This window comes from Strix aluco, chromosome Z (assembly GCF_031877795.1).
Source record: "Strix aluco isolate bStrAlu1 chromosome Z, bStrAlu1.hap1, whole genome shotgun sequence".
NCBI lineage: Eukaryota > Metazoa > Chordata > Aves > Strigiformes > Strigidae > Strix > Strix aluco.
This window is the reverse complement of record NC_133971.1, coordinates 16,570,301-16,698,360: the sequence shown is the minus strand read 5'-3', so window position 1 is coordinate 16,698,360 and position 128,060 is coordinate 16,570,301. Positions and strand designations below refer to the sequence as shown.

At 47.5% G+C, this 128,060-nt stretch overlaps 1 protein-coding gene and 1 long non-coding RNA gene across 2 annotated transcripts in view; both read left to right on the top strand.

The window, feature by feature from the left end:
- The first annotated feature begins 18,553 nt into the window (after positions 1-18,553).
- On the top strand, positions 18,554-124,552 carry LOC141917981 (uncharacterized). The gene is made up of 3 exons (XR_012621536.1): positions 18,554-18,692; positions 124,167-124,286; positions 124,489-124,552. It is a non-coding gene; the product is annotated as an uncharacterized LOC141917981 (long non-coding RNA).
- Positions 124,553-126,074: 1,522 nt separating this feature from the next.
- The window catches only part of LOC141918756 (uncharacterized), a 3,201-nt gene continuing 1,215 nt past the window's right edge, over positions 126,075-128,060 (top strand). The window contains exons 1-6 of the mRNA XM_074813623.1: positions 126,075-126,395; positions 126,594-126,755; positions 126,840-126,949; positions 127,105-127,300; positions 127,524-127,641; positions 128,040-128,060. The exon at positions 128,040-128,060 is cut by the window's right edge and continues 20 nt beyond it. Of these exons, the coding sequence (XP_074669724.1) occupies positions 126,897-126,949; positions 127,105-127,300; positions 127,524-127,641; positions 128,040-128,060 (388 nt within the window). The 5' untranslated portion in view covers positions 126,075-126,395; positions 126,594-126,755; positions 126,840-126,896. The remainder of the gene's footprint in view (positions 126,396-126,593; positions 126,756-126,839; positions 126,950-127,104; positions 127,301-127,523; positions 127,642-128,039) is intronic.

Genomic DNA, 128,060 nt, shown 5'->3' with positions numbered 1-128,060 from the left:
GGCTCCTCTTCCTGCTCCCAGGGGCCGCTGGTGGCCCATTCCCTGCCAATAACGGATGGGGACGGCCCCGCAGCTACGGGGCTGGGGGGGGCTATAGAGGGGTGGGGGGCTGTAGAGGGGGTATAGGGAGCGTTATAGGGGCTGGGGTGGCTCTATGGGGGCTCTATAGGGGCTGGGAGGGCTATAGAGGGGCGCTGTAGGGGCTGTGGGGGCTCTATGGGGCATCTGTAGGGGTGGGGGGGCTATAGGGGGGTGCTGGGGGGGCTCTAGGGGCTGGAGGGGCTGTAGAGGGGCTGGAGGGCCTGGGGGGGGCTCCTGGGGTCACGTGTGGGTCTGTAGGGCCCCTATAGAGCCCCTATAGATCCTGAGAGTGTCCTCCCACTCCCTCCCTCCTCCGGGCGAACCCCCCCAGCCAACCCCCATGGGGGGACCCCAGGGTACAGCCCCCCCAACCCCCCCCGATCCCCTATGGGGCATTACAGGGATCTATAGGATCCCTCACCCTCTTTTTTTCCTCTCCAGCGCTATGGGGGAGGGGGCCCGACTCTGGGGCTGCCCCCCAACACGAGCAGCGAGGTGGGGGCTGTGCCTGTGCCTCCTGCACCTTCCTGAACCCTGGCCCCAGCATCCTCTGCGGCGTCTGCGAGTGCCCCTGCCTCGCCCAACGGCCCCCCCAGCCCCCAGGTCAGTTTGGGGGGTCCCCGCCCTTCCTGGGGGGGTCCCCGAGTTTTGGGGGTGACCCCAAGCCCTGCCCCCCCCCCCCCTTTTTTTTACCATAGAGCTGGCAGTGCCCCCATTGCACCTTCTGCAACCAGGGCTCGGGGTGCGTCTGTGACGTCTGTCACCGCTCTGGGGGGGGTTCCCTGCCCCTCCAAACCCCCCCACGTCCCCCCAACACCCCCCGACCTTTGGGGGGGTGACTCACACACACACACACACACACACACCCTCTCACCCCTTCCCAGGAGGCCGAGGGGCGGCGTCAGGAGCAGCTGCGGGAGGAGGGGCAGCGCATGGTCACCCTGGTCAGGGTGAGCTGGGGTGGGGCCTGGGGGGTCTGGAGGTGCCAGGGGGTTCAGGGGGTGTCTGGGGGTACCACAGGGGGTCTGGGGGGCTCTGGGGATCCTCAGGGGATGCTGGGGGGGTCCTGGGGGTGCTGGGGGTGGTCCTGGAGGGGTCTGGGGATGATGGCGGAGGTCTGGGGGGGGCTCTAGGGATCCTGGGAGTGTTCTGGGGGTGCCAGGAGGGGTTCTGGGAGGGTCTGGGAGTTCTGGGTGGAGTGTGGAGGGGTATGGATGGTCTGGGATCCTGGAGGAGTCTGGGGGTGTGGGGGTGCCAGGACACATTTGAAATTTCTGAATTTTGAAGTTTGGAAACCTCAGAACTTTAGATTTGAATTTTCCAAATTCCAAATTTGAAATGTCTGGGGTTATGGAATGTTGGAATTCTGAATTTGAAAATGACAAATTTTGAAATGTCCGCATCTTGAATTGGACATTTCTGAAATCTGAAATTTATGACTTTCAAAATTTGGAAACCTCAGAACTTTAGATTTGAATTTTCTGAATTCTAAATCTGAGCTGTCCGGGTTTTGGAATGTCGGCAGCTTGAATTTGAAAGTGCTGTATTTTGAGATGCCAGAATGTTGAATTAAAAATGTCTGGAATCTGAAGTTTCCGCATTTCCAAATCTGGACCCCTCCGAGCTGTCCGTTTGTCCTGCCGGTGCTCTGTCCGTGCCGTTCCTGCAGGGCACATCCCGGGATGCGGTAACGAGCTGGACACCCCCCGCAGCAATTCAGCGAGTGCCGGGAGCTCCTGCCTGGCCAGACACACAGCTGAGGGTGCTGGTGCTGCTCCCTCTCCTCGCGCCGTGGGCTGAGATTTAAATCTCTCCCATACTGAGGTGCCTTTCTCCCGCCGACAGCAAACGGAGAAACCTTTCCCGCCTGTGCAGAGCGTCCTGGGGATAACTTGAGGCGCAGCGGCCGTGCTGCTGAAGCCTGAGCAAAGGCCATTCCCTCTTTATTCCAGACGTGGGGACAGGGACCTCCCTGGGGCGACTCCTCTGCTCAGGGGAAAGGCGCGCTCCTAGGAGCAGCCTCACCAAGACCCCGCTCCTCTTCTCGCACTGAGTGTGGAGCCCTGCACGGGAGTGTGACACCTGAAATAAAGACTCTGGAGACCAAGGTGAGTTTGGAGAGGAGATACTGCTTTATCCCGCGCAGGGGAAGAGTCCGCAGGTCAAGCACTCTGCACAAAAGAACTTGGGAGTGTTTATACACATATATCATGGCTCCTTCCAAGCATTCAGGGAGAGGCTTGGAGAACGTTTCAGGACACAGGAGGATTGGAAGCACTCAAAAAAGGGATGAAAAATTAAAGAGCAGGTGCATTTCTGCAAAACCAGCCTGTTTTGGGTGGACAGGGCTGACAGCAGAGGGTGGCACAGGCTCGTCGCGGGCACCTCACCACAGGGCCTGGCCTGGCACCTGGGTGCTTTGCCCTGACCCAACCTGTTCCTGCTCCTTCCCTCGCCATCAGCTGCTCTCAGGGTACAGGGAGATATTTCGGGGGGCAGAGTGAGCCCAAGACCATGGCAACGAGCCCAGGATCTCTGACAGCTTTCGATTTTGAATGAGAATGAGAACTGAGAGAGAAGAGTCAGTTCCTTTTCCCATCTCAAAGCTGAAGCAGAGAAGAGAAACTTAAGAACTGACAAAAAATAGAGCATTTCGAGGTACCCAGCTGCAGGGAGATCACTGCCCGCCTGGTCAGGGGTGCAGTGTTGGACTAACAAAGTTTCCAGAAAGGTGCTGGTTCATCCAGGGTGGAAACGCTGTTCCTTCCACCCAGAGTTAAAAACCTGTGGGCTACAAGGTGTGACAAACAGGGTTATTGCAAATCACTTCATCCCATAACACAGCTGCAAACTTTGAGAGATAGAAACCATCCTGCATCAGAGCGGGAGCCCTCAGTGTCAGCAGGAGGCTGAGCACGTCAGAGAGTCTGTCCATCTGTCCTGGAGTCATGGCCAGTCACACTCCATCTTCTCATGCTTCATTTATTGGCTTTATCAAAGACTTTGGTTGGAAACACCCTGCTAGAGCAGCAGGAGAGCGACCCCTCCACCCTGGCAAGGGAAGGTGGCTCATTGTCTCCACGCTGCCCTCATCCTGCTCCTCTCCCCAAAAGGAGAGAAACCCCCCCCAGAGGATGGGGGAAAAGGACGGAAATCCAAGTCCTCGGCATCCTCAGCTGTGCTTCGATTGCCATCAGGTCTCAGCTGGTGACGGCAGGAGCCAACCTGGGCCCAATTGAGCCAAATTTATGTGTTTTGGGGGGGAATCTATACGCACCCATGCGCAAACTTAGGGATGCTACAGCGAGTGATTACTATGAGTAGTAGCCTGGCACCGAGATCACGGCTGTCGTGGCACACCCATGCTGCGCGGGTGGCAGCACCGGGGCGGTTTCCGTTGGGGTCGGTTCTGATGGCTTACAAGTCCACGTGCATGTGCGGGGGGCCCGGCCCTGCCTGCCCATTTCGGGGAGCTGGGGCAAGAGGAAGACTTTTGGCAGGGGTTGACCTGAAAAGACATTTTGCTGCTTTTCTGTTTTTCTCACAGCTTTTGCAGCGCGGCGAGATCTCCGTCCCTGCAGCCGTTCAGATGCACACGCGTGCCTGTGTGTCACTGCAGGTTAACTGAAGCAGCTGCTTCAATGTGAAACAGGAGCAGCTGTTCCATTTTTTGGGTTGCTTAACCCCCTCCTAACTGTAATAAACACAGTGATCAAGGACACAGAAATGTTACCCTGGAGAAAGGGGACCAAAATCTTGGAAAAGGATGAAAGAATCACACTGATTATTCCTTTAAAAAATATGTTTCCTTAGCTGAAGCTGCTAAATTTGACTCAACTTTACACACTGGAAGGTTTTGCGGTTGTTAGTTGTTTGGTTTGTTTTTTTACAGTGAATAAAGTGGTTTTTTCCTAATAAATACCCCCACCAACTCTCAGGCCGAGTGATGCAGTTTCGATGTGTCACGCAGGCAGGGTTAGTGCAGATCCCACTCTCAGGAAGGTCGGTATAAACCCCAAAACATGAGACTCTGGTCTGGAGCAGGGCTACAGGTGCCTGAAACCAGCACCTGGCCGCCCGCACTGTCACAGCATGGGGTTTATTTTTCAGAGGAGGGCTGGGAAGGGACAGGTTTCACCCCGAGTTCATGCTGAGGGGGGTGCAGGGCTTTAGTGTCGACTCCTGGAGGACTAAGTCCCTTGCCTGGGGGATGTGGGGACATCAGGGGTTTAAAGCTGGGAGCTCCTCTGTGGCTGGTCCCAGCCTAAGGAGGGGTAGGACAGGGAAAGGCAGGTGAGCCCAAGCTCCACCACAAAAGATGTCCAGCAGGTTGGGGCACCGTGCCTCAGTTTCCCTACCTGCCCTGTGGAGGTGGTGCTGTTGCCACACAGGCCGTCGGCAAAAAGCCTTTAGAGACCGACTTCCACCAGGATTCATTACTGGGGGGCGGAGCTGCAGGACACCTGGTTTGCTGACAATTCACCCCATCCTAAGGCAGGTGTTTAAATAGCTCCTGTGCCTCACTGTGCTGAGAAGGGCCAAAGGGTTTCAGACGCTGTCTTGGGGGCAGCTGGATGTTTTCCTTGCGGCAGGACGTGGGGTGAGATGCCACCTCTGAGTCTCCAGCTCTTTGGGTACCTGCGGCAAGCCCGGTCCCCAGGGGGTTTGTCTCCTTGGTGCTCATCTGCATCTTAATTCTCTGGTTATTTGATACTGTTTACTTTGAAATTATTTTGGAAGCAACATCCAATACATATGCCAGATTTTTTTATCGTTGTTTTGTTGTTTGGGTTTTTTAATGAACCGTGAAGGCTCTTGTCTTTTTCCACTTTCATAGCTGACAGATGATAGGACTTCAAAAAATGTAATATTAAAATATTTTATGATTCAGAAATACTGTATTTTTATTTATGTATTTAAGTACATAATTCTGTAAAGGCAATTATGTAAAAAAAAAAAAAAAAAAAACCACCAAAACCAGGACCCAATAAAAAGATGTATGAATTTCTCTAAACTGCTTAATGAGGCCCAATATAAATCTGAATTTCAAATAACATAAGGGTTGTCATATGCCCTAATTTTCAATGATAGTTTTGGCTTGCCACTCAGTTGGCCTTTTATTTTGTGTCGCAAATTAACAAGCCGTGTGGTTTTATGTCCCTGTTCTGTTAGAGCAGTGCTATATTGGAGATGAGAAAATTTCATTACAGTAGTTTTGTTAGAATGCAACTCACATTTGGGGTGGGGGGAAATAAAGGTCATTTCAGGCCATATTTAGATGTTTTAAATACAGATAAATATAGAGTGAAAAATTCCTTCTAGTTTTCCACACTTCTAACACCACAGTTCAGTGCAAAGTGCAGTTTCTGCTCATCAGCAGCGATGTGACAGCATCAAGGTGCTACATTGCTCTTCAGCAGCCATTGCTGATAATGTATACAGCAGAGAATTTATTTACAGGTGAAACAGTTCTTGAAAATGTCTGGTGTTTGTGACACTTTGTGAAACAGAGTGTCTGCTATGAGTAGAAAGAGGATCTACTAAAATCATGAAAGGACAAAAATCAGCTGTGAACTGTGCAGGGTTTTTTTGAATCTGCTGTTTGCTGAAGGGGATTAGCATCTCATAATGCCTGTTTTTTTTTGTCTGTGTCTTGATTCTGCATCTCTAAGTCATACCATCTTGTGGTCTAACTGACAATATTGTGGGACTGGATTAACAGTCTGGGGAAAGGTGAAAATAGAACTTCTTGTTTTCAGTTGTCGGTGCAAAAAGCATTATCAAGGTTATCTGGTAGGTGTCAAGCCAAATAATTCTTTTCTGTCTCTGTCTGGAGGTAGAGAGATGCTAGAAGGAAAAAGAAATAGAATCTAGGCCATACTGGTTCAGATTGATGTCCCTAAGTGGATACCTGGGGACGGTAGAAGAGGCATTCATCACTGAAATGCCACTTACTGTCTCCCAGGCTTTCAGCACTCTTGGTCTTGGGACTGCCTGCGCTGGATGTGGGCTCAGCCGCTTGAGAAACCTCAGTGGGGTTCTCTCCTGAGGATCTTTCTTGCCTTTGATTAGATCCTTGTAAACCTGTGGCCTCCTCAGCATCCCCCAGCAAATGTGCATTTACTGTGTAAAGAACCACCTTTTTTAAGGAGGGGGGAAGAAAGAAAGAAAGAAAATATGTTTTGAACCAGAATACTGCTAGTTCTATTTGATGTCCCCTGGTTCTTGTATGGAAAGAGTCAGGAAGGTTGGGATAATGTCTCTTTCTCTGTGGTGTCCTTTTCTCGGGGTGGTGTGGTTTTGTGGAAGGGGAACACATGAAGTGCATTGCACACTGTTTGCTGTATTGCTCTTTTCCAGGCTGTTGACAGGGTGGGACAAGGACGCACTGTCCTGTGGCCTTGGGAGGGGAAGCATTCCTCTGAGCTGCCCAGGTAGGGGAAGGGAAGGGTATTCCTGCTGTAGTGCTCATTCTCTTCAGATCTGGTCAAAGTGCAATGGGATTTTGACCATTTAATGTAGAGCTGTGATTCATGGTATCCTTGTCGTTGTGGTCTAGACAGTTGATAGGAATGCATACCTGTGTGAGATGAGGTAAACAACAGACGCATTCTTACCCAGGCTTTCAAATGCACGTGCCTTCAGCGACTCAGTTTAGCTGCTCTTCATATATAGAGGCGTGTGTGTGTGTGTATCCCTCTGAAAAAAATTAGATCTATATTTATACACACACACTGATATCTCTAAATGAGAGAGAGGGTCTCCTGGAGTGGCTTTATTCATCCCTTTTAAAGAGACAATATAGTGGTTATCTCAGTTTTAAAGAGACAACATACTGGTTATCTCAGTATGCATGTAAATAATAACTCTTGTCCAAAGACAGTGTTTGGAACTGCAATTACAATTAATTTTTTCATAAAATACTGTTGGAATAGTTCTTCATTTATTGGAATGTTAAGTTTTGCTTATATCCAGTTACAATTACACTTGTACATCTAGTAGTGCCTGGTGATGGTGCTGTGAGTGGTTGCAGTTTCCTTCATGACACCAAAAGACTCTTTCTCCATGCTTGAAGCTGCTTCGGGTGGCTCTGCATTAGTGGCTAGTGCAACATAAAGAAGGCAGGACCAGGACTTTTTTTGCAGGGCGTGTTACCATTCAAGGCTGCAGATCCATTTGAGGTGTTGAGCAGCCATGCCCACGTGCCAGCTGTTGCTCCTGGCAGCACTAAACGGCTGGTAAGAGACAGGTCTTCTCTCTCCCCTGATGATGTTCCCTTCCCTTTCTGGTAGCTCTAGTTCCTTTCCTCCTTATGTGAGCTGTGTTTGGCCTGATAGGTTTATCCACCTCTTCTGCTCCCTCTCCCCCTCCCAGACGTTTGCAGCTTCACCCAAGTAACTGTTTATTGCTGTTTGAGTCCAGTTACCATGGTGGCCATCTTTGGAGCTTTGCAGCAGTTCTGAACTTAATGATATTCTGGCATTTTCACTGTAGGTTTTATTCTTTTCTCCGTTTTATCTTATCCTTTGTAATTGGAAGCTCTCAGTGTACAGTAACAGTAAGTACAACCTTAGATTTATTTTCATGTTTACAAGTGAAGCTCCTGATTCATTTGCTCTGGTTATTATCTACTTGGCTGTTTGTTTCTATCATTTCAGTGAATCCCTTGGACTCAGTTGAGTCAGACTGCGAGCTGTGTTTGTGTGTGCATGTATGACACTAACACTTTGCACCTTTTAATAATTGGTCATGTTTAAGCTGTAGTCTGTACTCTGCAGTGACACTGATTAATGTTTTGCTTAGTTGAGCTACTGAAAAGAAAAACTAAACCAGAACTAAGTATCAAGAGATGGTGGTCTTCTTGTTGGTCGTACAGATTGAGGCTTTACTGAGTCACAGGCTGAGGTGGGCACAGCCCAGAATGTGTTTCTTGATGATCTTCTGCCCAACACCAGAGTGTCTTTCGTGAATCTTACTCAGACACTTTGCTTTCTTCTTCCAACTCATTTTCCTTTCTCTGGAGAAGCTAATGAATTCTTCACAATTGGCCTCTTCTTTTTCCTCCAAATTATTGTTTTCCTGACACTTTTTCCATCCTTTGCTTTGTTTTATTGGCAAACGAGAAGTATTATTTGTAGGTGTTAAATACACACTGTACGTGTTCTTAAAAAAAATAATAAACTTTCCTTTTGAGATTTGTCTTTTTAAATTCACAGGAAAATATTTGGCTTACTAATTTATCCTCCAGAGTTTTTTGGGTCTTTTTCTTTCAGATTCTTCCCCTTGAACATAATTTTGCTTTATTAGTGTCAGGTCTCCTGATTCATATGCTAGAAGAGGCATTTTCCTGTAGGGATGGTACTACAGCTGTTGCTTGTTAAGCACCAACTTCTAGTGTATTGCTCTGTTGTAGCATCTTTAATTTACTTGTGGAATCATGGTCTCCTTTGTGTTTCAGATGACCATATTGCTTCAGCTTTTGCATTCTTTCTCCCTGCTCTTCCGGATACCTATTTCAGTAGATATGCCACAAAGGCAGGTATATTTTTCATTTTTACTGCTTCTCTTTTTATTTGGATTAAAGTTGCTGTGTCTCTGAAGATGGGAGCAAAGTTACTTCTCTGGTGGATTGTGTTTTTTATTCTGCTGTGATTCAGCTGTGATTTTCGTTCTCTGCCTCTTGCAAGCAGTGCTATTAGATTTTTGCGATGATCTTTTCTGTTACCACCAAGGACTGCGTTCCTGGTCTTGTTGACTTTGGTCAGTATTTCTCTTGAATGTTTAAAACTGTTTTCTTCAACTGTTACTAATATTCATTAGAAAAAAGGATTGATTTTTCAAGCTAGAAGTTTGGAAAGATGTTAGTTATGAAGTGTTACAGAACTTACATACCTGAGAAATCTCTAATTTCTTTTTTTTTGTAATTTCACTTCTTTTTTTGTTCTATGGCTATAATATATTGAAAAACTTGTGTTTGTAATTTCATGGCTGTTAAAAAGTTTATTACTATTATTCATTACCCCAAATTCAGTTCATTTCCATTTACTAATCTACCACTCTCTCTCCTGTCTTTTGCTGGCTAATAGGATGAAGAAACCATATTTTTTCTTTCAAGTTTGGCCTAAAGCTCTTTAACCTAATTTCCGTTATATGTATTGATGTCAGGATGAGGAAAAGCATATCTTGAAAGTTTTACTCTCGTTTGTCAAGGGTGTCCCTCAGACTCCTGAAATGCTTCTGTCAGTGACAGGCTGGGACATGGGATGCGCCTTCCCTTTTGAGAAGTGGTGTACTCTATTTTTATGCTCTATTTGTTACATTTGTATGTAACTCTGTTTTTATGGGTAGTATCTACCGAAATGATTTTTAAAGAATCTGCTATTATTTGTTATTGTAAGAGAACTTTGAAAGGAACAACTCCATCCCATCTCTTTTTGCTTCTTATTTTTGCTTGGTTTTGCTTATTTGTAAATGCTGGTAGATGTACACAATTATTTCTCACCTGTCCTCTTACAGAAAGGCATGTCAAGGTAAAAAATTATTTGTTAGAATTTAGAGAGACATTTCAACTTGTCAGGTTGCATTTTTTTGCATACTGAAAAACCCTATAATGAAACATGAAACTTGTTTTTATTTTTGTTAATTAATTTGCTACATGGATTTAGGATGGTTTTTTGGGTTTTTTATTTAGCTATTGCTAGCCTGTTTAACTTTTCTTTGGACCTCTCATGTGTAAAACAGGCCAAAGGAGAAACCAAAAATAGTAATTGTAGCACGACTGCCTTTTTTTACAGTGTCAGAGGAGAAAGAAAATCAAATGCTTTTAAATCTCCTCTGAGTTTGAAAAGTTCTGTACTTACTTTAGCCTTCTTCTAAAGCCATTTTTACATCATCTTTTGTCTTTTTCCCCGCAAATTGCTACATGTAATCTTGAAGTATAATGCAATGCCAAAGAAACAGCTGCCTCCTATATAGTTGATAAGTGTCAAAATCAAGGATGGTTGTCTGCAGAGTAAAGGATTGCCTAACTTTCATTTGGAATAGGAGACCAAGTGTGTGAGTACTGTATGCCATAGGTGGGTTTAAAGGGTGTTTGACATAAACAGTGTGGAATACAAGCAGAGAATACTGATCTTGTGGCCATGCTAGGAGAAGTGATGTCCCAACTGTGTGTATTTGTGGTTGAGAACAAGCCTTTAAATAGCTTGAAGTTTTAATACCCAGAATGGACTTCGGCAGGGGGTCACGCTTCTAACCCCTACATGGCAAATAAGCTCAATGCAATACAAGATAGCATGAGGTTGGTTAAATCCAGAGTTTGTAGCTAAAGAACTTAGGAAATACTCTATTTTGATTCTGTGGGTGGAACTGAAGGTGGCTTGTCTGAGTTTTGAAGATGAAAAGGTTTGAAGGTGATGAGTGAGGACACCAAGAGTGATGAAGAAGCTGAAGCTGGCAAGGTGTGACAGTGGTGGAAATGATAAAGGGACCTGCTATGCAAAATCTGAAGAGCTGTACTAAGAGAGCATGAGAAAATAGACTAACTTAAGGCAAATCATATAGTAATTCAAAACTATGCATGTTTGACTCATAGTATATTCCTGTATCTTTTTGTAAATATTTTAGCCAGAAAGAGACTTCTTTCTTATTCTTCAATTTGCTACTTTTCTATTTGTAAAAAAATAAAGAATTCATTCACATATGGTAAAATGCAACTATTTACTATATGACTGAGTCTGAAAGTCTACTTCAATTGCTTTAGCTTTAGTTTAGAAAAGTGCAGTAATTAAAATTGGGTACAGTTTTCCTAAAAAAACCCCTACCCCTCCAAAAAAAAAAAACTAAAAGAAGAAGAAATATCTGTTAGAATCCTGCAATCTAGAGTGATGATGCTGTGTAATTTATTAAAAAAAAAACCAAACCAAACAAAAAATAAACAAACAAAAAAAACCCTCTACAAAACCAAACCACCTTTCTGCTGCTACTTGTATTTTAAGTTTGGTAATAACTGTAACCCAAGAAGGCAAAGGTAGGATTATCTTATTACATGAAACTTTTTTACCTGCTGCTTTCATCTTTCTTCAGTCTAAGAAAACAGCTAGGGAATACTTTAGCCATTGGGGGCTTTTTTATTGAAGTTTGACTCTATATGCTGTAAAAATTCCAGTTAAGATGAGGAGGAGTGGTTAACTTAGTGACCAACTACTAATAAATGCATCTTAAAAGCCGTTTGTAGGAAATTTCCTGGAAATAAGCGTCACCTCTTGTATGGTGAGAAATGCATCATTTTTTCTATTTCTTCGCTTCCTAATGGGTTGTTTACAGGATCAGATGTCCACAGCTGGTTTTATGCAAGTAACCAGAATTCAGGTGACTGGAGAGAAGTTTGGGGTCGGGCTAGAAGCAGCATGGTCTTTATAACTCCATTCCTGATCTTACTTTGATTGATTGTGACAACGTGTACTGGGTCTGGCTGAGCCGGAATTGGTTTTCCCCTGTAGCAGCCCTGATGGTGCTGTGTTTTGTGTTGGGAGCTGGCAGGGTGTTGATAGCACACTGGTGTTGTGGCTACTGCTGAGTAGTGCTTACACAGCACCAAGGCTCTTTCTGACATTTCCCCCCGCAGTGGGACGGGGTGGGCAAGATCTTGGGAGGGGACACAACCAGGACAGCTGACCCGAACTGACCAAAGGGATATTCCAGACCATATGACGTCTGCTTCAGTGGGAGAAAGGAGGAAGGGGGTGGGGTCACCCTTGGTCCTCCGAGGCAACCACTGCGCGTATGGGAGCCCTGCTTCCTGAGAAGGCCCGACATCGCCTGTTAATGGGAAGTAGAGAATAAATCTGTTTTCTTTTTTTGCTTCCGCACGTGGACCTTTGCTTCGCTTTGCTTATATTAAAACTGCTGTTGTTTTACCCACAAGGGTTGGGGTTTTTTTCCTATCTTATCTTCTTTCCCCTCTTTGCCCTGTTGCGAAAAAAAAGGGGAAGGGGGGAGAAGTGATAGAGCGACTTGGTGGGTACCTGGCATTTAGCCAAGGTCAAACCACCACACAATGTTAACACTGTTTTATACGGTGTTATATAAATGCCACTCCAAATTGCACACGCACGGCTGGAAGTACTATTAGAGCAGTGAGGGAAGTCCTGTCTGGTGAGGAGAGGGGAAAAAAAAGCTGGAAGAGCTTGTCTTGACAGGGTGGGGAATATGCTTCCAAAATGGAAAGATGGCAATGACTTTTCAAATAAGAAGATGGGAACAATAAAAGTTAAGCCAAAATAAATTAAAGCTGGAAATCAAAAGCTTCCTTGATGCTAGTAGTTGGTTCAATAAAAGCCTTTTATAACAATGCTGTAGATAACACAAGCTCATTGTGATGTAGCTGGATGATTTTCAAGATGATAGTAAGTTTTTTATTAAGGGTTTAGGTTGTTCGAGAGACCTAGCAGAAGAATCTCTCTCATGTTGCATGATTTCGAAGGAAAAGCATCAGTCTGGGTTGGATCCAAAAATGAGGATTGTTAGCCATCTAAAATCATGTAAGCACTGTTTGTAGCTTATTCTAATGTAACTCTCCTGTCAAAAGGATTGTAAAAGTATGTGTCTGATAATGTTAAACGGGTAAGTTAATTTCCAGATAGGATTGTTTCAACTTCCCAAGTACTCACTGTCAATCTAAAAGCCTTTACTATTTCTCCCATTAATTGTTTCTTCATGTAGTCATTCAGAGAATAAAATCAAAAAGACCTTTTGTGCATCGGTTCAGTGCACTGCAATTTATAACCAACATGCTGGAACAACTTCGGTAGCAGTTTGTAACTATAATGAAAGAAATGAAAAACTTTATCAGAATCACCTTGTATTTTCTCTGGTTTTGTCTTTGCTTCAGTTATGATGCTTGGATATCATAGTGGATATTTTGGTTTGTCTTTGTAGGCTGTGAAGTGTATTTCTATAAAATAAAGACTTTGGAAAAATGAATATAAAAAAGTAATATAATTCACTATAGATTCTTGTGTTTCACACCCTTATCTTTAAATGTTGCTGTGAGCAAGCAGAGAAACGCTTTAGAATGGAAACGGAGAAATGCTGCTCTCTACTGCTGATAAACTGTTTTTCTCAGATTAACAAAAGCAGGACAATGTGGGTATCTACACTGTTGAGAACTTGGCAAGGCTTTCTCAGTACTCCGAGATTTGAAATATGAGAGGAGGTCCTTTTGAAAGGCAGAGAAGGTCACTAAACTGTTGTATTAGCTTACAGGTTACCAGGCTAGAATTAAGTTGTTGGTTTGATCGCTGAAGCTGTAAAATCTTGGTAGATATTGTTGGTGTGTTGTTTGGTTTTTGGGTTTTTTTTTATTCCTATATTATTTGGGAATTCCTTTATACAGTTAATATCCTTCCACATCCCCTATAAAAAATATACATGTGGTAATTTTTGTTAAAATTGGATTATCCCAGCCCTAGTTAGCCTAGGTAATGATTTCCTGTAATATGAGAACTGGCAACAGTAAACTATTTTTGTTTTGGTGATCTCTGTTTTTTCTATGAAATGTTTTAAAGGGCTTTTGCGAACTTTGGCAAGTACATCCTTTTCCTTTCCTAATTTAAACTTGTGTGTCCTCAGCAACCTGAGTACTATGAAAGTGTCCTCAAATCTGAATGATGCCTTCCCTCAAATAAAGATACTGGAAATGTGAAACCTTTCTGACCTGCCTTTTGCATTGTATGGTGTATGTAGACACTACAGTGCACAAATGCATTAAAACTTTTGCAATTTTCTTTCCCATTTCCCTTTCTGTGGTTCCTATTTGTCGTTGTATTAGCGTCTTTTTAACCAAGACTTAAGATGCCCAGTGGAAGCCTTGAGTTGATCCAATTCTCTGATGTTCTGCCAGTAGTAGGTGATGCAAATTGAATCCTTCAGAGCACAAATACTCTTTTTAAAAATGAAGCACTGTCAAATACCGTGAACCAGGAGTTAAGTGAGAGTTCATTTGGCAAGGGTCTTTCCCATCTTGAACTTCCTACTCTCCAGCTGATTTGGCTAGAGGGGCTGAGTGTGCTGTTGTCCATAACGTATGTAGCAATAATTGTGCCTTGGTTAACCCCTTCTCCTTGTACCTTGTGTTAGTTTTGGACAACGTGTAACAGAATTTGAAGAACTGAAGTCTTAGCTGATTTCACAACAGATAGCTTCTACAGGTTTAAAATAGGCTTCAGAATAACTTTTGTGGTTTGGTTTTTTTTTTCCCCCCCTTTAAGATGCACTGGTTTAGTCGACAGAAGTCCTTCTCGCTTCTTGGCTTTCATGTTTTTGCTCAAATGCCAAGCATTAAGAAGACCACTTTGACTAGAGTTGGAAATACAGTTTGAACATTATAGGACTCTACAGGACATGAATTTTCCAGGTTCAGAGTTGTTCTTCAAAGATTTTTCTTTTTTTTTTCCTTTAAACATCTTACCTGAAATCAGGATAGTATCTTTGAATTCCTCGATTGCCTCACACAGCCTCTTCTCAGTGGTCGAAGTGGCATAAGAACCAAAGTGAAAGGAACTGAAGTTTGCTTTGTTGTGACCTGACTGCTTTATTGATGGATCAGATTGTGATAATGTGGGAAGAGAGCAACACAACGGTTCTTCTGCTTCCTAAGTCATTTAAAGTGTCTGTACTCCTATCAAAATTACCTTCTCTGTTAGGTTAGCATGAGACATGAGTCTTATGTACTGCCTGAAGTCACCATCAGATATATACCACCTCTGGCTAATGACTAAAAAGGAATTATTCTGACAAAACAACAATAATGCAAAATTCTTCAAGTCTTCTGCTCAGTTGGTTCACAGAAACTGAGAGTATAATGTATGGAAAAACACGTATAGGATGACACCAAAAACTTCATGTGGCCTAAGACTCTGAGTGTGACTGGTAATTTGTCTTAAGAAAAATATTGTAAGTAAAGGACAAGTGTTCACTTCAGTTGCTGTCCCACTCCAGCAGGCAGCATCTTAAAGATTTCCTGAGAGTGATTGCACTTGTACATTTTTATTAGACCTTGGTTTACATTTAGCTATTATTTTGTAGTTCCTTTTTGAACATTTGATGTCCTTGGCATTGAGTTCCACAGTAGTTTCTTTTGTTTGCTTTAAAACATCTGCTGGATAATTTAATTGTCTGCTAATGCCTGTGTTGTCTTAAAGGCATATAAAAAGCAAATACTATATTCTATGCCATTCATCTTTTTACAGATCTTCAGTTCCAGAGGGTAAAGTGAAGCAAAGAAGACAGATGCTTCCTTGAACCCTTGCTGATTCTATGTCCCTCCTTTCCTTTTTCCCCTTTTCCTTCACCGCCATTAAGCAATGAAGGCATACTGTATTGCTTGCCACAACTCGTTATATACTTAGCCAATTATTGTGTATCCAATTAGTACATCGTGGGAAGTTAATAAATGTCTGGACTTTGAGACTTGTCTCACTGTTGTCCAGTCCGTTGCAGAATTACAAATCTGAGTCACTTGTCTCCCTTGTCTGAGCGGGACGTGACAGTTAGCTAGCATTAAGATAATTCAGCCTGCTGTAAGAAAATGCAATTTCAGATTCCTTTGTACAGCTCAAGTTCAGTTCAAGTCCCCACACTTCTCACTTAAGATATTCTGTCATGGTGATTAAGTCGTAACTTGCGTTTTCAGTTTTTAAAAGACATAGCATCACCCCCACCCCCCAACTCTTCTTTTTTCAGCTTGTTAATTACTTATTTCCTCCTTATTTGCAAGTTCTGAGAGTGTTACTGCACTGGCTCGCATATTAATGACCACTGCATAAGAGACTTAATCTTCTAACAACAGTAGAAATACTTGAAAAAATACATTTTAAAAACTATAGAGAACTGATACTCACTTTTTAGCAGTATTGGCTCTACCCTAAACTGCTTACAGTTTGCACTGTCTCTTACTCAGTGTGCTGTCCCCTATAACTATTAGATGCGTCCCAGTACAGCTGTTATTCCCAGTACCAGTGCATGGGTTTTTTTATCCTTGCTGCAGAATGTGGCACATCTCCTTGTTGAGCTTCATGAACTAGATTCTACCTCACCCTCCAGGTCACAGAGGTCTGTGTTAAGGTCCTCCAGTTTCTTGTATGAGCCAGTTTAAGTAGTGGAGTGTCACCTGTCAGTTTGCTCCAGGGTGTGCTGTGTGTCAACACGCCAGCAACTAGTGAAAATACTGAGCCATGTAGGCCCCAGTACCTGTCCTCAGGGTGCTCCGCTTGTTACAGCTGCCAGCCGGGTGTCCTGCTGTCGGTTTTTGAGCCTGGTGGTCCAGCAAATTTTCAAATTTTGAACAGTCTGTTTATCCTGCCTGTGAGTCCCAACTTATAGATGAGAAAGTTCCAAGAGGCCCTGTCAGGAGCTGTTCAGAGCCTTGGTCCCTGCCTGTCTGTCTGTTCTGGGCTTTCTTGCAACTCTCCCCTTTACCTTTTGGTTTCCCAGAAAATGGCAGGAGGGTCAGTGGCTTGCAGGCATTAAGTCTTCCTTATCTGTTCTGAGTTAATACTGAAGTGTAAATTGCCAGTATTCTTCCCCTCGAGCCTGAGATGGCAATCCCAGCCCTTTCCTGTTAGAGGCTTTGCCTTTTACGATGGAGAAAGTGATGGAATTGTAATGAATTGAAACTGTAGGCTAGCAAATTATTTTATCCATTGGAGTCAACTAGTAGCATTATGGATCTTTTCCCTTTTAGAGGAAGAAGCCATCTCCTCTTTGAAATGTTCAAATCTCTTAGAATGACAAAAGAAATGTACTATGGGAGTTTCCCTTTTAATCATTGAACCAACTTTTTGTATGAAGAAGTCTTTTTGAAAACAGTTGTTTTTATAGAACCTGGCGACAGTCCCCTGTGCACGCAGAGATGTACGGCAGATACTTGAGCATCAACAGCACAGTGTCTCTGCCTAGATTCTGTCCTGTTCTCAGTAAACTATTTTATAATTGAGATGTGATCTATTTTTCCTGTTTTTAAAGCAGATGTTGAAGGTTAAACGTTTAGAATGTAGCTTAGGTCAAGAAAGCGTTCTTTCTGTTCAAGCCAAAGGCCTCCCTCATCAGCAGAACAAGTCGACAGCTGCCTTTAGATCTCGAAGAGGGTATGTTGCCAACTGGCCAAGCAAACTCAAGGTCCGTGTATCCTTCACTGAACTACCCTCATAATAATACTAAAAATCACACCTAGAGGTCAACAAGACCCTTGGCCAGGTGAAGACCCTTCCCCTGAGCGTGTATAGTAGTAGAAGTCTTGTGTCAACACTGTTATAATTGTATGTAAATTACTAACCAATCCTCCTAGAGAGGATGGACTTGGAAAATTACTAACTCTGCAAGTTCTGTGTATAAATATATCGGGAAAAGTCCCATTGGTGTGCTTGATTTGTGGGAAACCACCGAGCCCCAGGGCTTGAGCAACCCTAAAATAACTGTCTTTCCCAAGTGTGGGTTTACTGACCTGTTGCACAGCGCGTGAACCCGCTTTTTGGGCACCAGCCCCAGCCCTGACAAACCGTCTCTCCCACCTCACGTTGTGTCCACCTGGGGAAGAGTTGGGCCGCTTAAAAAGCTGCTCCCCAAAAGCTGCCCCCACAAACCCCCTTTTGCAGTAAAAATGACCTGAACGCCCCAGGAGCGTGAGCATGAACCCGCATTTCTCTGCCTTTGCAAATGTTTGGGTGCCCCCCGAGCGGGGCAGGGAGAGACCCCGCCTGGGGTGCCCGTCGGCAGCCCCCGCCCTGGCTGCCACCCAGCGGGACATGGCGTGCCGAGCCGAGCCCCATTGAGCCGAGCCGAGCTGAGCCCAGTCCAGCCGAGCCGAGCCCTGCCCGCGGCTCCCACGCGTGTTCCTGGGCGGGGCTGTCCACGCTGCCGCTGGGTGCCGGCGGTCCCTCAGCGCGGGGCTCCCCGTGGCGGATGCTCCGCTCCGCGGCCGCGGACGGGCAGGACGGGCAGGTGCGCGCTGCGGCCGCCGCTGCCCCCTCCCAGGTACGGCCCGGAGAGCCCGCGGGGGGGGGGTGCGACCGGGGGGGTGCGCTCCCGGGCGGCCCCGTCCGGCTGCCGATCCGAAGCGGCGGAGGCGGCGGCAGCAGCCGCGGCGGTGCCCGCCGGGGCCGGTGCTGGCGGGGGGGGGGGGGGGCTCGGCAGGCAGCGGCGGCGGGGCCGGGGGAGCGGCGGTGCCGGGAGGGCGGCGGGGCGGGTGAGGGGTGGCCCGGGACGGGCGGGGGGGGGACAGGACGCTGAGCCGCGGGCCCTGACGGGACGGGGTGGGGCGAAGCGGAGCGGAGCAGCTCTCGGTGCCGGCGGCGGCGAACCGGCCGCTTTTGTCGGGCAGAAGCTGCATCCCGGCCCCGCGCCGAGACACCCCCCCCTGCGGACCCCACAGCCCCGGCCCCGGGAGTGGGGAGCAGGAAAACTGCCCCCCCCCCCGCGCCCGGCGCCTTCCGAGGGAGCGAAGCGCCGCTCCGTCCTGCCCCCCCCCAGCCCCCGCCGCCTCCGTCCCCCCCGTGGGGACCCCCGGGAGGAGGGAGCCTCGCCCGGCCCCTGCGAGAGAGCAGCCGCTCTGGGTGAGTACAGCGGGACCCTGAAATGGCGGGATTTCTGTAATTGAAAGGAGAAAAAAAAAAAAAAGAAAAGCACTTCCCCCCCACCCTCCACCCCCAGCCCCTTGGGTGCCAGCTGGTGTATTCTTGGTGCTGAATTCCCGGGAAAAGCAGAAATGGGGGGGGGGGGGGGGGAGGAGAAGCAGCGATTTGGGGCTGGAAAGGCAACATCCTTCAGCACTCTTCTGGTGGAGGAGTGACCCAGCCTTATTTGGCCATTTTAATTACATTTTGACTCTCTCATGTTAAATTACTGAGCCTGTGAGGTATTTTCAGCAAGTACATTTAATTACAAACTGCTTTAAATGGATTCCACAGTTAGACTTGGATTGCTGGGAAAGTAAACTGCTCTGCTGTCAGATGGACTTGGCCGGGATACTGAGAGCAGCTTCCCATGCCTGCTCCCGCATGGCGTTAGGTATTTGTGTGTGGAGAAGAAGCCATTTTATGATTGAATCCCATCACCAATGGCAGACAGAGCCCAATAGAAAAACTGCCTGGGCTGCTTCTCCTGCCAGAGCTTAGGGCAGAGTTTCCTCCCGTGAATGCCTCAGCCCAGGCAGCTCTGATCCAGGGGGCTTTTCTGTCACTGAGCGTGGACTAACAGAAATACGCCTGGAGAGAACATCAGAAGGTCATCTTGTCCATCCTTCTCCTGATGTGATTCATTCCGGATTTTTTGTCTGGAGACAATAATGCCATTTTCCAATAGAAATCCTGTGACTGCAGATGTCATCACCTTCCTCGGGTACGTTGGAGCCTGGGGATAAACACTGCTGAAGGGAAGTCTGCCATCTGAGCCTTGAGAGGCTTAAGCTGGCTCTGTGTGCAGTAGGAACTCCAGAACCAAGTGTGCTTGGCTAATTATCTTAGGCTGGACTGATTACCCTGGGAGGTGTGTTGCCCAAATAGAGGTGCACCCGTTGGGGTGGAGGCTGGCAGAGCCAGCACAGTGCGCGGTCTCACACCACAGGGGCTGCCTGGCTCGGGCCACACGGCATAGACGTGCCCTCCCTGGGGATGGCCAGATAGTCCAGAGGAGAGTGTTCCCAAGGCCCAACAGCAGTTCAGGATGCTTCTTCCGTGTTTCAGGGCATCTTTTTCCTTGTCTCCAATTCTCGGGATACAGTTTTGGAAACTGCTTGACGAGGGGGCAGGCTGGGGTGGGGGCAAGGAGCGCTGGCATTGCCGTAGGCCAGGCCGTGTGACCTGGCCCAGCAGGCTGATCAGCCTGTCAGGCAGTCCTGTGCTGCAGCTGGGGCCTCGCTTTGGTCCCAGAGTAGCGTTTTAAGGAAGTAAATGCCTTTTCTGTGGTCCATATAAAAGCACAGCTCCTATTTTTAACACTAACCAGCTCTTGGAAGACTTTCCAAGAAAAGCAAGAGTCATGATGCCTGTTTGATGGAGGAGGAGATCAAAGCAGAGCACCCAGCTGAAAGGGCGTGAGGTGCTGGGCCTGAAGGAGCTGCCATCTGCAGCTGAGCAGCAGCAGATACACATGTGCTGGGCTCAGGCCTGAAGCAGCTTGGCCAAGGTTTGTGGCAGAGGGGCACATAAATCAGTTCTCCCTTGTTTTATTCAGGTGCTCCATCTACCAGGGGATGTGGCCCTTTATGGATCTGGGAGATTACGGCAGATCTGGGTGTAGATGACTTGGTGCCCCTGGCCTGCACTGGAAATGCTCTTGAAGTTCTTGCTAATAGAAGAAATAGCAGAAGTAGACAGTGGGGGATGTCTGTGGATTGCTCGTGAGCAGTAATTCCAATGTCTTATTTGTAAAATAAAAGACAACGTTTTTTCTTGGTGGTGAGTTCAAGCTTGCAGAAGCCACCCAGAACACTCCCCATGACTATTGTCAGTGTAAGATGGTGTGGAATTAAGGTCGAGCTGTAAAGGTGGCAGGTGCTTTAATTATGTATTGTGATTTATTTACCTTTTTCCTGGGATCTGTATTTAACTGCTTGGTGCGTTCTAAAAAGCCACAAACACCACAAGGCTCACCCAGCTCTCCACTGGCAAAGTTTGGAGGCATCAAAGTCTAATTAAATGTTTGAATTTATTTCTAGAATTTAAAAACCGAGAGGAAGGGAATAACAAAATCCCTGCCAATGTAACTGTGACAGTTGTATATGTTTTTTTCCCATTGGCAATCCAAAACAACAAACACAGGAGTATTTCACTCTAGTAAATGTGCAAATAGCACTTCCCTCCTTATCTGTGCAGCAGTTCCATTCACAGGTTGTTGATATTCAAAATGCTTCTTCTCAAGGCCTGAGGATCACAAAAAGACCTGGCTGGTTGGATGCATGGTGTATAGCTATCCAGGTTTCAGCAGCTCCAAACTAATGTACGTTGAGTTCCTGTGACAGGAAATTTTAGCTTTATTCTGTCTGAGGTTTTGGAGGGCCGGCAGGTCCATAGCCTGTGTGTGTCTAGTGGAAATATAAAAGGAATGTTTGTGTGTCTGCACCTTTGTAAGCAAAAGTCTCCTTCCTGAGTAAATAAGGCCATCCCATTTTTTTCACTTCTGGGGTCTGTTTTCAAATTAGTTTCTGGCAGGCAAGAAGAGCGCGTTGGATGTTGGGAAGCTCTTCTGAGAAAATGGCAGTTGTGCCCCTCTGCTGGTGTTACCCGTTTTGGGAGGCTTTGCCACTGCTGCAGGCGGTATGCTGAGCTGAAGGGACCTTGGGGCTGACTTACTGCAGTGGTTCTTGTGTTGTGCCCCTTGTCAGGGGCTCCGGGGAATCTCTCTTTTGGCTGCTGGGGAGGGGGAAGGCAACGAGACTGGCTGCCCTCAGACTGTGCACCAGCGCCGTCGCCTGTACCTGCATGGGACTTGCCTGTTGGGAGTGAGTGTTAGGGGGCGACAGGTTGGGGGTGAAGGTTTTCTTTCTGCATTGGATTCACAGGTTTCCTTAAAGTGTTCAGGTGGAATTTGTAGAACTGTACAAGGAAGGTTACAGGCATACTTCCCTGTCTGCATCTTCTCATGATTTGTGTTTCTGCCTCTAAATTACTGAGGTCTTTCTGGTCTGCTCACCCTTGCCACCCCAGAGAGGAACCTGCTTTTGTGTAGTTGCTGTTAGCACTTGTGACTCATATTTGCTTATCAAGGGTGTAATTATATGAAAGTCTGACACTGGGATTTTTACAACACGAGGCATGATTAAAGATTATTGTTCTGGGCTATTATTAAGCGTTCATCTTATTGCAGTGGGTCTTGAAGGGAACTTGCTAGTTATTATTAACCGTAAGCATGAATGCATAGAGCTGCAACAGACAACTTATATTGTTGCTAATGCAACATAAAGCTGAATCCTCCTTCAGTTTGCTTCCCTCCTAGGCTTTTCCTGATTCCTACATACAACTGCATGCTTCAGCATATGTTGTTCTCCTGTGCCCTGCATATAATCCTCCAGATTTTGGTTTCTGATATCCCTTTTGGGCTGTTGAAAATACCTTGAGGAGAAGCAAAGCTCTAGGAGATGCACGTTTTGCATGGGCCGAGGGATTTGTCCCATCTGAAGGGTGGTTTTTTTGCCATGTGACCTCTACAGCCAGAGTAGCATCAGTGTGTGGTATCTAATTCATCATTCAGGGTTTTGCACTTTCTCATGCAGAGTCCCCAGGTCCACTCAGACTGTACCTGTGCTGCTAAAGGAATGAGCTTGGACACTGCTCAGCCGTTCTTCTGAGCTGGTCACTGGTGTGCTGCTGGCCTGTGCGAGTGTCTGGATGGGGCTGGGTGGTGGCACTCAAGGGGCTGTTCTCACCGGTGGTCATGCACTGGCCCAGGCTTGGATCCCTTCGTGGGTGTGCCTGGGGGCTACTGGGCCCCATGGGAGTTCAGGCAGGGCAGCCTCAGGGCCAGAAACCCATCTGTGGCCCTGTTCTGTTGAGCCCTGTAGATGTAGCCTTGAAGGCTGACCACCATTGTGCTGTTTGACAGGCTGTGGCTCTGTGACAGAGGAGTCCCTTGTAATAGCAGAATTTTGTACGATTATCCCAGAACGCGGATGAGAATGTGCCTCCCGTTGCCTCTGTGAGCAGGGGGGAAATTTACTTGCTTGGAGCCTTAAAACTCCTTTGATTCTGTGTCCCCAGCTGAAGACAGTTTTTTCTTGGACTGACAGATTTTCTTTCATGTGCAAATTCTGGATGGTACAAAACTATCATCTGCAGAGCCCAGCAGTCTCTTGTTCCTCATACACGTACTGCGGGCTTCTGCACTCACCCTTCTTAACTGCTTCCTTATTTGTGTTCAGAGTAAAACTGTCTATAAGTTAGCATCCTGCTTTGGTGTAGGGAAATGGAGTTGAAGACAGACTTCTGAAAATGTAAGCAATGCTAGTGCAAGATGAGAGGTAAATCAGATGTGTGGCACTGCTTTGGTTTTCTATATTAGTGCTAGTGGGAGTTCTTCGATCCTGATGTGCAGGTATGGAGTCTGTCACCACAACAGACTAAAATCTTCTGATTTAATCTTGTTTTATTGACTCTATTTGAGGTATGGTTTTAAAGTTGTCAAAAACTTCAGAACAAAATGCCTTGAAGGAACTGGGAAATAAAGTCACAGTTGCATGGAAAATTTTTGATGGTTATAGCCGGCTTTCCAAGAAGAAAACAATTTTTCCACCTTCTCAGTATTCCCAGAAGAAATAGAGATCAACTAGCACCCATGGTCTTAGCTCCAGTATCTCTAGAAAAAGTTTATGTGTATCAGGAGGTAACTCATTTCCATGTGAAACCAATTTCCCTGATGATCCCTGCCCCTTCCTCTTCTGAGACTGCTTTGTGTGACATCTGCCAGTTGTGTCAGATTCTGTGGTAGTTTTATGATGTCTCTGTTCAGTTATTTGTAGACTTTCAAACAAAAGCAAAGTGTGTCAACCATGATTTAGCAATATTTTTTTTTTCCAGAAGGCACAGAAGGGCACTGGAGCTTCACTGAAGTGTGTAAGCTTGCTTTTATTTTGGTAGGGCTGAGCACAACCGGGAAGGTGGTGTTTTGTGCAGACTGGAGGTTCCTGAAGAAAAATAAATTGATCTTACAGCTTCTTTCTTCTCTCTGATCCTGGCCCTTTTGGTTTTGGCAGATCCAAGCATATACAGCCTTCGAGCATTTGTCTTTGTGTTTTCGTGTCTCAGTGGCTGCCGCCTTCTCTTCCACCTGGTGGGGACCTGCTCTGTTGCTCTGAGGAGTCTGTTGGATTCAGCAGCCGTGGTGGAAGGTGTTACTGCCTGTAGCTCATCTCCCATCTCTGGAGGTTGTCATCACAGCAACAGCAGCCAGCAACTGCTGGCTCCTCAGCTCCCGCAGCGTGAAGCTGGCTGGCACACTCCAGCATGTCAGCGCTGTGAACTTGGGGGAGCTGAAGAAACGCTGCACAGTTGCTCTTGTTGCCCCTTTGGTCCTGGTGTTGATCTCCAGCAAAAGGGAAGAGCTGGAGGCGATCAGTGCTGCTCCTCTGGCAGAGCCCATGTGCCAGCCCTGAGCTGCAGGACTTGTCTTGGGGTGGGGTTCAGGCTGCGCTGAAACCAGCAAGAATTTCCCTCATCAGTTCAGTGGGGTCAGTGTTTTGAGCCTGATGTCTCCAGAGTGTTAGATGGGTATCTATGGCCAGGGTCACAGACTGAGGGCCAACTTTCACTTCAGACCCTAAAAAATAGGCACTTATTAAGCTTCCAGTGAAGGTAAAGCAAGATAGTCTGCTCTGAGAACACTGAGTCTCCCCAGCAAGCTCGGTACCGTTTGTGTACCAAATAAGTGAATTTAGTGGCATACTGACCTAGTGCGCATCGCTTGGGCTGTGTAGGGTTTTCTAAAAATGTTTCCTTTCATGTTTTTTGGCACACATATGGATTTGGGGAGGGGAGGGAATTTGCCGTGTTCTGACTGAAGACTTGTCATTAAGCCTACAGATGTATTAATTGTGTATGATCGTCTTGGCTGTAAGGAGCCAAGGAAAAACGGTTTAGACATTAGCAATTTTATCAATTATTTACAAAGTGTTCTTTTAACAAGGAAAGCATAACTTCCAATTCTAGACAGCTGAGGTCCAAAGAAGTGGAAAACACCATCCACAGGAGTTGGCAAGTGTTTGTGTTCTGAAAGGCTAAGTCCACGTTAAAACCAGTTTCCTTTTGTTTCAAACAAAAATAAAGAGGGAAGGAGAAGCAATAGCTTATATCTTGGTGTAGATTATAACTGTATCTCCACAGCTATATTATGACATCAATTTGGAAAGATGTTACAATAGAAGGGTGCCATCAGCACTCCATCTAGACCGTGTCAGTATGTGGATCACAGTCTTCACTGTATATAGTGTAGGAGCTTTCTGGACATGTCGGTCCTGGGGTGGAATGGTGATTTTATTTACTTGAGTTTCTGGCTCCTGCACTTTTGCAGCTCTGATCAATGTAAGTGACAGTCAGGCTCTGTGTGCAGTAGAGCTGAGTCAGCTGTTGTGATACAGCAGGCTGGACTCAGCTTCCCCATTTCTTGTTAGAGCGGAGCAGGAAACGTCCTGCTGGATGTTAAGCTTGGCACTTTAAAACAAAAAAAACCCCAAGTGGTTCCTCTAAATGCTCACATATGCTTTTTTGCCTGCAGCTTATTGCTGACTGAAAAGTTGTCCTGTTCATCAAAAAATGGTTACCACAAATCTTGTTACCCCAGAAACAACAGAAGCAGTGAGTTACCATCTCTAAGGGCTTGAAGTACGCATTTGGTTTGGGTTTTTTGAAAGTATTAGTAATCAATCATTCTGGCAGGACTACCAGTAGGATTATGTTGTACTCCTGCAATGTCCACCAACCTCCCCACATTGCTAGGTTCTGGTTTGGGCAAGGGTCTAAAGTGTTTAGCCTGACAGATCTGCTCTCCAAGTGTAGTAAGTGCTGTATTGCAAACCAACAGAAACCCCCATCTTGGGATGATCTGGAGAAGGACAAATATTGTCTGAAGCAACATGAACCTCCTTTGCATTTACGTGGATAAAATGTTCTTGCACTCTAACTGTGGGGGCAGTATCTAAAAGGTTGGAGTAACTTTTTCAGCTGTCCAAATACATCTCCTAACAACAAAATCAGAGCTGCTTAGACTTGACATGTGGAAACAATCAGTAGCACTGTGGAAGAAACATGCATGTAATTTTGTTTTTTTTACTTCAGCAGCTTCTTTTGTTTCACTGAGCAGCAAATGATGCTGAATTGCATTGCTCTTGTTGCCCCCAGGACTGTTCGCAGCCGGGATATGAACAGAGTTTGCCAGGAAAGGACAGGTTAGCGCTGCTGGGTGAGCACAGCACACAGGGTGCTGCCAGCCTCTGTTATAGAGGTGTCCTAGAAGAAAGAAACAAAGTGTATGATTTTTATTTTTGTTATAAAATCCCTCGTTTTCTTTGCATGGTGAAAACCTCTTGATGGGGATTTCTTAGTATCACTTCCCTAGAACCTTGTAGATAAGTAACAGCATCTGCCAGTAGAAACAAAGCATAATTTCAACAAAACAAGACTTCCCTTATCCTTTGGGGTTCCTGAAGGAGCACCTCTCCCCTCTTTCCTTGACCTTGCACCCAAGCTGTGGCCTTTTCTTTCCTTTATCTCCGTGTAGTGGTCTCTTTGCTCAGCTCAGGACCGGAGTCAAACTTGGTCTCCATGTATGTGGTGCCCACACCAGTGAGCATGCCCACAAACAGCTCTCAGGTCACAGGGAGGGGGATGTGGCAGAGAGAAGTTCCTGGTTTCTGGACCAAGGTGGCTTTGGAAGTCCTTTCAGAAAGAGCCAGGTGAGCCTGTGCTTATTCTGCACTGCGGCAATGGGCTTCACAGATGGAGAGCAGCAGGGCGTTAGCCAGCTGTGTTACAAGGCGCCCCATTTCTCACTGCTGTGGCAGCTCACCAGAGTGTGTCAGCAATGCAGAGTTAAGATTTTTGACCCCAAATCCTACTATAAACACTCGAGCCCTTTTTAAACCTGGAAACCATTTCCTATCAAGAGACTTGAGAATCAGAATCTCCTTTTCCTTTTTAACGGAAGCTGAAAGCTGTAGACTGCACAGTTATAAATAAGTCCAGAAAACAGAGTATGGGTGACACCCCGTAGTGTGGGTCTGCTTCAGTTTGGGGCAGCTGCTTAAGGCAGAGGCGCTGGGAGGTGTGAATGACTCAAATTCCTCCACAGCATCCTGATGCCAGGAGCGGCTTGCAAGAGAGAGCTTGCCTCAGCAGGGGGTTCTGCACATGGATGTGCCTGTACCTGCCCTGAGGTAGGGAACTTGCCCAAGCAGATGCACTCTGGCTGCTGTGTAAGTGTTTGAGCACTCCTCCTCCTGCCACCTCCTGTGGCTTTTCTGTTCCTGGTGATTTCTCGCTCCATCTGGGAGGAGAGGCAGTCTTCTGTTACAGCCACATCAGAGGATGATCTGCAGACATGGTGAGCACGGAAGGCTCCTGATCAGCTGGGTCAAGTTTTGACTTGAGCTGAGTCATGAATAGCTCAGTTGTTTATACTGGGGATATTGCAAACAGGTATTCATCCTTATAGATATGTACTCCAGAAAGCATTTTGAGATTGACACCAAGGTTAGCAGTAAAGCAGAAAAAACAGAATGCCTATGAATAAATAATTATGCAGGGTACCCCCTATTTTCTAGATTTTTGTATTGCATTGGCTGTGTAAAAGGCTGGAGAGCCATTAGCAGGGTCTTCTGAGATTACTTTTCCTTCCTTTAGTGTCTGGCAGAAGGAGAGAGTGTGGCAGGGCATTACATGCTCTGGTTATTTTCTCCTACTGCATTGAATCTTCAATGTCATTGCTAAATCTTGGCAGTATCCTTTATTCAAGGCTCACTTTTTCCCTCCAATCTTGCATGCTTTCCTGTTGTTGCTGCTGTTGCTATTATATTATATACATGATTCTAAGATTGTTCAAAATGTTACCTGAGCTGCCTTTCTTGGCAGATGTCAACTTAGTAACACAGTTTCATGAGGACTTAAAACCTTAAATACTGAATTCTATGCTCTATATCACTAACCCAAAAGATCAGAAAGAGTATTAGGCAGGCTGAAAAATAAACTTCTGGGGCATTTATGTCAAGCAGCTAGGTGTACAGAAGCTTGATGTATATGTTAACTGTGAAATAACACATGAAAAGCTGACAGTGAATGAGCCTGTCATTCATTCTGTCTTATCTTGGCACATGGAAATAAACATAAATTGTAGAAGACCCTTGCTGTATGAGACCAACATACTATTTTTTTTTTTTTTTTAGAAAGATTGAGTGTGGGAGGAGAAGCCACAGCTCAGACATGACCTGGGGAAAAAAAATTGTTTTAGGGAACACAAAACACTGGAGGTTTTTCTTCAGTCAACCACATTCTTCCAAGTTGCTTGACAACAGGACTTCTGAGTCACTGATGTTGCTTCCCTATCAAATATGAGATGATTCCAGAGTTCCTCGGTAAATTCTTTCCTAGCTCTTGCAGACCTGGTCAGGGCTGCACATTGAGCAGGACTTTGCACATTTGACTTCTCCCTTGTGCTGCCCTGAGGTTGGGGGCATCTGTTGAATCTCTAGACTCTTTCTGGCCCCTGGAGAGAGGTGGTGGGTGCAGGCACTCAGCAGGGCCCTCAGCCGGCCAAGGGGGTCTGCCTGCTGTGGCACTAGTTTGGCAGAGGTGGGAGAAGAGCTCTGAGACCATCTACCCAGCCTGGCTCGCTGGTGTTTAACATCATGGTTCAAGTCACCAGCTGTAGTTGTCTGATTGCAGGGCAGCCTTCAGTGCTGTTTTACGCATTAAAAGATGCGAGGTCAATTATGGCCAGTGTGTATGTGCTAGGCTATGCATAGTTTTAAATTGAATGAAAGTGCCTCTGCTCTTTTTCTTAAGAATTTTTTTTTCTCCTCCCCATTGAGCTTTGCTGTACTCTCTCTGTGCTCTATCACTGGTAACAATGCTGAGTGATAAAATGCCTCTTGACTTCGAAGTGAGGTCTAATAACACCAGTTTCAAACCAGTGGAAGAAGATAGGACATTGGTATGGCAATCACTAGTTTCTTGTTTCCCCCTGATCTGGTAGAAAGTGTCTTACGGCCTTTGATAATTGTAACCACAGCAGCAAATAGTGATGGGTATATTGCATTAGGATCTTCCATCTCTGTAATCATATTCTGCTTCCAGATGCCTTACAGGTCACAAAGTAAATCAACATTCAACAGCGATACATCAGGATGGTGCGGAAAATTCCCTCCTCCCTTTCAGAGAGATGATCCAGGTTGTTCGGGACCTTGGAGCAGATGCTGACTTTTCCAAAGTCCAACAGTATCCCAACCTGACAGTTACTGAGCAGGCTGCTGTGTAAAGGCTAATGAAGTTGTCTGCCTGAGGGGCCGTACAGGGATCCGCAGGTGGAATGAAATTCAATCTATACCAGCAGAAGACTGGGAAAGTGACTGAAGGGGGCGGGGTGTATTGGAGCTTTGGTAGTAGGGCACTCCCTGTTGTGGGGTGAAGGTTTTCTTAATCCAAAAGCCTTTTAAAGTCGAATAGGTTTCTATTAGTTGTATTTCTTTGCTGCTGGTTTGCATTCCAAATTCTGGCATAGGAGCTAAACAGCACGGGAGTGGCATGTGGTGCTTTTGGAGAGTAGTTATGGTGTGGGCACAGATGTGAGTGTAACACTAACGTACCCTGGAATCAGAAGGAGGTGTGCTGGTGAAAGAGGTCTTGGGTGAGTGTAAAAGCAGTAGTGATTGTGGAGGAAGTTAACACGTCCAGCTCTTGTCCCCAACACCTTGTAGGAAAGACTGAAAACAGCAGCAGAAGTGGTGTACTGGATGCAGTGGAGAACAGCTGTACCTTATATGAATAACATATGTAATTGATCCTTCTTTGAAAGGTTGTTAAATTACTTTTGGTCTCTCTGAAATGAGGCAGGTAAATGTGTCCAGTTAAATTTCCCATTTGCTGTGTGCATAAACAGGTTTAGAAAAGTGAATTTTTGCCCAGCCACAGGATGTCCTGAGATGAGTATGAGAGCAAGTGGGATAAATTGCTTCTGAGGAGTGCCTGTTGCTTCCTACAGAAGTTAAAAAGACACGTCAACTTTTAGAGGTCTAAAGTCAGAAGAAATCTCAGTCTTACGGGGATGTTTTGTAAAGCATTTAAGAGGATGAAACAGAAGAGTGGTTAAACTGACCGGCTGAGTTACCTCCTCAAATTGCATGTGTGCGTGTTGTTGCTTCTGTTGGGCACTTTAGAAAATAATCTCCTTCTCAGGAGGTACTAAGCTGAATACACTTCTAGATAGTGACTGCACGTAAGGATGTAATACTTCTAAGGAGAAATAGAATTTGCTTTTACATTATTTAACGAATTTGCCTGTGGCCTATCTGCTACTCCCTTGTTAATAACATGAGTTTTTCTGAGCAGCTCACAAACGTGTCAGTTCTGTAGTTATGGAAACATATAAAAAGGAAACTGTGCTCACAGATACGTTAGAAGAAACTGAAAGCATTACACTTGAATGTGAAAAGCTACATCTTGGACATAGCATCTGAGTACACAACAACACAGATACGACTGAAGAGAAATACCCATGTGTGGTGGTTTAGGTCCTGCTGAGGTCCGAGACCACGTGGCCACTGCCCCTCCCCCAGAAAGGGAGTGAAATACAAAGCCCTGGGGCTGAGATAAGGAGAGGTTTAATACAACAGTGCGACAGCAACACAACAAACAACAACAATAACAATAACAGTAATAACAATGAACAGAGCAAGATATGTACCGATACAACAGTGAGAGAGAGAGATCGCACAACACATGCATTCACCAATTCTCCCGCACTCCTGCGCTTGGGCACCAGGAGGTGACGTCAGCACGGTATATGAATAACCCGGCTAGAGCTTCCCCCCACTGCTGGGGAAACTTAACCCTATCCTGGCTAAACCAGGACACCATGAGATTGGTTATTTACTTGAGAATTGCTGTCTTGCTGTTTGTTGATACTGCTCTGATACTCTTAGGAGGATACGGGGGGAAAAATAATACTTTAGAAAGTCATTTGTGTCTGTTTGTGAAGTACTGATTGATCATGGCTCAAAATATTTGACTTCAGTATACTTTACAGTCATGCAGATACAAAACCAGACAAACCAGGATATTTCTGAGGATTGTGTTGATGCTCGTAACCACAGCTCAGATATCTCTGTGGATTCTGGCTGGTGTATTTGCAAAAGAGGCTGATTCTCCGCTGCTGCTGCCTCTGTGTTAAGTAGTTCTCCTTCAGGGGTCTGTTGCCTGGCTGTGGGGTTTTCCTCATACCTGGATAAACTGCGCCTGTCACTGACCTCACGACAAACTTCGTCTGACCTATGAAATGTCCTGCTCCCAGCAAGAGTATTGTCTGGGTCAGAGGCTGGTCAGGACACAGCAGACAGTTACAGACCACACAAGGGCAGCCAAGAAACCCAACTGAAATGTGCTTTTGCATGCAGGTTCCTAGGTCAGCCTGGCTTTGGTCAGGCAGCTGCTGACTTGACAGAGAACTGCCTCGTGGAATGAATGTCTGGTTTTCCCTGCAGCTACTGATGGTGAGTCTCTCTGTTCCAGTTTGGGGCTGGAAGACTCCGCTGGAGCCTGTTACCCCTGCTCTGGAGTTAGCAAGGAGGAAGCATCGCAGCTGCAGTGCTCCTAGGTGATACAAATATTGTGCCATTTTCATTAATTGGCTTTTTTTTTCTGAAGTCATGCTCTCATTCTCTAGTAGTCATATTGATATAAAGCTGCCTTAAGCCAGGAAGAAGTGAGCACAAGCTCTAAAGCGTACAAAACTCTTTTACTGACATGACTACGTCCACTGCAAGGCTCATACCGCATATTTCTGCTGATGGGAAAGCTGGCACTCTCTGCTGACTTCATTTAACTTCTGTAAAGGTGCTGTGTGAAACATCTAATTGACAGTATCCAATGCTGTTAGACTCCTTATATAGCCATATTGTAATCTTGGAAACAAACTTCTGTTCATTTTCTGTCAAATAATTACCTAGAAATTTCTTTAAAACCACTCTTTTATGTATGTTCCCATCTTCTCTCACAAGAGTGCGTTTGACTCAGGGAGATTCTAAGCCAATATGAGTCTTTACAGTTGCGTTTATTTTAAGCAAAGCATTGGTTTACCTAAGCTGAGTTGGACCTTTACTCTAGGAACGCAGGAGTGGAGGCTTGCAGCATCTGAGCAGTGGAGGAGATGACTGTTGTAACTTGGATGGAGGGGGAAGGAAAGACTCCTTGTGGACTTAGAAACTTGAAGCAGAAGGTGGAAAAGGTGATGTGTATTTATGCCCTACTCAGACTCTTCTCACAGTGCTTAAGGTCCAGGCTTCTGCAGTCCCTTCTTTGGACCCAAACTGTATGGAAGAATTCATGGTGTATGGATGAGTGGAGTCACAGGTGGGGATTTGTGGATGGCTGTGTCAGAAATGAGAAGCAGGAATTCTGCTGGGGTGTTTGAAGAGCTGTTCAGAGGCCTTTGCTGACAGTGGTCTGTATGGCAAGACTGCTGCAAGTGATCTGCCTCCATGAGAAGCTGAGGCTTTACTCATCTGCAGGGATTTGTCTCTGCAACAAGCTTTGGAGCTCTACATCTTAAGCAGGTTTTTTTCGTGTTAGAAAATAAAGAAAAGCACAGTCTTGCTCCTTGGCCCCAGAGAAGCCGCTCTTCCCTTGCAAGGTGAGTGGGTGTGATGAGCAAAAGGGAGGGTGGCACTTTCTTGGTAATTTGTGGAAATTACCTGCAGCTTCCTTACTAGATATAACTTGCCCTGGAGAAATAATTTGGGAATTACTGTGGTTCGCTCAGGTCAGTACTTTGTATTTGAGAGTGACTAGAAGTTTGCGTTTCTGAGAAGGGGACAAAACTCCTCTGAGGACAGTTACTGAGCAGTTGTGCAGATGTGAAGCTTTTTTCTTAACTAGACCACTTAGCGTTGGCCCTATGCTTTGCAGCATGTACTTTCTATCTCTTCTATTAAAGATGTATGGCAAGTGTCTAGGGATATTTCTTCTCTTTCCAACAATAATTGCATTAGAATTTGTATTTCTACCATGCTCTATTATGTGTAGAAATAATTAAACTGGTGAATGTTAATTTTTCTACTGAAGACTCTCAGGAAGAAGATATTCCAAACATGCCTTTTCTTGTTTGGAAAAGACCTCTAATCTTTATAAACGTGAGATTGCTCTCTCTACTGATGTAGTTCAGTTTGCTATGTTATAAACACAGACAAATTGATACAGATCTCGCGTCTGACTGCAGTGACACTACAGTTGTTGCTCCTGTTCCTGTTTGTGACTTCTGGTGGAGGATGCTGCAAAGGCAGGTTGGTATCACTGGTTTGATGTGTCTGTGCTCTTGGCCAGTCTGTGCTGCCCAGTGCAGGTGTGATCTCTGCTTGAACTAGAAGAAAGTATTGCAACTGGACTGTGGTGGTGGTGGTGAAGGAAATAAAGCAGCATCTCCAAAGTGCCTGTGCTCCTTCAAAAGTGAGGGACAGGGGGAAAGGTAAAAGAAAATGCAAAAGACTGAAAGCGAATCTACCAGCAGCATATGTGGGTTTTTTGGGGGCCTTCTATAGCTGATTTAGATCCTTGGCTCTTCCATGGTAGTGCTTTTCCCATGACATACTTCTAAAGATCAAAAAGGTTTGATTAACAAAATATTCCTAACGTATTTTTCCATTAGCACTGACAGAACTAGTTCTGCAGGTGCATATGAGCCAACCTCCCCCCCCCACAAATGAAACAACCGGGCGCAGACATCCCGTCCCCTGCTCAGAAGGGGTCTGTGCCTCCTGCCTGCGGGGGAAACACGCAGAGGTGACGCTGGAGCAGAGCCCAGGTCACTCATGTCTTGTCTCCTGCAGTGGCCCTGTGCCAGGTCCATGCCCCCACCCACCAGGGTAGCCATGCCCCCCTCACGGCATTTCGGGGATGTGGGAGCCGCAGGGTCAGGCAGGAGATGGCCCACGCTGCTCTGCGGCCTCTCCCCAGCGCTGGCTGGTGCAAAGGTACTAGATTTTTCTGGGGTTGTTTTTGGTTTGGTTTTTGGTTTTTGTTTTTTTGGGGGTTTTTTGGGGTTTTTTTGGCTGCATGCAGATGAAATGCCTGTTGGTAGGAAACTGGATTTGGCAAAGTGATAACTAGGGTCAAACCATTTGATTTGGCTTGATTTTTGAGTTCAGCATTTAACTGGACCAGCAGTTGCACATGAATCTGAGCAGGTATATCTGCCTGTAATCTGTTGTTAGATAATAGGTTAATTTGTAAAAATAATCCTGAGTTACAGAAACAAATGGAAGGGACTTTACCTTTGGAGGGATTAATAATTCTAAAGCAGTGGCTGATTTTTCTGCAGTGAATTGTCTTCGAAGCAAAATAAATTAAAATGGAAGAAGCCACCACCACCCTTCTGGTATGGAGTAAGCTTACACATTACTGAGAGTTGTTTTACGTAATTATAGGAGTATAATGATATCTCTTATTTCCTCGAGTAAACAAGTTCTTGGTATGATTTTAAAAAACAATCCAAAAGGGAAAGTTAACATTTATATCACTACCATCTCGTAATGAATAATAGCGGGGGTATTCCTCTGCTCTGTTGTTAAAGGAGGTAATGCTGAGATTCAGTGTTCATTAAAGCAAGTAGTGTTACTGATTGTTATTGATTTGTTATTAATTTGAGTTGATGATTTTTGGTGATGATTAGGACTAATCAATTAAATGGAGTCTCACAGAAATATTGGTTCTTATAAAAGATAGTGGTGTAATGTTTTAAGTAGTCATAGAGATGTCATATTTAGTTTAAAGTAACCATACAACCAGTTACACTGCTAGACGAGGTACCATTGTTAGACTGTCTGGTGGGGATGATTTATTGCCCTGTAGACCAGGTGTTTTGAGAGTTGTATTGTGAAAGGGCCTCAAAGCATGTTAAAATTGCAATGTGAACCAAAGTCCTTGAGTCAAGGACATTGGGGGGTCTTTCGAGTCCGTGGTGGTCGCGAAAGCAGCCCCCCAACTCGTTTCAGGACTCAGGTGCACATGACCGGGAAGAGGTGGGAATCTGAAAATGAGTTATGGGAATTAACATGTTTATGCATGAGAGCTTGATTAATATGTATGACTGTATCCAATATAATCAGCATGCTACATGAGTTAGGTGTGCGTTGTTGGCGAGACGACTCCCCTGCGCACCCGTCCGTTAGTAAAGGAGTATCTGCTTATCTACATCACATTGGTGTCGATAAGTTCTTCTATGCCGTTTTGGTGACACTAGTTGCTTGTTAGACCCTCTGCTTTTCTGGAAAGTTTTAATTTCTAAGAGGGTCACACCGTATAGAAACAACCGGCGTAATTGCAGGTGGACCAGAGAATGGCAGCCTGTTTCAGGATTGTTGTGTACAAAGAGTTCATAGCAAATAAATACTATAGAAATTTAGACTGAAAATGTGCATTGTTTTGCACTGTAACGAAATTTTGTGACGTTTGATTTTTATGGTGATTTTTTTTCTCTCTATTAGATCCTGCAGCACATCTCAGTAGCTTAAATATTTCTGTGGCATCACTCTGGAATGATTTCATTGTCTATTCTTCCTACTTCAGAAAAGTCTACGCACAAGTATTTAATATATTTAATTGAATACTAAAAGAAAACCACATGCAGCTCTGTAAATATGCAGCTTTATATATACACTCAGCTTACTGTATGCAACGCTTCAAAATTTTGATATTGTTGGTGTGTTACTTATCAGTCCGATAACTCTGGGTGTAGCAGAACAAATACTCTCTATTAAAAGATTGTCTGCTGCTGTTTTACTTCCAAGGCAACAGCTCATCCTACAAAGATCACCTATCCAGAGCTACCAGCTGGACACTCTTGCATTTTGAATGTAATTGATATTATTATCTGTTATTCCGGGAGATGACCCTTCTTAGAGTGAAGGATTAATTTTCAACCATGAGCATCTTGTGGTGAACTGAGTTATTGGGCTTATTCTTTGACATGAACAGAATGTTCTGTGTGAGACATGACATAAGTCTCTGCTCACCTCGCTGAGCACATCAGGAATGTCAAACGGAGCAACCTGTCCCTTTGGAAACAGCTCGGACAGGCGCAACACCGCTGTGGTGTGCTCAGGGGCTCCGGACACAACCGCTCGCACTGCAGCGAGTTTTGGTCTCAGCCTGTTCTCACACCTCAAAACCATTGAGAATCTGGACACCTGAGCGCAGCTGCAAAGGGGACCCGCAGGTCCCCGCAGTCCTCGGCACTGACGCTCACAGCTCCAAGGACCTGGCCTTCTAAGAGAGTCTCTCTCTCGGCTACAGGGTGTTTTCATGCTGTTGTCAGTGGTGGCCGTGGGTCCATCACATGGGAAGGCAAGTCCGGACAGCCACTGGTGTCCGTGGAGCAGCTCTCTAGGCTCCTTGTTAAATGTCACCACATTTGCACTGTCAGTCTTACTTCTGTCAAGTTAAAGTGATCACAGAGTGTCTTTTTCTTGGCTTCATGTATCTTGTAGCTTTATCCTTCATTGCAGTAACTAATTCTATACCCCTGAGTATTTTGACATTTAGGCATTTTTCAAGCAAACTTCTTTGCTCAGAAAATGCATACATACCTGCCCGCAGATTAAAGAAACTGCTGATGTGTACATAACCTGTAAAATGGCATTTTCTTGGCACCATCATCCCAGTAACTTTAGATTGATCATTTACTGAAACCTCTGCCTCTGTGGTTCCCCAAACCAGTACAGATAGTTGGATTTTTTTTTGGATTCTTCCCTCATGGCTCAGTAGGCTGAGTTCCTGCAGAGCATCACAGGAGCCAGCATAGTTTCTCAATTGCTTGTTTTCTTACGTGTGGTCTTGGTTCCATATGCATACAGGGAAATGGGTGCATATCTGGAGAAAAGCCTGTCATCTGGGGCCATGATTTTTTTGGAAATAAAAAATTTTACTGCCTGGCAAACATCCAGTGGCTTACACTTATCTTCCTAACAGCAAAAAGCTCGGTGTTTGTCTCCTGCAGAAGAGGATGATCTTCAAGTCTTCAGCAAAAACCCGCATAGATGAATAGTTGTCTATTCTTTGAGCAATCTTTTGAAAATTATACTAGGTAGCAATTTTGTTTGAAATCTCCTTGCTGCAAAAAGGAATTGTTAACAAAATTGTGCAAGCAGTTACATAGCAGAAAGTGCTGGGTGTGTTCAAGAACTGTATTTGTGGAAACGTGAAAGTCATCTTGAGCAGTCAAATTAAGAAAAGTGTAATTGACTTTAAATTACAGTGGCTGGGGCCATGCTTGGTTGACAGCAGATCTAATACTTAAATGGGACATTGTTGTGACCTCCTTGGATTAAAAATATGTATTGGGGGGAGTGGCATGGAATGAGAAAGGAGCATCCTTACTCCCCTTGGAAGAAGCTGTTGGGGGAAGCAGGAAACAGGTGGAGGATACTCTTCCTGGGACAGTGTTTGAAATTAATTAAAAGCGAATCAATAATGAATGTCCTGGTCATGTCTCATCAGGCAGCTGCAAGCATATTCAGAGGTTAAGGTACCTACCAGAGCAGTGTGCGTGTGTGAATGTGCAGGAGTTTTAGATTCCCAGTTGTCGCTTTACACTTTACAGTGCTATGGAGCTTCGTGTGTTGGAAGAAATAGACTTCTGCCATGGGCTTTAGAGACCAAATCTCTATGGTATGGTATGGCTATGGAATGGAACTCATTGCTACAGTACACCACAATGGTCATCTATGTGTATGGATGATGAGATGTTCTGTAGTGTGAGAAACGCTCAGCTGCCGATTATCAACGGCTCAGACAGGATGCGGTGTGAAGCACTCTTTATTACGTTCTTGCAACACTGGGCACCCCATCAGGTGGACGCGCCTAACAGTCATCGTGCAATGGTTTATATCCCTTTCTCCCAACCGCGAGTTCCCTCCCCTGATTTCTCATTGGCTGAGTACTACAGGGTGTACAGACTTCTCGAACCGCCTACCGATACGCCCCTTCATGTATGTGTTCATACGTCGCATGTTCATGGAAATGAACCTTGGCTTTCTCCAGGTCGGAGAAGTTAATACGCATGAGCTCATCACGCAAGCGTACTAAGACGGAAAAGTTTGAAGTTCAGGTTCCCCAAGTCTTTCGGTATCTGCATCCATCTAAAGCCAGTTCCAAGTACTGGGTTGTCACAGTTGACAAAAAGACCACTTGTCTTCTAGCCCTAGGCCAGGGATTTCAATGGTTGTGAATTGCTCTCGTTGATTGCTTTGGTGAATTCCTCCTGCCCTTCCCATCTGGCTTATTATGTGAAAACAACATTCTTTCCCTTACATGTAGTTACAAAAGTAAATAAATATCCATGGTGAACATAACCCCAGGGCCTCGACAAAGAAACCAAAATTCTGTGGGATATCAAGGTGTGGATGGGGCAATCGAGTTATCAGGGACAAAAGTCATCTGGTCCACTGTTAATATGGGTGCTTGTAAACTCCTCATCTGTGAGAAATGCAAGATAGTTCCATAAGTAAAGTGTGCAGAACATACATGGTTATCAAGTACTACGTGAAGTGTGATCTCTCAGTAGCCTTCAGTAACTTGTTCAGATGTTTGTGCCATTGACTGAGACCATCAGAAGCACCGGAATGGAAGAACCTAGGAAGAAATCTTCCATAGGCTTGGCCGTTTTGCTTTGGTATTATTTTTTGGTTGGTTTGCTTGATAACCTTCCTTTGATACATCCATAACTGCTTAAAACACGAGATTGTTATTAGACTTTGAGGAACTATTAAGTAATAAGTATGAGCTAATAATTTTAGAGTGGACAGGCAGTCATGGTTCCAGTGAAAGAAGTTCACGTGACTCACCAGAAATCACTGTTATGCTTCAGGTGTGAAATTGCAGGTCCTTCCTGGTGGCACCTCGTGTGCACTGCACACACTGAAAGGCACTGCTGGCTCTGTCTTCTGTGTCTTGTTCCAGGAATGCAACGACATCGTGTCTGCTGCAGCAGGCTGCCTTCCTCCTCCCTGCTCTGTAGACTCGCAGGCTGCCACTTACAGGGACAGGGAGTAGAAGCATCAGTGGAGGAGAGAAACCCTGCCCTGAGGTAACCTGTTCTCAGGGGTTGTTTCAGTGCATTCCGTGGGGCAGTAATGCTAGAAAAATCTGGGCTTTATGTTTGAGAGCACTGGTGGTTGCTTCTCGCACCTGATTTGACTTTGGTTGGAGTGACAGAATTGTTCTGTGTTGTACAGATTTCTGTCAATCTTTGGTAGGCGACGTGTGCCAGAATTACCGGGAGGTGGTTCTCATTGCCTTAAACTGTGCTCTTTAACACAGGAAGCATGATGACACTGCTCAAAAGCCTCTGGATACAGAAGTGATTAGGAACACACACACAGAGGGGGGGGGGGGTGTGTATAGTGTAGTTTGTGTATTGTGAGCATATCTTTGTCACTGATGAAATGCCATGTCCATGAACTTTGTTACTTTAAGATGGTGTCTCTTGTTCCCACATAAAATGAAGTGCTCTTGTAAAACTTACACTTCTGTTCTTAATACTTTATGTTTTCTCACTTGCATTGCAAGATGCAGGAAGAAGCTAAGCAAACTTCTGTGTGAAATTTACGCCTCTGAATTTCAAAAGGGAGTCCACATCTCCTAATTTGTTTTAATCATAAGACACAGTGTTTTTAATAGTTTCTATAAATACATGATAAATGGTAATGCAGCATAAAAAATGCAATACTATTACAGTACTGATCACTCTTGGCTACAGTAGCCAAGGTTTTTTGGCTGACTTTTGCCATGCTATAGTTCTTTATTCTAGAGGCAGAAAAAAGGCAGTGTGAAAGGGAAAACAGGAGAGAAGATGAGCGTACAATGAGCAAATTTACTTACAGGTTAAAAAAGTTGCTTTGCATCAAAAACTCTTTAGAAACTTGCTTTATTTTTAAACATCCTCCAGTAGTATTACAAATATAAAGATTTCTCAAGAGAAAAGGTACAATGAGTAAGGGTTTTCTTCCACTGCTGTGTAAAAGAATAACCCATGACTATTCCAGAGGAGCACAAGAAAAATCTCAGTAGAACTGGACTTTGGAACTTTTCTAGTAACAAGAGTAGAGCTGTGAGATGACAGGCACCCCCTGGGCTTTTAACACCTCGCGTGCCCACAGCCTGCAGGAAGGCAGAGCCAGAGATGGCCAAAGACTCAAGATGGTGCATAGAGTGAGACAGATGGGGCACAGATGGAATGAGGTTTTCTTTCCCATGTGCATTACCTATTCTGAAAAATATAAACAGTTGCCTCCTCCTTACTACTATCTTTTCACACTGTCTGATAGTGAGTCACTTGGCCATGACAAGACAGCTACAGCTGTGCTTTTTGGAGCAGTCGAGAAGCTGTGTTTTCAGAATGGAAGATGCTGTCAGTTTTGTAAAGCCATGTTGGGTGAAAGCAGTATGACATGTCTCAAGTGGAAAAGTGACTGAAATTATCGCATAAGTTCGATCACAGGATTTTCTCAAGCCAGGAGTGCCAGGAGGGTGGCGGCAGCGTGAGAGGCTTTTGTTTAGGCTGGGTTTGTGGGGGCAGAGTGTCAGGCGTGGCAGGTTGTAGAAAGCAGCTGTGGAGGTGCTGGAGCGGAAGGGCCGCTGGAGTTAAGTGCCGCGCCGGGGCTGGTGCTGGCGGGGGCCAGGGTGTAGCCACCCTCCCCTGCAGGGGCGTGTCAGGGAAGCTAAGCAGGAGCGGCCCCGGTCACTAGCTGGATGGGAGACCGCAGGGGCGCCCCCGGTTACCGCCGGGATGAGAGAGCGCCCGGGGACACCCTTTTTGGCCTGCGCCCCTTTCTTTCCGCTCTGGGCTTTTTCCCCCTTCCTGGCTTGCCCTGGATTTGGTCATGGTCCCCCTTCGAGAGGCTCGTGGCGCCCCAGGTGGCCGTTGGCCGCGTGGTGGCCATTGGCCGCACGGTGGCCATGGGTGCAGGGCCACGGGGCAGCTCCTTTTTGTCCCGCCGGCGTGGCGGTCTGCAGCGTCAGCGCCTCTGGTGCTGGCCGGCAGAGTGGGAGATGCATCTTGCAGCTCCTTGGGGTGGGGTGGGCGGAGGTGTGCGAGGCCTTTGTGCCCAGCCAAGGTGTCGGGGAGGGCTTCCTTCGTGCCCTGGGAGGAGCTGGGGACAGTCCCCGGAGCTGGGCCGGCCGGAGCGTGTGGCGTCGCGGGAGGCGGTGGGAGGTGCGGGCAGGAGGAGGCAGCGGGCAGGCAGGCAGGCAGGCAGGGCACTGATGGCAGAGCCCCAGCACTGTGGGTGCCGGTGGGGAGGAGAATGGGGCATCCAGTTTTCTCTTCCTGAATCTTTAACAGTACAAGTAAGAACGTAGTGAAACCGTATGTAAAAGGCACAAGCTTTAGAGAACTCTTTTCTCTTAGGATATTACTCATAGGAGGAATAATCGATAAATAGATATTGTTTTGCAGGTTTAATAGAGCACAGGTGCTCTAGGAACAACACTGACAGTTCAATGCAGTATGCACCGATGCTCTAGGAACACCGCTGAGAGTTTAAGTAACTTAGAAAGGCTAGGTAATGGAGAAGCTAGACATAGATTAAGTATATGTTACATAAAACATTTTGAGTCTTTTCTCAGAAGTCTAAAAGTGAATTATGATGAAGATTGTTCAGGAGAGAAGTAACCACGATGACCGAAGGCTGCATCAGTGAACAGCGGTGTCCGAAGGGGAGTTAGAAGAGAACGAGAAGAACTAGCTGAAACTGTGGAATCCAATGGACTTTTTGAAACTGATGATGCATTGAGAGCTGAAAGTTCCTGGAAAATCCCCAAAGACTGTTTGTATTGTATGTTAGTTCATGTGTAGAGAGGGCGCTTTTTGTTGGCTGTTGCCACTCACCGACGTGATGGCCCAACTCTGAGTTGTTAATAAAGGCAGCCTAGAGGTACCCACAGTGTGGTGAAAGCCTTTAGCACCGTATATGGCCCTTCCCGTTTGGGTTCTCCTTGTGATTTCCCTGAAGAGACTTGAACGGGAAGGTCCTGTGCCGGCTGTGTGTCACGGAGCTGTATTTCAGGGGGTGCGGGCTGATAGCCTGGAGCGTATTTCCTGTTCTGCTGAAGCTTCCCCTGTAGATACAGGACGTATGGGGTGAACCGTTCATCTCCCTCGAGGAGGCTGGCGCCAGCGGGGACGAAGGTCCCAGGTAGAGCTAAGTGCCTGCCAAACGCTATTTGTGCTGGTGAGAAGCCTAGAGGTTGGCGAGGGTTCCTTGGAATACCCCAAAGCGCTCTCCCTAAGATTTCAGGCCACCTCAAACCTCCCAGACTGCGTGTTTTTGGCCATTTCATTGGAGTGTTTTTATCACCTTTTATTTATTCCTTCTTTCCGTCTGTCCTGCGGACGGCGGATGGTGTGGAGGCTGTAGCTGTGGCTGTGTTCTTCCACTTGGATAAATGTTGCTTAGTATTGGTGCTGCAGAAGGAGAGTCCTTGCCGGCTCCTCTGGTTTCGGGCGTTGTGTACGTGGGCCTGATTTCTGGCAAGAGCGTCTTGAGCCCGTGCGCACTAGCAGCTTTGCTGGTGGGAAAGGTTTCTTCTGGCCATCGTGAGAGGTGAGCCATGATTGGCAGCAGGGGCTTAAGGCGTTTGACGGGAGGCGTGTGGGTGTAATGAATTGTCAGTGTTTGGGAGGGAGAGGATGCCCCCACGATTGACGGCGATCGCCCCACGCACAGCCCCTGGTAGGATCGACGCTGATCAAGGCAGGCAGCAGCAAGGGCCTGCAGCAGAAGGCGGCCCTTGGCCGTCTGTTGCCGCTCAGTCTGCCGAGGGAATGTGAGGAGCGAGGCTGGGGTGCGTGTGGCCGGCAAGGTGTCAAGTGAAGTGCGCCGTGGGCGTCAGTGGTGTGTGTGGAGGCGGGAGGCTGCGAAGGTGGTGTCCTGGGGTGCCAGGAGGGTGGCGGCAGCGTGAGAGGCTTTTGTTTAGGCTGGGTTTGTGGGGGCAGAGTGTCAGGCGTGGCAGGTTGTAGAAAGCAGCTGTGGAGGTGCTGGAGCGGAAGGGCCGCTGGAGTTAAGTGCCGCGCCGGGGCTGGTGCTGGCGGGGGCCAGGGTGTAGCCACCCTCCCCTGCAGGGGCGTGTCAGGGAAGCTAAGCAGGAGCGGCCCCGGTCACTAGCTGGATGGGAGACCGCAGGGGCGCCCCCGGTTACCGCCGGGATGAGAGAGCGCCCGGGGACACCCTTTTTGGCCTGCGCCCCTTTCTTTCCGCTCTGGGCTTTTTCCCCCTTCCTGGCTTGCCCTGGATTTGGTCATGGTCCCCCTTCGAGAGGCTCGTGGCGCCCCAGGTGGCCGTTGGCCGCGTGGTGGCCATTGGCCGCACGGTGGCCATGGGTGCAGGGCCACGGGGCAGCTCCTTTTTGTCCCGCCGGCGTGGCGGTCTGCAGCGTCAGCGCCTCTGGTGCTGGCCGGCAGAGTGGGAGATGCATCTTGCAGCTCCTTGGGGTGGGGTGGGCGGAGGTGTGCGAGGCCTTTGTGCCCAGCCAAGGTGTCGGGGAGGGCTTCCTTCGTGCCCTGGGAGGAGCTGGGGACAGTCCCCGGAGCTGGGCCGGCCGGAGCGTGTGGCGTCGCGGGAGGCGGTGGGAGGTGCGGGCAGGAGGAGGCAGCGGGCAGGCAGGCAGGCAGGCAGGGCACTGATGGCAGAGCCCCAGCACTGTGGGTGCCGGTGGGGAGGAGAATGGGGCATCCAGTTTTCTCTTCCTGAATCTTTAACAGTACAAGTAAGAACGTAGTGAAACCGTATGTAAAAGGCACAAGCTTTAGAGAACTCTTTTCTCTTAGGATATTACTCATAGGAGGAATAATCGATAAATAGATATTGTTTTGCAGGTTTAATAGAGCACAGGTGCTCTAGGAACAACACTGACAGTTCAATGCAGTATGCACCGATGCTCTAGGAACACCGCTGAGAGTTTAAGTAACTTAGAAAGGCTAGGTAATGGAGAAGCTAGACATAGATTAAGTATATGTTACATAAAACATTTTGAGTCTTTTCTCAGAAGTCTAAAAGTGAATTATGATGAAGATTGTTCAGGAGAGAAGTAACCACGATGACCGAAGGCTGCATCAGTGAACAGCGGTGTCCGAAGGGGAGTTAGAAGAGAACGAGAAGAACTAGCTGAAACTGTGGAATCCAATGGACTTTTTGAAACTGATGATGCATTGAGAGCTGAAAGTTCCTGGAAAATCCCCAAAGACTGTTTGTATTGTATGTTAGTTCATGTGTAGAGAGGGCGCTTTTTGTTGGCTGTTGCCACTCACCGACGTGATGGCCCAACTCTGAGTTGTTAATAAAGGCAGCCTAGAGGTACCCACAGTGTGGTGAAAGCCTTTAGCACCGTATATGGCCCTTCCCGTTTGGGTTCTCCTTGTGATTTCCCTGAAGAGACTTGAACGGGAAGGTCCTGTGCCGGCTGTGTGTCACGGAGCTGTATTTCAGGGGGTGCGGGCTGATAGCCTGGAGCGTATTTCCTGTTCTGCTGAAGCTTCCCCTGTAGATACAGGACGTATGGGGTGAACCGTTCATCTCCCTCGAGGAGGCTGGCGCCAGCGGGGACGAAGGTCCCAGGTAGAGCTAAGTGCCTGCCAAACGCTATTTGTGCTGGTGAGAAGCCTAGAGGTTGGCGAGGGTTCCTTGGAATACCCCAAAGCGCTCTCCCTAAGATTTCAGGCCACCTCAAACCTCCCAGACTGCGTGTTTTTGGCCATTTCATTGGAGTGTTTTTATCACCTTTTATTTATTCCTTCTTTCCGTCTGTCCTGCGGACGGCGGATGGTGTGGAGGCTGTAGCTGTGGCTGTGTTCTTCCACTTGGATAAATGTTGCTTAGTATTGGTGCTGCAGAAGGAGAGTCCTTGCCGGCTCCTCTGGTTTCGGGCGTTGTGTACGTGGGCCTGATTTCTGGCAAGAGCGTCTTGAGCCCGTGCGCACTAGCAGCTTTGCTGGTGGGAAAGGTTTCTTCTGGCCATCGTGAGAGGTGAGCCATGATTGGCAGCAGGGGCTTAAGGCGTTTGACGGGAGGCGTGTGGGTGTAATGAATTGTCAGTGTTTGGGAGGGAGAGGATGCCCCCACGATTGACGGCGATCGCCCCACGCACAGCCCCTGGTAGGATCGACGCTGATCAAGGCAGGCAGCAGCAAGGGCCTGCAGCAGAAGGCGGCCCTTGGCCGTCTGTTGCCGCTCAGTCTGCCGAGGGAATGTGAGGAGCGAGGCTGGGGTGCGTGTGGCCGGCAAGGTGTCAAGTGAAGTGCGCCGTGGGCGTCAGTGGTGTGTGTGGAGGCGGGAGGCTGCGAAGGTGGTGTCCTGGGGTGCCAGGAGGGTGGCGGCAGCGTGAGAGGCTTTTGTTTAGGCTGGGTTTGTGGGGGCAGAGTGTCAGGCGTGGCAGGTTGTAGAAAGCAGCTGTGGAGGTGCTGGAGCGGAAGGGCCGCTGGAGTTAAGTGCCGCGCCGGGGCTGGTGCTGGCGGGGGCCAGGGTGTAGCCACCCTCCCCTGCAGGGGCGTGTCAGGGAAGCTAAGCAGGAGCGGCCCCGGTCACTAGCTGGATGGGAGACCGCAGGGGCGCCCCCGGTTACCGCCGGGATGAGAGAGCGCCCGGGGACACCCTTTTTGGCCTGCGCCCCTTTCTTTCCGCTCTGGGCTTTTTCCCCCTTCCTGGCTTGCCCTGGATTTGGTCATGGTCCCCCTTCGAGAGGCTCGTGGCGCCCCAGGTGGCCGTTGGCCGCGTGGTGGCCATTGGCCGCACGGTGGCCATGGGTGCAGGGCCACGGGGCAGCTCCTTTTTGTCCCGCCGGCGTGGCGGTCTGCAGCGTCAGCGCCTCTGGTGCTGGCCGGCAGAGTGGGAGATGCATCTTGCAGCTCCTTGGGGTGGGGTGGGCGGAGGTGTGCGAGGCCTTTGTGCCCAGCCAAGGTGTCGGGGAGGGCTTCCTTCGTGCCCTGGGAGGAGCTGGGGACAGTCCCCGGAGCTGGGCCGGCCGGAGCGTGTGGCGTCGCGGGAGGCGGTGGGAGGCGCGGGCAGGAGGAGGCAGCGGGCAGGCAGGCAGGCAGGCAGGGCACTGATGGCAGAGCCCCAGCACTGTGGGTGCCGGTGGGGAGGAGAATGGGGCATCCAGTTTTCTCTTCCTGAATCTTTAACAGTACAAGTAAGAACGTAGTGAAACCGTATGTAAAAGGCACAAGCTTTAGAGAACTCTTTTCTCTTAGGATATTACTCATAGGAGGAATAATCGATAAATAGATATTGTTTTGCAGGTTTAATAGAGCACAGGTGCTCTAGGAACAACACTGACAGTTCAATGCAGTATGCACCGATGCTCTAGGAACAACGCTGAGAATCAAACGAGACATCAAGCACCTGCCCAACATAGAATAATCCTGACACAAAGGAGGCTTATCAAAGCAAATTTATTGCCCATTTTAACCATCTGACAGTTTAAATGAATACTTACAAATAATAAACTACAGTGCAAATTAAAGCTTGCCTTACAGAGATTGTAAACTGCACAAGAGATTTGGACTGGCAAGGAGAGGATGAAGGGAAAATATAACTCCTACCACAAAATCTTTTAAAAAATGTCTTCCTCACATAGCAGAGCTCGAAAGATTCAGTATTCATGCTTGTGCATCACTGGACTGTTACATAAGACATTTCAGACATGAAACAAGCTGGCGGGGGGGAACCGGGAAAACAGCACGTGACACACATTTCAGTAGTTCAGAGTTAGTTCTTCTGCTTAATCTAATACTTCTCGTCACAATCACACAATTCTGTTATGTCACCTGAAGAAGCCACTCAGACATAACTCAGTTTCTTTTCTTATTTCTGTAAAGAGAAACAAACTTGACTGTTGTCAATATGCAATATTGAAAGAAATTAAACAATATACAGCAACAATGTAACGCCTATTCATTCCATGTTCTCAGTTTAGAGAGTTTATGGTGGGTCTGGCAAAGCCAGGAATGGAACAAATATCTTCAAAGTGCCAGTTTTCCACCTTGGTTTAGAAGAACCATCAGAAAGACTTCACCAAGTTTGGGGGACAGCAGCTGAGCTTAGTTTGCACAGCCACAAGAATGCAAATTACGGAGGTAGGAACACAGCGGGGGGGTTGAGAGGCTGCTTGAGATTGGGGAAGTGGGGTGGTGTCCCTCCAGTGCTGGGAGTTTACAGGGGAGTGGCAGGTCTCAGGAAATGGGACTGTTCTGCCTGGGGAAGGTGACCAGCTAATCCTGTGTCATCTTTGGCCCAGGGAAGGGCACCTGGGTGCTCTCTGCAGTGGCACAGCCCTCTGCGAGTGTAGCTGCAGCCCATGGCTGGGTTTCCCTGGCCACTCGGGCCACTGACTTCCCAGCTCACTGGCAGCCAGGATCGTGCAGGGACAAGTGTCTGTCACCCTCCTTAAGGCAGCCCAGAGCGGTGGTGGGGCAGGGCTGATGCCTAGGAAGTGTCTGAATGTCCAGGGAGACACTTGCCCCCAAAGCTGGGACAGCCCAACGCCTGGTTCCGGGCACCACCCAGCCTGTCACACAGTGCCAGGCGACTTGCTCGCTCCCATCCACACCAGAGGCGCGGGCACAGCGTGTGCAGTGAGATGGTACGAGAGGCAGCAAAGTGTGAGGCCCTGTGTCACCCGCGTGCTCTCTGGGGCGGCAGGATGCTCTGCGGGCAGTGTCCATGCCCGGCTTGAGGCTGGGACATGTGGATTGACTCGGGCTGGGAGAAGAGCTTTTGCTTGTGCTCAGACAGAACCACACTGTAAGCTCAATTCACTATAACCTTTTGTTTTCAGGCTGCTGTGTGGGTGAGGTGATGCCCCAGGCACCAGCTTTGTGGAGCAAAGCATGTGTTCAGCTTCTCTGGAGAGACCTACCCAGACAGGAGGGGTTCCAAAGGCTGCATCCATCAGTGTGTGCTGATGGAGGAGGGCAGGGCTGCTCTGTGAAAGCTGTGAGGAAAAAAAACCCCTCCTGCAGGGAGCAAATGCACCCGCCACAGCCCTGGCTCCAGTGGGAAGGACACCAGATCCTTCTCCAAGTCCCAGCAGCAAGAGGCATCACCCCATTGCCGTGCCACAGCCAGCCCCGGGGCGTTAGGCCCCTCCACAGCTCCAGCTCCATGGTCCTGGTGTCACGGATGGAAATATTAACCTGGTAATGATTTAGTAGTAAATCAAGATTTATTAATGACAGCAGCACTTAATCATTTACCAATTTAAGGATTTACAAAATAATTCAGTAAAATACGTTATGATTCAAATAGTGACTTCACTACAGGTTTGAAAGTGAAAAGATTCATACTAACTTGCCTCAAGATATCCTAAACCAAAGATATGGGGCCTTGCCCATAATTGCTCTTTTTGGTCTCTCCCCATTGCTCTCTGTCCAGAGGTGACAGTCCTCCTCAGAGAGCCGTTCCTGGCTTCTTTTAAAACACTTGCTCTGTGCTAACAGTTCTGGGTTGTGCTGCTGACAGGGTGTGCAGTAGTGGGCACTGGGGGAAGAGCCTGCAGACAGGGAGAGGTTTTGATGTATGACACCGGCTGACCGAAGGACAGCAATTACCTGGCACGCCCATTGATTGAATTGCCCCTGTTCTTTCATAAGAGGTTGGCACCACCTGACTGCCTCCTTCCCAAAAAGCTTCCTTCTCCACAGACTCACGGTCCATCCCTTTAGAAAGAAAGAAGGTCAGATTAAGTCGAAATAACTGTTCCTTATCAGGATAATGATGCCTTCAGAGGGCAGGACTTCTCAAAATACATTCACAATGCTAAGAAACAAGGCCTGGACATTTGGGGGTGCACCTAGTCACTAGTCCAAGGAAGGTGTCATTCATCAAGAAAACTTTCAGCACTAGACACTTTCCAGTTTACCAGTAGACAGCAAATCCTGACCTGCTGAAGTGCTAAGGCTTGGACAATGGGCCCAAGCCAGAGTTGACCTATAGATGAATCCTGTATATTTTATAACTGATAACCATTGTGCTAATGGGTATTATACTGTTATAACAAACTACCTAGTCTGATGTAAAAGGTGGAAGTGTTGAAGCCTGAGCAACAGGCCCTGAACCGAAACTGTTAACTCAGTATGTAATCCCTAATGAAAAATGCATAGAGGATGTAGCTATCTTGAATGTATCTTTCCCTTCCTTTGTATATGAATAGAGTAACAGAGTCATGGAGGCAGGTGTCTGTCTCCGAGACCTGATGTGATGAATGTGTCTTTCCCTTCTTTGTATATGAATAGAGTAACAGAGTCATGGAGACAGGTGCCTGTCCTCGAGGCCTGATGTGAGACCTTGCGCATAATCCGATCAGATAAGCAGAGAAATTCCCTTAGTTTCTTCCTTGAGCCCTCGCCAGGCTCTGGGGGGAACCTAATGTGAAATTTAAACCAGATATTTCCACTTAAAACAAAGGTGCCAGCTATTCTGGCTTGCTGATTTTTAGCATATAAGGCTGGGCCCGCTCACAGTGACTTTGGAAGCCTCACCTACGGGTGGATGCACCACGTAGGATTTCCCACTTGCTGGGACAGGCTCTCCAAATCCTCGCTGTAACCGGGGCTCCCCAGCGTCTGCGGATCTGCATGATGGTAAAGTATGCAAGTGGTGATGGATCTCTCTTAATCACTATTCTCTCAGGTAGTAATGATTTGGTGCATTACCCTGTATTTTCCTATTTATTTAAGTGCACTGTTCTGTCTTTTCTTATTGTATGTTTTCTGTATTATTCTGTTATATTGTTATTTCTAGTAAAATATGCCTGCTCTTTTCACTCTGGTGTCTGAGTTTAACTGATATCCCTAATCAGCAAAACACCTGCCCAGAGACTAGGAGACCACATGTGGTCTTGTTCACATTCCACTTAGTGCATTTTTGGCAGACTGCAAGGTGATGCCAGATTACGTCCTTCAGAGAGGACAGGAAGATGTTGTAGCCAGTTGAGCTGGGGAAAGAGCTTTTCTGAGTAGCACTTCCCACAGTCCCCCAAAACAAGAGGAAAACCACCAGCCAGTTTTCTAAAGCACAACTAAAAACAGAGAGCTAAACCACCCGAGACTGAATTCACAGCCCTTCCTTTTCGCTGCCTTCAAGTCAGGTGTCTGGCCTCACGCTAGGTGTCCAGCTTTCACCTGTCCCTGACACCGAGGTGTCACCAAGAGGTCTCAGACATCAAGGAACACAGGGGGATGGACCAGGTTGTGAAGCTGGGGCTGCTCTGATCCTGGCCAGGGCAGGCCTGCAGCTCCGGCAGTGTCTGCTGGTCTCAGCGCCCTGCAGCTGCCTGCGCATCCTCTGCACTCTCCCCTCCAGCGACTGGCAGGGTGCTGCCCTCTCAGCACTGAGCAGCAATCAGCTCCTTGGCAAGTCCATCACGCACTCAAGGCGTGAGTCCCACCAGCTCCTGCCAGCTGGACACCACCGTCTGCCCAGAACAGCTCTGGCCCCAGTAAGGCTGTAACTGGGGCAGCAGCTGTTCCTGGGGCTCAGCTGGAACCCTAACTGCCAGCAGAGACTCGACCATCTCTGCAGCTCGCCAGCGCCCACAAGGCGTGAAACTGAGCGTCGCCACAGTGAGGCTCTGAGCCGCCCCTTCCTACTGTGCAGGCTACGGCTTTGTCCATCCATGCATCTAAAACCTCAGCTTCCCAAGGCTTCAGCTTAACGGGGACAGACACCCACTGTGGGCTGACATGGTCTGGTCCGGTTCCTTCAGGATTCCCTGGAGGACTTCTGAGGACTGCTGGGAGGGTTTTCCTGATCGGTGTTATATTTTGCTCTTTGAGGACCTGAACAGAACGTCCAAAGTTAAATTTCTCACAAATAGAATACTGAAAACGAGTGCTTCGTCTGTGAAATCAGTCAAGACTGACTACTCACCCCTGCGATGCCAGGGAAGCTCCAGTGCAGGATCCAGCCGAGAATCTGGAAAAGTCCTCCCTGTACCCACATCTGCAACCAAACACCCACGAGAATTTCCATCACGCACTGTGATACACACCACCATGACTGAGCAGCAGAACATACAAGCGGATCACGCAATGACACTGCACACACAGTGCAGGTCGATGTTCTCACAGCTGCGAGAGATGCCTCGCTCACATCTGGGCTTTGAGCCAGCGGCTCTCAAAGGAAGTCAAAAGCCGTGATGTACTCATGCGATCTCCCTGAGTATCCGCCCTGGAACCGAGCTGGGAAGCTGCATAGCCATCGCCTCCAGCCACATCTGTGAACAGACAGAAAAGAGAAGCTCCCGTGAACTATTTCAATACACCTCTGCAGGTCTGAATGGCCGTGAAGACAGTTCCAACATGTGAGTTCTCCATGACACTCATCTCCCCGCTCCATCAGGAGCGTTGTGCAGACAGGTACTGGGTGCCTGGACCAGGCGGATCTAAAACAAGACATGCACTGAAGTGTTGGGAGAAAGGACTCCCTGGAGCTCGCACCAGCTCTAAACTCAACCCCAACAAGCCCACCGCTGGCCTTGCAGCAGGCACTAGAAGCAGAGCAGGGCCGGAGAGGCTGGCATGGACACCATCGCAAGGCAGAGTGCTCACAGCACCCATTCCCTCTCTGCTCCTCTTCTGCATGGCTGAGCATGGGCCAAGAGAGCGTTAAGTGAAATTTCACATGAATGGAATATTAAAAAAGTGCTCACTCATTCAACGGACATACCTGTGGGATCGCCCTGATCCTCCGAGAGAAGGTCCGGCTGAGCAGTTAGGTGGCCGTTGGCTTCAGGCACAGCTGTAATCAAGCACGTTCCCATTAGAGGTTGTGACCTCCATTCCCAGTGACCTGCAGTGACTGGAGGGGGTCAGGTAATGCCATGGGACCCAGACATGGGTGGAGATTTCCAAAGGTGCAGAGGGGCCGGGGTGACCTGTTAGCTGCACCTGGAGGCTTTCAAAATACTGTTTCCAGGCCCTGTGCAACAGCCCTCAAGGACCGGATGGACAAACGTATGGCCCCTGGGGATTTCTTCCTGGGACACATTTTCTGGGCAGAAAAGGAGCCCACGTGAAAACATTATTGTTCACGTATCTGTTGGAGAAGAGCCCACTGGCCAGGGAGAGGCTGCCCCAGCGCTGCCCCGTCTGTTCCCTGGGCTGTGGGCTGGGGCTGTGTGTCCCATGGCGACCTGGGTTCGCCCGGGGAGAGCGTTGCAGGGCTGGAGCAGGAATGCTCCTGTTTTCCCGAGTGGACATCTCCCAAGGATGGACGTCCCCGAGGCTGAAAGCTGCAGTGCAGCCGGGGAGCGGCAGAGCCACAAACCCAGACGTGGCTGTGCCCGGCCCGGGGAAGAAGTGCTCCCACGGGCTATTGCCTGGCTCCTGCCATGCTGCCGGGCCCTGACATACAGACCGGAGCAAGGCTGCCCCAGGGCAGGAAGCACAGGGCCGGCTCCAGGGACAGTTTCTCACTGCTGCTCCCAGTCCCACCGTCCACCTGGAAAATGCCCCCGCAGCGGACGCAGCCCCCTGCGCCTCTGTTCAGGGCATGTGCCTCCCGCTGCCCACGGAGTGGACACAGCTCACCCAGCCCAGCCCAGCCCCACTGCTCTCCTGGCCCTGCCTCACCACGACCCCAGTCCTGCTGTCAGCCCGAGGTGCAGTGGGTGCTGCCCCATGCTGCCAGGGCTGGGTGCTGGCCCTCACCTGCCCACCTACCTAATCCCCATGCTTGCCACAGAGCAGCCCCGGCACCCTGGGCTCGCAGGGCCACCAGAAGCAGGATGAGGACGAGGGTGGGGGCCATGGTCACCTGCACCTGCACCTGCACAACGCCGCCACTGCTGCTCTGCTGCTGCTGCTGCCGCCGCCACTGCTGCCAGCACATCTGATGTGGTGCCTGGGCACAGCACTGCACACCCCGGCGTGGCACCGCAGGGCTCTGTGAACTCACAGTGCAGCCTCTTCCCCACAGCCACAGCCCTGGGGCAGGGGCATGTCGGAGAGGAGACACTTGGTGAAGAGCATCTTTTTTTCTGAGCTGAGGGCAAGAGGCGGCAAGCGTGATGGAGGGATGCTGCACTGCCGCTGTCAGCTTTGAGTTGTGCAGTCTGTTCCCCACGCTCCTGCAGCTCTCCAGCATGGGTAGGGTTTTCAGGAGCTCTTTCCCGAAGGGTTGCAGTTGTTGAGAAACTGTTTTACCAAACAGTGTTTAACCTTGTATGGAACAAGGCCTGAGTGATTAAAGTGTATAGAGAAGATATCCTAACCTTGAGAATAAACACATCCTGGCAGAATTGCTCAAACAAGGCGGATAAGAAAGAACAGCTTGGCTGGACAACAGAGCTGGGAAATATCCAAGGAGAAGAAATTGTCCTCAAAAGACTCGTGACCATAAAAGGGAAAAAGGAGTAGGGGGCTAACTACCCAAACGACCACCCAAGACCCCTGTGCATGTGTAGTGTAGTTTTGCAACACCAGCATTATGTAAATGCAACAGACAGGTGGAAAGGCGGAAACTTCTCGAGAAATGTATGAATATTCATGTCTTTAAGGTATATAAAAACTGAACTTTTGTTTTAGTGTGTGCATGATCCCCCATGCACCCAGCACTGAATAAAGAAATGTCTGCTTCTTAGTGCTACATTGGTGTTGAGAGGTTTATTCCCGATTTCGGTGACACAGTGGGGCCTCCACTGTCAAAAGCTGCAGCTGCTGGCTGTGGGGGTGGCTGAACAGGGCTGGGGGCTGCTGCGAGAGCCCTGCCTGAGAGTCCCACCGGGCTCAGGGGACAATGTGGCAACCAGGACCCCCGGGTTGTGGTGCTGGGGCTGCCCTGAGCCCTGAGGCTCCTGTGGGCATAGCCTGTTCCCCTCGTGAGGGGGCAATCCAGGGCCAGCTTCCCCTGGGAGCTGGTATCCCTTGGGGTTCTGGGTCTGGGATGAAAAGGGGTCCTGTGTCCTGGGAGCTGGGCACCTACAGCTCCAGCTCCAGCTCCCACAGGGATCTCTCTCATGAGCTGGCTGGAAATGCCCCTGCTGTAAATCAGCCTTGAACCAGTCTCCTTTGGTAGAACCTCTGTTCCTTCCCACGGGATCCTCTTGTGGCACCAGGCTGGCAGATTATGTCCTGGGCTTGGGGGTGCCATCCCTTTCTGGGGGTTAGACGGCCAGAGCCCTGGTCCTGGGCCCTTCTCACAGCCCCATTTCTGCTTCAGCCCTGCCCCAGGAGCACAGTAAGTCTGGCGGTCATAAACTGGGGCACAGCCCAGCTCTGCAGCCACAGCGGTATTTGTCTGGGCTGGTTTTAGACACCCCCATCTGCCACCCCCTGGGCGAAGAGCTGGCCGACAGGCTGTGAGCTGGCTGGTCCGGAGCCTGAGGCTGAAAGCCAGGGTGCAGCTGGGGAGCAGCAGAGCTCACAGCCATGCCTCCCTGATGTCTCTAGGAAATTTTCTTCTCTGCTCATTCTGAACTTGTAAATAGAAGAATAACAGGGGCAGTTTCTGATTTAAGGCTGTTGCAGTGAATAGAAGGAACCAGGAGATAAGGGAGTTACTCCAACTTTGCACAAACAATGTGTGCCTTTGCTAACAACTATACCTTTGAAGAGCAGCTGAAAGAGTGATAAGAGCAGAACATCCTGTCCCAGAAGGTGCCAGATGCTTGGATGATTGTCTGAGAAGCATGAATTCAGGGAGAATCAGCAATAACTGGGGGGAAAGGTAAAGGCATGGGGGCGGGGCTAGGGGGGGCACACGTGGAGACCATGGCCACTGACTCAATTCAAGACCAAAACCACTTGGCCCCCCACACCTGTAAGGAGCATGCGTGCTAATTTACACAGCAAGCGAGGGTAATTTAAATATAACTAACCAATAGCAGATGGAATGGTAATTACGGACCCATGAGTGTAATCTTAGATAGGTTTTTACTAATCATGTAACAAGATAAATAGGCTGTAGTTCCTTTGTGTAGCATGCTAGCTTTGTGGAATTACCACCTAAACCCAATCTTTGCGCGAATGTGGATTAAACTGCTCTCTCAGCTCTGTGTGTAAGAGTGGCTTTTTTGCACACAGGGTAATGAACCCTGTTTGAAGGAGAACAAAAGCCCTGTAAGAGTTAAGAGAAAAACACAACTCCTGTTACTGCAGTAATGCTATGTTATGCTGGGGTGGCTCACGGGGGCTCTGGGAGTAGGGGTGCCCGGTGCCTGTGCCCAGGGGGGCCTGTGCCCAGGGGGGTCTGTCTCCTTCCCCCTTCCCTCCCCAGCTCTCACGTTACTCCCGAGCCTGCCCTGGCCGGGCCCGGCTCCAGCTGACCAGGAGCCGGCCCCCCGCCACCGCCAGGCATCCAGCGGGCAGGAGAAACCCCAACACCTGCCCAAGGGCCTCACTCCTCACAGGTGACCCCAGTACTCACCTCAGCCGGGCCGCAGCTGGAGCAGAGGCTGCACCTTCTGAGACCAACATGGACACCTGTCAGTGTCCTGCCCCAGGACTACAGCTCCCAGCATGCCCTGGGAACCAACATGTCTGCCAGCAGCCCCCTGCCCCAGGACTGCAGCTCCCAGCATGCCCTGGGAACCAACATGGCCACCTGCAGCACCTGGCCCCAGGACTACAACTCCCAGCATGCCCCGAGGCACCGGTTCCTGCGGTCTGACCCTGTGGGGACACCATCCCTTGGCCCGGCCCCGCCCCTGTAGCCCCATGGCCGCTGCTCTGGGCCAGTGGCTGGTGGAGGGACTGACGGACAGACAGGGACAGACAGACAGAGCGAGCGAGCAGCAGAGAGAGGTAGGACAGGGTGTTGGACTGGCTGGAGAGGGACGGGAGGTGGACAGAGGGATGGGAAACCGGCAGTGGGACGAGGAGAATGGGGGGAGCTGGGCAGGGAGTGGGGGAAGGAAAAATACTGGTGAGGAGCTGGGCAGAGAGGCAGAGGGGCAGAGCAAGAAGAGGGTGGAGGGGAAGGGGACAGTGGGTGCAGGAAGAAAGAGACTGGTAAGCATCAAGACAGAGGGACAGAGAGAGGAGAAGGGCAGGAAGGAGGACAGAGGGACGGACAGACACAGGCAGGGCAAGTGAATGGGACAGAGGGTGAGAGACAGCAAAGGCACCAGGAGAGGAGTGACAGAGACATGGGACAGGGAGCAGGAGAGAGGGACGGAGGGGAAAGGTGAGAGGGAAGAGGGAAGGGAAAGAGAAAGGGAGAGGCAGGGACAGAGAGCAGGACACAGAGCAAGAGAAGGATGGGAAACAGTCCCTAAAGACTGAGAAACAGAGGGTGTGGATCAGGACAAGGAGGCGGAGAAGGACAGAACAGCGATGGGCTCCAGGATGGAGATGGAGGAAGAGCAAAAGCGGATAGGGAGCAGGACAGAGGCCCAGAGAGAAGGCCCAGCCAGCTGAGCAGGGGAGACAGGTGGGAGAGAGGGGACAGGCTGCAGGAGAGAGAGGAAAAATAAGGCCAGGAAGCAGGACATGGCAACAGAAAAAAGAGAAGGACGGGGAGAGGGAGAGAGAGATGTGGAGAAAGAAAAAAATAGCAACAGGCTATAGGACAGACAGAGAGGAATGAGAAACTACAGACAGGGAGTCAGAGAAAGAAAAAGACAAAATAGCAATGGGCTAAAGACAGAGAGGGAGGAACTAAAAAATGGGGGCAGGGATCTGGACAGAGAGCAATGGGGAGAGACCAAAAAGAGCAATTATGGGCAAGGCCCCATTTCTTGAGCGCTCTCCAGGAACTGCATTACTGGGAGCCTCAAGAAATGTGCAGCCTGCAAAAGCCCTGCCCTGGGCCCAGTCCTGCACACTAATATTGGTGCAGATCATCACGCTGCAAAGTGGCCAGGACTGGGGAAAAAAAGCCCAGCTGGGGGGAAGAAAAATTGCCCAGCTTTTTTTTTGTTTGCTTGTTGGTTTTGCTTGTAAAAAAGTACTATTTAAGCTCTAAATACAACCTGCAAAGGAAAAAGGAACCAGGTGTACCAGGCTGGACACATTTAAAAGCTGAACACATTCAACAGCTGCACAAACCATGCTTGCTCTCGCTGTGCAGATTCCACCCCCTGCCTGCAGGTACAGGCAGTCTCCCTGTGTCTTGAGTGTTCCCTGGGAACAGCACCACCAGGCAGCTCAAAAAAACGTACTGCTGCAAAAACTTGAGCACAGCTTAATTCTGGGAAATTTGTCCACTTTCTAGGCCTGCTGGTTAGAGACTCAGCCGTCAAGAGACGGCTCAGGTCCACGCCAGGGCTGGCGGTGCTGCTTTCTGGATCCCGTGATGGTGATGGGCAGAGGGGCAGGTTGCCATGTCCCAGGACCGGGTACGTGTGTGGGATTCCAGGGTCACCCCTGCCTGTTTTTTTGCAGCAAAACCCCAACTGGTGCCAGCCCCGTGCTGCAGCCCCGGCACCAAGGCTGACAGACCCAGGCATTTCTGCAGGCCCTGCACCCTGACGGGCCCCACCGCCAACTGCCAGCTGCCCCGGGTCTCCCCCCGTTGTCTCCAGTGCCAGGGGCACCGCAGAATGGCTTGTCCACACCGCAGAGCCATCCTGGCCCACGTCTGCAGATGGTATGTGGTGTCCATATCACACAGCTCATTTGGGGTGGCAGGTCTCTCTTGTGGCACCCTGGGAATGGGGACAAAGCAACCCATCCCTCCTTTCCATCTCTGTCCACAGGGCGACCAAGCAGAGCTGTCCCGTGCGCTGGAAAGCATCCTGCAGGGAGGTGACAGCCAAGTGCAGAGCAACGCTGAGACCCGCCTGACAGCAAAGGTGCCCGCTGGGCACAGAGCAGCCCAGGCGAGCTGGTTCTCTTGGAGGCCAGCAAAGTCGCCTTCTGCCGCCCCTGGTTTTGGTGAGATATGGAGCGGCGCTGAGGTGTTTCTCAGGCATCCAGGCCTGAGGAGGCTTCCCAGTGCCCCTGTAAGAGATGCTGCTGCTGGGCAGCACATCCCCGTAGAGCAAAGGCCGTATCCAGCCCCTCAGAGCTGGGTTCGGCTGCCCAGAGGGGTGTCTCAGGAGGACGGGGTCATCTGCCTGGTGACTCTGGCACAGAAATGATGAGCTGAAGCCCCGTGGCCATGGCTGGCCAGTTCAGAGTCTCTGAGTGCCTCAGCCTTTCCCCCTGGGAGTGTTTAACATGTGGCCTTTTTTTAGGGTGTGACGGATGATGGATGTTGGTGACATCCTGGTGGCTCTGTTCCACTCCCACTTCAGAGTTGTGATGCCTGAAATCCTGGGCCACCTGAGGCTCTGGCAGGGATTTCCAGGGTGTTTGAGTTCAGTTTTATGATATCTTGGGACTACAGTGTGCTAGGGTTATGGGATGCTAGGGTTAGAGTTTGCATCGGGTTATGGGGTGGCAGGGTTATGGTATGCCAGAGGTTAAGCGAGTTAGGATTAAAGCGTGTTATCGTTATGACCAGATCTGGGTTTGTTGGCCCTGAGTTCCTGGGCTTAGGTTATTGTAGGAGTCTGGGCTGCGCTGAGGGAAAGTTAGTGCAGGCAGAAGAATGCAAGGACGAAGACAAGGCCAGCAAAATAAGGCTGGCAAAAACACACAAGATAGCAGATAAGTGAGAAACATCTGTGGTCAGCAAAAGCACACAAGTCTGAGCAAAACAGGGTATGAGACAGGGGAGTTTTTGGCAAAGTTTTGGGCTTTACGTGCTAATTGCAATTAACCAATGCAAATGCTTGTAGAGGCGCATGAACAGTGCGTGCAGATAACCTGTAGCCTATTAGAAGATAGACGAGTACATGTATGGAACTTAGTAGGATATAAATGTAAGTAGGACTGGAAAAATAATGATGGACGATCTGATCATCACATTGGTGTTGTGTCGTTCCTGTTCCCGCACGGAGAAATAAGGACCCCAGCTAATGGTAACCCCGACAGGTTATTTTTACCTTATCTTGTGTTCTGTGTGGTCTTTTTTTGTGGAGACTCCTTTTTTAGCTTGCCTTTTTAGGGATTGGATAGGGACCTTTGATTTGTGTACGATGTTTCTTCTGGTTGATTTTTTACTGTTTTGGTGGATTGTATGGCTTTCTGTCTTGAAACCATCATCTCTGGCCTAATAAGTCTACAGCAGGTCAGGCAGTGTCCCTTCTGGTGCGGTCCCACTCATTTCTGGTGAGTTGGTAGGTGGGTGGGTGTGGAGAACTTGCGGTTCATGGAGAGTGACTGCCGGACGACTAATGGGCAATTCTGGGAAGGGCTGAGAGGACTTGTGGCCCCTGGGTAACAACTGCCAGAGGACTACGTGTACTTCTCAGTTTATGTGAGCTTCCAGATTCACGGTCATTTCTCCTGCCTTGAGGAAGAGCCATGGGAAGACACCAGCCACACGGAAGGGCGAGGGTTTCCCCAAGGGTACATGGCTTTTTCATTTTTGCTTTTGAGTAAGTGAAGTGCTAAGGCTTGGACAACAGGCCCAAGCCAGAGTTGACCTATAGATGAATCCTGTATATTTTATAACTGATAACCATTGTGCTAGTAGGTATTGTACTAATGCTGGTGTAAAAAGTGCTAAAGTATTGAAATACTGCAGCCTGAACAACAGGCCCCAAGCTGAAGCTGCTAACTTAGCATGTAGTCATTAGTAAAATATGTAAACTCGCTAGTGAAAGACAAAATATAATCAGTAAAGAGGAGAGAATGTATCCGACTTTCCTTTCGCAGCCTTCTTCAAGGCTGAGAACCCAAGTATTTGGCCTTGTTAGAAACTCCCTTGGTCTCCCCCGCCGAGCCCTGGCCAAGCTTTGGGTGGAATCCAACAGGAGAATGAAACCAGAAACTTTCCACTCAAAACAAAGGTGCCAGCTATTCTGGCTTGCCGATCTCTAGTATATAAGTCTGGACCCGCTCACAGCGACTTTGGAAGCCTCACCTATGGGTGGACACACCACACAGGATTTCCCACTTGCTGGGACAGGCTCTCCAAATCCTCACTGTAACCGGGGCTCCCCAGTGACTGCAGATCTGGATGATGGTAACATATGCAAGTGGTGAGGTATCTTTCTTAATTGCTATTCTCTCTCTCATGTAGTAATGATTTGATGCATTACTCTGTATTTTCCTATTTGTTGCTTTAGGTGCATTATTCTGCCTTTTTTTACTGCATGTTTTCTGTATTACGCTGTTACATTACTTGGTTATCACTAGTAAAATACGCCTACTCTTTTCACTCTGGTGTCCAAGTTTAATTGGTATCCTTAATCAGCAAAACAGTAAGAAACCTGCAAAGAGGCTGCTATCGTTAAGGTTAGTGACATTTCGTAACGTCCTGGACTGAGTACTGCGTGGCTGGAAACATTGCTGAAAAAATGGTGGAGGTTTGTCTGCGTCTTCTGGATGCTTCAGGTTTGAGCATCTGCTCGTGGTGGTGAGATCCTGCAGCCCTTAGCTCCTGTCTCAAGGCACATGTGCTTAGGGTGAGGCTCACCATCCATGACAGTGGATGTGAATCTGTATCTCAAATAGATTTCCTGATCATTTTGATTTGGATGGCACAATTTCTTGTCAGATCTGATTTGATCATCCTTGGTTTTGCCTCTTCAAGTAGCCGGCAAAGAGCTTGTAGGATGAGCAGGAGAAGGGTCAGTGCTGCCATTTCCGCATTGGTGCTGGAGTTATCAGGGTTAACTTCCTTCCGCAGTTTCTTTGCAGGTGTCTCTTTAAGCCACTTGTCTGTTTTGTGAGGGACTTCACAGGAGACCGTTTGTTCTTCATTAGTGCCCCAGAGGTTTATCTGTCATTTTTTGTTTGTTTGCCTGTTCATTTTTTATTTGCAGTGTTTGATTTAAAAAGCTTATTGTAACTCTTTGGACTCCTCTCATTACAGGAAGTCTCTAGGATTTCTACCCAGGAGTGAGACGTCCAGAAAAGACTGTCCTTGTGCACTGCTGTCAGCCTTCAGTCTAGAGAAGTATCTCGTAGTGGTGTCTGTTTAACGGTCAGTGTAACTCAAATGCATCTTAAGTGGGGACCCTTTGGAGTAGAGGAGAGAATGTGAGAAACACTTCAATGATGTGCATCTAGTGAGGATGGAAGTACGTGCTTAAATGTGCTTTTTTGGTTGTTTTTGCATTCTTTGGCAGGATTTATTTAAAAGTCTACTTCAGCGAAAGAAGAAGAAATCACTTCTGATTTCTGTGTCTGACTAAAAGAACTCACCTGCTCATACAGAGAACTGATGTGCAGAGCCATTTTCTGTCGTTACTGGGTACCGCATCTGACGTGTCGTGCTTTCCCTGCACGTAGGGTGGTGGTTTGTGTGTGGCACTGGTCTGTGCTGCTGGGTCCACATCCCTGTTGGTTGCCAGATGCAAGGCAAAGGGCTTCTCCTCATTAGAAATTACTTGTCAAATTTCAGAAACCATCTACATAAAAACGAAGCTTCCTAATCTCTTTGTGCACTAAGTAGAGAAGCGGTGCGGGGGTTTCAGGGCAGTGCCTGTGAAAGAGCCTTTAGGAGATCCCGTCCCTTGACTCTCGGATTGAGAGTCTGAGAAAGTCATGGGTGTTTTGGTGTTCACTAAAGGAGGTTTTTTTTCTTTTGTAGCTTACGTAGCTTATGTTTCTTATGTAGGAGAGTTGTGAGGCTGGGAGGAAAGACTGTGGGTAGGAGGGAATGTGCCTAGTTACATATCAAAGGAAGATAAAATAAATATCTAAGTAAGGTCCAGCGTAACTATTCAGAGTTTTGGCTGTTTAAATGTTGACCTGAGCTTTCACCAAAATGGCTTTGCTTGCACTTCTCTTCTAGTTTGTGTGTAGGTACAGGAAAGAAGGCAGCAGATGTACACACAATCTAAAACCCCCTTGTGTTGCCAGCAATAAAGGTGCCTCTCGGCTGGGAGCCCAAGAAGGACCCTGTGTTACAATTCTTGATTCCTTATATGCAGTCTTAAGGCTACTCACATATTCATTTTTACAGTCTAAAAAAACTATTGGCCTCAGCCATGACATCACTTGTTATCATTCACTTTTGAGTATTTGTCCACACGCCCCCCGTGCAAGCACGCTTAATGCACGTTAGCTCAGTTTGCACTGTTTTGTTGCATCTTTGCCACTTTCAGCGGTTTCTGTCTGGTTTCTTCTAACAATAGACCCACTTGTATAGGCGATGTCACAGTCAGCCAAGTTCTCTTGCACATGTATTCGAAGCCGTCTTTATATAGGAGCTGTTTCTTATGTGCCACACTCTGCTGGTCAGCTTTTTCACCAGGACTATTTCAAAGCCTACACAACAGGACACAACTGCTGCCTGGCAAGTTTTCTTTATATCCCCCAGGATCTCGATGGTGATAACGCCATTTATACCTTTCTGTGGGAGACAGGGAGGACCGAAGCTCTTGTATCCCAGCCTGGCTTGATCTGGGAAGACAAACTGAAAAGCACGTGGCGGTCACAGACACTTCTGTCCTGGGCTGTGAGCTGTGCAAATGCCAGCAGAAAGCTTTGGGAACACTTTGCCCGTACGCCAAAGCGTTCCTGCTGCTGCCCCAAGCGTCACCAGCCCGAGCCCTGACATCCACAGACCAGTGTTGGGTGCCAGCAGGGCAGGGGAAGGTGGAGTTGCCTCCTCTCCCACAGGAGGCTGCAAGCGTTGGAGCAGGCATGCTCTGGTGGGCACAGACCAGGTGCCTTTGCTGTCCCCAGGCCCTCATGAGGGTCTGGTGCTCATGGACAGCCCCATCTCTGTTGACAGCCTTTCCTAAATGGGGATTTGGAGAAGTGGGAGTTGTTTCTCCTGCCTGGTGGGTGCACGCACCAGGGCTTTGCTGTCAGAGAAGCAAGTGGGGAGTGATCCTGGTTGGATGCAGCTCCCTTGGCAGATGCTTGTTCCCCTCTTTTGGCTCCTGATTTGTGCCTTCCCCCCACCCAGGCTGTGCTGCCGTCTTTTGGGAAATGGGGGTACTGAGGGCAGATGGTTTTACCACAGCTGGGATGTTCCATCCTTCCTGGCTGTTGCAGTTGCAGGTTTTCAAACAAGCCAGCAAAGAAGTATTGTAAGGAAATGTGCTCATGGGAAGTGCAGGGTTGAGCTTGGATTGCTCTCTGTGTGGATTGTGTCTGTCCTCAGCCATGCACACAGTAACTTTTGGACAAGGAATGGGACTATTCCAGGCTTAAGTGAGCAATCAGGATCCCTATTCTTTTTTTTTTTTTTTTTGGCAATCAGGTGGAAATGTGCGGTTGGAGCCTTCTTGGTCGCTTACCGTTTGATTTCAGTGCTCTCCTCTAGTTCAAATGTTTCAGGTTTTTTGCTGAGGTGTAAAAATTAAAGGGATAAAGCAAATCTCTCTCACCCACATACACACCTTCTCCCCAGCTCAAGGTGAACAGACAAAATCTCTGGGGATGTGTTGTTTTATTAAAGGTGTATCAGGTATCCAGCATCAGGGGAGTTGTGTACAGGGAATGGCTGCACATGCCTGGGGCTTGACCAGTGTCACCTGGAAGAGAAAAATAAAAAAAGGTGACCACGGGGACTTGTTATCAAGTGTGTTTATTTGAAATTTCTCATTGTACATTGCTGTAGGTGTGCCTTGAAAAATTTAGCTCGCAATACTTCCTTCTCTCCTCCCCCTCCTTCTCCTCTTGATCATCTTCCTCTACCTCCTGTTCCTACTCCTCTTCATTTTCATTCTTTTACCCTTCTCCTCCTCCTTCTGTCATTATGCTTGTTGTTGCTGTAGTGGTCCTCATCCTCCTTCTCTTCCACTCCCTTTCCACTCCTCCTCCACAACTTCATCCTAATCCCCTTTCTCCCATTAGTCATCCTTATTCTCCTGTTCATCCTCTTGCTCATCCTCTTCTTGCTTCTTCTCCTCCTTCTTGTCCTCTTTCTCCCCTGCCTCCTCCACTGCCTCCTCTTTGTTCTGTTCCTCTTCACCCTGTATGCCACCCTCCTCTTTCTTCTTGTCTTCTTCCTACTCATATTCCCACTCCTCTTCATTCTCCTTCTCCTTTTCCTTCCTTCTTCTCTTTCTACCTCCTCCTGCTTCTCATCCCACTCCTCTTCCTCCTCTTTCTTCCTCTTCTTTTTCATGTTTGTCCTCTTCCTCCTGTTCTGTATCTTGTTCTTCTATTTCCTGTTCCTCCTCCTGCTCACCTTTCTTCTCTTCCTACTCTTCCTCCTGTTTCTCATCTTGGGCCACCTTTTCCTCTTCTGACTGTTCCTTGTGTTCCTCCTCCACTGCTTCTTTCTCCTCCTCTTGCTCCTCCTCATGTTCTTCCTCTTTCTTCTTGTCTTTCTCTTCTTCCTCGTCCTCATTCTGTTTCTGTGTTGCTCATCCTCTTCATCCCTCTCCTCCTCCTCCTGCCATCCACCAGTTCATCCTGTCTGTCTTCCTTCTTTTTACCCCCCTCCCATTTGTCTTGTTAATTCTCTGTGACAGGGTCATCACAACCTGGTTGGCTGGGTGCCTGGGACTCAGTGATAGATGAAGGGTTTCCCCATTTAGAAGTGGGTTTCCATATGATCTTTTCTGGTGTCAATGTGAGAAAAATGACAGGCTGACAGTGGGGGTTTTAAAGGGTCTGTGGGTTGGAGAGAGCAGGAGAATGAGCTCATTTCACTGGGCATCCAGTGGGTACCTGCCCACTGTTAAAGCATCATTATTTAAGTGCTGTTAGCTTTGGGTCTGTAGGGCAGGTGGAAGACCCAGGCAACTCTGTGAGGTTCACACCATTCCTGTACAATTTTGTGTTGTATCAAGGCAGAAGAACTCTGCCCCACAGAAGGGAAAGGTGCCATTTGTCATTTTCTCCACAAATTAGCCCTTGGAAGAGGAGAGGGAAAACGTGCTGTTTGATTTTATAGATGGTGCTGTGTGTGCTGCTGTGCTTCCCTGTTCTGTGACAGGGTCATCACAGCCTGGCCCGTAAAGAGGGAAGATGTTGTCCTGGTGCCCAGGAACCTTGAGGCTGATAAGAAAGGAGAGAAGAAATCTACCTGGTGCACAGGACCTGATGAGGAGGGGGAAGGGGACTGACACATGACCAGCTTCGTCACAGAGCATGGCCATTTGCCTCAGAAAATGGCATTGGTTGTGCTGACCATATTGTCAGGGATCAGGAGCACGGGGTATCCATCACAAGTGCAATTGTTAATTGCCTTTCGTAAGTCCTGGGATGGCAGCAGTGCGGGGCCCAAATACCAGGATAGGCTCGAGGCCGCTGCTGTTGTCGTCTTTCTCCCAGGCAAAACACAAGCGGAGACGTTTCCGTCCTGCAGCTTCTCTGAAGGGAGTGCAGTAGCTCTTACCCATTCCCAAGGCACTGGGTGGCTCCAGCCCATTACAGCATCAGAGTCAGTATAAACTGTGCTGGCTGCAGCTTCAAAGGCTTGGGTGAGGGTCAGGGACTCAGCTCATTGGGCAGAACCTTTTATTTCCTCAGTTAACTCTGCTTTTCCATCTGCAGAAATGGCTGTGGATTTACCAAACTAAACACCATTTTTCATTTCTGTCTGTAAACCATACTCCTCAAGTATTACTGGGGTCAAAAGGGGGAGCATCTTGCACGGGGGATGATGGCACATCGCTCTCACATTCTTGAGGCAGTCCTATTCGAGTTACAGATTCAGTGGGAGTCCTTCTGGAACGATCATTTCCTGAGAGGACAGCATGATGATGGAGGTGAAGTGTCCCGTGCTGAATGGTAGGCTTCTGGGCCACCCCTAGGGGCAATTCTCAGCCTTTGAGAATGACTTTCAGAATGGGGAGAGGGGTATTGTCACGAAAATTTTGCAACTGGCCCATGCCGTCCGAGAAGAGAGGCTAGGACACAGAGTATAGAATTACAAGAGTAATTCTCTATTCATGTGCATGAGGTGTCCCAGTGAAACTGGGGCACCCCAAATGCAGTTTCACACACAGTTCTTACTCCTTTCAGGCATTCAGGTACAACATGATTTGTCCATTCATTACTTAACACGCTGTCATGGTTTAACCCCAGTCAGCAACTAAGCACCATGCAGCCACTCGCTTACTCCTCTCCCCTGCCACTGGGATGGGGAGGAGAATCAAAAAAAAAGTAAAACTTGTGGGTAGAGAGAAGAAGAGTTTAATAACTAAAATAAAATATAATAGTAATTTTTTAAAACATGAAAAGGAATATCACAAAGAGAGAAATAAAACCCAAGAAAAGACAAGTGATGCACAATGCAGTTGCTCACCACCCGCTGACCGATGCCTGAGGAGTGATCCACTCCTCCGGGCTGCCACACACCCCCCCTCCCTGTTTATATACTGAGCATGACATCCTCCTATGGTATGGAATAGCCCTTGGGGTAGTTCGAGTGAGCTCTCCTGGCCACGCTCCTGACACATCCTGCTCAGATGAGGGAGACAAGTGACTCAGATTTGTAAATCTTCAACAGAGCGGACAACAGTGAGACAAGTCTCAAAGTCCAAACATTTATTAACTTCCCACAATGTGCTAATTGGCTAAGTATATAATGAGTTGTGGCAAGCAATAAGTATGCCTTGCATTGCTTAATGGTAGTGAAGGAAAAGGGGAAAAAGGAAAGGAGGGAGATGGAGGGAATGGAGGAACAGAGATCACCGGTCTGGGTTCCTGCGTCAATCCCACCAGCGAGGGTTCCAGGAGGCAGCCGTCTTCTTCACTTCACTGCACTGTCCATGCCCGCACCCCCCCTCACCCCCCCCCCCCCTGCCCCTTTCCTCCCCCTCGATTTATACATTTTCCTTGGGTCCATCCCCTAGGTCGACCCACATACCTACGTATCCCATGGATGGGGAGGGGTAAGGTGTTTCATGGGATGATGTAATTATCATGATCATGTTAGCCTTCATTAGCATATTGAGGGGTGTTAACTTTAATATGCATTTCGTGGATAATGAAGCAAAGGTCATTCACTGGACAGATGGCCCTTGAAACTTGACCAGGTGCCCCAGAGCAGAGCTGTCCTGTCTCCACAGGGCTCCCCCCTCAGCTGCATCCTGTGTTATTGGGGCAGCCTTATCAGCTTTGACCTCCACACCATCCACCCTGGGACTGTAGTTTCATTACTTGCAAGTGTTTGAGACATTCCTTAGCTCGGAGGGCCTACACTCCCCCTGCTAACTTTTATCTCTTTCCCAGGCTGTTTTTCTCAGTCCTTGTTTCTCACAGGCCTGTTTCTTTCAGGACCTGTTTTTTACAAGTCGTCTGTCACAGCTCCCTCCCACCTTCTTGTGCATCTGCTTGCTGACAGAACAAGGGAAACAGAAAAATCCTTAATTTAGGATAAGCACCACTTAGCAACAACTAAACCATCACTGTGTTATTAACATTATTCTCACACTAAATCCAAAGCACAGCACTGTAGCAGCTACTAGGAAGAAAATTAACTCTATCCCAGCCAAAAGCAGGACACACACACATATACTGCTGTTTTACGAAGCAACTCTAATTCTATGGCATCATCATCCATCTGCTTCTTTCCTGATGTAGAGGTCCCTGGAGTTGGTCTTGCTGCAGTTCCTTATCTCTGATGCCAGATGAGGGGAGGGTTTCACCAAGGTGTCAGAGGGGCTGGGATGCTGCCATGATCTGGGTACCCAGGGGTATCCTTTCTTCTTCAGGGCGGGGGCTGTCCTTCTCCTTGCAATGAGCCAGGGTCCTTTAGTCATGCTGACTGAACCATGGCTATGCAGTATACAGTGTAAACTATATATATCTTCAGGAAGTTCATACAGTTTCATACTCTGAAGACTAATTGGTACGTTAGTTAAGAAATAAGATTTTCCTAACAGTCCCTCCTTTTCTTTTGACTGTCAGGGTCACACTACACTATCCATTACTTGAGTTATAAGTCGAGCGCATAAGGTAATACAACTCTGTAAACACACATATACAATTGCAAAGCAAAACAAGAGCGTGAATACAAGAACCCAAATCCTTTTAGTTCACCTAAGTCCGGGAGCCAAGAGGCTAACCACCCAAATAGATTTAGGGGACATCCCTGCCTTACTTCATGTAACATTTGTAAATGAGTCTTTGTTTCTATCAATCAGTTTCATTTTTCTGGTCTTGATTTACATAAAAACCCACCAGCTGTTATTCAGTACTGCACATACTCTGTCCTGTACTTCTGAAAGGTGGTCTAGAGCTAATCGATTCTGTATCACCATTTGTGATAATAATTTGATTTCTTCCTGTGGGGCTGTAATACTATCTGTGCTTTCATGAATGGCTTTTTCTAATTCTCTTGGCATATTTGCAATAGCTCTTTCTAGTTTTGCAACTTCTAGCTGTGGGATAAGAGGTGTTACAGACAAGTGGAAATTAGTGCCACGTTCTGTCAGAGGGCTGTAGCACTTTCCCCCAGATATCAGTAGTTAGGAGCTACAGAGGCAGAAGAGGTCCTGGTTCTAACCTGTGTGGATGGTATTAATGCACTTAAAATCCACTTTTCAGCTCAGGTTGAGGGTAAATCCTTGAATGCCATTTCTCCACCTGTCCTATATTGCCCTGGTTGTGTCAATGAGTACTATAACCTTCACAGAAATCTGAATCATGTCAATTATTTCCTGTAAAAGGGTTAGCGTGTGTGGGGTTTGGTTGTTCAGGTAAACCAGTAAGGTTCAGATCCAGGGCAGATGACCCAGAGCAATCAGGATCCTCGAGGCCTGTAGTGGGAATGAAAATTGTGTCATTACCTTTAATTTGATTATGGCTTCCTGCAGAATACCCAGTTAATCAATCTGCAAATATCCACATAATGACGGAGTCTTCAGGGCCTGATAAACTCCATTCAGGAACAAATCTACAGCGTGGTGGCCTGTTAGAATGGGTTTTATGTAAGGGCTTCTGGAGACTGTCCCGTCCACTGCACCCACCCCCCGTGCCTCACGTGCCCCAGCACGTTTCGACAAAAGGCCCTGTCACGGCCTGGGCCTGTCCCTGCCCAGTGTCCCGTCGCACCCCCAGCTCTGTGGTGTCCCTCCTGTCACCCCCCAGGCCTGTCACTGCCCACTTTCCTGCCACCTCCTGGGCCTGTGGAGTCCATCCTGTCACACTTAAACAGAATAATATGTCCGCTGCAGTAACTGTAACTTCAGCCCTAGCCTTTAAAGGGGTTGGACCTAAAGCTCAGTGTTTATCTACAGATATTTAAATTATTTCCAGGAGAATGTCTGTGAAGACACTTAACAGCACAACGTTAGGTGTCTTAGGAATGCCATTGGATTCTGTGACGTGTGTAGGTAGAGATGCATTTCAGAAGTTTTGAATTTTTCTAGTAGTATTGAATAAATTTGCCAAGACCTTTTGAAAATTGTTTAATTAGCTTTAAGGGCTTTGCTGCAGAAGGCTCTCTCTACATTTTGTTTTCAGTTGCTAATGTACTTTCAGCTTCACAAATGCTAGCAAGCTGAGTGGCCAACTGGCTGACGTCACTCCTGTAATAGTTGGGTCTGTGTAAAACAGAGCCTTAAAACAGAACACTGGATAGTAATAAACTGTAATGGAGATTGATTAGTATCACCAGAAGAAAAAATGTTTTGAAATAGGCCAAGCACATGGATTCTGTTATAGTACATGAGGAACAGAGAGCCAAGTTTTAGAAGAAGAATTTATGCTCACAAACTTGTTACCCCATAACGTGTTACTCTAATAGACGTGACACCAGTTTCACAAAGTGTGTTGCTTTGATTTCATACATGATCAGAATCCAGTGAAGAAAAAGCATCTGCTTCACTAGGTTCTGTTAAATGTGGTGTTGCCCAAAGGTGAACTTACAGAAGGAATATCTTTCATACTTTAAAGAGCATCACTCTTGTTTAACGATGACAAGATCCTCCTCTAGGTAGGCTGTGTTGCACTTTGGCCTTTGTAAAATGAGTATAAAATTTTAAACTTGGTATATTAGTGTCACAGATGCTTATTGAAGCTCTTGTAAGGGTGTTTTCCATGTGAAAATGCAAAAATCCCCCAGGAGTTTTCAGAGCAAAGCTAGGGAATACATTTTGGTGTGATATATGTGTATGCCAAATTTTTGTTTTATAGGCATAACCGTGAATTTCAGTTTCTATTAATCAGATGTGAATGCTTAAACTCACCTTCAGAAAGCAAAGGAGAAAACTAAACCAGGATATTCTGCCTAAATGGGATGTTTGGAATTCTTACATGTGGACATAAAGTACTGGGGTTTTTTACCTTTGTCAGTGCAGGAGTCCTGACTACATGTTGCAACGATCTTGGAAAGAACAAAGTGAACCTTGAGTGAGGGTGGCCTACTTGTTCAGATTTTTCTGAGTACTCTTTTTACAGCTCAGTGGCTGTTACTTTTCTTAATGGAAATCTAGCAATAGAAGCAATGCTAATATAAGCTAAAAGTAAACAGGGATTTACATATCAGTGGAAAAAAATTATAGGATGGACTCTTCCAAATGCTGGGAAGGCAAAATGGCTGGTTGGGACCTACTTTAAAAAGGGGGAGGGGAAGTGTGTGTGTCATCTTCCATGCTTACTACAGAGGCGTGTTTTCTAAAGGCAGAATTCCCTTCAAAAACCCAACACCCAAGAATGATGCATTTAAACTTGCCTCCTTGTAATTTGATCTGAATTTCTTGACCTGTCTCTTATAATAGATGTTCTCACAGTATTGTAGAAGAACTGCAAACTCCAGAGCTCTGGTTTCTGGAGTACTCTTTCCTGCCCTGTAACGTTCTGACTCAAAACACTTGGAGAATGTGCCATTCTGCTTGTCAGGCAAAATACAAAAAAAAATAGAAAACCAAAAATGGGACTCTGAACTGGTCTTAGATGAATAGTTTTAAGGAAGAGTAGTGCTCTTTAAGACTGTCTCTGAACTCAGAACTTGCCTGAGTTCAGTGTTGCAGCATGCACTTGGCAGTTTTAGTAATGCCACGGTGTGATGTCTTCAAAACAGACTCATGCTAACTCTGAGTGACATCATTTGGCCTCTCTGTCTGTGGGAGTGTCTTCAACACTCTGCAAACGTGGCCTTTTAGAGAAAACATTTAAGCAACTTTTAAACCTTGCCCTTCCCTGTGCTGTTTTGTGTTGCAGTGCTAATGTGAGGGAGTTACTTCGGTTACACCTCGGAGTGCAATGAATTCTTGGGCTGCCGTGCAGCATTGTTGCGTGGAGCTTTCAGAAAGGGGATGGAGTTCCCTGTTTCCCTGGTGAGTTCACAAAACGTGATGTTACGGTGGAGCTCATGCACTGCCTGTCTGGGAGTCGGCTGCTTTGACTCTGTCACCAGCAGGTTGGGACCTCTCCGGGATGTGCTGTCAGCTTGGGTCGCGTCCCCAGGCTCAGTTTGGTTCATTACCACGTTGTCTCCAGCATTGCTTTTCCTTTCCCAGTCACACGCTGAAGTGGCAAGCAGGGCCGATAAGACATTCAGGCATCGGGCGGTCTGTATAATCAGATTAATGATTGAAAGGATGTTAGATTTTATCGACTCATCCTTTCAAAGCAATATAGGTGCTCTTTTGGAGCACAGCACTGTATGACAATAACGCACATGAACTGTTTAGCCTACTGAACTCGCTAATTCAAGGAATGATGATACAGCAGCTGGAGATGAGATCATTGGAACCTATTCTGGTGGGAGCTGAAAATCTGGAAATAGTAGCTCAGTCAGGATGTTTTGAGGCAGTGCTTTCAGTGCCAGCTGTATAGATGATTTGTTTGTCACCAAGTGGTGTTAATTAGAACAGAGATAAAAAATCACCTAATGAGAAAGCACATTTTTAAGTGCGAGGGAAAAATGTGTTCTTGGGAGTTCCCCTGTTTTCTGGTAGAGGCAGTCTGGCATGTTAGTAGTCATTTTCATCTCTTACTCTGCAGATCCTTCCCCCAGCAGCGTAACAGCTGGTTAGCAAGGCACCTAAGCCTAATAAAGGCTTTTCATTGTCGTTTCACATACAGGCTTGTCTTCTGATGACTTCTGCTCTGGTGAGCTTCTGTACTTTATCTGGGTGAAAATACTTCTCTAGGTAGTGCTCAGAGAGATCCTTTTGCCGTATTGTCAGACTCAAAATAGTGGATTAAAGCAGACCATAAAATAAAGTAGGAACTTTTCTCTGTAACTGGTTTATAGCATACATATGACACAAATTATTAAAACTAGCAGATTTTCAGAATTATAGATGAACTTAAAAATGGGGTTGTTAAAGTGTTCATTAAATGGGAAGCGGTATAAACTTCAGAGCATAACCTGAGCTGTTTGTACTTTTTCGCAGAAAGAAGGTTGTGGACACTAATGCACTGTTGATTTAACTTGATTTAACACTGTTGATTTCTAGGTCGGTATGAGGCAGCAGTCAAAGCAGCCATTGTTTAACTTGTCTGCCTCCACTCATTCCTTGAAATACTTCTTTCCCTTGACTCTTTCAAGCATACTGTTTCTTGTAGAATAGATATCAAGTTTTAGACTGTTCTCTTTCTTCTGCTCTTGACTTTAATAACCATCCAAATCTTCCTTTGCTTTTGCACGCTTTCTGAGTTAATCAAATCCTTATTTTGAATCACAGGTCAGATTGGCAAAAGCCCAGTAGCCACTTCCTGGCCGTCATTGGCAGCAAAACAAGTTTTGTGCTGTAAGGGAATAGGAATCAACAATGTTGTTACCTCCAGCTTTGTTGAACATTTCTGTTGGAGCTCCGCTTGGACAACTGAGCAAAGTTGCCCCGTTGAGCGTGATGTCGCTGCTCAATCTGCAGATGTGGAGTCATGGCGAGGCAGAGTGACACTGCTTCACAGCTCCTGGTAGCTGCCAAGTCTCTGCTAGGGGATGTTGCTGCTTGAGGGGAACAGGCTCCTGCTGGGAGATGCCAGTTTAGTCTGAGAGCTGTTAGACTAAGCTGGCAGCTGTTAAATTCAAAGCGAGTAAACAGAAATTTCCAGGGACTTCAGGAATAACGCTCCAGCTTTAGTCCTTTCCTGTTTAAAACAAAAAGTTAACTTTTTAGTCTACATTGTTTGACTTCACCTCTAATAAAATTTAATCACCAAAATGAATTCAATCACAGAATCACAGAATCATCTAGGTTGGAAAGGACCTTGAAGATCATCCAGTCCAACCGTTAACCTATCCCTGACAGATCCCAACTACACCATATCCCTCAGCGCTATGTCGACCCACCTCTTGAACACCTCCAGGGATGGGGACTCCACCACCTCCCTGGGCAGCCCATTCCAACACCTAACGACCCGTTCTGTAAAGAAATGCTTCCTAATATCCAGTCTAAACCTTCCCTGGTGCAACTTGAGGCCATTACCTCTTGTCCTATCGCTTGTTACTTGGTTAAATAGCCTCATCCCCAGCTCTCTGCAACCTCCTTTCAGGTAGTTGTAGAGGGCGATGAGGTCTCCCCTCAGCCTCCTCTTCTCCAGACTAAACCCCCCCAGTTCCCTCAGCCGCTCCCCATATGACCTGTGCTCCAGACCCTTCACCAGCTTCGTTGCCCTTCTCTGGACACGCTCGAGTAATTCAATGTCCTTTTTGTAATGAGGGGCCCAAAACTGAACACAGTAATCGAGGTGCGGCCTCACCAGTGCCAAGTACAGGGGCAAGATCACTTCCCTGTCCCTGCTGGCTACGCCATTGCTGATACAAGCCAGGATGCCATTGGCCTTCTTGGCCACCTGGGCACACTGCTGGCTCATGTTCAGCCGGCTGTCAATCAACACCCCCAGGTCCCTCTCTGACTGGCAGCTCTCCAGCCACTCCTCCCCAAGCCTGTAGCGCTGCTGGGGGTTGTTGTGGCCCAAGTGCAGCACCCGGCATTTGGCTTTATTGAAACTCCTACAGTTGGCCTCAGCCCATCGCTCCAGCCTGTCCAGGTCTCTCTGCAGACCCTCCCTACCCTGGAGCAGATCAACACTCCCACCCAACTTGGTGTCATCTGCAAACTTACTGAGGGTGCACTCGATCCCCTCATCTAGATCATCAATAAAGATGTTAAACAGGAGTGGCCCCAAAACCGAGCCCTGGGGGACACCACTCGTGACCGGCCGCCAACTGGATTTAACTCCATTCACCACAACTCTTTGGGCCCGGCCATCCAGCCAGTTTTTTACCCAGCAAAGCGTGTGCCCATCCAAGCCGCAAGCAGCCAGTTTTGCCAGGAGAATGCTGTGGGAAATGGTGTCAAAGGCCTTACTGAGGTCAAGGTAAACAGCATCCACAGCCTTTCCCTCATCCAATAAGCAGGTCACCCTGTCGTAGAAGGAGATCAGGTTTGTCAAGCAGGACCTGCCTTTCATAAACCCCTGCTGACTGGGCCTGATCATCTGGTTGTCCCACATGTGTTGTGTGATGGTACTCAGGATGAGCTGCTCCATCAGCTTCCCGGGCACTGACATCAAGCTGACAGGCCTGTAATTTCCTGGATCATCCTCCCGACCCTTCTTATAGGTGGGCATCACATTGGCTAGTTTCCAATCTGTGGGGACCTCCCCGGTCAGCCAGGACTGCTGGTAAATGATGGAAAGCGGCTTGGCAAGCACCCCAGCCAGCTCCTTCAGCACCCTCGGGTGTATCCCATCCGGTTCCATAGACTTGTGTGTGTCTATGTGATGCAGCAGGTCACTGACTGTCTCCTCCTGGGATGCTGGGGGGTCCTTCTCCCAGTCTCTGTCTTCTGGCTGAGGAGGCTGGATTCCCTCAATACAACTAGTCTTGCTATTAAAGATTGAGGCAAAGAAGGCATTAAGCACCTCAGCCTTTTCCTCATCACATGTTACCATGTTTCCTCCTGCATCTAGCAGGGGATGGAGGCCCTCCCTGGTCTTTCTTTTGCTGCTCACATACTTATAGAAACATTTCTTGTTGTCCTTGATTGCTGAAGCCACATTAATTTCCAGCTGGGCTTTAGACCTCCTGATTTCCGCCCTGCATAGCCTCACAGCATCTTTGTAATCACTGTGAGTGGGTAGCCCCTTCTTCCAAAGGCTGTAAACTCTCCTTTTCTCCCTGAGTTGCAGCCAAAGCTCCCTGTTCAGCCAGGGTGGTCTTCTCCGTCACCGGCTTCTCTTACAGCACCTGGGGACCGCCTGCTTCTGTGCCATTAAGACTTCCTTCTTAAAGAGTGTCCAGCCTTCCTAGATCCCTACACCCTTCAGGATCATCTCCCAAGGCATGCTGTCAAGCAGGTGCCCAAACAAGACAAAGTCAGCCCTTTGGAAGTCCAGGATGTCAGTTCTGCTTCCCCCTCTCCTGGCCTCCCTAAGAATAGAGAACTCTATTATTTCATGATTGCTGTGCCCTAGTCGGCCTCCAACCGCCACATCATCCACCAGTCCTTTCTGTTCACAAACAACAACTGTTTTACAATTGGGAAAGCAAAACAAAAAATACCAGAAGCATGCAATAACTCTGTGTGTTCAATTTAAGACACTGAATAAGATTTTTCAGAGAATGTGACATCTTAAACTGTTTAAATAGACCTGCCACCAGGAGCAGCTGCAAGAGGCCAGGACTTCTGTAGAGCAAATTACCTCCATTCATGCAGCCAGAGGAAAAAGGAGCACCTTTTGTATCAAGCTTTTTATGGTGGCCTAGCAGACCACCTTCATGGCAGAAGCAAGCATAGATCTAGTTCTCCAGGTCAACATTTTACTGTTTTAACCTTTTCTTCTTCACTCAAGTCACAATTTGAGTGTTATTTTTTCCTCAGCACTGATCAGAATACAGATCCTATGTGAAGAAACTGCTTGTCATCATGTAACCAAAGTCATTCAAGACTAGAAAACTTTTCTGTCAGGAAAAAAAAAAAACCCCTAAATTTTTTTGCTCTTTCATCCATGCATTCGAAGTGTGTAGCCTTTGTTAGAAGGCAAAAGAAAAAAAAATACAGAAAATGCTTTACTATACTGTGCTGTTAATAGCATGGTCTCACAAGAGGTGGAATTCTTAAATTTCTACAAGCCACCCCAATGCTGAGGTCTTATTTCTAGTACAGACCACAAAAACTGTTACATAGATCACTGAAAGGTAAAATAGAGCAGGAACTGCTGGGTAACTTTATAGAGGGATATCCAGCTACACATCCACTGGCACGCAGTCATGCTGGTGCAACATGTTGAAAAACCCAGTGGTAAATTTCTCACTTTCCATTTTTTCATGCATTATAAATAGTACAGCACTTGAAATGGGGTGGTATATATCACGATGTCACAAGAACTTCTCAGAACATGTTGCAGACATACCAGAAGGGTTTCTTGAGTTGATTACTACATGAACACACATAGGGAAGCTTTCTCCCTCCCCCACATTTCAGTCATTACAAGTGACAACTTAAAATTTTTGCTCATATAATTTTTGCCAATGACTCTGTTTCGTGAGGTCAAAGAAATGTAACCCTTCTCTGCAAGTCAACCTTCTACCAAATGAAAACATGGCTATCTTCTACTTATCACTTCCTCAATTAGATTAATTCTCTCCACCCATAGCCTCATCCATCACTTCAGTTAATGCTTTATACTTAAATGGCGATTGGATTTGCCAGCTCAGCATCACTGTAATTACCTCTCAAAGCAATGCGCTGTTTCATCAGTTCCATGCTAACTTTACTTGTCCTAAGAAGAAATCCAACATTTACCAGTCTTTCTAGTCATGAATGCTCTGGTGTTTCTATGCTTTCTGAATTTTAACAACCTCCATGTTAAAAAGGAAAAAAGTTATTAAAAATATATCATGAACTACCCAAATATTGACTAACAGCCAACATGAGAAACAAACCCAATTAATGTAACAATGTGAGACACAATATGCTAATAGCATATAAAATATGTGAATAGGACAAAACACTTCAGGAATTATCCAACATAAGCAGTAACATTATGCCTACAATTTCGTGATGCCTTAGCTAAATTTATAAAGAAAAGCAATTAGGTTTTATCATTAAAATACTTAGGAAAACACAGAAGTTCTTAGGAGAAACTGTACTATTAATAATGTTTTAGAACAGGTATGAAGCACTTTTTCAGTTTCTAACAGTTCTACTACAAAAATCAACAAGATAGGAGCTTCTGACCAATTAGCTGAAATATTATATTGCGAAAATCAGAACACCTTCCACACTGTCTCACCAAATGAATTCAGTTTCTCTAAAATATTAATTTAGAGATGGACAATTCACATAGTGCAAACTTTACCTATTTCAATAATTGGTGTTAACCTACACTGATGACAAACTTCAGAAGAGGGAGAAAAAAAAGCAGGAAAAGCTAAGCAAGTTTGTAATTCCTGTTGTTTATTTCAGGGCACTGACTCCCAGTTAGGAACAATTTGTATTAGGACAGCTGATAAGAACACCACCTCTCGCCACACCCCTCCCTGCTCCTGTGTCACAGATGACTGAGCTCCCCACCAAGCAGACCCTGAACCACGCAGTAGGCATACCATTGCTGGCACAAAGTTCAGTTTTCCTTAAATTTCTTTAAATTTTCAGGGGTATGAACAGCCTACAGCTCAGTCTGCACTGTACAGAAAAAGGGAAATCTTGTTATCCATCCAAATGCAAGTCACTTCTTGCTTCTACGTCAGAGCCTGCAGTGCAGACCCTTGGTCCAGCTTCATGCCTGGTTCAGCTGTACTGGCTCAAGTGCTTGGGGAGTAGGGGGTGGATTTTTGTTTTTAATGTTTTGCTTTTTTAAAGAATCATTTAGGAGATTTCCACTGGAGCATTCCTCACTGAAATTTTAGAAATTGACTTTCCGCTTTAATGAAAAAAAGCTTACATCAATGAGAACTTGTTGTTTCTTTTAACATGAGTGACAAGATGGCTTGAAAACAGTTGAATACTCATGAGACAAAATTAATTTTTTTTTTCCTCCAGTGAGCATGTTTCCAATGAAGAATTTAGCCCGAGCACTCTCCCTTTTCTTGAGCAATAACACTTTTTTAGCTTTAGAATAGCGAAAACTTCAAAAGGACTCCAGATATCCCATTTCTACATCCTTCAGACAAATCTTTTGGGGTCAGAGCTGGACTTCCAACTAAACCTCAGATTTTTGCCTCAATGCTGCAAGAAGACATTAACAGTAAGAACAATGGGAGAGAAGGAGGAGGGAAGAATGGTCAAGAAACACAATGTCTCTACATACTAGACACAAGTATGAAGAAATTGAAGGATTTAAGTAGCAGCAAGAATCTCGGAAAGATCTGCACCCCTCCCCCGATTTCTGCATCAAGAATGCTCTATATCCAGACACCGCTCAGGCCCTGACTCTTCCTCAGACATGCAGCACTTCCCCACTGCATGGGGCCTGACACCCCAGAGTCCATGTGGCTGCAACAGGGGTTTACTCCAGGTGTCAGAAGCCAGCCTCCCTGCAGTGTACTTAAACCAAGGACAGCCAGCTGCTGACGACATAGGGTTGAAAGCCTGTCCCATTAAGGGTCTCTGGGGATGCAACACAGAAACCTCTCTTTGAAATGGGAGAAGGCAATGCATTCAACATCACCACCTTAATCCTCCTAGTTTTGCCAATTTTTTCCTCCATGTTGAATGTAGTTCAAATGCCAAAGAGCCTAAAGTACCCTTCAGAGTATCAGATAAGGAAGATTAGAGCATTTTGGTTACATTTTCTTAATCTCCCTGGTCAATTAATATGCAATGGCCAGATATATGCCCGGGTCAAACAGTCCCCTAAAGGCTCTTCTTTCAATGCTATCTTTCCAAATACCTCTGAAGAGATGAGCAGGGGAAAAACAAGGGTGAGAGGACCACAGGGAGATGTAATGGGGAGAAATGGGGCAAGAGGATTTCATGTTTTGGAATGACCTTGTGGACAAGACACTGTGAGCATAGAGAACACTAAAAACTGTCACACTGTTTGTAGCATTTCCCTGCTTTCACCTGCATTCACAATTAAACATCAACAGCTTCCCAACTCTTGCCTGCATTAACTCTCCCACTGCTCTGGCACACAGAGACCCAGACAAAGGGAATTATACAGTAGCTAATCAAAGCTACACTTGCAAAAGGAAAGAGAATTTCCCAAGTACAGAAATTACTAAACCCCATTAAATTTGACTTACTTAGGCATTCTTCATAAACATGTGCCACAGGCAGACATCTCAATTGCCTGTCTGCCTACTTTGTACCAAGGCAGCAGTGCAACATACCACAAGAATTCAATGAGTTGTTACATCAGGTCAGGGCATTATATGACCGTGGCCAATTTAAACACACCTTGTGACAGCCTGATTTAATGACAGCACTCTGGGGAATTCTGATTGTAACTAATTTGATGTTGAGGTTAACTTGCAGACATTTCTGAAGGGAAGACACTAAGTAAAATGTGTGTCGACATCTTTGTACCACTTAAGTCATAAAAAGAGGTAGAAAGCTAAAGAAATTAAATGTATGGTTCCTCCATGTCAAGTGAGGATCTCTAACAAATTACTCAGAACAATTCTGTCAGGCCCGTGTGACTCCTCTTCCCCAAACGCTTGACCAAGACTGATAATTAAAAGCATAAGGTCTCACCCGGCAACAATTCAGCATAACAGGCACATATACAATGCCGCTTTCACCATTAGAAAAAATTGACAAGTTTTAAAAGTCTTTCAGGATTTCTTGGATTAGACTTGGAGGAGGCAATTAAGAAAAAAGTCATTTTTCCAAATACCATTGACGAAAAAAGCTCTTTCTGGAGTCCAAAAGGATACAGCACTTTTTTTTTTTTTTTTTTTTTTCTTCAGCATCTGGGAGATGAGCCCTCATCCCTAAGCTCAGTCTGGTACAGGGTTGCAAAACCAGAGAACAACTTGATTACCATGCTATATAGCACATTTATTTTAGTTTCACAGATGCCTAATTATCAGCACAAAGTGGACTGCACCCTTTTGGATTATTTATTGTAGTAAAAAAACCTACCGTATTAACTAACTATCCTAATGGCAAGTAAAAACAAACCATAAAACTTCGCTTGGCAGAATTTTATGAGAAACTGTAAACCAAATCCTTATAAAATACACTACTCCCTCCAATGTGACATTTACAACACTACCTAATTATTACATCAGCCTGAACATATGTTTTATAAACCCAATGAACAAAATTAATTTGCCCTAACCTGCTGAGGGAAAAACAATGAGAAATTAAGTCTCCTATTTTGCACCTTGAAATTATATTCAGATTGTCTAGAAAAATGAGACCTGGCTGAAGTTAAGGCACCGTCTTCTGCTCCTGAGCCATAGGATGACTTAAACAAAAGCTTTCTGTATAACCCTCAACAGTGAGACTTATTGTGCCTCAGTTTCCCTACTGCAAAAGAAGGAAAATGACAGGAGCCAGTTTCCCTGGTGGGAAGTAGAGCCTGGGAAGTCTCACACACAGTGACAGGAAGATGAAGAGAGGCACATTTGAGATAGATGCAGACAGAGAAAACCTGGAAGTTTCCATCTTGGCCATCACTCCTAAAGATGTTCAACATTGGACATCAAGGACAGCAAAGCTTCGAGCAAAAGCCCGGGTACAGGCAGGAAGGCCACAAGGCTGTGCCGAGTCTCAAGGGCAGCCAGAGCTTGCAGGTCACTTGACTGAGTTCTAGCTATGCAGGGAGAGCTCTGCAGCTATACTGAAAGCCAGCACCTGCATCTGGCTGTCCCTCAGGCAGTCTTCAAGGTAAACTTTAATTAAAGATGTGGATAACAGCAAGGAGCGCCACTGCTGAAAAAATGCTTGTGAACTCTTAGTAAGAGTTATATGCTATTTCAAGACGAGCATGACATGATGCACTTTCAAAAGCATAGGCGGATCCTGCCTCTTGGCCTCATGAACAAAAGAGGGTATATGTGGTGGTGCAATTCTTACACACACACACACACACACACACACACACCCCCCCCCGCCCCCTTTGTTGACCTGCTTGGTGCTAGGTGCGATTCCACCCACGATTCCACCCACATCCCCCGAGCTATACACCAATCTGTGGAGATAAGGACTGACAATGTTAACGAGCCTGGCTCCTGCCCCTCCTGATTGCTTGGAAACAGCTATAACGGCCCATCAACTCCTAAGGGCCTGGCACACCTGTGCCTGGGATGTGGTCAAACGGGAACAATAACAGAGTCGCACATTAATCAAATTCGTTTGTAACTGCTGGAAGGCACCTGAAGGTATTTGACAAAAGTCAATTATCTTGTACCCTATAAATGGCGACCACCAGGGAGACCCTTTGAGCTCTCCTGGATCACAGTGGGCCTGTGACCAGCAATCTCCCCTGAGCTGGGATGCCTCTCAGGTACCAAACCCTTAAGGTGTTGTCTGCTCCAGATGGAAGGCCAGAGCAAAGTCCCCTGCTCGAGTCTCAATTATCGCCCGTTGAGGAATGCCAAGGCATTGTGAGTATTTGCTCTAAACTCAAGAGGGAAATTTTCTTTGAGCTAGCTTCTCTTTACTGGTGTGTGTGGGGGGGGGGTGGGTGTATGTACCCTTGTTTCTGTGTGTGTATGTCCGTTCTGTGTTCATTCTACTGAATCCAAACACCTTTGTTTCTGTATGTTTGTCTGTTTTGTTATGTGCATGCATGTATATATATAGGCACCGTTAAGTAAGTTAGTGTGAATCTTGTCATTTTAGAATCTGAATAAGTTGCTTTTCTTTCTTTTAGTATTTCTGAATTATTTTATAATAACAAATTGCTGTTAGTTATTAATAAACCTAGATTTCTTACTAAATATTACCATGTCAATACTTTCATCCGCGACAGTATATCACACCCGTCACCAAAATACAGCCTTCCTCCTTTCCCCACGTACTGCCAACAAGCCACACCACGAGGCAAGCCATATCCTTTTATGCCCAGACCCAGGTGGTGGTCAGATGCTGGGTAGGCAGAACATCCATCTGTGACAGCACTGCAGCCCAAGCTGCAGTGGGCTCAAAAACAACTGGCAAACCAAACACAGGAATTCTCCAGAACGAGCAAGTGCCCCCTCTTGAAAAGAACAGCATGTGTCTCATGATCTGGAGTGCACCCTGTGTGCATTAAAAGCCATCAACTGGAAGACACCAACAACTTGCACTCAGTCGACCTGACCCAAGTAAAAGCTATCATGATTCCAGATCAAAATACTTTGATGGACACTTTTCCCAACACCATACTCCCTCCCTGCCCAGAGGGGGGCTCGATGAACCTAAAACTCCTCTGACACAGGGCTTTGCTTCAGAGCTGCTGAGCAGTGGGGTTGGTGTTAGCTGGTGCACGAGCTACCAGCGCCTTCTGCTCCTTACACACAGTGTCACACCGAAGATGGACTTACACACAAGGGGATGTTAAACTCTTTGGCAGGCTTCAAGATGAAGCAAACATTGCCAGTGTGAGATCACTCATGTAAGGTGAAAAACATAGACTTTAGTAAGCACTTCAGAGATGCTTTAACAGCAGAGAATATTGGGAATTTAGCATTAGAAAAGTGTCCCCCTATATTTCACTTCCCTTCTCCTCCTTCCTCCCTCACAATCAGCTTAGGACTAAGATATATATATTTATATACATACAAACATATGTTGATATATCTATGAAATCACACACAAAAAATTTGAACTACCACCTACTGCTGCATATGAACCAAGTAATGTTTTTTTTTTAATATGTCTAAATTTCAAGAGTATTTCTGGCTCCAGTACACATGGTTTAAACGCACATGGGAAGATGAAGAAGCAGCAAGAAATGAGTGAGTCAGTGTAAAAGAACTACAAATTGCTTGTCTCTTCATCTGCAGCTGAAGTGCAAGTGCCCCATAAAAGGATCGTTTCATTGTCCTTTTCCATGCACTTCTATGGGAGGGGAGGAAAAAACCTATCAGTACTTGCTTGGAACTTCAGAAATGGATCCAAATGCAGTTACAGCTCCTATTCCTAGAGGATACAAAATTTATGAAGTTATTCTTGAACTCATCTCTTCAGATAGTAAACTGCTTTATGAGGAACAAAACAGACTAGAAAATTAAATGTTCAGTGACAAACATGAAAAAGACAGAAATAAATGGGATATCTGATTTACAAACAGAACTGTGTACACCCCTGTGAACTCTTTTATTTAAAATATTTTAGGAATCTCTGATCAGATATATGAAAGAAAAGTTTTATATCTATGTATTTCATATATATAATAAATGTAAGATATATAGATAAGACAGGTAATAGGTATGCAAGATAGATCTATGTATATCTTGTGTATGTGTATATATATATATATGATGAAAAAAAGCAAATTTGTCTCAATTGGAACAAGGTCTACACTAATTTCTTATTCTAAGAGAACATATTCCAGTCAAACCTAAAAGAAATATACAGAAGTGAACACAGCAACAGTCCAAAGATGGGTTTACAAATCCCACTGAAAGGGTTATAAGTTGTGACACTTCGACAGCTGTTGGAAGTACAAGTCAGGAAAAAGCCTGAAGGTATCAAGGTGGAAGATGCAGTGTTGCTTGATGCAGGTTTCTTGCATCAAACAGTCATGACCATTAATTCCCATTTATGAGAGAAAACTGGAAACCACAATGGGAAAGTTTATTTTAATTAAGTTTATTCCATTATTCACAAAATAACCCCTCCCTTCAACACTTACTGATGCTTCGCTGGGAAAGATTGAGATGCCCACCATGATTTCTAATTTTCCATTGTCTTAATGCATCTCTTTGCACCACATTACAGCAATTCAATCTCTGTCCTTCATCTCGGCACTGTTCCTGAACTTGTTTCCATTTGGATTATTAAAAAGCCCAGACATAACGCAATTCAGAACTATTAACTTCCAGCATTATTCACTTTGTTCGGTCCCCATTTATTTTCAGGGTTCTCCTTGAAACCACTTGTAATCTGCCCCAATTGGATTTTGTATAGCATTTGTAAAAGATGCAGTATCATCACCTAAGAAGTAGAAAGACTGCATTAGCACAGTATGAAGTGATGGAAGTCTAGGGAGCACAAACAGAATTTGAACACAGATCTTAGTGTTTTATGAAGAAAGTCATCTTAGAGGGTTGTTTCAATTCAGTTGCAAGGATGCAACATTGTTCTCAGGGCTGCTAGCACGCTCAAGAGACGGATATGAAAGGGCTTTGACTGCACCAGACCTCTCAGTTGCAACAGTCATAACCCATATTTGGATCAGAATTAGCCTACATGCACAGGGGATGTTAAAGGGTAAAGACAAGCATGGTATTTTCCCATCCACTGCTGTCTTGCAGATGAAACCTCAGTACTCCATCTTAGCAGCAGCATATTAACAAATCTGCCAAAGGCTAGATATTAAAACAGATTTTCTTTTGGATCACATTTAGAAAGTAATTGTCAGCAGAAAAATATTCTTGCAGTAATAATGGCATACAGCTAACGCCTATTATGAATGAAGACATTTCAAAACCTCCAATGGTTATGTCGGCTGAGTATCTGCTGCAGTACCCCAAACTGAACATTAAGCATCTTAGAGTACAGTATTTATAATTTAGTTGTCAAAAAGTATGTATTTAAGCATTTTTGTAATAAGTACGGCAATACTCCTCATTGAAGAAAAGATGAAGGCATCAAAAGCAAAATAACTTACTAACAATAAGCTTTTCTATTGAAAGTTAAAAATAAATGAGTAGAACACGTTTTCAACCACTGTATGTGCAAGTTCACTTATAAGGAGCAGTGACTCTTCCACACTGACGTCTTTTAGATAGATTTTTGGCATCTTTAAAATGATAATAACAAGTTGAAGGGTAAAAAGTCACTCTTACCTTCCATCTGCATAGTCTGCATCTGCACCTCCCCACCAGCCATCTGAATCATCATCTTCGGCATCAGCTGAGTCAAGATTGTCACTTTCCTCTGCTAACAGGCAGCAAACAAACTCCACACCATGAAATTCGTCGATTCCACAGGGCAGCAGCATGCCGTAGTCATGCAAATTCATACTCTTCTCACTACAGGACTACAGAAAATAGAAAGAAAGCAGTAACAATATTGCCATGAAGGAAACAAACAAACAAAAATCACAGACCTTGAAAAAACCTAATGGGCTGCATACTGCCTTAGGAGGTTGAAGCTGGTGAACTGCATGATCTCTGAATTTTGAAACATGATTTAGAGTGCTCAAGTGTGCATTCACTGTCTGCATTGTAGGCAGCTCCCTATCTGTGTCTGCATGACCACTGTAAGTGGCAAGCTCTCCCTTCCCCTGCCCTTGATCTTTCCCAGCATACAAACACTTCTCTCTCCCATATATGTGACAACTCCATATCCTCTTGTCTAAGATCCTCACAGGCTCTGCCTCATAAGCAGAAAACCTTAAGACAGAACAGTAATGTGATGCATTAATCCTGATCCTGATGTACTAATGCTATTGAAAAGTTCATTGCAAGATAGATTAACATTTAAAATACCTGTTATACTGGAAACACACTATATCTGGTCTGACACTTCTGCCAGTGCAGCACCTTCTAGCCTTGTTGGGAAAACAGTCAGTTGTGCATAATTATACCTTGAAGATATAGTGATGTAGGACAGAAAGATATAGTGAAGTAGGCAGATGAAAAAAGGAAAATAGTTCATTGGTGCACAGCGACGATGTTGTTCTCGGCTATGCCGTTCCCAGCTTGCAAGTACTTAAAATAGACTAAAATTTGCCTGCATGAAGGTTGCTGCCTTGAACACTTAATTTGAGGGGCAACAGTATGATTCAAGCAAGCACTGAAAATTTGAAAATCTGCTGAGCACATTTCAATTTTGATCTCCAGAAGGTGGGATAACATACAAGATAAGAGCTTCCAAAACAAATAGCAGCCAGAAATCTTCTTGAAGCTCATCTCGGTTTTTATTCCTAGAATCTCTCTACATAAGGACAAAAATGTCCAAAACGCATTAGCAATTATAGTGTTAGGTTTATTTCTGTTTTCAGTAAAGCACTGGTAAATTATTAAAACTCTGTGCTTGACTGCAAAATGTCTTTGGCTAGTCCTGTGTCCCATCAGCTCTCCTACCCTTTTATGCCAAACTTCATATACTGCATTCTTTGAGGCCTGTTTGATTGTTGTGAAGCACCTGGCATACCAATATCCATACTGAGGATGATGATAAAAGCAAAGCCTAGGCATTAGTGATCAGTATTTAGTTCCGGAGCAGCACTAACACAGGAAGCTGGAAGAGGCAGAAAACATGGTGGGTGTGTAAGTGGATGTGAAGAAAAAAACAAAGTGCTATGAAACAGGGTCAATGTTCTAAGGTGGACTCTGATGTGCTCAACAGAGTGACTCCTATTTCCTACCTTACAAAACAGAACAAAAAGCCATTCACTCAAATATTCATAACTACTGCTTTTTGTTTTCCATGTCACTGTTATATTTAAACTCATCCTCAGAAGAGTGATACAGCTCTAAAGAAGGGAGGCAGGAAATTTTAAGACAGATGAATATACCTCTTTAGCAACAGTACGCCAGTGCAGGTGAGTTTCACACACATCCATCCTTTCCTGGTGAAGGAACTTGCACTTGTCTGGTACCAGAAGGGCATCACTCACAAACCTGCCCACTGAAAGGAGAAAACAAAATGAAGAGGGGAGAAAAAAAAAAAAAAAAGTAGTTCATTTTGCTTCCAGTACCTCACCCTGTTAAACCTTTAGCTAGGCATAGGTCAGCCTTCACGAATGAGTGGCAGGGTCTGTTTGCAGAGAATGGAACAGTTTCTAAATGGTGCTTCCATTATCACCTTCTTCTAACTTTCCATTTGAAAGTAGCTCATGTCTTTGATCTCAGAGATGTATTAGATTATGAAAACTTGAGGATAATATGCTAACTTCCATATACCCAGTGTGTAACTTCCAGGACCCACTGAAGATGTAGATGTGTGTGGTGCAACATGAAGTCAGAAGTTACTGGATGCAGCTCCTGTAAGGGGAGTGCAGAGACAGAGAGGGACAACTATGTTTTGCATCTGAGCAGCAGTTGGGAGAGGGTTAGAAGTGTTTTGAAATACTCATTTTTTCCACACAAATCAAATCTGACACATTGTTTCAAACAACTCAGAAGTGTTTCTGCTGAATTACAGCACTAACAGCAACACAATCCACTTACTTATTTTTGTTGATGCAGCCTCTTTATTGCAACCTCGTTTCATCAGCCGGACAAATTCAGGTTAGTTCAGAAGGTTGATGAGCAAGTGGAGCTCATCAGCCAGGGAAGAAGATGATTCATGGATCACCTGAGTCAGATTGAAGTAGGGAAAAAAGGCTCTTTACCAAGGATGTAACTGACCAAAGAGATTGTGCTGTCTTCAGCAGTAAAACAAAAATTTACACGCTAATGAATTAAACAATGCTCACAGCTTCAGTACTGATGAATAAGAAGAAACTCCACTGATAAATAACATAATTTATTAGACTAAAATCACTGTAATTCTGTTCAATTCTGGCATTGCAGTTAAATAACCCCAAAACACGTCAAAGATTTTTTTTTTTAACGGAAAAATTACAGAGTACTTTCGAGAAGTCGATATACTGAACAGACACTGGATTGCGAACGCACATGACTCAGCTGGCATAAATTATCAGCTCCCTGAAGCACTGTCTGTAACCTCCAAAAAACTACAGCCTGTGCATGTTAAATGAATGAACCAAGGTGGCCCAGTGGCTGTGTGCATTGATGTAATAACAGGTTAATTAATCAAAATGAGATGACTGAGTTCACTGTTCAGTAGAGGGTCATCTCAGGGAGCTGATGAAGTGGCCCTTGAGGCTTACAATTAAAAAGTCAGTTTTAAAAATAATCAACACCCAATGCATTGGGAGAAAGCAGAGTTCAGCAAATAGATGTATATGCTGTTGCTAATCACCAAGACGTGTATTTCACATAAAATTCCTTCCTGTATTTCAGTGCTTTTGATCTGAAGCCTTTAAAAGCCAGTCAGTTTACTAGGAAAAAAGGATTTTGTTATCTTTATCCTTCAATGACATACTCTAATGCCTGCAAATTTTTAACAGAAATGCCTTGTAGAGGTGTCCAAAATGAACTTGCAGAAGTAATGAGTTAAAACACTTTCTGGTAACCTAAAATACAAACCCTACAGCTTCTGTTAGCAAAGTCTCTGATCCCAGTGGTATCACACCCAAATCTTTCACTGAGATTTGAATAAATTTGCACCTTGTTTTTAGCTGTACTTGTCTTTGTAGGGGACCATCCTGCCACATACCCTAAGTCTCTCAGTACATAAGTAATTGGTAACTGCTAATGCTTCAATTTAGTCAAGTACATGAGCACTAAGCAAATACATGGGTGTTTTGCTGAAGACTCAGACTATGTTGACTTTGCTCTTCTAAGACATATGACTTCATACAGAACTGCAGTTACACTTTTCTGGCTGTTCAAGCATACAAAACATTCACAGCAGATTTTATGGCAAACATTTCTATGAAACAAAACAAAACAAAAATAATCCTGGAGTGTGTATTACTCTGACAAACTAGATCCGATTTCAGAAGTTATGCACACAACGATGTGAGCAAGCTTGTGTCATCTAACTTCTATATGCACAGGAGTCCAAATACAAACACACCTGATAATCTCTGCATGAAGCTATTCCATTTACCTTAACACCCTGTAATATCATCAGAATATCGTGTCTGTAAAGTTAGAGGGCAATTAATGGTATATCTCATTGCTGAAGAAAATAAGCCTACATCATTCTAGCAAAAAGTAACAAGTATGGATGTACCAGAGTTACACCCACCAAATGTGAGATGGAAAGCTGTATGTCCAAAGTTCTGGGCAATGCAGCCTGGGCTGCAGTGTCATTAACAGTATGTATATGTAATTAATTTTAAAAAAAAATAGATTTCTGAGTGTCTGATTATATCAACCAACTCATATCAAGACACTTAAAGAAATACTAGACATTTGGGTACAATTGAAAGTGATATTAGATTTGACTTTCAGACACAAAATGTGCATCTGCTTTATAAATTCAGATTTCTTGAAAATAAGGTAACAGCATCCTCACAGTAACACAAATTCTCATTTCAAATGAGGCTCCATTTTGCAACCAGTTGCTGAATTTTACAGAAACAAACAATCCATTGGAACAAGCTCCCCTCTAGTTTTCAGGAGGAAAGAAGGAGCTGGAAAGAAGGGTGGTTGTTTAATGTAACACCCCAGTATATAGAATTATAAATTATTTAGGGTTGTGAAAACCTGGGCAATAGCAATCACTTGCAGCTTTGCATGTGATTCCTATTGCCTTCAATTCAGTTTTTTATTACAAATAAAATTTAATTCTGCCCATTATTCACACATACACAGAGCTCATGCCCTGGAAACTTTTTTCATTAATTTCATTGTAATTATGACTGAATTTTAAATGCAAAGCTTTTGTTCTATTTTTGTTGTCTTAAAAATTAATGTTCAAGTGGCAGTTTGATGAACTAAATTGCATTTACTTGACAACCACAATGTTTATTTTGCCTGGGCTAGTCTAACAGAAACACAAATCCATCAGAAAGAAGCACTTCAAACACTTTGATTTGCAGACAAGCTTCTACTTGTATCACTCCAGTACATGTTTAACTTTGAATGCTTCTGAATCATAAAACTTTGAGGATTCTTTGCTTTTTTGAACAAGTAACCCACAGACTACACAGGGGAAATAAGCACATGTGAAGGGAGAGCAATCCTGTGTCTCCAAAAAGAGGGAGCCAACGTGCATGGCTCTGAAAATAAGGAAAAATTGTAATAGTTCTTCTGTTTGCCAGTACAAGCCATGAGTGACATAACTGCACATCAGAACATTTTTTTGACTGATGGAGCATCCTGGCCCAGCACTGGTTATTTCCACTGTCAGGTGCTGGGATCGCAACACATAATTCAACTCCAGTATTATTTTTTCTTCTAACACATCAACATACCAACTTCGACCACACTGGGCTGTCCTCAACACTGTGCCTGCGAGACTTAAGTTGTATGAGCATTTCCACAGGTAGCAGCACGGCCTTAAAAGCCTTCCTGGCCCAGTGCTGATCTGTTGTCCTTACTAGCGCCTTACCTCCACTCCCTCACCGCCTACCCAGCTGCCAATAAGCCATAACTAGACCATGGCCACACCACGGACAGAAGCGCTTGCAAAATTTGTAACAAATCCACACAAAGGGTTGGTATTACTACCACCACCAGCACTGCCTCTGTCGGGCTTATATTGATCACTTTTTCCTGTACTCTTCTGCCTTCTTCAGCATCTCTTGTATTTTGATTACAGCTGTACATCTGTGCTCTGCTGAGGTACTCTAATAATAAACCAGGATGGCACAATTTGTCTTTTGGTGAGCTCATAACTCATTAAACTCCCTCAAGTGATCCAACACACAAGTGTAACAGCTACTTGTTTTCCAGTAGCTGCTCTCCCACTCCTGCAGGGAAGGGCAGGACAAAAGGAGACCCCTCTGGTTTGTGTGTTTCTGACCCATTCAGAGAAAATAACCCCAGAGGGGAATTCTGAGTAGAGATCACATTACCCCATTAAAAAAACACCACCCCATGCCTACCATTCATTTAGCTGAAGACTGACAATCCGCTGCTTGCACTTTTGAAGAGTTGCTTGTTGCTAACTCAAACCTGTATCTTTTAACTGCAGGTCACCACTGGAACAGAGATTGTGTCACCACAGTAAGTCACTGTTTAATTTCATTTTACAGTTCTCTTTTTGTCCCGTGTCGTGTCGTCCCATCCCCCCCCCCCCCCCCCCCCCAATGTCAATGCCCAATTGCCCAGTGCCAAATTCTCCATTATGTTTGTATCAGACCTTCAGATTGCCCCATCCTGGTGCATCACAACGGGATAGCAGTTCACATTTTTCAAAGACAGTTTTGCCAGAGGCTATGATGTCACATTTTACTACTACATCATTTTACATCAGACACGCACATCCTATTCTCTGAAAAATACTCTTGGAACAATAACCGATTTTGTGCTGTAAGACCAGAATTTCTGGTTCAGAAATTCCATTTTTCAACATAAAGAGCACTAAAAATCAACCTCTAATAAAAGAATTGGGATTATAGTGAAAGCAACTGATCACACACTCTTTTTAATCTTCTCTAGGAAGAAAAAGGCTCAGCAAGTGGGCATGCTCGGAAGATGACGACTGCCCTATCTGTGTTATGGCAGATAAGATGTCAGGGCGAAATAATTAAAAATAACAATACTAGACCGTGTGAAACAGTCCTGATCAGCAGATTTTTCCATCCACTGCATAAACCAGATGGGATGTGAGGATCCATACAATATTGCACAGAAAGAGAGCAAAGATAAGATGATAAAGGTGGTAAAACAAAATCCATGACAAAATGAAACACCTGCTAGCAGATGGTTGCAGATGGTTAGGATCCCAACCAAAAAAATAAGCATGTTCAAATTATGTTCAGAGGAGTACTTTCAAACAAAGCCTGTGCTAAATTTTGCATGAGGAAGCAGCACACATGCTGAGGCTCTAGGACTCAAGGCTTCATTTTCCATGTCACTGACAAGAACAAGGGCCTTGCTGAAATGAATTTACAAGCTCAAGAGCACCATACATATTTGAGAACATTCAGAGAAATGTGTCTTTTCCCTACAACTTTACGTAGATTATCCCGAGCCATCACATGCTCAGCACAGCACAGCAAGGAGCAGATCAACCCTGCACCTTTCCCCGTCCCACTGCCGTGGGGCTTTGCTCTGCCTGGCTCCCAGGAGCAACAGCTCAGCTCCCGCAACACCTCTGGTAGCCCCTGTGCCTACCCAGGCACACTTATTTGTTACATATTGTGTTACACACACATTATTACATTTATTTAAGCAGCTATATCACTTTAGGTGCTTTTATTAAGAGTGATGTTTCTATAAGTCTTTATGTATGATGCTTTCTCTTATTTATAACGTCAGTAATTAAAACTTAGCTGCAATCTACATTGAGTGCAAGCCAAACACACTGGCCTCAGTGCAAAGAAACAACACTTTATTGAAAATACTTCTTCTTTTCTTCAGAAGTCCAGAAAAGCAGAGAAGATGCAAAGCACTACTAGATACTTTAAAAATGCATTTCATTTTTCAGTAAAATGATTCAGTAAGTATAATTATCTCGTGACATACTGAACCAGTCATAGTGTACTTCATTATTTTAGACTCAGTATGAAGAAGAAGAGGCTGTGCCTGTCAAAACCTGGTTTGAAGGAGGGTTTGCTGATCTGCCAAACCCTTGGGGATGGATGCCTGCCCTGGCCCACAGCTGAAAGTTAAAAATCTTTCCTTTCATATTATAAAGGATTAACAGCGTTTGGATGCAGAGAAACTGTTTTTAGAGTGATGACTGCAGAGCTCCGAGTCATGAATTAAAAGATAAAAATTAGATTCCTAAAAGATAAGTCTTAGCCTTCCTCTGGAGGGAGTGGAAAAAAAAAAACCCCAAAACCAACAAACAAGCCAACCAGAGAATGAGGAAGTCAGACAATACCAAGGGTTTTTTCCCAGAGAGAACACAATCCTGAGAGAACAAGATGTTTGTGCTGTCAGAATAAAAATCCAAAAAGAAACAAAATAGTTTACCTTTCCCTTTGGGAAGTTGCTTTGGAGTCAAGATCTGCTCGTTTTCTCTCCCAAGCATGAAACGTCTCTTCCATTTAAGACTGTTTTCAAAATACTGAGTGAAGTAAAAGTTAAGTGCACACACTGGAACATGTACAGAATCTTATTCAAAAAAACCCCAACACAATTGTACCACACTGGCTAGAAATCCTTTAAGTGTTTTGATGAAAAGGGGACTTATTTCTACCAATTAAAGTGTTTGTGGCCAAAACCAACAAATGATGTTCTAATCAAATGTAAGTTTAAAAAAAATTTTTTTTTTAAATTGATGTATTAAAAAAAGCTGGAGAAGGCAACAAGGACAGAAATGGAAACCCATTCAGGGAGTCAATGGATAGATTGTCACCACGCAATCTAAACATGACAACTGCAGATCATATATTCAGAACAAGCAAGTCAAAAGTCACACACTCCCTGACAGAGGGGAGGGCGTCCCTCTCCCCTGTCACAGCAAGAAGCTCTCACAGTGTTTTGAGCTAAGACCCAGCTAGCAGAAGGCAGCTTTTCTGTCAGACAAAGCAAGGCAACAAAAGGATCTAGTACAGCAACCTCCTTGTTAATCCTGACCACCTTCCTCAACTCTTCATTCTTCTTCTGGTGACGGGAAGGCAAAGCATGTCCTGTCCCTGTGAAGCCGTGCTGTCCCCTGCCTGTCCCTGTGGGAACAGCAGGCACCTGGGATTCCTCTTCAAAGCCATTTACACACAGAAATCAGCTGAGCAGTGTATTGTGGAAGCATAAGCTGCAGCGGACATGACTTAGAATCAGTTATTTTTTGCCCATCATGACAAAATAAAACCAGCAATTCCTTACTTTACAGAAGTTGTCCCAGATAGTCTCTCCCAATATCTCTCAAGTTTTTATATCACAGAGAACTGATGCAGCCAAAAAGAGTGTCGACTCTAAAAGGACAATGCTGCACTCCGCAGGCAGGCACGGGCAGCGCACGATGTCAGTGCTCGCAGCACCACTTGGTGGTGAAAGCGAGCGGAGTCACTGCTGACACCAAGGAGAAGTTTAACACCAGCCTTTTCTTTAGTCTGGGTTTTTGGCGTTTTACCCCCTGGACATGAGTAGGTCTGGTCTGCCTGTCCTCGTTTGCCAAATACCATTACAGTGCCTTTACTGTGAGAAAACGTATCGACCAGGCAAAAGAAGTCCAAGGGAGCTGAACCTCAAGGCCAGCAGAACCAAAGGCTGCTGAGTACCAAACAGAAGCTTTCAGAATTCTCCAGCGCTCTACCCCCTGGTTTCTGGTGACACAGCCTGAAGCAGTGTTTAAACAAATGATCCAGCTTAGCACCTGCCCCTGCTCTGAAGAACAGCAATCTCTTGCCTCACGACCTGTATTTTACATAGACTTGGGCCATAAACAAATGCAACAGATGGAGAAAAACTGAAGACTGACAGCAACTGAAACAGAACTATTACTTTTCCATCAACCAGTTACAAAACTAGCTTGTGCACTTGCATAACAGAACACAGTAACTAACAAAAAGAGAGCCTTTTATTCAGAACAGACTAGTGTGTCTTTACGAGAAAGTCACAACGATTTCAACTGACAAAGTCAGCGTTATCATTAGCAATGCACCTTTCCTGAAGAGGAAATCCTTGTCTTTTACCAAATGTCAACTGCAAGAGTGTGTAAACAAAACAAATAAACAAACAACCCACACCAAAGCCCACCCACACCCCAAGAGCTCTACTTACATTATACATATATATATGACACAACTTCATAGATGACAACTGCATCAAATTATACTTCAGGTCCTTCTCCTCCTGGAATCAGCTAGAAAAGAATAAGATAGTTTTGTGTTAGTGCCATAGACTTGAGTTTTACAAACCCATATGTGACAGTTCTTGCTTTACAACGTTTTAGCAGATGGAGACTTCATGGTAGATCACAAAAGTGGTTTTTAGATTCAGTGTTATCTTCCTCTCCCAACAGAAGAAGTCAGTTACCGTCAGAGAAGAGCATGCCAAAAAGAATCTCACAAAGAATGTTTAACAAAACACAAAGGAGTTCCTAGGTAACACACATCCTGGTTTTTGTCTGTGCTATTCACCTCAAGGAGATGATTCTGTCTAGAAACACTACAGCTTGTTTTTAAAAGGACAAAGAAGACGCTTCCTTACACAAAAAATTTCTCCAGTTGCTGATTCTTCCGCAGACTCTCACTACACTGGGAAGTTGGTTTTCTCTTTCCAATTCTACTGGTAAGCAGGGCCCAAAACCTAAGAAAGAGTCTGAACCCCTCTACAGGCAGCAGGGAGTAAGTCAGCAGCCCTCTGCAGTCTCTATGTCTTGCTGAAAATTTGCACTCTAAGAATCACCAGCTTCTGCTTCAAGGGCAGCATACCACCAGCTTCACTGGACGGTAGCAATTTTACCCCATACAAGAAGTCAGAACATGCACTGCCCTTCAAGGATGCAGCACAATGATTTCTAAGCCTTTTTCTGCTTTGGTTCAATCAAGACAACACTTGTTCAGACACAGCGAGGAGGTGCAAGGTAGCTAAGACAGCAAAATGATTACTCCCCATTCACACAGAGCCAACTTTGGCTCAAGTCAGTCTTCCTCTTCTGTCCCCACAAAATTCGGAATGCCCTTCTGTAGGAAGGCCAGACTTTGCAGCCATCCATGCAGATGAGCAAAAAACCACCATGGGTCTGCTTTTGTGGTATTCAGGAAGTTGCAGAATTCAGCTTAGGGATGCTTAATCACAGTATTTCGTGACTCATCTGCAGACATCAGCACATGATAAACTGAAAGTCACAGTGCTTCTGGCTTGCTATAATCCAACAGACTTCCAGGGTTTTTTTCAGAGCACATAAAGGTACAGCTCTCCGGGCATCACAGGGTATCACAATCGCCAAATGACTCGATGAGCTTCTAAGCATCCAAACTGCTGCAAACGCATTTATACAGACAATAATGGATTAAATGTAGATGTATTCCACCTGCATGTGTATGCACGCAAACACTCACAAGTTAAAAGCCTCTGTATGAATCAGCCTACAGAGTGGGTAACAAAGGCAGTGATTCCCATACACACCTGAAGGCCAGGGAAACATTCACCAAAATAAAATTAGGGCCACGCTCTTTTCATTTTACATTTTTTAAACTGTAACACGTACCAGGTAAGGCAATAAGATCACTTTTCCAGCATCGTTCATACACAGATATGCCCTGGAAGCTACTTGAAAGTACCTGATGTAATGGAACTGTCTGGAAAGCTCAGCTTAAAGTAGCTGAATTCAATTACTGATCAACTTACAGGTACAGAAAATAAATGCCTGCAGCCTTTTAACAACAATGACTTACCACTGTTACGTTATTTCTGTTTAGCAAAGTCTGGTCCAGCTTTGTGATTCCTCTGCCCTCAGGTGTAATCTCACTGAAGCAGCATTAGAAAAAAGTAAGTAAGAACACAAAAGCAGGGACAGTGAGTCCAGTTTTGATTACAGAACTGACCTAAATCTCTGCATTAAGATGGCAGTTGTTGGAACTAACAAATAAATTAGCTACACTGCTGCATAATCCTGATAAATTGACCCCCTGGGCAAAGAAAACTGCCTGGCAACTAAAAACATCCATTGTACTTTTCTGCTCAGTACATAAAGATACAGATTCACCCTCTAAATCTGTCAATTTCTTGAATACCACCAATGCTCAAAACAGGTTTTGAGTAGCAACAGAGCATGACAAAGTAATAAATACCTATCCTGAAGTCTGCAAACTTTTAAAATCTTTGCCCAGGCCTCAAGCAAATGGAAAAGTAAACAAACTCCTCGAAAGTTCCACAACCCAGGCAAAATTAAAGCTGCAAATTAGGAATCTGATTACAAGTATAAATCATGCACCAGCTACTCTATGACGTGGCTGTCCTGCATAGATCACCCTCTAGAGTTTAAGTCCAAGGTATAAACTATTCAGCTGGCAAGTATTCCTAAAATACAAAACCACTTTGCTTATAGATCTTACACAGTACTGTTCTTCAGGCCACCAAACATTAAACAGCAACAAGATGCAGAAATAACAATTAGAATTCTGCAATGCCTTCTAACACCACATCTGAAAATCCAGTTTCAAGGAAAATAAGGCCCGGAGTTTTAAAGGCAAAATGTTTGTTTTCATTTCATACTGAACAGTAGCTTTATCTGTAAAATCAAAATATCAGAACAATACAACTGATCCCTACAAAAAGGTTCTAGTCAGTGCACTCAAACCTCTCAAAAGCAATGTGGGAATTAAGCCAAAGCATAAAGCCAACAGCCTTAAACATTCCCACCAAAGGAGACTGACAAAGCCATCAAATCCTAGAAGCATTCCAACAATTTATCCCTCCTCATCACAATATGAATGCATGAACCTGTGCATTTCCCCACGAGTTCTGTAAATAAACCAAAGGTACAAGAGACTCTTTTACAGAACACACATTTTTCCAAACGAAAGCCCTAACGCTGCGATGGCAGAGCAGTAATTGCCACAGACGCTGGTAAAAACACAGAAACAAGGGGGGGGGTGGGGGGTGGGGGGGCAGGGGGAGACACACACACACACACCCATCCCCCACCCCCCACCCCCCTTTTCATCAGTGACTTTTTTGATACGTGTTTGGTAGTGATAAGAGGAGTGGCCTAAGGAAAGAGGAACAGCAAACACAGCCCTTCATCATATGGAGTTGCTCATAATTCTGTCCATTTATGTAAAACACACAATCTTTATTTGGTAGGAGTTCCTATACGCTTCTCAGGCTCTACAGGACAGAAGTAAATTGAGTCCTGTGGAGGAGAGTTTTCTTGCCTGGAGCAAATTCTGGAACTGGGTTCACAGTGATCCCACAAAAAGCCTTGCTAACCATAATTATTTCTTTTCTTCTTAGCCTTTTGTGACTTACAAGCCTCTAACTGAATAGCAGTTAGAGTTCTTGTTCAGTTTCTCTAGCGCTTTGAGACTAAACATATGTAGGGGAAAAATGAGGAAATGACTGAAAAAGTACAAAAAAACCCCTGAATGGAACACTGAAAACACTGATGCAATAAACAATAAAATCCAGAGCTAGAAACAGATTAGAAACAACTGAGCCAAAAATAAAGCTCATGGGGCATAACTCATTTTAGATTAGATTCCCCATTTGTCTTCTCAGGTTGTTTGCCCTTTTCAGCTCCTCGTAACACAACAAGTATTTTTCCTGTCTGTGGATAGACAGTTTCCAGTTATGAGAACACAGAAGAACTTTAACACAGAGTTAAAGAAAAAAGCAAGTCTGTGGATTTCTGTCTGAATAGTTGAATTTAAAACCTTTGTATGCCGTAGCAAGCTTAGGTCTCTCAACATGATTTCTGGAAAAAACATACAGAAAAAAGCTGTTTCAAAATATGTTGTCACTGTCTTCATACTGTGTCAGCTGTAATAGCTCTAGCCCACAAGAAAGTCCTACTTTTTAGACCTTCCATAAGAGGGTTGCTGCTAACATGCACCTGGGGAAAAGTACTTTCAAGATATTACACTCCTCACCTCACTGAGAATGCCCTTCTCTGATGAAAACATGTGCTCTAAATGTCCCAGGAAATTTGAGTGTGAACAGAGGGAACCGATCTGAGCGTCAGAGAAATTCTTCAGCTCAGTCATGAAAGCATTTGTGCATAAATTGATGCTAGAGAAGCCTGGCACAGGACAGGAACAACTTGCTCACAGGAGAGTTATAGGCACAAGGCTGGTTGCTGAGGAGGCAGATGCTCCCTTTACTACTGCACTGCCTGGCATGGCACAAGAATCCCCGTCCTCTCTTGATGCTACGAGGTTTTGAGGTGCTTACATCTGAGTAACGTCAGGCCCGGTGTCACCACCAGTCAGGCCATACATAATCTCACTTCACCTGGGGCAAGGCCCAGCTTTTCTGCACTTGGTGTCCTGAGCAGTTCTGCAGATCGCCTCTGACCTTGTGCAGTGGGTGACCATTGCCTTGCCTGTCCTCTCAAGGGCTTGACTATCTTCCAAACTGCTCCTGGCTTAAACATACGCACTTCCAACTGTGCCGTGGAAAAGAAAAAATTGTGGATAGCAGGGAAAGTGCTGTGTGTGTCAGGGACTGCTCGCATTGCTGGTCGCTTTTGATTGCTTGTGATCCTTGCTCTGTAAAATAATGGCAGGTGATCTCATTAAGCTAGTAAAAATCTAACCCAAAGAAAAGACAAACAATCCTCTAAAGATGTGCTCTGCACAGCGGCATTGACAAAACAGCATGAGATAAAGGAAGAAAGAAACTAGGAAACAGCAGAGAGGTGACACCTTCCCCCACAACACCAGTAACAATTTCAAAGTCGGCATTGCCTTCTGCCCTAGACAAGCCATGAAAGCAGAGGGCTGGAAGGACACAGGACAAAGGGGCACACTGGCATCTGCTGTCACCATGGCAGCACAGGCACAGCAAGCCGTCACCAGCAACACCTGCACAGCCAGCTTAGTTTCCCTTCTCTCAACCACAGTCAGCAAGAGTTCTGTTTGCAGACTGTTTGCCATTGAGTCACTGGGGAGGAAAGAAAAACACCTCCCATTCCTCCTTAACTGGTGTTGTGCTCTCAACAGCTTTTACCCTGCTGGAGGTCCATGGGAATCAAGTGATGGGGGAGAAGTACCTACACACCTGTCCTGGTTTGGGCCCAGAAGGCAACTGGGCACCATGCAGCCCCTGGCTCCCTCACTCCTCCCCCCTCAGGGATGGGGAGAAGAAGATAAAACAAAAGGATCAGGGATCGAGACAAGGACAATGAGGGATGGCCCACCCGTTATGGTCATGGGAAAAGACAGACTCGATTGGGGAAGAAAAAGAACATCAATTTAATTTCACCGCTACCACCACCACCACCACCACTAGTTTACCAGTCAAACAGAGAAGGACAGTGAGAAATACAACCACATCTTAAAAACACCTTCCCCCCACCCCTCCCTTTCTCCTGGGTTCAGCTTTGCTCCCAATTTCTCCTCTGCCTTCCCCCCCGAGGCGTGGGTTGGGGGGGCAGTGGATGGGGGTTGCGGTCAGTTCATCACCCCTTGTTTCTGCTGCTCCTTCGTCCTCAGGGGGAGGACTCCTCACACTCTTACCCTGCTCCAGCGTGTGGTCCCTCCCCATGGAGACAGTCCTCCACAAACTTCTCCAACATGGGTCCTTCCCACAGGGCTGCAGCTCTTCACAAACTGCTCCAGCGAGGGTCCCTGCCATGGGCTCCACTCCTCCCAGTGACAGACTGCTGCAGCGCCGGCTGCCCTCAGAGTCCCGGCCTTCTTCGGTCACAGCCCCTGCTCTGGTGTGGGGTGCTCCCCGGGCTGCAGGAGGGCACCTGCTGCACCACTGACCACCATGGGCTGCAGGGCACAGCCTGCCCTCTCCCCACAGGCTGAGGGGGGTCACTGCCCCAGTGCACCTCCCCTTCACCCTCCTGCTCCTCATTTGTTGTGCTGACCTCGGTGTTTGCAGAGGTATTTCCCTCACTCCCCTCCTCCTCTCAGGTTCCCCTTCTTAAATATCTTATCCCAGAGGCGTAGCCACTGTTGCTAATTGGCTTGGCCTTGGCCAGAGGCAGGTCTGACTTCTAGAAGCTTCTCACAGCAGCCACCCCTGTAGCCCCTCTCCCACTACCAAACCCTGCCACACACAAAACCACCACCACAGCCTTCGCCCTGAGCACTCCCCTGAAGAGCCCGTAGCCAAGTTCAAATCAGCCCCATATGCTTGTCCGGACTCACAGCTGACCTGCAGCTGCTCTTTGTGCAGGGCCAGGGCGGCTCCGGCTTCACCTTCACCCGCCCCTTCGACAGCTGAGGCAAGAATGAGCCGGGGACAGCCATCCCCCACGGGCCTTCCCAGCCCCAGAGCCAAACCCCTCCTCCAGGCCCCAAGGACCTCGGTGGCCCTACAGCAGACACCTCCCATCACCCCTGCGCAGCAGCCCAGAGGCTGCCAGGCCCTCTCCTTCCATCTGCCCCTCTCTGCTCCTGTCAGCTCTGGGGACGGTGCCACTCGCAGCAGCTGAGCAGTCGGAGGGTTGTGGAGACTGCCCGGCCCTGCCGGGACACTGTGGTCACTGGCCTGTTGAGGGGACCCCAGGTCTGGCCTGAGGAGGGGGCTGGAGCCCAGGGCACACCAGGGGAGCTGGAGGCCGTCCCAGTGCCCGAGGGACAGCCCTGCTCTCTGGCAAGAAAATGGTGCCCGGCATGGGGCCACCTGGGCCTCAGGGGCCTTCAGGCCCTCATGGGCCACCTGGGCCTCAGGGGCCACCTGGGCCTCAGGGGTCTTCAGGCCCTCAGGGGCCAATCCCAGCAGCGACTGTTGGTGACGTCAGCAGCCGCCCATTACACAACCCCTGCGGCTGGCCCACAGCTCGCTGAGCAGTTGAGCTTGTGGCAGCAAGCGTGATTAGTAGAGGAGCCCACAGACAGTGGGACGAGCAAAAAGAGTGGTTCTTTGAACCCCTGAGGATGCCTCCCCAGCCCCAAAAACGCAAGAGGGCTGATGGGAGCAGTAGCTCTGGCAGGTCAGTTGAGCCCATGGAGGTTGACCTGCCACAGCAGGGCCATGAGCCCATGGAGGTGGATCCTCCTTGTGATATGGAGGATCCCATGGAGGTGGATCCATGTGGCGATGTGGAGGAGCCCATGGAGGTGGATCCACCTCGAGAAGAGGAGGAGCCCATGGAGGTGGATCCATCTCCTGCGGGGCTGATGGGGCACTGCAGCACCATGGCCAGGTGCCCAAAGCGCCGCAGGGCCGGGGGGGGCTCTCAGCCGGCCTCCCAATAGCCCCCCCTCCAACAAGTGGTGCTAGCCCCGAGGGGACCATCCACTCCGACACCCGGTAAGCTCATCATGTCAAGCCGCAGATGAGCCCGGCTTTCCCACCCCCAGCCCCTCCTCTCATGACGGGGGCCACCTCCTCTGCCCTGAGCCCAAAGAGGCGAGGAGAGGGGCTGCCATTTTCTGTCCAGCAGTGCCATAGCACCGGGAGGAGTCCCTTGGAGCCTGCTGGAGCCCGCTGAGGACCATCAAGGAGTGCCGAAGACCCATGAGGACCACCGAGGACTGCTGGAGCCCCCTGAGGACCACGGAGGACCACTAAGGAACATCGAGGACCACTGAGGAGTGCCGAGGAACCCCGAGGACCGCCAGAGAACCCCAAGGATCACAGAGGACTGCCAAGGACCACCGAGGACCCCCAAGGACAACCGAGTAGCACTAGAGGCTGTTGGGCACCCCTGGAGGCCATCGAGGTAACTGGGGCCTAGAGGTGGCATTTTTTCAATCTGAGGATGAGGAAGCACGTGGGGGGTGGCTGTCCTCACCCAGCTCTCACCTCAGCTCCCCAACGGGTGCGTGAAGGGGAAGCCAGACCCGCCCTGGCAGTGCGCAGAGAAGAGCAGCAGAGCACCAAAGAAGGCAGATGCCTGTGCTCGTTCTGCCCGGGACAGAGTTAGTTTTCTTCCTAGGAGCTGGTCCAGTACTGTATTTTGGATTTAGTATGAGAATGATGCTGATAACATGCTGATGCTATAGTCGCTGCTAAGTAGTGCTTGTCCTAAGTCAAGGATTTTTCATTTTCCCAGGCTCTGCACGCGAGTGGGTGCACAGGAAGCCAGGAGGGGGCACAGCTGCCGGGAGAGCTGACCCCAGCTGAGCACGGGGACACTCCGTACTGTATGAGGTCATGCGCGGCACAGGAATCTGGGGGAAGAAGGAACAGGGAGGTCGGTCACAGTGGTGACAGCACCATGGATGACCAGCTTTCTATGCCGAGGCAGCTTGGGGCTCACCCAGCTCTCCCCCTGTCCCTTCCCTGTGCACAGGACACCAGAAGGAGCCAAGAAACCCTGAGTGACCCTCATCCCATCACTCCAACTCCTGGAGAAGAAGCGGAGCCGCCACCATGCCGTGAGTGTCCTTCTGGTCCGGGCGCTGTCCCCAGCAGTGCTCCTCCCGCCAAGCAGCACAGGCATCACTGCTCACCTTCTGCCACTGCTGCTCTCTTGTCGAGTGGAGGCTGTTCAGCACCAGCAGCCTGGAGAGGCTGGTGGAGGGCTAGGCAGAGGGGAGAACGGCTGCCTTTCTCCTCTGGCTGTGCCGGGGTGCAGGGATGGGTGAGCAGTGGGATGGTTGGCTGGTGGCCCTTTCTGCTGTGGGGTTCCTCCCTAAGCGCAGCCTGGCTCTTGCAGGCTGATCTCAAGCAAGGGCTTCTGACGGTCCCGTCGAGCAGTGAAGGGGGACTTTGCCACTCACCAGGTGAGTTTGGGAAAGAAAGGCCCCTCCTGCAAGTGGCTGGGCTGTGCTCCCTTGCCCCTTGAGTATCCCCATGCAGGTTGGGCAGCCTGAGGGAGGACATCAGCCGGAGGAGGAAGGACAGTGCTGGCAGCAGCCGCTGGACGTGGTTCTGCGGGGACACGCAGCCTCTGGTGCTGCCCACAGCTTGGAGGAGGACAGGCCAGGACTGGGCCAGGCTGTCCTGGGGACACACCGGTCCCAGGAGCCCCCGAGCTGGAGCTGTTGAGCCGGAGCCACGGTTCCAGCTGCCGGTCCCTGCCCGTCCTGCCGCAATGCTCAGCACCATGCTGCAGGCAGGGCAGGGCAGGGCAGGCTCCGGGAGCACTGGCCTGGCGGCATCCACTGACGGGCTCTTCTCTCTTTTCCTTTGCAGGAGGAGGGAGCAGCAGCAGCATCAGGAGGAGGAGGAGGAGGAGGAGGAAGATGGCATGCTGCCCCCGCCCACCCAGGTCAGCCAGCCTGGCCAGGGGGCCCCAGCCCTCCCTCCACAGGCGCTGGAGGGGCAGCGCAAAGATGCAGGAAGGTGCAGCAGGTCAGGCAGCCCAGGTGCGTGCCCATAGCCAATGCCAGCAATGGCTCTCTGCTCTGGGCCGTAAGCAATTCCTCATAAACGGTGTTCCCCAGAGAGAGAGGGCAACAAAACCCCGCCTCTTCCTGCCCTCATGGATTCACCAGAGCGTTCTGACTCTGTCACTGCAGGTGCTGATTCCTTCTCCCTGCCTGAACCGCTGTGACTCCAGGGCCCCCGCAGTTGCTGTCTACAATAAAAAGATCTTTTCTCTCTTGCGACTGAATCTGCTGTGGGTGTGTATGCTGCTTTACTGAACTTTCCGCCCACACTGACAATGGAAGAGTACAACTAGCACTCGGGTCAGAAGATTAACGACATCTAAAAGCAAGAAATAGTTACAAGAAGGCCAGAAGAAAAGAATGTGCTCGTTAAGGAAGAAGCTGATAAAGAAGGGACCTTTTGGAATTGCAAAAGCAGGAACTTACCTACTGGCTACGTACGGGTAGCAGTGTTTGTGGAAAGTACCGAGGGGAGCTACTTTTAGAAATAAACATGCACAACAGTATATAAGGGCTTGCTGCTATTTTTAGAAGGCACAAGAGTCTATAAGGGCTTGCTTGCTAATAAAAGTTTGAGCTTGACTTCCAATCATATTGACTGTCTGTGGTTTTGTCTCCTGTGACCTGCACGGGAATCCGTCCCCACAGTCTGCCACGAGATATTCTGGAGCGGGGAGCTGTTCTGAGATGAATCCTCAGGGAGGGGTTTGGGATCGTCCCTTGTCCCAGCACCATTCCCAGTGGGCGTCAGGGCTGAGTCGAGGTGCTGTAGGAGGGAAACCCAAGCCCAGAGTCACGCGGGACCAAGTGACAAGTATAGTGACAAGTTAGTATCACTCAGAATCTAAACGTAGCCACCTCCAGCCCCTCTGACACCTGAGGATAAACTGGGATGCAAGGGGGTTTATTTTCTGCCAAATTACCCTGTAAGGTAACGGGTGCTAATGTTGGGGACACTCCAGGGATAGAGACATCACCACAGACACCCTGGGGACACCCTGGTCCCCTCTCAGGTTTGAGGCATCAAAGTGGGGTGCACTCCAGGGATAGGGATGTCCCCAAGATCCAGCCTAGGGTCTCCTGTGTCCCCTCAAAGGCATGTCAACATGGGGGGACACCCTGAGGATGGGGACATCACTAAGAGCCACCTTGGGGTCCCTCAGGATAATGAGGCATCAATGTGGGGGATGTCTCATGGATGAGAATGTCCCCGAGAGCACAAGTGGAGGCTGTTGGTGGCTTTCCTTGTCAGCCTGGTGTTGTCCCCTTCCTGGGGGATGGGGGGGGGACACACGAGTGACAACAGGCTCCCCAAATCTGAGGGGAGTGGTTGTGGGGGTCACTGGGACACCCCCCGTTCCCAGGTGTCCTTGAGAGTTTGGGGGTGCAGGGACAGGGGTGTGGCATCGGTGGGACTCCCCCAAAAACCCTGCAGGGGATGGTGGGGACAGCAGGGACACAGTGTGTGGGGCAATGGGGGGGTGTGTGGGGGGTGACAGTGCTGGGACCCCCCAAAGCTCCTGCAGGGGAAAGTAGGGATGTGGAGGAGGGGGTTGGGGATCCCAGGGGGGGAACTGGGGGTGTAGGAGGAGGGGGTGACATCACTAGGGCCTCCCCCAGACCCCTGCAGGGGACAGTAGGGATGGGGGGGATCCCAAATGGGGAACTGAGGGTCCCTGGGGGGTTAAGGTGGAGTCCTCCCAATTTTGGGGGGTCCTGGGGAGGTTTTGGTGGTCCCAGAGGGACTTAGGTGTCCCAGGGGGTTGAGGGGGGTCCCCCTGATTTTGGGGAGCCTCGGGGATTTTGGGGGTCCTAGGGGGAGTTTGAGGGGGTCCCCACTATTCTGGGGGGCCTCAAGGGGTTTCTGGGTGTCCCCAGCTATTTTGGGGGGCTTGGGGGGGAGTTGGTGGTTCCAAGGGGGCAAGACTGCTAGAGAAGAAAAAAGAAGCTCTTCTCTTCAGCACCAACCCTCTGCCCACCACCCACCGCCCCCAAAAAAGTGCCCTCATTCACTGTTCCCCCTTAATCCTTCATTCTGCAAAGCTGCGTGGCAGCGACGTTATGATGAAGTGATAAAGAGCTCACTTTGGAGCTGGAGGAGGAAAAAACCACAGAGTCCTCTCAGGTCTCATTTCAAGGACTCAGAAACCTTAAAACATGCAGAGGGAATCTACTTGCTGCATCCCGAGTTTGTCAGCAACCTCCTGCTATTTCTTCGCCAAACACTCCTGCAACTAACATGTGGCATATTTTCTTAGGTGTATGTCTTTAATAACCATTGCCTCTTTTTACCTTTCCTGAGTTTTTCTTATCTTTAATTTCTTTAGATTTCTGATTCATACAATATGAGACAGAAAACATAGAAGTGAGCTGTCTACGGTATTGACCAACCAAGTCAATTTCCAGTGACCTGACATGGCTTGTAATATACAACACACCGAATTAAAGACACACCAAGCCAGGTTTCTTTCTATCCTATGTTGTTTATTGTTTGAAATCATGTCCTAATGTTTTTATTAAATGTAAAAAAAAGTGACTTGTATTACTAAAAGTAAAGTCATTATAAACTCAATTGAGTTAGAATTCAACAGCACAGGCAAAGTACTAATTAGAGAAAATCCCCACGTCAGGAGCAGGGGAGGGAAGAATGTGATCTTCCCTCGCAGTACGTATATGAACTTCTAGATGAAGGGAACCTTGGACCTTAAAAAAACCCACAATACAAAAAAAAAAAAAAAAGTTAATTCTAAACAGTCACTCTCCCCATTTATTTCCTCCAAATTTGTTTTGTTTTTTGACTCTCCGTATGCTCATGTCAAAGCTGCTTTCAGCTGCTGACATACCACTACTGCAAATTGAAGAACTCGCCAACATGTAAAAGTTTCTGCTTACAAGACAGAACAGCCACTGCTTTGTTAGTGCAAAAACATACAGGAAGGGAACCTCTATTTCCACGGGCTTCTATCACACGTAACACCACAGCTATTGATTGATTTAAGGGGGAGTGTGCTGCCCTCTACTGGTACAGGAACATTTTTCACTACTCCACAACTATTCTCGTGCAGTAAGATGCAGAAAGAGCAAGTCTTAATGGCTACAGCGCAGTATCAAACGACAAGAACACCCCGTTTAGCCTGAAGACAGTAAAGGTCAGCTTGACAATGCCAGTTTCATCTACTCAATGTCACTGCTTACTCGGCAATTTGTCCAGGCTGCAGAATACTTGTAGTGCAATCTTACATACAGGACCATTTGATCCACACTTCTAGCCCAGACGTCCTAGCAAAATTTTCACATACCTCTGGCTCTAACCAAGGGCAGTGACTGCACTGCAGGAAAAGTAATTTCTAAAAGCTTCTAAAGTCAGCCTCTAGTGATAGGACTCAATGCCATTACTCCAGGAAAGATGCTGACAGCATTACTAGGAGAGAACTATTCAGACTCCTGCCCAAGTGAATTCTGGGCACAGAAAACATCAGCTACCCCAAGTTTTTTCTTCACAAGTTTTTCTTTCATTATTTTTAAAGAACCATTTCACATTATTCCGCATATTGTCATTAGCATCATTCCTCCTCTCAAAGTCCTTCACCCATTTAAGATTTCCTTACAAACAAGTCTGATCTTTTAGTTCCTAAGAAAAATGAATCAATGTCAAGAAATTCCTAGGAAAGCCACCAGTTTGCAGTCCAGGTTAACATCTCCCCGTGTAGCCACAGGAGATAAACAAAGGAGGAGCTGAAGACAATTTCTCTCCCATATCTCCTCCCAAGTGCTTTGAGGTAACGGTTACACTCAGAACAGGGAGACGCAGAAAATCCAGCAACTAGACCTCTTCAGGTTCTGGCCTCCTCACGGCTGTCAGGAGGTGAAGGGTGTCACTGCAGAGAAGCTTTAGTGAAAGAGACACCTGCTCCTCAGCAACTGCTGCCAAATTGTAACTCTCAGTCAACTGTAATCTCTGACGTAGTTGAGCTAGTAACCTACATACGGAACTCCTCTCCCTCTTAACCCCTGGAATCATCCCATCCATCTGCAGAGGGGCAGTGCAGATCCTCCTGATTCCTCTAGACAGCCGGCTTCTCCGTTACAGACATGTAAAGCAGTTACCTGGAAAATGAATGCCTGCGCTCCTTTGGAGTCTTTTTATATTCCATCTGTTCCTGAATCATCTGTAAACTCATGAAGTCTGGACTTTTTCTTTTCCCTGTTAAAATAAGTTTGACCTTTATTACAATTACAGCTTGACCTTTATCACAAAAAGACACCAAGAAACAAAACATGGCCAGTATGAGAAAATGCATACTGCTTGCAGATGCAAAGGTGGACGTGCTATTTAAGCAAACCCAGTTTACAATTCCTACGAGTCTTAGGGAAAGTTTTAGGATGACATTCGTCTTGTTTTAGTATTGCATGTTCACCATCTCCACCCAGAAAGTCTATTGGAGAAAACACTCTGTCATTTTTGCTGTTATCAGATGCACTTGAGTGTAACTGCCGTCCGACAGGCCATCGAAACACAAACATGAAAAACAGCCCAACTTCATTGAGTCAAGCCCCCACTCTTCTTTAAGTCTCGTTGTTCTCCTTCTCCTCCCTAGACAAGGGAGGCCAAAGGCATCCTGCTTGTGTCAGAAATCACAGCAGGACCAGGGCAGCGACGGTCCCCCTGTCCGCGGCTCTGGTGAGGCCGCTCCTCGAATACTGTGTTCAGTTTTGGGCCCCTCACTACAACACAGACACTGAGGGGCTGGAGCGCGTCCAGAGAAGAGCAACGAAGGTGGTGAAGGGTCTAGAGAACAAGTCCTGTGAGGAGCAGCTGAGGGAACTGGGGGTGTTTAGCCTGGAGAAAAGGAGGCTGCGGGGAGACCTCATCTCTCTCTACAACTACCTGAAAGGACGTTGTAGCAATGTGAGAGACGAGAAACCAGGCCTGTGAGAAACTAAGAAAAACAGCCTGAGAAAGCAAAAGTTGAGGCTGATCGAAGAAATGCCTCAAACACTCGCAAGACAAAACTATGAGTCACAGGGTGCATTCTGTGGAGGTCGAAGCTGATAAGGCTGCCCGAATAACACAAGATGGGACTGGAGGAGGGAGCCCTGTGAAGACAGGACGGCTCTGCTCTGGTGCACCTGGCCAAAACTTCAGGGGCCATCTGGCCGGTGAATGACCTTTGCTTCATTATCCACAAAATGCATATTAAAGTTAACACCCCTCAATATGCTAACGAGGGCTAACATGATCATGTTAATTACATCATCCCATGAAACACCTCACCCCTCCCCGTACATGGGATACGTAGGTATGGGAGTCGACCTAGGGGATGGACCCAAGGAAAGTGGGTATAAATCAAGAAGGGAAGGGGGGGGGGGCGCGGCCCGGGAGAGAGAGAGTGCAGTGAAGCGAAGAAGACAGATGCCAGCAAAAAAGACGGATGTCTCCCGTGCCTCCCGGAACCCTCGTCGGCAGGAGCAGCGCAGAAACCCAGACCGGTGATCTGTATTTCCCCATTCCCTCTATCTCCCTCTTTTCCCTTTCCTATTAAGCAATGCAAGGCATATTATATTGCTTGCCACAACTTGCTATATACTTAGCCAACTATCGTGTGTTCAATTAGTACATTGTGAGTAGTTAATAAATGTTTAGACTTGGAGACTTGTTGTCCGCTCCATTGGGGATTTGCGAATCTGAGTCACTTGTCCCCCTCGTCTGAGCGGGACGTGACAAGCAAGGTGGGTGTTGGTCTCTTTTCCCAAGTAACAAGGGATAGGAGGAGAAGCAACGGCCTCAAGTTGCACCAGGGGAGGTTTAGATCAGCTATTGGGGAACACCTCTCCACGGAAAGGGTTGTCAGCATTGGAACAGGCTGCCAAAGGAGGTGGTTAATTCACCATCCACAGGTACATGTGCTTAAGTTGAGAACAAGAAGTGCTCACCACCATGCTCCTCCTTCATTCACTTTCCTCTGCTAAAATACAAGAATCACAAACTTACCTTCTTTTCCCACAAACCAGGGATTGACAGGTGGGAAGTTTGAGGAAGTTCCGTGGCAGTCACCAGTGCAGCAGGGGGTGTAAGAGCCACAAGTGCTGGTGGAGGTGCTGGTGGCTGCTGCTGCTGCCTCTGCTTACAGAGCCTCTGTGTGTAACCAGTTCCATTTCTGAAGTTGTTCACAGCCTAGAGGCAGAAAAACATTTACAAAGAGGTAACATGAACCTTCAGTAGCTCTAGGAACAAAAGCCTCCACAGAGTAAAATTACTTGTGTATTATACTATCAATCCTAAAATAAACCAACATACGGATATATTCAGTTTAGTTATCAGGAAGAAATTCCTCCCTGTGAGGGTGGTGAGACACTGGCACAGGTTGCCCAGAGAAGCTGTGGCTGCCCCCTCCCTGGAAGGGTTCAAGGCCAGGTTGGACGGGCCTTTGGGCATCCTGGGCTAGTGGAAGGTGTCCCTGCCTGGGGCAGGGGGGTTGGGACTGGATGGGCTTTAAGTTCCCTTCCAAGCCAAACCCTTCGGTGATATATGAACACATCCCATTAAACACTGACATTAATGACTGGTAACTCAGACTATCTGTATGTAAAGCACTCCAGTGTTAACACTGACTTTGAAACTGAGGCAATCCTGTTAAACACAAGTGTGACCTGAATTTGCCAGATTGTCTCTCAAGAGTTGTCAGCTTCTGTAACAACAGGGAATGTATTTGCAAAGTAAATTTAGCCTTATTCCATTTAGCCTTGTTTAAGGAGATGTAAATTAATATTTTCTTCCCCTTCAGCTAACTGACTGACTAGACTTTTCTTACAAACAGTTTATCTAAAAGTCACTGCATTACCTGGCGTAGGCACTTGTTGGCAACTAAAGTATCGGGAGAAACACCTGTCTGATGACACGCTGGGCATGTATGTTCCTCACATTCCAGTAATGCCGTTCTAATACCTGGGTATAATCAGAATCATCAAAACAGGTTTTAGCTAAACTAAGGACATTGTTGGGGTTCTAATCAGTTATAAAATCCTGTAGATGGTTAATGGGTGAATATGGTCCTGAATTGAGAGCATGAAGCTATGAATGTTCAGCAGTGTAAAAAATTTCTAGTATGCAGGAAACAGCTGCCCAGTTTTGATATTTCACTATTGTAACATTTGAAGATGCAGAGTAGGCCGTGTCCTGATGTTTTGACTAGTCAGTTCTCCACTGTCTAGCACAGTGAGAAGTCCCCAACCTCAAGGTTCATGAATAAGACACATCTCCAGAAACCATTAGTAGGTTCAAGTTCTGACGGTTTTAACCAACTCTCCCGTGGAGAAGAATGTGGATTAAATGCCCAACGAGCCATTTGCTGCAGACCACAGTAAGTCACCAGCGTTGGCTCTATAGTTTTGTATGAGAGAAAGGACTGTGCACAAGCTCAATGCATTTGATAACTAATACTGTACTCAGCTGCAGCATTACGCACTCTTCTCGTACTCATCCTTCCGCATGGAAAGAGGATTTAACTAGATGCATAAAAAGGGAAAAAAGCCTTCTGCCTTTGGTTTTTCCTTTCTACAAGAAGAGTCCTTTCCTATTCGGGGTATACTTAAATATTAAACAGAGCTGGTAACAAAGGAATGTTATGATCTTTCTGCTGTCAGAAGATCAGGTGTGATGTTTGCAATTAACAAACACGGGAGTAACACTTATATTCGTCACAATAACTGTTTCCACAGCAGGGAGTAACAACTGCGCTGGTCATGATTTCTTTGCAAATGAAACATAAGAGCTCCTCTGGAATAGGATCATCTGAGGAGGAGGAGGAGGAAGAGGACAGCTCCTCGGGTAAAAAGGGAGGCTTTTCATAAAGTTATGAACATGAACTGTATGATGGCTTCTTAGCATCTATATTTGGACACAGACATGCAAACTGTCCATCAGCTGAATTCCAAAGCCTGGGGCTTAATTGCTGGGCAATTCCCCAAGGAAAAAATACCTATCAAAAGCCAACAGTAAGACAGAAATCTCTTTCTATTTCATATGGTAAAAAAATACAGTGAATCCTGGAAAAAGGAATAGATATTAGGCAGGGAAAGCCTCTATAATTCTAGGGCAAGCAACAAAACCTTTAGTGCTTTGATTACTTTTTAAATTTATTTCATAAAAATAGTTAGAGAAACACGGAAACATTTGCAATAGCAACACTTGGGTCAGTTTAAAATCTTGCTAATGCCAAAGTACAGGTCAGGAAAAACTAAGGATGTGGGGAGGGCACTGTAGGTCTTTTTATTTTCATACACATTTACATACATCTTTATACACATACATACATACACTCCACAACGCCAAACAGCTCTCTTAACTATGTCTGCCAGTAAACTGAAATAGCAGGCAGGAAGGATCCACGTCCACACTAAGACAGTTAGGCACGTAGTGAACTAAGATCTCTGCAACCAGTGCCATCTTAAAGAAGGAAAAAAAAATCCAAACCAACCCAAAAACCTGAAGGGAACCATCACTGTGCACGTCATAATGAGCATGAAATGATTTTAACCTGAGGCTACCCTGCTCTAAACTTTATGCATCGTTAACATTTCCATATTTTTAAAGCCTAAGGTAATTATTTTCAATGACCTACTTGTAGTGGCAGCCTAAGGGGCATTCTGGAGAACAGCACAGCGTCCACAACTCCTACACCACAGCGCAGCATGATTAAGCACTAGATTTCTAGGGGGAGAAAAACAAAAAAACACCAGCACTCGTTTACTCAACTGAAAAGCTTATTACCTACACTTCCAAAGCAACAGGCAACAGGAATCCCGAAGGCAAAGCAAACCAGACCCATCTGGAATACTTTGTATTCTCTGCTGGAGGTTAAAAATCTTTCCTTTCGTATTATAAAGGATAAACAGCGTTTGGATGCACAGAAACTGTTTTTAGAGTGACGTCTGCAGACCTCTGAGTCACGAATTAAAACGTCTTCCTAAAAGGTAACAGTCTGAGAGCTTCCTCTGGAGGGAATGGGGAAAAAAAAAACAACACAGACAACAAACCAACAACAAACAAGCCAACCAGAGAAGGAGGAAGCGAAGCAATACCAAGGGGTTTTTTTCCAGAGGTAACAAAATCCTGAGAAAACACGATGTTTGTGCTATCAGAATAAAAATCCAAAAAGAAATAAAATAGTTCACCTTTCCCTTTGAAAAGCTGCTTTTGAGTCAAGATCTGCTCTTCTTCTCTCCCAAGCATGAAACCCCTGTTCAGCTTAAGACTGTTTTCAAAATACTAAGTGAAGTAGAAATTAAGCGCACACACTGAAACATGTAGAGAAACTTATTCAAAAAACCCCAATACAGCAGTACTACACTGGCTAGAAATCTTTTAAGTGTTCCGATGAAAAGGCGACTTATTTTTAGGAAATAAAATGTTTGCAGCCAAAACCAACAGATAATGTTCCAGTCAAATGGAAGGTTTAAAACTTTTTGGTTTTAAACGATGTATTAAAAATAGCTGGAGAAGGAAACGGGGACAGAAATGAAAAACCATTCAGGGGGTCAACTGTATAGATTGTCACCATGCAATCTCAACACGACAACTGCCGATCATCTATTCAGAACAAGCCAGCCCACAGTAGCACACTCCCTGGCAGAGCAAGGACCCTCTCCCCTCTCACAGGCTCGAGCAAGGAGTGCTCACAGTGTTTCGGGCTAAGGCCCAGCGAGCAGAAGGCAGCTTTTCTGTCAGACAGAGCAAGGCAAAAGGATCTCGTAAAGCAACTTGCAGTTTCTTGCTCCCCAGCCCCTTCTTCAACTCCTCGTTCTTCTTCTGGTGACATGAAGGCAAAGCACGTCCTGGCCCTCTGAGTCCATGCTGCAGCCTGCTTCTCCCTAGAGCAACAGCAGGCACCTGGGATTCCCCTCCAAAGCCATTTACACACAGAAATCAGCTGAGCAGTGTATTGTGGAAGCATAAGCTGCAGCAGACATGACTTAGAATCAGTTATTTTTTGTCCATCATGACAAAATAAAACCAGCAATTCCTTCCTTTATAGTAATTCTCCTAAAGAGTCGCTCCCAATATCTGTCACGTTTTTATATCACAGGAGAACAGATGCAGTCAAAAGAACATTTACCCTAACACGAGGACTCAGATCTACGCAAGCAGGCACGGGCAGCTCCCAGTTTCATTGAGTGTACACAGCAGCACTTGGTGGTGAAAGCAGAGTCACCACGGACACCAATGAGAACTTTTAACACCAGCCTTTTTTTAGGGTTTGCTTTGGTTTGGTTTTATCCCTTGAACGTGAACTAGGAAAGTCTATCTACCAAGCAAAAGGGAGCTGAACCAAAGGCTGCCGAGCATCCAACAGCTGCATCCACTTTGAAGAGCTTTACGAATTCTCCAGCACTCTACCCCCTGGTTTCTGGTGACACAGCCTGAAGCAGTGTTTAAACAAATGATCCAGCTTAGCACCTGCCCCTGCTCTGAAGAACAGCAATCTCTTGCCTCACGACCTGTATTTTACATAGACTTGGGCCATAAACAAATACAACAGATGGAGAAAAACTGAAGACTGACAGCAACTGAAACAGAACTATTACTTTTCCATCAACCAGTTAGAAAAATAACTTCTGTGCTTACATAACGGAACACAGGAACTAACAAAAAGGCCTTCTGTTCAGAACAGATCAGTGTGTCTTCACAAGAAAGTGATTTCAACGACTTCAACTTAACAAAGTCAGCGTTATCATTAGCAATGCACCTTTCCTGAAGAGGAAATCCTTGTCTTTTTCAACTGTCAACTGCAAGAGTGTGTCAACAAAACAAATAAACAAACAACCCACACCCCAAGAACTCTCTTTAGGTTATAGATATATAGATACGACATGTCTTCATAGATGACAGCTGCATCAATTTATACTTCAGGTCCTTCTCCTCCAGGAACCAGCTGGTGCTAGTGCCATAGATTTGAGTCTCACAAACCCACACCTGACAGGTCTTGCTTTACAACAGTTTTTAGCAGATGGAGACTTCATGGTAGATCACAAAAGTGATTTTTAGATTCAGTAGTATCTTCCTCTCCCAACAGAGGAAGTCAGTTACCGCCAGAGAAGTGCAGGCCAAAAAAAAAATCTCCAAAACGCAAAGAATGTTTAACAAAACATGAAGGAGTGCCTAGATAACACACATCCTGGTTTTTGTCTTTGTTATTCACTTCAAGGAGATGAGTCTGTCTAGAAACACTACAGCTCGTTTTTAGGACAAAGAACATGCTCCCTTCCGTGAAGAATTTCTCCAATTGCCAATTCTTCCCCAGACTGTCTCTGCACTGGGAAGTTGGTCTCCTCGTTCCAACTTCTATGGCTAAGCAGAGCCCAAAAACTAAGAGCGAGCCCGAGCCCTTCTACAGGCAGCAGGGAATAAGTCAGCACAGCACTTTCCTGTGAAGAAAGTAAAGAACTGAACAACAGAAAAGGAAATACAAAAGGAAAAACATCAATAAGGGAAAAGAGAATAACCATTCCTTTTACTGATATATTCTTAATAATTAGCTGAGCACTTCTAAAGACAAAGAGCTTTGCTGCTTTTGGCACCAAAGTAAGGAAAAGTCTAAAGCACAGTCCTCCTGATGTGGGAAGATGTGTCCCTCAAAGAGACACGAGTTGTAATACCGAAACATCTCTACGTCTTGCTGGAAATTTGCACGCTAAGAATCACCAGCTTCTGCTTCAAGAGAACACACCAGCAGCTTCACTGGACGGTAGCAATTTCACCCCATACAAGAAGTCAGAACATGCACTATCCTTTTAGGATGCAGCACAGTCATTTCTGAGACTTTTGTCTGCTTTGGTTAAGTCAAGATGGCACGTGCTCAGACACACAGTGAGGAGGTGCAAGGTAGCTAAGACAGCAAAATGGAAATTATTCCTCATTCACACAGAGCCAACTTTGACTCAAGTCAGTCCTCCTCTTCTCTTCCCACAAATTAGGAATACCCTCTGCAGGAAGGCCAGACTTTGCAGCCATCCATGCAGACAAGCAAAGAACTACCATGGGTCTGCTTTTGTCGTATTCAGGAAGTTGCAGAATTCAGCTTAGGGATGCTTAATCACAGTATTTCATGACTGTTTCAGCACTGATCTACAGACATCAGCACACAATAAACTAAAAATCACGGCACTTCTGATTTGGTATAATCCAACAGACCTCCAGATTTCTCTCCTGAGCATGTAAAGGTACAGCTCTCCGGGCATTGCACGGTACCACAAGCGCCAAATGACTCGACGAGCTTCTAAGCATCCAAACTGCTGCAAACACATTTCTACGTACAGTAATGGATGAAATGTAGATGCATTCCACCTCTATACTTATGCACGCAAGCACGCACGAGTTAAAAGCCACTGTATGAGCTGGCCTACAGAGTGGGTAACAAAGGCAGTGATTCCCTTGCACACCTGAAAACCGAAAAACACTCACCAAAATAAAATTAAGGCCACACACTTCTCGTTTTATTTTATTTTAAACTGTAACACGTACCAAGTAAGGCAACCACATCACTCTTCCAGCATCATTCATACACACATACGCCCTGGAAGCTACTTGAAAGTACCTCATGTAATGGAAGGGTCTGGAAAGCGCAGCTTGAACTAGCTGAACTCAGTTACTGATCAGCTTACAGGTACAGAAAATATATGCCTGCAGCCTTTTAACAACAATGACTTACCACTGTTACGTTATTTCCATTTAGCAAAATCTGGTCCAGCTTTGTGATTCTTCGGCCCTCAAGTGGAATCTCACTGAGGCAGCGTTAGAGAAAGTGAGTATGAACACAGAAGCGGGGACAGCGAGTCCAGTTTTGATTACAGAACTGACCTAAGTCTCTCCATTAAGACGAGTTGTTGCATTTAACAAATAAATTAGCCACACTGCAGCATAATCTTGATAGATTGACCAAAGAAAGCAAAGAAAGCTGCCCGGCAACTAGAAAGATCCATTGTCCTTTTCTGCTCAGTACATAGAGGTATAGAGTCACCCTCTAAATCTTGGCAATTTCTTGAATACCACCAATACTCAAAAGAGCTTTCAAATAATAACACAGCATGACAAATTAATAAATACTTATCCTGAAGTCTGCAAACTCTTTAAATCTTTGCCCAGGCCTCAAGCAAATGGTAACGCAAACAAACTGCTGCAAAGTTCAACACACAACCCATGCAAAATTAAGCCTACAAATTAGGAAGCTGACTACAAGTAGAAATCATGCACCAGCTACTCTATGACGTGGCTGTCCTGCATAGATCACCCCCTAGAGTTTAAGTCCAAGGTATAAACTATTCAGCTGGCAAGTATTCCTAAAATACAAACCCACTTTGCTTATAGATCTTACACAGTACTGTTCTTCAGGCCACCAAACATTAAACAGCAACAAGATGCAGAAATAACAATTAGAATTCTGCAATGCCTTCTAACACCACATCTGAAAATCCAGTTTCAAGGAAAATAAGGCCCGGAGTTTTAAAGGCAAAATGTTTGTTTTCATTTCATACTGAACAGTAGCTTTATCTGTAAAATCAAAATATCAGAACAATACAACTGATCCCTACAAAAAGGTTCTAGTCAGTGCACTCAAACCTCTCAAAAGCAATGTGGGAATTAAGCCAAAGCATAAAGCCAACAGCCTTAAACATTCCCACCAAAGGAGACTGACAAAGCCATCAAATCCTAGAAGCATTCCAACAATTTATCCCTCTTCGTCACAATATGAATGCGTGAACCTGTGCATTTCCCCACGAGTTCTGTAAATAAACCAAAGGTACAAGAGACTGTCTTACAGAACGCACATTTTCCCAAACAAAAGCCCTAACGCTGCGATGGCAGAGCAGTAATTGCCACAGACGCTGGTAAAAACACAGAAACAAGGTGGGGCGGCGGGGGGAGACACACACCTGGTGCCAGGTTTATTGTACGGGATGTCCCACTGGGGCTCACGGATGGGTCAGCAGCAGAGGGTGTCACCGATTTCCAGAGCTGTGGTTGCCCTGACCGAGTATCAGACTCAGCCACAAGCACCGTAGTAGCATAAAAGAGACAATCCCTGACCCAGAATAATCATGAACTGTGTTATCAGCATGAACTCAGATGAAGACTCAGTTTTCACCATGAACTACTTTATCCTTAAGGATCACAAAAATTGAGCAGACCAACTTCAGACAACAGGCCAAGGCTAGAAAGGGACACACTAAAACAGTCAGAGAGATTCTGGCTGTAGTGATGGAATAAACAAGTCAGAAGCATAACGCATCTGCCATTTACTTTCCAGAAATCCTCAACAACAGACAATTATTCCACTAACCAAGGGCTTTTCTACACAATAACCTCTGCAGCCTGGGGCAATGCAGCCGTGCATTCAAGTACATGCACACCCAGTGTGCGCAGGCTTGCAGCTGAAACCTTCCCATACTTCTCTCTTCACTGCTGCTGAAACGTTTTGACTCCCCAACCCTACACTCTGGTTCTGCAATAATTCCACATACAGTCAAACTACAGTTTCAGGCACATCCCTTTGCCTGCCCAGGATGGAATCCCCAGAGTGCGACTGTTCCCAATTCCGTTTTTCCCGTAGGAAACAATGGGATAGAGAGGAATATGTGCAGGCGCCTCAGCAATGCACACAGCTGAACCACACAGGAACAGCTGGTGTGACGTGGAAGATGGTGAGACAGAAGCGAGACCACTGGGGTTGTCAGCTGCCAGTTCAACACCTGGTAATGACAGAAGTAGTAGAGGAAATTCTAACTGCTTTTAATATACCAAGAAATAACTGCTACTTGCCTGAGCTTTAGAGTGGAAAATCCCTTTATAACACAAAATTAAACTTCATGATGTCCTGGTGACCCCGTGTGACCCATCTTCAAACAAATCACCATTCTGAAACCTCTCAGCTGCTTCTCCTGTGACACTGAACACCTGACAACTCTTTCACTCCCAGTGGTCCTGCTGCCTCTCCTGATCCATCACATTTTCATCAACACCTTCTGAGCCTGCTGCTCACCACGGTCAGTGAAGGATGAAGGAAAACAGGACCATGACAGCAGTAACCAGGGTAGGGTATTAAACAACTGACAGCAGAGCTCTGAAACAGAAGGGACAGACAGCAAGGCATTACTGTGCACAAGCTTTCACAGTGCAGACGCAGTATAGACAGGGTAAGAATCTGCTCCCCAGCTCTGGAAAACCCAATCCCCTCAGCAGCAGCACTACTGACACCTGCAAGCTTCCTTCCTTAAGTTCTAAGGACAGAGGAGCATCACCTGGATCCAGATGCAGCCCACCTCTGACTACTGCCATTCTGAGGTGTTGCATTTTTCATATCGATCAGCAAGAACTTATAAAGCAAGATTTCAGTTAACTGTCCTAAAACCTAAATCCCCAACAGGAATTGCCTCAAAAGGTCGATCAGAGACGAGCCGGCTCCACCTGCTGCATCACCTCCCCTGACCACCACACACAAAGCTCAAGACCTCCCCAGCCTGTCCCAGCCAGCGCCCCAGGAAGGTGCTGTCAGACCTCTCCGCTCCCCTGACAGCCCCCCGGCCAGCTCCCCGGAACAGGGCACACACCGGCTGCAGGCCGCCAGCCAGCCTTAGGGACAGGGAGTCACTCCAGGAAAACTCACGTTTTCCCCGATGACCAGGTTCTGCTCCGACCCCGAGCTACCGCCGCGAGCCCACAGCACCCTGCCTCTCCGCAGCACCCGAGGGGTGCAAACCCCGACCCGGAGCAGACACCAGCCCTGTCCCACCTGCTTCACACGGCATCCCTGCAGCCACAGGCACCTCCTGAAAGGGGGGAACCTGCGAGAGCAGTTTTTAAATGTGTTTCCACGAAGACCAGGCAATTACAGAAAACAGATTTCCCAGGGAGAAAACCAGAGAAAAGGAGGAGGAGGAAGTCGGTCTGCCTGGCTACATGAAATTGGGATGAGAACAAGCAGAAATGCAGGGCAGAGCAGAACTGAACAGGAGCTTGAAAGCGACGGGAAGAAAAAACAGGCAAGGTGAACTACACCGGTGTTCTGGACAGGAGCCTGGTTTTGTTTAAATCTTGATTAATTCTTCCTTAGCAATTATTCTGATGATTAATTCTATTTCCACACAGGCATTTTGTCAACATTTAAGAAGATGCACAGGAGACCCCAGGAGAAGCCCCAACACTCACCTAGGAACGAGGTGACGATCTGCAGACCGACAGCACACCAGGCGGGACAAGCTTGCAAAGAAGAACGGTGGCAACCAGTTACATCACGTTTACAGCAATCCACAGCTACATGCAGTGAAAAGCGACTATTTAATGCAGAGCTGGTGCAGAGCAGAGAGGTGGAGGTGAAGGAGCAGCTGACGGGGGAGGCTGAAGCAGTGCCACCCACGGCAGGAGCTCTGCCGGCTGTTTGCAGTCTCAGAGCAAGTGGTGCTGCCGGATTTCGCAACCAGAAGCACTCCCAGGAACCCAGCACACAGAAACTTGTCCTTTAATTACTTTTCAATTACTTCTTGTACCTTCATTGTGTGAGACTTCTGCTCTGCCTGCAGATGTCAAGAGATTCTTTTCTGAAAGCTGCGCAGGGTCGTTCCAACTTGAAACAAACAGGATTTGTCTTTTGGGAAAGGTGCAAATTAGAAGCTCTGCACAGAAACTGAGCTTTGTCCAGAAAGCCAGAGGAGCAGCAGGACTCTGCAAAGGGGCTGGGCTGCAGGACAGCCCCCTGCTCACCCCGCGCCCCCCCCCCACCCCCCATCTCTCTCAGCTCTCGCCCTCGGGCTTAATGCCGGTTTCTGATCAGCACCTCCTGGCTCTGGTGACTGGCACCCTCTGAAGCACCACTCTGAGGTGTTTCCTCAGATTGAACCCACCCAACCCAAATCACCACAGAGAGCAGAAAATATTATATGCGTCACTTCTTTCACACTTGAAGTAAAAATAAAGGGCTAAAACTCACTTTCCCTGGGGTAACCTGACAGATAAACCCCGCAGACACAACAGACCCTTACAGACAGCAAAGACCCACCAAGTTCAAGGTAAAAGGACAAGCACAGTCACACATCAGAACGTCTGAACAGCCTGAACTGTGACAACAAACATTTTTTTTCAAAAAAATCAGAACCATGAAAAAGTTTGGGTTTTTAGACCAAAGCTTCCCCTTCCCTGGCGATCCCACCACCCTCTCCAGGGAAATCGGCCCCAGCCCCTGCACTCACCCACTGCTAGGCCGGAGCCACCACCACTGGTGCTGGTGCTGGTGCTGGTGCTGCTGGTGCTGGTGCTGGTGCCACCTTTGCAGGAAGACTGTTCATTCAGCCATCCAGAACAAAGCGAGTGTTTTAAAAGGAGGAATTCCCACTTGCTGGGTGAACCAAACTCTCTTCCTGGAACACCCCTCAGTGCAGACCACAGAGAGCTGGAGGACCTCCTGCCTAGGCCGCCTCACTGCAGACCATAAGCCCTTGCAGACTGTCAGCAGGAAGTAGGCCCTGTGGGAGCCAGGGGGACCCCCGGGGGGGCTCCAGCACGTTGTCCCTCCACAGCACCTGCCCACACTCCTGCCTGTGCCGTGAGCGGGGATTTGGGACCCGGGGGGATTATTGGGGGGGGTGTTATTGGGGTTCTGTGGGAGTTGTGGGGGTTATTGGGGCCCTGGGGGGGGTTATTTGGATCCTAGAAGAAGTGTAATGGAGTCGGGGGGTGGGTTCCTGGAGGGGTTTGGGATGGTTATTGGGGTCCTTGGGGGGGTCTTGAGGGAGGTATTGGTGTCTGAGGTGGGGGGATTGGGGATGTCCTGGAGGGGGTTCTGGGGGAGGTACTGGGGTCCTGGGGGTGTTTTGAGGAAGGTATTGGTGGAGGGTCTTGATGCTTGGGGGGTGTTATTGGGGTCATGGGGGAGTTCAGGGGGTTATTAGTGTCCGGATGGGAGGGGGGGTTGTGTCTAATGGTCTCCTGGGGGTGGTTTCTGGGGGAGATATTGGGGTCCTGGGGGACAGTAATGGGGTGCAAGAAGGGTCCAGTGGGGGCTACTGGGGTACTGGGAGGGATCTTGTGGGGGATAAACCCCCCTATAACATTTCAAACTACCTCTTATATCCCCCATATCCCCCCAAACCACCCCATATCCCACCAAATCACCCCCAAACCCCCCATATCCCCCCAAATCACCCCAAAACACCCCATATCCCCTAAATCAACCCCCAAAATTCCCCATAACCCCCCAAACCCCATATCTCACTAAATCCGCCCAGATCACCTCAAAACTCCCCATATCCTTCCAAATTAACCCTTATATCCCCCATATCCCCCAAACACCCCCATATCCCCCAAGTCTCCCCCACATATCCCATCCAAACCCCCCATGTACCACCAAATCACCCCCAAAACTCCCCATATGCCCCCAAATCACCCCCATATGCCCCCAACCCCACCATATACCCCCATATCACCGCAAACCCCCCATAAATCCCCAAATCACCCCTAAAATTCCCCATACACCCCCATATCCCCCAAAACCCCCATAAACCCCAAATCACCCCCATATCCCTTCAACCACCCCCATATCACCCCCAAACTTACTATACCCGCTAAACCTCCTCTATATCCCCAAATCAACCCACAACCCACCCATATCCCCTAAATCACCCCCCAAACCTCCCCATATGCCCCCAAACTCCCCCATATCTCACCAAATCCCCCCTAAATCCCCTATATCTCCCCAAATACACCCAAATCACCTCAGAACCTTCCCATATCACCCCAACCCCCCCTTATCCTTCCAAAATACCACTTCTATCCCCCATATACCCTCAAACACCCCCATATCACCCCCAAAACCACCCATATCCCCCCAAACCTCCCCATATCCCACCAAATCACCCCCAAAACCACCCATATCCCCCCAAATCACCTGCCATATCCCCCCAACCCCTCCCATGTCCCCCATATCCCCCCAAACCCCCCATATATCCTAAATCAACCCCAAAACCTCCCCATATGGCCCCAAACCCACCCATATCCCCCCAACTCACCCCCAAAACTACCCATATCCCCCCAAATCACCCCACAATATCCCCCCAACCCCCCATATCCCCCCAAATCACCCCTAAACCCCCCCTTATGCCCCCAAATCACACCATATCTCCAACACCCCCCATATCCCCCCAAATCACCCCAAAACCCCCCATATCCCCCAAATCACCCCAAAACTTCCCCATATTCCCCCATATCCCCCATATGACCCCAAAACCACCTGATATCCCAACAAACCACCCCAAAATTCCCCATATCCCCTAAATCACCCCCAAAACCTCCCCATATGCTCCCAAGCCCCCCATATCATCCCAAATCAGCCCATGTACCCCAAATCACCCCAAAACTTCCCCAAATACCCCCGTGACCAACCTCCACTCCAGTGACCCCCACACACACCAGGGTACCCCCCGGACACCTGGGTTCCCTCAGAGTGGGGCTGGGGACTCCCCAGGTGCCTGGTTCCTCCCAAGACACCCCTCTCTGTCACTCTGTGTGTGTGTGTGTCTGTGTGTGTGTGTGTGTGTGTCCCAGGCACCATCATGACGAGGGCTGCGGGATCCTGACCAACGGGCAGTTGAACTCCAGTTCAGCCTCGAGGAGCTGCAGGCTTTAGTCCCCTGCCATGTACAATCCACACCACCCTCGGCTGGTGTGTGGCCCAGGGGAGGGGTTGGAATCACACCGAGCACCAAGCGGCCCCGCAAGCAGGGGGGGAATTGCCCCACCACAGCTGCTTCTCCCCTCTCGTGTAGACTCATGAGGACAAAGCCCGCACATCTTGTTCAATAGTTACTATAGTGTTCACAGTCACGTCCTTGGAGAGGCTTGAAAAAACCACGCCTGGATTAAGGCCAAGCACACAAGTATTTCCATAGCAGTTTTAGATAGGACCAGGTACCCTGAACGTATTGTTATATTGGATGAGAAGAGGGGCTCCTGTGTTCATGGAGGTGCTGGGAATGCCGCAGCACGTCCTGGAAACATGAAGGAACGAAGGTCATTGGAACTAGGCGTCAGCATGGAGTCAGCAGGAGAAACCCTGCTGGCCCCACCTAATAACCTTCTGTGGTGAAATGACTGGCTGGGGAGACGAGAGGAGTGCGGTGGCCACTGTCCACCCAGACGTGAGGAAGGCTTTCCGCAGCGTCTGCCAGAATAGCCCCGTGGAGACGCTGAAGCAGCGTGGGCTGGCTGAGGAGAGGGGGAGGTGGGTAGAAAGTGGCTGACCAGCCAAGGCCAGAGGGTGGTGAGCAGCGGCACCAAGTGCAGCTGGAGCCTGGGAGCCAGCGGGGAAGCCCAAGGCAAGAGGCATTGCCAGCAGGTGGAGGGAGGGGGGGTCCTTCCCTCTGCTCCGTCCTGCGCTGGGCTCCCCAGGGCAAGAGAGGCGGGGCCATGCTAGAGAGGCGGGGCCATGCTGGAGAGAACGCCCAGCCCGTGGCCCCTCCCACTGTCCGTTGGGGTCGGGCTGTCAGTCAGTTGGAGCCAACAGCCCCCAGCGCCGGCAGCACGGAGCTGTGCTGGCACGGAGCGGCACTGGGAGGAGGCAGGGTCTGGCCGAGCAGCGCTGACCAGGCTCCGGCAACCCGCTTCCCATCCTCGCTGTCACCGGCTGGGCCGCATCCTTGGTGCACAGCGAGGGTCCTCCTGTCCCGGGCAGGATGGGCCAGGCCAACGGCTGCTGTGGCTCCAGGTGGGCTCCCCCCATGGCTCGGGGACAGAGGGGCACGTCCGGGCCCCGCAGCAGCGGCCTTTCTGATGCCTGCCGTGCTCTGCTCCGCAGGGACTCTCTCGCCGATGCAGAGCCGGTGCTGAGCGCAGACGTGCAGCTGACCCGGGGCTGCAAGAGGAGCGAGAGGCGCCTTCTCCTCCTCCAGGAGGAACTGGTGGTCACCAAGCTGCAGTAAGACCCTCCGACCCAGCTGCCCTTGCCCCATCCCTGGCCCCAGCTCAAGGGCTGGGACACCCTGGCCCCCGGCCCCGGGACCTGTGTGCTGGATGCACCAATGCCCGTCCCAAGGGCAGGGGGGGAGCAGGGCTCTGCCCGGGGTGGGGCACCCCAAGGAGGCCACCTCCAGCTCACTGCCTGCCTCTGCTCTCTGCAGAGGTGGCACCACCCTGCGCCCACAGCTCCGCCTGGCCCTGGACCAGCTGTGGGTGCTGAGTGACGGGAAGGAGGCGGCATGGGAGGAAGACGTGGAGGGTGTCGGCAGCCGCGAGGAGAGGAGCTCCCTCATCTTCCTCTGGCCCAGGGGCTCCTGCACTGCCACTTTCCAGTGAGTCGTGGTGCCACATCCCACGGCCGGGCAGGAGAGGTTCCTGTGAAGGGCCTCTGCCCTCCGTGCAGAGCCTGGGCAGGGAGCGGGCAGCACGCCGGCAGGGAGGGATGGGGGGCATTTCTGCGTCCTGCATCCCCTGGTCACCTTTTGATCCCCAGAAGGGAAGGGCCAAAGCAGGTGCTGTGGCAGGACAGAGGGAGCCAGGGTCTGGGCAGTGGCTCTGTCCCACCCCACGGGGCTTCGTCCTGCCCGTGTGTCCTTCCCCACGGGGCAGGGCTGTGCAGGCGTCCACCTCTGCTCACGGGCTGGGGGGCAGCGGGGCCTGACGCTGTTTCTCCTCTTGCTGCAGCTCCCAGGTGCTGAAGGAGCTGTGGGTGCAGACATTGCTGGGGTAAGCTGGGGGGTGCTGCAGGCACAGCCAGATGGGGGAACACAGCTCCCCAGCTGGGGAGAGGTGCCTCCGCGGCTGCAGGCAGCTCTCGGGGAGAGCTGCCTGATGAGAGAGAAGAGGCGGCTTGGGGCTCACCCAGCTCTCTCCCTGTCCCTTCCTGGTGCACAGGACACCCGACAGAGCCAAGAAGCCCCGAGTAAACCTTGTCCCGTCACTCAAGCTCCTGGAGAAGGAACTGAGCCGCCGCCATGCCGTGAGTGTCTCTCTCGCCTGGGCGCCGTCCCCAGCACTGCTTCTCCAGCCGAGCAGCACAGGCATCACTGCTCACCTTCTGCCACTGCTTCTCTCTTACCAGGGGAGGCTGTTCAGCACCAGGAGCCTGGAGAGGCTGGTGGAGGGCCAGGCAGAGGTGAGAACGGCTGCCTTTCCCCTCTGTCTGAGCTGGGGTGCAGGGATGGGTGTGCAGTGGGGTGAGCTTGCAAGGGAGGGAGGGAGAGAGGGTCCCTTGGTGCAATTCGGGGAGTGGGGAGGGTTGAGGAGCCACCAGGAATGCCGGCATATCCTCGCTGGTGGCACTGGGAGGAAACCTGCCACATGGGGCAGAGGGCCCGTGAGGGCAGAGGGTCCCCACTCCGCGGTGCTCAGGCTGCTGGTGCCGGGTTCTTGCAGGCTGATCTCAAGCAAGGGCCTCCGACGGTCCCGTCTAGCAGTGAAGGGGGACTTTGCCACTCACCAGGTGAGTTTGGAAAAAAAAAGCCCCTCCTGCAAACGGCTGGGCTGTGCTCACGTGTCCCTTGAGTGTCCCCATGCAGGTTGGGCAGCCCGAGGGAGGACGTCAGCCGGAGAAGGAAGGACAGCGCTGGGCAGTGGCCGATGGACGTGGCTCTGCAGCAACACACAGCCTCTGGTGCTGCCCACAGCCTGGAGGAGGACAGGGCCAGGACTGGGCCAGGCTGTCCCAGGCTCCCAGGAGCCCCCGAGCCGGAGCTGTTGAGCTGGAGCCATGGTTCCAGCTGCCGGCTCCCTGCCTGTCCTGCCACACCGCTCAGCACTGTGCTGCAGGCAGGGCAGGGCAGGGCAGGGCAGGCTCCGGGAGCGCTGGCCTGGCGGCATCCACTGACGGGCTCTTGCTCTCTTTTCCTTTGCAACAGGAGGGATCATCATCATCATCAGCAGCAGGAGGAGGAGGAGGCGGGGGCTGCCCTGGCCCTTTGCTCTGCGGCGGAGCTCGGCCGCTGCCCCGGCGCCAGGGCAGGCGGGCTCCGGCTGCAGCAGGGCGCTCTTTGGGCAGCCCCTGGCAGCCCTCTGCGGGGAGGATGGCACACTGCCCCGGCCCATCCAGGTCAGCCAGCCTGTCCAGGGGGTCCCCAGCCCTCCCTCCGCAGTCTCCGGAGGGGCAGCGGGTGTCCCCAGGAGCTCCGGGGATGGGGCACTGGGCTCTTCACCCCCAGCACGGAGCCAGCTCTGGGGCAGTGCTCTGGCCACTGCCGCTGGAAGGCGGCTCCTCAGCCATGCAACTGTCCTCCTGCCTGTCCTGCAGGAGCTGCTGGCTGTGCTGCAGCAGGAAGGACCGTCGACGGAGGGGATATTCCGCAGAGCCGCCGGTGGGACAGAGCTTCGGGAGCTGCGGGAGGCCTTGGACTGCGGCGCAGACGTCGACCTGGGAAGCCAGCCCGCGCTGCTGCTGGCCGCCATCCTGAAGGTGAGCGCTTCTGCCCTGCGGCTGGAGGAGCTCCTGGCTGGCCCCAAGTGCTCAAAGGCTCACCTGGAGCCCTGGGCCTTGCAGGACTTCCTCCGGAGCATCCCCTGCAAGCTCCTCGTGACCGATCTCTACGAGGACTGGATGGCGGTGATGCAGAAGGCCAGCAGGGAGGAGAAGATCAGGGAGCTGAGAGCGTAAGTGTGGGCAGCAGCCTGCCTGTTGAGCAGGAGCCCTAACCGCTGGCCCAGAGCACCTGGAAAGCTGCGCTGGCTCCCACCGGCCTCGGGCGAGTCTGGGGAACGCTGTGGGCAACATCTGCTTTATTAGCGCCGTGTTCCTGTTCCCCCAGGGTGGCCGAGAAGTTGCCTGCAGCCAACCTCCTCCTCCTGAAGCGGCTGCTGTCCCTCCTCCAGCACATCGGCCACCACGCAGCCACCAGCAGGATGGGCTGCAGCAACCTGGCTGTCTGCGTTGGGCCGAACCTGCTGAGCCCAGCCCACGCGGACCTGCTCCCGCTGGAGGCCATGCTGGAGGTGACCCACAAGGTACACATCCCACCCGCCGGGGCAGCCTTCCCGGCCCACCAGCGCTTGGCTGCGCAGAAGGTTCTGCAGGCCTCCTCCCACCAGCAAATGCTGTCGGGGTGGCTGCCTGGAGGAGCAGCCCCACAGCCACAGCCTCTGGGCAGGAGCAGGGGGCAGGGGTGGGAAAGGCTGCTTGGTCCCTTGTCAGGCAGTGGGATTGAGACCCACCATTTGATGTGTGCAGGTGAACGTGCTGGTGGAGTTTCTGGTGGAGAACTGCAGGGATCTCTTTGAGGAGGAAGCGGGCAGCCTTTCCAGCCCAGCAGACAAGGAGCTGCCAGCCCCCCTGGAGAAATTCAGAGGTGAGAGGGGGTACTGAGGGTTGGCACCGGCTGGGGCTTGGGACACCAGAAACCTCCGTGTTGCTTCTGACAGGGCTGGGCATCGAGTGTTGTCCTCTCAGCCCTGCTTGTCCTGTGGCCTCTCTTTGGCCACTGCTCTCCACACATGAACATTTTCCTCTGCAGGATGAGCTGAAGCCTGCAGACAGGGCATCAGAGGGCTGACCACAGAAGTGTAGGGCTTCGGGTGGGGGTTGCTTTAGCTCTGTTTGCTTCCAAAAAGTCACCATGTTGTACATGCTTTTGCTTTCTAGGCCTGAGTTTGGAAGAGAAAAGTGTCCCTGCAGGCAAAGTGGACACCGAGCACCGGGCAGAAGCTTTGCCGCATGCACCCCCCTATCTGCTCGGTGTCCTCACAGAAGCTGGGGGAGATACGGCGG